Consider the following 144,179-nt stretch of genomic DNA (forward strand, 5'->3'; position numbering starts at 1 on the left):
AATAATGATAAAATCAAGTATTACAAAAAATATAGAACAGAAGAAACTTAAAAATACTTTCAACTGATGTAGAAATATGTTAAATAACTCTGAAATAAAAAAATGAAAAAGAAAGCCAGTCTTTAAAAGTGTTAGTTTCTGCAGAAATGTGCAAATATTCTCAGGAATGTGTTGAAGGAAAGGGATGAAAAGAATATGCATTGTACAGAGATATATTCCCAAATATGCATCAATGTAACATATAGAAACATGAATAAACCTATATTAAAATGCTAGTGCTAGCAATCATGTATTAATGTCTAGAATATGTATGTTGTGCAGTGTGTCACCCATGTGGTTACTTGAAGGACCCTGACATATGGATGTCATCTGTGAGCTGAAATACATACATAAATAATTGCTGCCGTACCTCATTAGTCGTTTAGCATCTCTGCTCAGTGGTCATCTAACCTGTGTCGCAGACTTTTGCTACACCCAGTTTCTATGGTTACACCTTGCTGCATGTTCACTGCTCTTGGCAGTCAGAAAGTCCTCTGGAGCTCTATGCATCACCTTTAAAGCTGACAGATAGGCTAGGCAAGGTGAGACTGGTGCACGCAGCATTAAAAGAGGAAGGAACAGCTGAATGAAAACGCTGTGCCTCCAGAACCGGTTGCCAGATGTCCTCTGCGTTCACCCTCTCCTCCTCATTAGTTAACCGGGCTTAAATTAGCATACCAGTGTGTTATTTGTGAATAGGAATAGGAACATTCAGAGGACAGTGCTCTGGAAATGAAAACCCCACACTAAAGTGCACGCACTCCAGATTCTTGTCTTTGAACTATACATCTGTTGAGCTCCTCTGCTGACCTCTGGGATGCACCAGCCACTTTCTCAGCATCTCTGGCCCTCTCCTCTATGGGTAGCCGTTCCCCACTGGGTCAACCTCAGAGCAGATGCTGCGCTTATACGTCCCAGAGGTTAAAAATGTCCTCTGTTTTCCACAAGGTCAGGTTCACTGCCACAGCTTCAAAAGGAAATTGTGGCTTGTGGTTCACTCCTGGGTGAAATGACAGTATGGTGTTTGTGGGAGAAAGTGTAGCATGTCTCGGCTTATAACTGTAAATGCATTGGAGAAAAAAAGACAATGCATGTTTGCAAATGCAGGTATGTGCGTGTTTGTATGCAGGCTGGGGGTTATTAATGCCTTATAGTGAGTCAGATTTCTATGAAAATGTGCGCCTGCCCCCTTAATGAATACAGATGAAGACACCTGGTTTCATTTGACTATAGGTGCGTGTGCTCCTCGCGCCTACATGAGCTATAGAGAGAGAAAAAGAGACAATCCCCGGAGCTGTGTGACATCAAAACGCGTTACAGCCGATGACCTAGAAATGGAGCGTGCGTATATGTGCGTAAGCAACAGTGAGCTTTTGTGGCACATGGCTCCGGCAGGCAGCTGTTTACGTTGCTGATTGCGTGTCATAAAGAAGACGTTGCAATTGGATCGATTCCCCTTAAAGACCCGCGTGTGAGATATATTTTTAGAACAAATTAAAGGGGAACACGCGACTATATATAAATATATATATATGCACGTTGTGTGTGTGATCTCGCGACCGCTCACCCACCGTCCTATTGTCTCATAATGCGCGCTCAAGCACGACGATAAATCCACGAATGTGAAATACAGCCCGTCACCATCACCGTGTGACATGACAGTCACATTTTACGACGAGTTAAAAGCAGCAGGAACTACACTTTAACCGACGAGACGCTATCAAAAGCGCGCGGGTCATCATTTTCCAAACGATTAAAAAGGCGCGTGCCAAATAGGGGGGCTCTCGTGTCCCTGCGCGCGCTGGCTTCGCAACATACACACACAAACAATAATTTGACTGGGGTCGCTGTGCGTGCGGTAGGCGGAACCCGAGCACTCTTCACATCCCACTTTTGAGAAGATTACGGGGACAACTGAGTGGGAAACACATGACATTAACGCAGTTTGGAGGGAAGGCGGACGGACGTAGTGGGACAGAGGCAGGACGACACGCCACACGGGTCGAGGCAGAGCCCAGCAGCGAGCGGAGGCACGGTCTGTGTGGAGATATTTGGAGTTGGAGGAGGACACTGGTACTTCTCTGGTAAGACACTGAAAGGATGCTGTACCTTTTAACGTTGACGTTTAGCCCCAATAACGTATTTAAACTAATCAATGAACCTGTTTTTCACAGATATGGGGACCTCAATGTTAGACTACATTTGATTAAAAACAGCCTTTGTTGGGTGCATGTGTGCAGCCTGCCTTCTAAATCCGCGTGTGACATTTACTAATCGGGAGTGAAATGCAAAGTAAAAGTCAAGTCGAGAAAACGTTGTTTTCATTGAAGCGACATGCACGGTCCTCTGTGGTCAGATAACCAGCCGTACAGAGAAGTGACAAGTCCTGCACTTGAGATTCAGTGCTCTCTTTTTGGACTACACAGACCCTTTGTGAGAGCTTTCTTCCTTGGGGCTTATCTTAGAATCTGCGGGATTTATTTGGTACATGACTGGATAAATGTTTGCTTAGAGTGAAACCTCTGATTAAAACAGTCCTCCCACTGATACTCAATTACTGCCATGATAAAGTAGAGTGGCTAAGCGAGATCAAACTTGAGCTTTGTAGGGACCTCCTGGAAGCTCCTCCATGCTTCCTAGCATGACCGCTATATGCTCCCCAAACTGGACACTTTTCCACTTTTCTTGCATGCATGGTCACACAAGATACAGCATGACATTGTTCAGTTATGCACATTTGAAGTATTCAGTGGCTGACTTGCAACAGAGCTAATGCACAGTTAAGAGCTTCATTTGGATTGCATGCCATATTTTTAAGTAGTGCCGGTCAAGCATCCACAGCTGTCTCACACCACGTCACAGCTCGGCTACAGGTGCCATCTGGTCCTCATGTTTGTGATCTTGCCTTGTTTGAGGCTTTTGGTGGGATGCCAAGTCTAACTAGGAAGGGGCCAAAGCAGTCCCAAAATAATATACATCATATACAGATAGAAGGCTGAATGACTTAGCCAAAATCTTACATCCTGATATAAGTCATTTCATATCTCGATAACAGTATATATCACAATATAGCATGTTTTCTGGTCATTCAATAAATCAATATTCTATATGAAATAGCTACCTTACAGCTTATTTCTGTATGCATCATGTTAGCAAAACAGCACCTATGTAGTTTCCTCATGTGCAAGTATCAGAATGTAAAGCGTTTTCTTATTCATGACAGACATTTTTATTGCGTTTTAATATTATATATGGTCATATCGCCCATCCCTATACAGCAGGGGAAAATGCACTTACACATTTCTTTGTTCTAACATGCACATAGTAAACTGGATTTCTCATGAAGACTGTATGCATGCACACATTAACGTTTAGGACATGTATATATTCATGCACATTATCCTGTAGGGTGGATAAAATTCTTTACAGCAGCTTTGTTTCTGCTGGAGTCACTTACAGCAGGCACAGTCCCCAGTCATTCACTCCTCCACGATGAGTCACCTCAAGGGCTTGTGGGCAGCAGGTGAGACGGACTGCTAGACTTGACAGTCCAGAGCTGACGTGAGCTCACATCTAGTCTCCTTGGCCTGTCAACTCTTTTAATTGACTGACTTCTCTCTCTGGCTTGTTGAGGGCCCATGTGCTGCCTCTCTCCAAACCCCATCCCAGAGTGAAATTGCAGTGTGAACATGCTGATCCAGCCTCAGCACTGAGGCGTGCTGAGCTTTTGATCTGGTGTGTATCTAACACCTGCATGTGTGTAACCCTGAATGAGAGTGAAAGCATGTGTGCATGTGTGTGGTCATGCACAAGCCTGCATGTATTGTACACTGCTGATTATTGGAATGGAGATTGGAAAGATATTGTGAAACAAATATAATTGCCTAGCTGGTTGATTTAAAAAAAAAAAAAGTATTGATCGACAAGGAAAGAAGGAACGAGAGCAGGAGCGTGATGCAACAAAGGTCACAGCCCTCACTCACAACTACTGGGTAAACATGATTGAAATCATGTCCAGCAGTAGTCAGTAGTCTTATTAGTATTTCTTCTTCTCGTTCAATCTCGATGAGAAATGTTCATGACTCCTTCCCCTGCCTCTTTGACTATTGGATGAGACATTCAACAAGATCCTATTTAATTTGATCAAAGCTGTGTGTCCATGTGAAATATTCTTATCCTGCAGCAGTATTGGTTTACCTCTGCAAGAATGAAAAGAAAACATGAAGGGATTTTTTTTCAGTCTTAGAGTGCAATGTAGTTCACTGTGAGAAGAAAGGAACACCCTGCTGCGACTGTGTAGACGGTATTAATCTATGAAAGGACATGAGCTTCTGTCTGGCCTTGAGGTTTTACAGGGATTTGATTTTGGTCTTTGAAAAGACAAACAGAAGTATTTTCTTAACTCTATCCTCTCCCTGGTTACAAAAAGCCAATGTTGTATTTCTGGATCCTTCAATTCTCCAAATCCACAATAAGATTGTGGAGGAAAATCATTGTGGTGTCTCATTCCCAGGTCCTCAAATACCGATGCCTTTGGTTGGAGCTTTCAGTGAGACTCAATAATCAACGAGAATTGCATACTGAACCTTTAACTTGACATAAATTACCAAATTAAGAGGACCAATATACACATTACTGACAATTAAGCAGTATGTGCACACTATTTCCCATAGATAGATAGATAGATGGATAGATGGATAGATAGATAGAAACAGGAGACCCCGGACATTTGTATTGTGGTTTTCTGAACCTTATATTTCACAGTCAGAGTTAAATTTTGATTTGCTTTGTGTTTTGGTAAATCTGAAAAGGATCTAATAGAGAATATAGGCCCTAGCTGAAGTATATCTATTTCTCTGCAGGCTTACTTGCTGAACCCTAGTCATATCACAGTATTTCTACATGTTCTATGTGCAGATTGGTTTCTGAAGCAGTTGTGGTACCAGAGAACATACTGATGAATATCATAGATGAATTGCAGTGTGCATAAGGTCACACCACTTAGAGCTCATGCAACCAATGGGCTGGCATTTATCCCAAGTAGGAGAAAATGATTATACCCTCAACACTGTGCTGTCCAGTAATCAGCAGTAGATTGAGCAGAGTCTCACTTCTATGTCTTATGGGAACAGCTGCCTAATGTAATTGAAAGTTCATTTTTGGCTGAAAAATGTACATGCACTGTTTTATTAAAGTGGAACAGCGTGCATAATACCATATTATCCCAATTTTATATGGTTCCTCAAAGGGTTCGAGGAGCAGTTCAGTTTAATTGTCTCCTTGAATGAGTCATTAGTCCCGGATAGATAACACTATACAGTCAAGAAAAGCAGTATACCAAAGCGTTTTATTTCAGACAACCAGGTTGCCATGAGTAGTTTGTGATGTGAGTCTTTCTTGTTTCTTGTTGAGCTTGATTAAATTGCAGAAGACACTTCAGGTGGAGGGAAGTCTTACCAATTGGCCACCCCAAAGTCTGAAAACAATCTTCTGAGTCTCATCTAGAGCTGTATTTTTGCTCATTATCCATTGCTGGCTTATTGTACTTAGCGCAGTTCTTAGTTCTATAAGGGATTTGATGCTTAAGCCTTACATTGATCTGCTTACAGTGGGTGCCCACTATTCTCAGGAATTCTCTGTCAGTGGATTGGGATTTGGACGTCCATGGTGCTGTGGCATGTGACAGAGTCAGCAGTGCAACATCCACCATGGTGGTCAAACACTGCGTGAGTTGTACTTCCAGCCGAATGAATGCATTTCGCCCCCACGATGCACTCTTTCTTTTGCTCTCCTCCCATGTGATGAGGAGGAAACAGGAGGGAGACGAGTGGCAGATGCCAGGAGAGGATGGCACTTTGTTTTAGGGCGCATGATTGAGAGAAAACAGAGCTGGCATTGAACAGTGTGGTGTTGAGGGAAGACTGCCTGGATGGAAGGCTGGTTAGCTGATTGCATCCTGTCCTATTGTTACATTCGCCAAAGGAGGTTATGTTTTCTGTCTGTTTGTCAGCAGGATTACAGAAAAACTACCTCCAGATTTTGATGAAATTTGGTGGAATGGTGTAGCATGGGGTGGATACATGAATTGTTTCTCTTGCAATTTTTCACTTTGTGAGAGAGGGCATCTGTGCAGTATTCAAGTGGTAATGAGAAAATGACAATGAGATCCCGATCATATTTCATGGTTCACATGATCCTTTACTCTTCATTTTCATGCAAATTTCTACAAACAGCTATCAACATGTTTAAACGCATTGAGCAACAAAACAAAAAAGACACACCTTCATTGTGGCATCCATGTTGTTTCTACATTACGATGTTAAGCTCATGAACACACCGAAGTCAGGAAAATGACTTCCGAAATGGGGCCATCTAAGGAGCATGTGAATGACCTTAGTAGAGGTGTGCAACAATAAGTCAATGTGTCGATCAAATTAAAATGAATCTGCAACTATTTTGATAATCGATTTATCTTTCAAGTCTTTCTTAAGGCAAAAATTGTCAGACGTTTGGCAATTTAAGGTGAGAAGTTTCCCCTAGATCAATAAATCAACCAGGCTGATCATAGCTCAACCAATAAATTAAATGCATTTACCATAAAGGTTAGAATATGAGGGCACTCTAAGTTTAGCAGCAGCTGTTTTGACCATGTGGATGCGAGAGACGGCTAGCTTGACTGCAGTCTTTTTCCCGCCGTCTCTGAAAGATAAACAAGTTTAATATATATGATGCACTGTGTCAGCAGCATCATGTAATAAGTTGTTTGTCAGACATTTTTCATATATATTTATGTAGCGATACTAAAAACATCTTGCATTGAAGCGTGTGTAAATGGAGCTTGCTCTCACCATGACAAGCTTCTTTATCAGGCAGTGAGTATACTGGCATTTGCTTTCAGTGCTGTACATGACAGCAGTCTGAGAACAGGCCAAATTTGATTTGGCATTACCATGCCAGCATTGTGTTACTGTCCAGGCCAGTTCTTATCATCCTTACTTTATTCATTCAGATCAAGCAAATGTAACACATGTGACATGTTTAAATACATCTTAAAACAAACGTATTATTTTGCGCAAAGCCTTAATGTGATCATACAATTCATCCCTGTCTCATCACTTCATAAAGTCATCCTATTTATCTACTGTATAAGTATCTAACTTTAAGTATACACCTTCCTAGTTGTTACTTTTCACCCCCATGATTGTGCCGCAAATGATGTATACACTCTGTCACATTGTGGGATAATTCTTTTGCAGTGTGTATATAACCCAATTTTTTAGGCATCGAACAATGTGCCACACTTTGTTGTCCAAGTAGTTTGTGTGTTGTTTGTAAAATATATTATTTAGGATGCTTGTCAACAGTTTATTTGCAGATTTGCTTCTTAAGCAGCTTTACACAGTGTTACTGTGTTCTGCACAGAGGTGTTGAGGCAGCTCATGAGCCAGGAAGCCACAAGGCTGAGATCACATTCAAATCAAGTGAATAATTTGTTCTACATACACAGTATGCTGTTGAAACAGATGTGAGACTGTACAGTATTTTTATTTCCTGTCAAATATTTTGAAGCAGCTTGTCACCTCAAAAGCAATGTGGCATTGAGGATCCTCACTGTAAACAGCCTTTGTATCCACAGCAGTGATACCTTGAATGTTTTTTACCTTTTTTTGCAGTTCTTAATTTTGATTGACTGTTTCAACTGTATCTGTTTGGACACACTTTTCTGATTTTCACTTTTCTCTTAGTTCCCACCCCAATACCCAAGTTAAGTCAACAAGTGACTTAAATTTACCAGGCTTTCAGTGACTAATTATAGACACATTCTGCCTCTGGAGTGTGTGTTTGTACAGCATGGAGCCACAATTTGAATATCGAAGGAAAATTCAGATGTGTTTGATGGAGGATTGTGCAAATAACAGGAGAAAGTCTGATTGATTACAGATTATGCTGGATTTGATAACCTGCACACAATTTGCAAGAACCAGTTTTAAATGGAAATGCTGCACTAGGAATTGTGCTGAATCAGATACCATAGAAAGACATGAATAAATAATTACATGCATACAATTTATATTAAGTAATAAGTAAATATTAAAAGAAGACCATATTTTGCTATTTTATAAAAATGTTTAAAGTTATAAGAGGAGGTCCACTGTGGTACTTACTAATCACCAGTTAGCCCTGGCCTAAAGCATACTCTGCTTTTCATCTATTTTACTCTAAATGGGAACATTTGCAGTGTGCATTGAGCTCTAGTTGCTTTGGATTCTAAGCCCCAGTCTCTTACCGAGTAATTAGCGACCAGCAACTTGGTCTCATTAAGTGAATCAGATGCTAATTAAATTCCAAGCACAAATTTAAGCAAAGCTCAGCTTCTTGCACTTTCATTTGCGTTAATCTGACCCTTAACATTGTATTGATTACTTTAGCACTCCATCTTATCGCTCCCCTTTTGTTTTGTCTCATAGGACTTTTCTCATATCCCCAAGGCCATACTATTGGCAGTTTGTACCTTTCACCCCTTTCCTGCCTGCACTTTTTTAGCTCATTAATATTACGCCCCCTTCTATAGAGACTTGAGGGTGGGGTACAGGTCAACAGTGGATGCTACATAGAATAGTATTCATCATCTGACAGTTGGGAAGATTAATTTCAGAGGAAGCTCAGCTCTGTGTCAGGGTGCCATAGTCATAAATCTGAAAAAACAAAAAAGTTGTTGCAGTTATTTTTGGGTTGGTACCATTTGTTGCACAGAAAGTTTTTGTTTTTTTACTTGATAATTGATTTTTTAAAGAATGGTCAAAAACCCCACCAAAGTATCACATTTAGGCAGTGAGGCCTTTAGGAACACCATAGAAAAATCCATGCTGTGATTTGGTATCAAAAACATTTATCAGTGCAGCACTTCTCCTGAAAACTACTGTGAAACACCCTTATTGTCAATATACATGGGAAAGCCATAAATCCTTTGGATGTCCTAGTTCCCTAGTTTGTGGTTGTAAAGTTTCATGAGGCTTTGATTACCCTAGAGGTCACAGCAGGTCAAGGTCAAGTTTCCAAAGATTAACTCACTACAATGAAATGCTGCTATGGGGACTAACATCATTAATACAATTGGGCTCATCAAATCCATACAAGCCTCACCTTCCAGTGCTACCCAATTTATGCAATTCACATTTAGGGACCCCAGTATGCAGAAATATTAAAATACAGTAGGCGAAAATAAAACTTGTAATGCACAAAACTGCATGGTTTTTGCCTCAAACTGCATGAGATTGGCACAAAGTGAGCATGTCTGTAAATGGGAGACTTGTGGGTACTCATAGAACATTTTCATTAAGATATCTTGAGGTCAGAGGTTAAGTGACCCCTTTAACCTCTAACTTTTTTTTTTACAACACTGTTAAAGAAGTTTCTGAACTTCTATGTGGTTACGTTACTGCTCCACTGACCCTTCCTGTCTGTGGGGTGTCCAGTGTCAGAGTCAGAGTGGCAGAAACTGTTGTGTGATTCTATAAATAAATCACACTTTCAGTGAGTCATTGGGCTGGTACTCCCACGTAGACAAGTCACAGGACACTAAAGACAATCCACAATGACTCATGTCCCACTTTTTCCTGGGCCGAGCCCCACGTTGTGGTGCAGGCACCCATCATCCTCGAGCTACAGCATGCCAGTTAGACCAGAAGACAAAGATTACCAAAAAAAGTCAACAAATGTAGTCGTTAAGAGGAGGTTTGTGGAAAACACAAAGTATCTTGGTAGTGGATGTTTCCAATAGAGTAGAGTTTTGCTACCAATCCCAAACTCACCAGGTAAAGAGATACTGCACACTAAAGTGTGACTTACTCACCTTTTCCAGATGACATTCATCAATCAGCATACTGTGTATTTATGCATGCACAGAAATTACTCGTCTACTGCAATGGTTAAGTATGAGATTAAAAAATACATGATCAATTATAGTCCTAGTACATACACAGTGACTTTGGGAAAAGGGAAAGACAGGGTAGAGCTAATAAATTAGCCTGTTGAGTAGATGAAATAAAGCTTTGGGTATAGAACTCAGCCCATACACCATGCAGAACTCTACTTTATGATGTAATTTATTAGAATTAAAGGATTAAGCTTGTTCTGTTCAACCAACTTTTAAAAAAATATTTATATGACATGTACACCGGCTGGAATTAAACCACTTGTCATGTACAAATATTTTTCATTTATGTGGGATGATGTGCGCGCTTCATGCAAGATAAACGTTTCACTGACAGTGTGCCATGCAATTCACCATTCTATTCATTGCTTGCTAACGTCAGCATCCATCCGTTATCGTCATCAAAGGAGATTTGAGGGCAAATTATTGCAATCTTTTTCTTCTGCTTTAAACATACAGAATAATCCTGATTACAGTCTCTGTCTGAAACACTTGACTTGCTGTGAGATAATACCTTCCACATGACAGGGGATATTTAAATGCTCTGCCAAGAAGAGAGAGACCACGTCCCACATCATTTCATAGTCTGTGACATGGGTATCTAGCTTATAGGGACCCTGTAGATGAGTAGCATCTCAGAAACTGACATACAAATCTCTTAGTCAGAAGTTAATCTCCTGTTCTCCCTGCTGGCTAATCACAGAGGTACTCAGTCCTGCAGCAGAGAGAGAGAGAGAGCTGCCAGGACAACGTTGTAAGGACAGAGAAACAGAGGATACAGAGGCCCATAAGGCAAACAGTGTCTAATGAGAGACTTGAAGACACAGTTACGATGTAATTCTCTTCAGTTTGTGGTGAATGTTCCAAAAAATAAGTTATTTTCCCCATTAAAACAAGTAAAACCCTCAAAGCTACTCAACAGAGACCCTTGATTATTTTCTTTAGTGTGGTATGTTATTATGCCTTCTCTAGAAAGCAACAGTTCAGGGATGACAGAAAATAATTGGAGAGAGATGGTGAATGCCATGTAACGAAGGTCCTCAGCCGGTTCATGGTCATTTGTTCTATGGTCGATGCCTGAAACCCCTACGCCACCAGGGAGCTCTCACCTTCATCATTCTTATTAGTACATGGAGACCAGTTGCCTCACCTAATTACAGCCTAACTCTGCCCACCTGAGTACAGCTCTAATTAGCCAGATTGATTGAAAACACCTGTGTGGGTCTGCAGAGCCTTAAATGATATATTCACTGGTGGCAAATGTAGAATTCAGATGAACAGTTGAAAGCAAGAATATTTAAAAACAACAACAACAACAACAACTACTGTACAGAAAAAAATTATATATTTCTAATGTGGGGTTACACTTTTACCTCACAACAAGAAGGTCGCATGTTCCGCCTCCGAATCCGACTTCTCTGTGGAGTTTGCATGTTTTCCCCCTGTCAGCATGGGTTCTGGCTTCCTCCCCCTGTCCAGACATGCAGCTTAGGCCTCGTTCAGACTGCCAGCCAAAATCCAATTTTTATCCCATCCAGATTGGAACTGGATGGCTCTTTTGAAGTCTGAACAGTCACAAATCACATGAAATCCGATTTTGCAGACCGGATCGAAACCACCTTCGGGAGGTAGTTTCATATCGCATTTGGACAGATGCGTCTCAGTCTGAACCGCTCCAAACACTCAGATCGGTTTTGACTGTCCGTGACGTCAGTCTACGCGGCACGCATAGTGTGGGCAGCCCGGAGACGAGGTGCCCACCGGCAGCCGTGCCCGACTCATGCGCGTCCATCCGCCCGGTTTCTCCCCTGGTGCGTCTGAGATGTTCTGCACCTCTACTGGACAGTGATAAGGCCAATATACTGAGGAGACCTGCCTCCATCATGTTTGTTGTTGTTCTTGTCTCTGTCGCAATTCTCTGACGCCGTTACTACAGCAACCTGTCAGATCAGTCAATAATGTGGTCCAGTCTGAACAGAGCCATATCCAATTTGGACACTTGCTAAAAACAGTGTGGACAGTCAGCCCTAAAAATCGGATTTGAGTAGGAATCTGATTTGAATCAGATTTCGCCTGCAGTCTGAATGGAGCCTTAGATTTAATCGATGACTTTAAACTGCCCGTAGGTGTGAATGAGTGTGAATGGTTTTCTGTCTCTATGTGTCAGCCCTGTGATAGTTTGGAGACCTGTCCAGGGTGTTCCCCTGCCTCTCGCCCAATGTCAGCTGGGATCCGAGTTCAGATAAGCGGTTAAAGATAATGGACGGATGGATATTTTTAATATATGTAAAAGCCTTTGTATGTTCATAGTCGGAGTCTTCATAAAAAGGAATCATTTTAAAATTTAGGAATAGGAAGGAAAGGTTTTCAGGTCAAAGGCGATTTTTTAACTAGCAGTCAGTAGAATAACTTCAAATTTTATTAAACTTAATACATTGTGCAATACAATGCTTTTACTTGGTGTATCAAATGTGAGACATTATGCAGTTGTAATGTTGTTTTTTCTTCTTCTTGCACTTGTTCGTGAACATCGCTGAATGCTTAAATCAACTCCTCCTGATCGGTTGATCATAAAATACAATACCTTTGTTTCAAATCACTATCACATGTATATATATATATAATATCACGCCGATGCTCTTGTGTCAGAGAAGCACAGAAGATCTCACATATTTCAAACATCTCGGTTTGTAAAATCGGTCTGCTAATACTCAAGTGTAATTCTCCGCTGGTCTCTCAGCTACACATTTAGTAATGATGATAGCTTTTATTTTCTGCCTGTAGTTGTTTGGGATGTTTCATTCATCCAACAACAGCATGACGTTTCCACGTAATTACACTGCATATATCTTTGTGTGTGTGTGTGTTTGGGTCATCATGTGTATTTATGTGCATGTTCATCCTTGTGTGAAGAACCAGAATTCAGGCAGATGGTTGTTGGATGCTTTCATTGTATGTTTACTGCTCTGCAGTGCTCAGTGGCACATGCAGCAGCACTTAAACACAGCTTCGAGTGTGACATGACGTGTGGGTTACAGTGAGGCTATTCACTACTCTGCGGCTATTTTTATACAGAAGCAAGAGTGTTTGGAGTGACCTGAGCGGTTTGATCCTGATTTCCTGCTTGAGCTGAGATGGACCCTAATCTGATCTGCTTTATCATCCTGACTGTCAGCAGCCCCAAGTCTCAACCCACTGTTTTACAATAAAATGTTCTCTGATAGATCTATTAGCTGCTCATCAGTGAAATTGTGGGCATGTGTAATCTCTTAATCTGCAGGAAATCGCTTCCTGTTTATGGACAGAAAGGGACAATGAGGAATTAGCTTTGGATTCTCTAGTGCCGTAAAACATCCTTTCATAAGTGAGTTTTCATTTCCATTTTGTTCAGAGTTGCTGCAGTGAGACAGGTGTACTGTCTTTCAAATGACCTGCATGGAGGTGATGATGCTGTGCAGGAAAAGGTTATTCAAGCTTCTCTGTGGCATTTTAAACACAAGCTCTGCTTTTACTGCATCCACAGACCTGGGTGTGAAAAAAAAAAAGAGTGAAAAACAGTCAATGATTGTCCACATGCACTTTAGCAGATTAAGAGTCTCTGAAAATTACAGTGGAGACTCAATTAAGGAAGCTTAAACGGCTGGAGGACTATGAGAATGTCATCAAGTAGTGACAGAGGAGGCAGTATTACACTTTGAGATTACTCATTGCATAAACTGCACACGCAAGATCGCACATTTAATTATTCACCGAATTAACTACAAACTCAAAAACACACATGCATAGCAATAAGTGAGGATGAATCAGCATGTACTGTGCTATGTGGTTCAGGTATCAGTTGGGGAATAACAATCAGTGGCTCCGTTTGCCTCCTTGTGGGATGACGTCTCTCAGCAGAGTTGCTTACGTCAGAGCCTGCAAACTGAGGCGCATGCACTCGCTGTGTGTTGGCAAACTGAGGTGATGTTTTGGACGAGGGCTTGAATAAACATAGCCTCTGCTGTTGCTGTGAAAAGACTCATTTACTCCCACCAAGAGCATCACAATGTGGCATTAACTCTTGAATAGGATGTGGAAGTTTGGATATCAGTGGGCAAATGTTGGATTTATAATGATAATCTAACCTGGTCCTTCCGTTGTCTATTCTTATTTATTTCCCCCTATGCAACTACTCTTTTATTTTCTGTTATGAAGCTTTGTAAAATCTTAAAGTGTTTTTTTGTGGATAGTGGATGTTCCATAATGTTTCAGGGTTCAGTTAGGAAAGTGATCACACAAAATAAACCCTTATTGAAAATATTCTTGTGCTTCCGTTTTCTGCTTTCCTAACAATGTTTTTCTTTAAGATGCAAGACATTTTGAAATCAGGGTAAACTGTCATTTCTCATGCAGACAGTTGTGCATGTGTTCCTGGATGACATAGAGTCTACAGACTACAGAGCATTTCAGTTTTGCTGAGCATTCCCTCATTGACACACAACTATTCCTCTGTTTCATACCACAATGGTGCTATGGTAACGGCTGTTCAAGCCTTTGGGGATGAACTCAGTTGTCTTTCTGCTTGTTCCCTTTTTCTTTCATTTTCTTGGTTATAATTATTGGTGGTTGCTTAACAGATTTGATTCTGATACACCAGATAGTCGCAGCAAGATTTTATATATGACTATTTATTTATGGCTCTATGAAATATTTATTCTCCATATGAATTAAGAATCTGGACCATATTTTGTTATCAGAAGCATTCTCGTTTCTGTCTCTTTGAAGTCCAAGCAGTATGGATCAATCAAATTTGAGCAGGCTGTAGTTGACTGCAGGTAAACAGTTTGTGTGGAGAGCAAAAGTATTGATCAAAATGCAACCTTGGAAGCCGACGACGATGTAGCTTTTTATTAGTTTAGCTAACTTAGCTAAACTAGCTACATGCGAAACAATCTTCTTGTTCTTGTTGTCCGCGTCTCAAATTCCTAATCAGACTGTAAACAATGACTGCCGCATGGAAGAGGAAGTCTTGGCCTGGATAACTGTTATCCTGATGTCCGCCGGCTACACCCAAACTCCAGACATACCAACTCTTGCACTCTTGCTAAATTGTTGCCAGAACAATAGCTGATGGGTTCCAAGTGTGGACTTATACATGTAGGTCAATGTTAAATATGTATATGCAGGATTTATCCTATAAGACCCTTATACCTTCTTCACATCCTCAACTGAATTTATATTATTTCAGCACAAACGTATTCATTGAGCAAGTAATACATTATATTAGAATTTCTATTTCTGCTGCCAAAACCTTGTCCTACTTTTAAAGGAGCCTTTTCCCCACAGTGCTTCAGCTACCTCCTCTTCACCTTCATTTGCGTCAAACTTGGAAGACTGGAGCTTTCCAAAAATAAGAGGCTCCGACTGAATTAGTGTTTTTTCAACTACTTCCAAGGATGTCCTGTATTGCCTTTGTTATTGAATATATTGATTGTAGAGACACAACTCGGTCCAACCAGGTCTGCTGTTTCAAGCTCCACTGCTTGAGACCATTGAAGAGGCACCCTTGTAGCTGGACAGACCATCGTGTATTGTCCTTGAGTGACTCCCCCCAAACTCCTCGTGATTTGTAGACTATCTGAGTGGCAGTGTGGTTCTGTGCAGTGATTTGTCCCACGAGAGGGGCCCTGCCTCTGCCATTGCTACCGTCAGCAACTCTGCTACAACTGTGCATGAATACAGGATACTGGCATTTGCTGAATCCAAGGTGGCGTCTTTTCAACTAGGGCCCAGTGAAATACCTTTTCAGCTCCTCGAGTGGTTTGGCGAACTACAGCCAAGGGGGCCCCAGCAGTATAATGATGCCTGGCACAATAGTACCACTGTTCTCCAACCCGTTCCCAGGAAACCGCACAACATGTGCCATTGTGCACTGTGCTTTGCTACCCAACCACGTTGCCCGGCTTTAGCGAGAGACACCGAGAGGCCTGGCTGTGCAGTGGAGCTCACAGCAACGTGGTTGGTAAGACAGGTCCAGAGGACTGCTAGACGCAGACCAGGGTTTATTCACCTCACACTGCGTTTGATGTGTTAAAATAATATTACAAAAAGCTACATTTAAAAGGCCTGGCTGCCAAGCGGAAGAGGCCCGAGGGAAAAAGGACAGCTGAGTGGTTGCCAGGAATGGTAGTACAGAAGACCCTGAGCATTGTTGTTGAGCTGAACGCGCCTCAATAAAAGAGGAAACCAAGAGAAAAGTGACAAGCAGAAAAATGGAGGCACAAAGACGGCAAGAACTGGTTTGTAGCTGGTCCTAGCTGGTTCTTCTCTTTTTATTCCAATGCTGGGGGTTCAACCATTTATGTGTGTCCCTCCTCTATGGCCCCCAACGTGCTCTCCATTATATTCCACACTGCTGTTTATGCAGCAGAGCAAAGGAGATCATTCAGGACCAGCCAGTTAGGGGGCTTTGGTCAACTGCATCCAGGAGATACAAGTCACGGGGGCCTTTCTGTGCCCCGCAAGCCAGGCCGTCAGCTAAGGCACCACCACAGGATACCCAGGAAATTAAGGCCTGACGCAAAGCCCAGTGTGTCACAGTTAACTGAATGCTCTGTTCCCTCTGAGCGTAGACCTGTCAGTTGATGTGTCAATTATTCATCGGAGCTGCCAAAACATCCATTTATTGTCAGCTCTATAATTTAACATAGTAGGAGTTTGTGTTCTTGCTTAAATTTAGTGTTGTTAGCCTTACTGCCATTTTTATCCATTCAAATGTACAGTTTTGGATTTCCACAAAGAATGACAGAGAATTTTAATCTAAATTCCCCAAATTCCGTGCCATCTTCTAAATGGGGACATTTTGAGCAACAGTCCCATTAAGCCACAGCTAATGTGCCATTTAGTTACTTCACTACTCTAATAGATCTGCAAGGAATTTTGTGTTATTGCTCCATCTTGACATTTCTTGTATCAGCATTCATAGAGTTATTTGGAGTTCAGTCACATCCCTGTTGGGCCTTAAGGAAGATACAGACTCTCTTGAATGCCCTCAGGGTGGCCTCCTTTATCTTCCCACGTGTCTCTTATTGTTGGAAACTAGGAATGAAAGCACTGCTCGTGCTGATGCACTCTATGTCAGTTTCTGATTGAGTTGGTCTTCCTAGTATACATAAGAACAGCTAATGTCCAGTCATAAGGAATGGTTATGTATATTTGCTGAAAACCTCTCTCCATAATGTCAATAGAAACAGTCCCAGTCCTTAGAGGATCTTTTTAATCCGTTTGCTTTTTAAAAAGAAATACATTGGATGGATTTTAATGGATATACCCAAATCATGTCCCCATTGTATTTTAGTTTGGAAGTTGTTGTCAGAGGTAGCAGAACATAAAAACATTGTAGAGACTGTGCCCATCCTGCTAGCAGCATATTCTAGGTCTCTCTTGTTTAATATGACTATGACCTTATAAAATAATGATTAATTTATTTATTGGCAGATAAGATTCAAGTTCTGAATCTTTACACTAAACTGTGTTTTGAGTTAACTGAAAGGGAACATCTTTCCATTTCTGATCACTTGCCCTACCTGTTTTATTGTTATACTTCTACCATAGACTATTTTTAAGGGTTATACAACCCGTTGTAAACAAATAATAAATCCGTAATGGACATAATGGTTAAGATATTCTGCTGGAAGCCAAATGTTTCTGTAGCATATTCACTATTTCACAAAAAATATTGCTATTGTGGTTTATTAGACCTCTTCTCAGGTCGAAATTTTGGGCAAGGCTATACCAGGTATTACATGAGTTTATTGGACTCCATGCACCAATAAGAATGATAAAGCCTTAATTTGTTCCACCCTAGCAGGTACAACAAAGCTACCAGGAGAGTTGGATGTCAATTTAGGTCTCTAAACCCTGCCCTGAGAAACGGTCTAATCAGTAACAATAAGTTAAATTACCGGTGTGGGTATTCAGGGCCTTTAATGTTAATATGTGGACTGTTTTTATTAAAATATGTGTTGAATACAGCTTTATCTGAACAGTGTTTTTTTCAAGTGTGTACCATTCTCCAGTAAAAACCATAAATCTCAAAATTTAGTGATTTTGAATGTTCAGGATATTATGCTAATTGCCTGTATTTTTTTCCTTCACAGATCGCAGAAAGAAAATAGAATCTTCACTCTCGGAGAGCACTTTTCAAACACTTGCACAGCCTCAGACATTTACACATTTCATCAGACTCATTATTACAAACACGCAGAGGCAGCAGAGCAGATATGAGTGAGGATAAACCAGCCGATGCTGTGGAAACTGCCCCTGCTGAGGTGAACGCTATTCCTAATGGGAAAGGCCATGAGCCCGGGGAGGAGATCACAGCCAAAACACCACCTGCAGATTCTGGTGAAAAGTGAGTATAATCCTACTTAACATTAGTCTGTGTTGATCTATGTGGAATACCTTTCAAAGTCATTACAGCTTGCAAATCATTGTTGGTTCTTGCAGGAAATAAATAACCAGAATCCTCTTTTAAAGGACTGTTGCCTCTTTTTAAGCATTGTGATTTGATTCTCTGGGTGCTTTTACTTGTCATCTCATCATGTCACATAGCAAAGTTCTCATATGTCCTCTCACATGCATCACATCACGTTACATGCTGTATGTTCACAGAACATCAAGTGAAATTGATGTCATGTGTGGCTCCCCTGTACCTGTTTCCTCATTAATCATCAGATTTACTCCTTCAGCACGAGAAGGACCCGACCCTATAGAGGCGAGATATGATGTGCTATATTTAGCTGGAATTCTGTATAAATCCCCTCGAGGGATTATAAAAAAAATATTACCTGAATAGAAGGCCTCAGTGCTCACAATACATTGTGAGAGATCCAAAATCCCTGTAGCAGAAAATACTGTATGTCCTTTAATTGCCTGGTGCTGTGCCTTTGAGCAAGACATTTACCTCCTACCTGCCCACTCATGTACTATCATCTGTGCGGGAATGAGCTAAATGCCAAATTATCATGTCACTGGCTGACTGGCAATATTTTCTGTTTCTTCTTGCTATATAATAGATGGTTTAATTAAGATGCCTCTCTCCGGGATATAATGATAATTTATAGGTGGTCCCTTCGCTACATTATTGTCCTGATTATATTATGACTGAGGGTGTTGTTTTTCTACTTTGTGCTCTCGTTGGGTGATGGATGGCCTCTCCCTACACTTCTTGTAGGGAAACTGTACCCAATAGTGCCCAGAATGCGAGGTATGTATTTAGGTTATGATAATGAACACTGCCTGTGTTTTCACTGTGTTTTCTGTCATGTCGTGTAAAAAAATTAGCACTGAAAGCAATTTATTCAAACCCTGAGTCTTCTCTACAAAAAAAGAAATGACATAGTTTGTGATGAATCTTGAGTGTTTTTTGTTAATCGTGGTGTTACTTTAAGTTATCTGACAGAACTTCTTTTCATTAGTCCCAACAGAACTGAGAATACAGAGGCCAACCTGCCTGAGAGCCAGGAGTTCTTATCAGGCATGGAGGACAAGCAGGCCACTCGCTTTACAGATGTAAGTTCAAACGCAGCTAATCGATTTTTAAATGGTGGATGAATGATTCAGGTGTAAAATTCTGGGGCAATACCGCTGCGTAACAGAACAATTTGGTCGTAACTGATGCAGGTCATTTTGTTGTTATTTGTCAACCTTTTTGTACCAATGAAACAAATAAATCTAATTTTAAAAAATGAAATAACTGAACTGTTTTTAAATAATTCGGACCTTCATTACACTGTCTTTGAATAACCTTTTTATGAAACAACCTTTAATATAACCTTTCAAATCAAACAGTTTCTGTCTTTCTTTAAAGCTGCTATACAATTACATGCACAGTGAGAATAAAATGCCAGTACCAACGTACCCCAACAAAAACATTTATTTTGTGAAACATAAATTAAATGTAAATGTAAAAGCATTTAGAATAGCAAAGATACATTATTTTTCTCATCAATTGTAAGGAACAGCCTAAAAATGCCAGAATTAAGCCGCAGTTTACATGCATGGAGAGCTGTGGAGAAGGATCTGTACAGATTAACATCGGCCACTGCCGTCAGTGAATGCCATCTTATTTGTGGATAGGCTTTTGCGGGTTATGAACATGGCAAATATCATCTGATACCATTGTTTAGCTGATGAATCAGTCCATCCCTGATGAATATTAATTTGCACATATTTGCATACTTATCAGGTGATCTAACATGTTTATTCCTCTCCTCTGTTTGGTTTATAGTTTGAGGGGAAAACCTCGTTTGGGATGTCCGTCTTCAACCTGGGCAATGCAATCATGGGAAGTGGAATCCTAGGACTAGCATATGCCATGGCCAACACCGGGGTCGTCCTGTTTTTGTAAGATATTGAAATGTATTTCACACATTAAACATGTGACTCGTTGATTACAGTTTGGAAGAATGACTTACGGCTCACAGATGTTGTCTGACTCATTTTCTTCCCGCTTTCGAGCGGAGGTCTGCGTCACACATAAATAGCCTCTAATTGTATTGTAATTGTCTTGTATTAACCAGGCAGCAGTCCTCTGTTATGACAAAGAAGCCGATGACACCGGGCATATTTGTTTGAAAAATAAAGGCTCAGATTAATAGCGTACTGGCAATCATTTACTGGAGCTATAAACGAGCCCAATCACAGGATGCAGAAAATAACCACATTGTATCTATGAAGGTTGATTTTCTGCTTGGAACCAGTGGGTGTATATACTGTATATAAGAGGAGCTTAACATATAAAAGCCTCTGCAGCTGAATTGTCTGTCAGAATAATGACGTCACAGTCGACTGCAGCATTCAGGTTGATCATTCATATTCCCACACAGATGCTCTCTCTAAGTGCTCACACTTGTTTTGGTCTTTTTATGTTTTTGTTGCCAATAAGAAAAATGCAGAAAATCTGCAGCCCTTAAAGCTTAAAGCTGGCTATCAGCTTGCTGGCATCACTTTTTCATTGCATGTAGTGGGGGTGGCTCCAATCGGTCTGAGACTCATTCTGTCTGAATCTCCTGCTATCAGCGAGAGCAGATCTACTCTGCTAGGTATTACTCAAGTATGCCCCCATAATTTCAGCGACGAAGAAGACATCAGGGGAAATTCTATTTTTTCCCTGTGTTGGTATACACATACATACAAAAACACACAGGCCTGAAATAAACACACATGCAAACAGAACCGATACACATGAATTTTAATGTTGATATTTTAGTGAGGATGCTGCCCAGAGGAGATAAGTTTAGTACCTTGCTTAAAGGCAAGCTACCAGTCCACACTACATATTGGTTCCTACAGGGACTTGAACCAACAACCCCTCTGGTTCCCAAGCCAAGTCCCTGCATCATGAGCTACTTCTGCCTTCAAGATAGTGGGCATAGTTTTGATTTATGGTGGCTGGATTCTGCATAAACATGCAAACATGACGCTCCGGGGGGGAATATATTTCAGGTTTAGTGGTGGTATAATATTGAAGTGATTCACATGCTCATTTAGGTCGCACATGTGTTTCTGCATCCCCTTATTTCATGAGGTTTTTAGCTGTAAGGTTGACCTCTTTTGTTGCATACTTCTCAGAAATCAGGCTGGTGTTTCCATAGGGTAATCTCACCAGATCACATTAACAAAATCAACACTCTCTTCTTCTCCTCGTCTTCCTTGTGCTGTTCGACACCTCTTCCAGGCGCTAGATTGTAAGGTGTCTGCTGCTGAAACTGGTTAGGTGAAGTGTTTTTCTGTGAAAGATTAAAAGGCACTGCTGTAAGCCCCCCAGTGTTATGTTTCTTAGAAAATTCAGGCACTGCTGTTTATTTAACTAAGCATCCCTGAATCCCAAATTACAATGCAGAACCCCAGTGAGAGGTGAAGCAATGTTTTGAACTCTTGGCTTGTTTTAAGTGGATTTGTAGCCATGGTGAAACACTAGATGCTCTCTCCCCTTTGTAGGCCATTTTTTTTTCATTTTGCAACAAAGTCTACATAGAAAGGTTAAAGCGTATTCATGTTCACATCCAAGATTCAAATCAATCTGAAGTGACGTTAAATGTTTGACAGCATCTGCCTCCTAAAATACATTCAAGGACGTTATTTGAGACCATTTCCTGGGCATTCATGTCTGGAGGATTTTCCCTCGTGTTAAAGAAAGCTTCTTATTTTGAGCTGAGTTGTGTGACTGTGGTTTTTCAAGCTGTCTGCTGTCTGAACTGGCTGAACCCGGTGTCACTGAACACCAATGTCTTTGACACCTGGCTAGACAAGAACCGAAATGAACTCTAGTCAATTTGTATACATTTAACTCTGATAAATACACGTATGGTGTGCCAAATGATAATATGTGACAGAAACAGTGAGGGTGTATTTATCCATCCTGTTGGAGAAGAAAAGCTGTGTCTTTGTGTGCATATCTGCACCATCTTGTATCAAACAATAGCAAAACTACAAAGAAATACAGACAGGAGGCAGAGACAGATTTGGCAAAGAAATACTGGCCATTTTTTCTCAACATTGAGCTGCAGGCTGCATTGAGCTGCCCCCCCAGGAGTGTCACTGTTAACCTTAGGTCCTGCTCCTAAAGGGGACAGAAGACCTAAAAATGTAGTGACCATTTTTGCTTGAACACAGGGAGCTAAACAAATGCAAAATTAATGCAACAAATAGCAAAAAAAAAATAGGCCTGTTGCTGAGTGTTTTTGTTATATAAGTTGTTCTCTTTTATCTCTGCTGTCTTGGTTTCCTGCAGCAGACATCTTCTGTACATTTAGCCTGGAAGGATTATGAATATATATATATGTCTTTGATTCGTATATATCAACCTGATCTAAAGGGAAAATGATCAGCTCAATCCACATACAGCATGTCAACATCTGCACATTATCGTTGATGTCTTTTGATTGATGAACTATAAAACTACAGTTTGAATCAAAAGAAAAGAGTGAGAGCTTATTGTAATGGATTAGCTGAACAATAGGCATGTTTCGGGTTTATGTGGCAAACAGGACATCCTGTAGCAAATCCTATTTGAAGTTACAATACTTGCAGTGTTCAGACTGTTGTGAGGACGTGATGTGAAGTAAGGACAGTTTTTGGGACAAAGAGAGGCCACAGTTTTATTCATGCAGGAATGCTGTCATTGCTGTCAGGTCCTTCAGTGTTCATCGCTCAGGATGCTTTTAACCGGACCCGAACTATCCGTAGAGGTCTCCTTCTCTTCAAAACAGGATCAGGCTGATTAAAACCGGTGAAAACACTGAAAAAAAGCAGTTTAATTTTAAGAATATGTCTTTCTCTGATGCTGTCTGCAGGTTGGCAGAGGGGTTGGAGCTCAACTGCCCCTAACATTTGCTCAGCTTGTTTCTCTGATAACTTAAGATCCAGACATTCAAGAGGTTTTTACTGAGAGGTGAATTATGATCAGAGTCCCCCTCCTCAAAACAAATGGACACTGTGATTAAAAGTTGCTACTGAATACTGAATAAAGCAGTTTCAAGTTAAAAATCAGTGTTTTTCCGATGCTGTTCGGCACACAGAGGCTGCTAGCTGAGCAGCTGCTAACATTTATTTAGCTTGTTTCTCTAATAACTTAAGTTTCAGATATCCAATGACTAAATTCCCAAGATCTAAAAGGTGTATTGTAATTGTATGTGGCTTAAAACTGGATAAAAGTTTAATAAGAATTTTCCATTTATGGCAATTTCTTGGAGACAAAGCTGAGGCATGCACAAAGGAGATAAGACGCTACTGAGGCTTCAGTCACCAAGAATGTTCTTAATTAAAATAACAGATTTATCAACAATCAATCCATTTACAACTCAACTAAATATCTAAAATAAGTCTGATGAGTGCAGAAATGTTACATATTATACTTTCAAACTAGATGTTCTGAATGTAATGCTTGCTTTCGTAATGTCCTCCTCTGTCTCTGGTGTCCTTATGGCCCGATGTTTCATATCACACAGATTTTTGTTGTCGGGTGCAGAGGCTTCAGCGGGTCAGTGGCCCCGGCACGGGTAGGAATGCAGCGGGGTAGAAAGCTGTGAGCAGAGCTACAGTGACCCAAGTGTGTCAGTCTGTCTGACTGTCAGCAGATCTGTCCTCCCACTGCCACTTGACTGACTAAATCCTCCAGCGCAAGTCAGCCCAGCATTCTTTCACATAGTCTGAAAAAACAACAAAAAACCTGTTAACTGGCCAAGAGTTGAGGTCTAGTTGAAAGACGTGTTGCCTGGCTTTTCAGACAAGAGAGAGGAATGGAGAGAGAGTGTGTGTGAGAGAAAGTTAATGTCGCCAACAGTAACAATAAAAGAGGAAAAGAATGGGAAATAGCTGGAATGAGGTGGACTGGGTCAGGGAAACTCAGTAGATCAGGGAGCCATTCACAAAACTTCCTTATACTATAAGTCTTAGAATTGTGATGTTCCTTAAACATCTCCCTTAAAATCAATTATTTAAACAAAACGTGCACCTTGTGAGCCAATAAAACACTAGTAATTGTTATAGCAGCCTTTCCCCAGTATGGTTTTCTTGATAATGATTTTGGTTATTATCAAGAAAACCATGGAAAATGTCTAGATATCAGCTCTTAAATTAAACTCTTATCAGCTATTTTTGTTGTTATCATTATATTTGTCCAAACAAATGTACCTTTAGTTGTACCAGGCATTAAAATGAACAAGAAATTGAAGAAAAAGGGTGGTCTAATAATTTTTTCCATGACTGTAGGTCAGTGTCTTGAAGAGGACTGCATGTCATTTTTTAAATATTAGTGGCAAATCTACGACTTACAAGAAACTTTTATTTTGTGATGATTTTGGCGGCACTTCCAACATGAACTCATGAATGGATGTAAAACCACATCTCACAATGTATTTCAAAATAGACATATTACATGCATGTCTAGGAGGAAGAGGGCTAATTCAGGATTGATTTTGAATCTTTTTGAAAACCAGCAGCTCTCTCCATCTGTTGAATGGCCGACCAAGTTAAACTCATGTCCTCTCCCATCACTGTCCCTTTCAGATTGGTTTGTCCTTCATTCAATTATTTTCTTTCTCTCTTTGCTGATCCAGTATCAGCCATAATCACAAAACATAGCCTAAAAAATAAAATTCTCTAAAGAAAAATCTCCTCTTGCTTCGTTTTAACTACACGGTTGCCCATAAAGTTGAAATAATTTTGTTTTCAGACACAATCGTCTGTTAATTGTGCTTTCATTTTCATTGTGATATGTTTGGAAGAGATTGATTAATAAAGTTTAGATGATATTCACTTTATCTGTCTAGAATAAATCACATTGTCATTGAGGTTAAAAAAAAAAAAAAAAATCAAACTTTATGAGCAACCGTGTAGCTAAACATATTACTCACCGCTTGGGAAAATGTAAACATAGGCCAACTGGTGTGCTTTAAATTGCTTCATCTGATATCCTAGGCAAATGGACTGGTGTCAGGCTTTAAGAATAACTATATAGAAATCTCACTGATGGTCTTGTGTGCTTATGTAGCTCATATAGAAGCATCTGTATTAAATAAACTGTTTCATAACCAGTTTTAAAACTCCATATAATACCTTTAAAGAAGAAATTGTAAAATAATGTTGTAAGAAAACATTAATATTGCTAAATAATACATCAGTAATTTTGTGATTTTGTTTTGCCGTTTCATGCTCACATTAAGGATGACTAAAGTAGATTTTTTAGTCATGAGCTCTCAGTGTATTTTCAGGATGTTTGTGAATATATGGCCCCAGGTTTGTTTGTTTTTTTAGCTCAGGCAACTCCGGATGGTTGGAAACAAGACTTACTCATATTCTCATCTAGGAGGATTTTAAGCAGATGAATGTGATGTTGGAGTGGATTACAGTTATCCCATAAAGAGAAATCCAATCATCAAAACAAGAAGATAGAAGCTAATCAGTGCAGCAGGATGCAAAAGGAGGAATAACATGTAAAAGCGGTGAATATGTCAGTGAAGAGAGCCCAGTCCCTGGTGAGGAGACTGCTCTCTATTACTGAAAATGGAAGGAATCGCTGTTGTTGTGACTGAAGTGGGCTATTCCACCGCTGAGGAACAAAGAAGAGAAGATTAATGTTTATAAAGGATTTTCCTCATTCTGTCAATCTCAGCATTGTGTTGGAAACGTCTTCTTTTGTAACTGTCCATCTGGTGTGTGTGTGCTTACTTAGTGTGTCAGAGGGCAGAGGGTCTGCCTCCTTAGCTCAGCTTGGTTAACAATCCAGGGTAAAGCAGAGCCGCAGGGACCCTGTTCTTCCAACACAATCTATGTGCCGGCATCCAGAAAATGTATGCCCAGCTGCAGCTGCATAAATAGCCTACAGGGTGATGTCAAGTGCAAAAGTGTAACAAGTTGTTTGAAAAATTAGAGCATAATGGTGATTTAGATGGTGTTTTGCTGGTAAAAGAAATGGCAGTAACACTTTACATGTCTGTTGTGTGTCTGTTTCAGGGTTCTTCTAACAGTGGTGGCAGTCCTCTCGTCATATTCCATCCATTTACTGCTAAAGTCTTCTGGTATTGTAGGTATGTATGTAGCCTGATAATGTGCATCTTCTGATTCAAGCAATTTATTGTCTAATGCATTAAAACACCACCAGTGCATTGATACGCAGTATACAGTGTCACACACACACACACACACACACACACACACACACGCGCGGTAACAGTATAAACAAGTACATAAAACATAAATAAGTTGATTAGAACAGAAAACAAAATGAATTAGTTGCTACCTGCCCCTGTACCCGACAAAAAAGGCCTATTGCCAGAGGATAAAAACTACTGTTTGTCTGTTATTTCTCACCTGATGGTAGCAGTGAAAATAAGTGATGGCCTGAATGAGAGTTGGCTCTGACAATGGCCTGTGCTCTTTTCCTGCACCTGACACCATATATCTCATCCAGGTGTAGCTGATTGCTCCCTATTATTTTGGATGCTTGCTGAGTTGCTTCAGATTAAATAACGGATTGGTCAGTGGTGTTCAGCCAGGGGTCCACCAGGGAGTTCCAGCAGGGTCCCCAGGAAAATGAGGAATAGATTATTTTCAATAGGGACTATTCTGACTATTGGTTTCACTTCCTCCACGGTTAAACATATCTACAACAAAAATACTTTAAGATTTAGGTCCAAGAAGCAAAATCTGGCCAAATAGGGCTCCATAACCTAATGTGTATCAAGTTAGAAGTCCTTGATAAGAAAAAGGTTGAGAACCAACCACAATAATGCAATGATGTCAGTTTTTCAAGAAAAGATTAAAAGCATTAGAATGTCTGGGAAGTGTATTATATATATATATAATATAAAAGTATTTGCTAAAACTCAGCAGCAGAAAAGTAGTTATATGCTCTGATCAAATACTTCCAGCTTAGGGATTTCTTCTGTCATTCTCCATCATTATGCCCATGCTCCAGAGCATGTTGTGACAATGTGATGTGTTCTTGACAGACAAAGTGAATATCTTCTCAAAACTTTATTAAACAATCGCTTCCAAACATATCACAATGAAAATAAAACCACAGTTAACAGAGGATTGTCTCTGAAAACAAAATTATTTTAACTTTATAGGCAACCGTGTATTATAACCACAGACAATATAATCAAATACTCCTATCAAACGCTACACATGAGTCAATGCAATACATTACAGACAAAAGCCAACCATACAGAAATGGCCATTTAGCAGCAGTACAGGGGTGTACATGATACCCACAGCCTATACCAAAACATGAAGCACATTGGTATACAGTCTTCAACTTCTTTATGCACTGGTCCAGTTCCTAAAATCAATGATCACTTTTGGTTTTACACATATTGAGAGAAAGGTTGTCCACAGGAAAATCTCCCTCCCCTCTCTCCTGTACGACTGATTATAGTCATCAAACATGGTGGTTTTATCTGCATATATGCCGAATGACCCTCTAATGTCAGATATGATAAGATCACATTGTGTGGACCCGAAATAGTCTATGAACTGCTACAAAAGTTGTCGTGTATGAACTTAATAGGATTTACAGTCTCTTTACAGTCCTCGACCTTGTTAGTATGGATCAAATACTTCTGTGTGGCATTTGTGGCTCAGGTATTCGTGCGTACGAGCAGCTCGGCTACAGGGCCTTCGGCACCCCGGGGAAGATGGCGGCAGGTATTGCCATCACGCTGCAGAACATCGGAGGTGAGGTCACACGCTGCCATCTGTCCTCACACTTACACATACACACATTGTTTTTCTATTTTCTCTGATATTTCCGGGAAATAACTCGTAGTGGGACCTGGGATTATAATTGTATCAGCATCTGTGTGGTTAACACAACAGTGTGTTTGTATCTCTTTCCACAGCCATGTCCAGTTACCTGTACATAGTCAAGTATGAGTTTCCTTTGGTCATCCAGGCCTTTCTGAAGGTGGACCACCCTGCAGGGTGAGTGATCAATGCATAACAAAAGCGTCTTCATTCATATTATGCAGCAGTGGTGGAATGTAACTAAGTACATTTACTCAAGTACTGTACTTAAGTACAATCACAAGGTACTTGTACTTTTCTTGAGTATTTCCATTTTATGTAACTATACTTCACTACGTTTTGAGGCAAATATTGTACAGCTTTAGTTTGTTTTTTAGGTCGAGGTTTAGCATGAAAAACATGATACATTTAAAGTGATTAGACATATTTTAAATTAGATCTCTGATAGGATGCATTTTGTGGTTTATTAGAGGAAGAGAACAAATGGAGAAGTGATTGTTTAATACGTATTAATTCCACCCGACATCGGACTCATCTCTGACATGTTAACAGAAAATGAATGAATTGTGACAAAGACAGGACACCTTATATAGTTGTCATGGCACGGTACCAGTTATTCCTGGACACTGCAGGTTACTGAACATTACATACATAGTCAACATGGCACACAGATGAAACATAAATGTCTGGTCAGGCTGGTCACAGCTTATAAGGTCAGGATGGATAGTCAGTGCATGGTCAGCATATCAATATCTTACTCAAATGTTCAGTGTAGACACAAGGTCTGTTCCTCAAATACACACATTCCATAAGTATCAAGTGTGCTGAGTTTACGAATACATGCTGTGGAGAATTACAAAGAAACACATACCAACAGACCTCATAAAAGTAGGTCTATATTAAGTAGTTAAAACTACCTTGACAAATTAAAATGCTGCTTACATAAATGCATCAATAATAATAATAATCCAATAGTATGTTTTGAATATATAGTATAAAACAATCTGAGTAGGTTCATTCTGCATAATAAGTACTTGCTGATATATGGGTAGCTGTACATATATATATATAGATATGTAGCTTAATGTAGATGTGAAATCCATTTATTCCCGTCCTTGTGAAAAAACAAGTGCTTTTGTCACTTAAACACAACAAATGCAATTTTTCATTTTTTTCAAAATTTGACCTCAATCAAAACAATAACAAAAGACAAAGTTTGGTGATGTTGTGAAGTACCATGGAATCATGGGAGTTGTTGTCAGCTTCTCCGAGTTAGTATTCCTGCAGCATTTGTAGACACTGCCATGCCTCCTAAAGGTTAGATATTTAATGTCACCTGCTCATGTAAAAACAACAAAAAAACTAAAAAGCAGCGTGATATGTCGCCACTTCTCCACGAGACCTCATGCATCCACCCTGTGGGCACAAAGATTTACTCCTCCACAGAGGAGTTGTGTCAGGCTGTGCCAGTTGGCTGGCCCGGTGCTGCTCTGGATGTGCTGAGCAGCTGGCGTGAGAACAGCTGTGATAGTGACCCTGGAGGAGGAGAGCAGCACGGCCACCGAGAAACGCTCGCATCAAAACACAGCGAGACTCCACGGCTAGAAACGTAAACCATGGGATATCACTGGCCAGTGCAGGTGGCCTCAGAAACAAACAACACTCACTTCCTTGGATGGGATTCAACCCCCCCACACCTTAACCCTTACCCCAGTTAGAGCCTCCCTGCACCTACTCTGCTTTCAACTACTATGAGGGAAAATGGAGACTACCTCTCCTACTACATTTGCTCATCAATGTTTGATGTGACCCACAACATATAATCCCTCTAGAAGTGATATATACTGTGACAATGTGTCCACATTGTTTTCTGGTGTCAGGTCTGCTTTCTGTGTGTAGCAGTGCTGTGAGCCCTGGTCAACAATCACTGTTTATTTGAAATGACAGGCTAGATTGTCCCAGTGGCATTTCATCTTGTCAGTGGGTGTGTGTTTATATGACTAAACTGTACAGAGGGTGGACAAAATAACAGGGACACCTCACAATCTGATGCAGGAGATACAATAGCCTTGCAACAAAATATTATTTTATTTATATAATTATATTTTTATACTGTAATGATAACGCTTATTCTGTTTTATTAATGTGAGGTACATGTGACAATAATCAGTTTTTTAATTATTTTTATTTTTAATAAGATATCAGTCTCCAGTAATTTTATTTATATTTTCCAAAGTGTTTATTTTTTTTATAATTTTCCGAAGCAATTTAAAAATCAGATTTAAAAAAGAAAGAAAGAATAATACCAAAATCCAAATAAAAATCAAATAATTAAAAAAAAAGCATTTGCAGAGCAGATACTGTAATGGTTTGTTCTATTAATTATTAATTCTTTGCTGGGGCATAATTTGTCAGAAGCTGATTTGCATTTTATTCACCATGTTTTCCTTCATTGTCTGTTTCCGAACAGCAAGAAACACAATCATTTTAAAATGTGTTGGTGACACTGGTCAGCTCACATGCACAATCAATGGACACCTGAGGCTGTGTGTGTGTGTGTGTGTGTGTGTGTGTGTATGTGTGTGTGCTTCATGAATACTTGTTTATCAAACTTTTGTCGCTGTTCTTTTGTATGTTTGTAAAATACTGTGTGTCTGTGTGTGTATTAGAGATGCTGTGACCCTGGTCCAGATGGCTGGACCAGGGTCACAACAGGATGACAACAGGATAGATGAGCCTCTTCTTCTTTGAAATGTTTGTGTGTGTGTGTGTGTGTGTGTGTGTGTGTGTGTAGCCCCAGTCCATCTAAAAATAGCTCAGTGCATGCAACAGTAACATGTGGCAGGTTGTGTCAGTGGAATCTGTTCATCATATGTTTTACCAAAAAATTCATACTAATTTCCTCCACTCAGTCAAAATGGTGTTTTTTTGTTTATCAGCAAAGTACAACTGCATTGTCTTTGCACAATGTTTAGTCATGCACAGTGTTTACACCTTGAAGTTAGTGGCTACCAAATCACTATAATACTAGTAATTCGTTAAATTATCTAAACTGATTACATGTAATATGTTATAAACTCAGAACATCACATTTTAACACAGTGCTGATTAAGCCCTTGTTGCAAAGGAAAAACTCTCTTATTTCGCAGTACACCGAGTCATGGTGTCTGGTGTCTGTGGTGACATTTCCATCCTGGTGCACCAGTAGTGATGAATTTTACATCAACCAGCCAGAAGTGAAGAGGACAGGAAGGGAGGAGAGAACTTAACAGAGCAGCAGCGATAGTAGGCTATGGTGGAAGATATGGTGGAAAATCCTGAGAAACTCCCAAGAAAAGTTTTGAGAGTGGATGCATGAGATGAAAAAGAAACTTGGCATTCAGAGAAAGGATTAAAGTATTAAAAAAGGAGAATGTGATCAACAAACTGAGCTTTCCTTTAGACTTACGTTATAAGGATGCACCAACAGTGTTTCTGTAATTACCCGCATTGTCAGAGGGGAGAAAAGTTACCCCTCTGACAATTTGGACTATCCATAAAAAAGTATTTAAAATAATTGTATTATTAATTTAACTCAAACGTTATTTTGTTTTATTTTCTCTAAATTCTGACTGTCTACATACTGTTTAAAAACGTTCTCCACACTGCCAGGATTATAATGAAGGTGGACAAATGCTAAGGCATTTTAATTTTTTTGTTTAATTTCATTTGAAAGTGTCAAATTTTAAGTACCATATTAACCATGTGTAATGTGTCGTATCGTCTTCCTAAAATTTCCATTTCCATTGTACCACAGAGAACATGACCTCTCTATCGCAGCTACAGCCACAGTTCTTAGTGTCCAGTTGTACTGGGAGCAAAGAGGCTTATTTTTTCCACTCCAGATATTTTCATTTCATAGCAACCAGTTTAATTTTTAAAACTACTTGGCATCGTGGTGATGAAAAAACAAATCCTTAATCAGTTTCTCAGCTTTTTCCAACACGTAAGCCTTATTTGTGTGATCCTCATTTTATAAAACACCACCAGTGCATTGATACGCAGTATACAGTGTCACACACACACACACACACACACACACGCACGCGTGTCTCTCAATCAATATCTGACACAATGAAATACTTAACAGGATTGAGATTGAGAATAGCATTTGAGCCAAGTAATTCTAAATCAATACATTTAATTGTCTGTGTCTTTCTGTTTCTCTGCAGTGAATGGTACCTGAACGGAAACTACCTCGTGATCATTGTATCTATTGCAGTAATATTACCACTGGCTCTCATGAAACAGCTAGGTGAGTGTGTAACACCACATCCTTCTCACAGCGAGATACCCATCTCATCAGTGTGTCAGACAGGGCTTCCTTTTAAATTCTGCTAAATGGGAGATGGAAACGCCTTTTCCGAATAAGTTCTGACATAGCGAACACTTAACTCACATGACTGCTCAGCTTTCATTGATAAATTGCCCAGTTGAATCCAATTCCTGAAGACTTCTCTCCATTTTCTCTCGTGTATGGCCAAAGTTGTCCGATTAACAACCTCTTTTTTGTCGTTGTTTTGTCTCTCTTGTACAATATCTTCTCCTTCTACTGTTTACTGACAGATTAGCCTACAGCAATACATTACACTACCATCATCTGACAAAAGAACGTTTATGCAGCTTTGTTAATTCACTCTTAACCAGTTTATAAATTTGTCCCTAATTTGCATTTTCTTTAATGTGACATTTTGCTTCAAAAGCATTAACCTGTAATGCCAAGCTTTGCCAACTTTGAACTGATGCCATAGTTAGATATAGATAGATAGATAGATAGATAGATAGATAGATAGATAGATAGATAGATAGATAGATAGATAGATGGATAGATAGATAGATAGATAGATAGATAGATAGATAGATAGATAGATAGATAGATAGAGAGATACAGGGCTTGAAGACCTCCGGCACGGTGCCGGAAATCCGGCTCGGGATTTTTTTTGGTGTTTTTTTTTTTTTTTTACTCATGTTTAAAAAAACAAAAAACAAACCCTTAGTTAGTTAGATCTGGGTATGCGGCATTACGGTGGATAGCGTACAGCCTGCCGGAGAAGAAGAACGCGGCTCATCGGCGAGCGTGCTTTAGACCCACGTCATGACTATTTCTCAAGAAAGTGACTGGAGACAAATCCAGCGACTCCTTCTTACTCTCTTTTTATCGACCCGCTAACGAGCCGGAGGCCGGTGTTACATCCCTACTGGTTTCCACACCAACTGGTTTCCGTACGCGTGCGTGCGTCAACATCAGCAGCTGTGGCCACCCTCTGTCAGCAGATTCGTCACATATTTATAAACATAATATCTGGCGTTTTACGAGTCGCATCTCCTATCTACTGGGGGGAACATCGTTTAATAAGTGAACACTACATCACAGCTGCCTATAAAAAAAAGAAATGTATGAAAATCAAATGTTTGAGAGATCGCTAAGAGCTGGATTCAAACTCACCTAAGCAAAATTAAATAGCACATTATCCATCAGCTATACAGGTTGAGCCATTCATCTTCTTTTGGTCTCCGTGACTTCAATTATGTATCCTTCAAGTTGCTTACGTCAGTGTCCAGGTAACATTTTGTTTCGGCCCGATCTAAACCAACTGGTTTCCTTGAGCTGAACATAAACAAATACCGAACGTATTTATTACGTTTCTCCCTCTCTCTCTCACTGCCCGTGTCTCGACCGAGGCCATGTCATATTAACCACTTTATGAACCCCATATGAAACATATTGTGACAAATAAATACTTTTAAAAAGTGACGATCTAATTCAGACAATACTTCTCTGGTCAAAATACTCGAACTTGTGTATGTCCATGCTTTTCAAATGCACAATGTCCACGCACACGTCTTGTAATTATGTTCCGACTGTACATCATAATCCGGATGGAGCAGTAAAGTAGCTAATCAACATTTAGCACGGAAAACGAGTTTAAAAGATAGATTCGAACTCGCCACAGAAAAAAATAAAAAGCTTGCGAGACTGACGCTACACGGTGTAAGCCACTTGGGCTCCTCAATATTTCTGAGCTTCAATTATATATTCATGAAATTGCCTACCTCAGTGTCCAGGTAACATTTTGTTTTGGCTCGACCTAAAACAACTGGTTACCTTGAGCTGAACAGAGAAAATGACCGAACATATTTATCAAGTTCCTCCCTCGCTCACTCACTGCCCCTGTCTTGACCGAGGCTACTGTCCAATTAACCACTTTATGAGCCAGTTTATGAGCGAGTTCGAATCTATCTTTTAAACTCGTTTTCCGTGCTAAATGTTGATTAGCTACTTTACTGCTCCATCCGGATTATGATGTACAGTCAGAACATAATTACATAATAACATAATTACAAGACGTGTGCGTGGACATTGTGCATTTGAAAAGCATGGACATACACAAGTTCGAGTATTTTGACCAGAGAAGTATTGTCTGAATTAGATCGTCACTTTTTAAAAGTATTTATTTGTCACAATATGTTTCATATGGGGTTCATAAAGTGGTTAATATGACATGGCCTCGGTCGAGACACGGGCAGTGAGAGAGAGAGGGAGAAACGTAATAAATACGTTCGGTATTTGTTTATGTTCAGCTCAAGGAAACCAGTTGGTTTAGATCGGGCCGAAACAAAATGTTACCTGGACACTGACGTAAGCAACTTGAAGGATACATAATTGAAGTCACGGAGACCAAAAGAAGACGAATGGCTCAACCTGTATAGCTGATGGATCATGTGCTATTTAATTTTGCTTAGGTGAGTTCGAATCCAGCTCTTAGCGATCTCTCAAAACATTTTATTTTCATACATTTCTTTTTTTTATAGGCAGCTGTGATGTAGTGTTCACTTATTAAACGATGTTCCCCCCAGTAGATAGGAGATGCGACTCGTAAAACGCCAGGTATTATGTTTATAAATATGTGACGAATCTGCCGACAGAGCGGGGCCACAGCTGCTGATGTTGACGCACGCACGCGTACGGAAACCAGTTGGTGTGGAAACCAGTAGGGATGTAACACCGGCTCCGGAGGCCGGCTCGTTAAGAAGAGCCGCCGTTAGCGGCAGTTAGCTCTGTAGCAGTACAGTGTGTATGTGCTGCTGCTGCAGGAGAAACAGCGATCTGTTTGTTTACAACAAGCACCGGGACACTCTGTGCACAGTTAGCGCGTACCGTTAATTCACGATCACTATGTTTGTGATCAGCGGAGACACTGTGCATAATAATTAGCCATGCTGCTTTGTTTATGATCATTTGCTGTGCACAGTTAACAACGGCGAAAACCATGTCACCTCCAGAGTCTCTAAATCGCTCTGGGGGCTAACTTGTTGTGGAGACACGCAGAGTGAGCGGACATTTGAGAGGGTGTGGCATGAGACTTTCCCGGTGGTAGTAGAAACACGGCTATACGGTCCGTGCGTGCGTTCTCCCACATTTCCACCGGGCGCGGAGCGGCTCCGCCGCGGGTTTGCTCCGTCCTCTGCCCGGCGTCAGTTCCCACCGGGCGCGTAACGGCAGCGTAGCGAGCCAGCCGTATACACGCGAGATAACGAGAACACGCGATAATCCTGACCATACGGAAGACCGCGAGATCCCGTGATAAACTGTGCAAAAAATTATTTGGTGCCCTCTAGATGTTTCCTCTCATTTAGCTCTCAAAGTGCACAAAATAGATTCATTTTACTTAAAAATGTACAAATTTTCTCCCGGTGGGGCATGCCCCCGGACCCCCCTAGATGGTTCGGTTCGATGCTTTTAATTGTCAGTACCATATCATTAATGACTTTGATCTGGATCTCCTTTTAACTGAATGCTAATATTTCATCATACATGATGCATCAGAGCTCCCCCCCCATGCATAAAAAAATTCAGGCACAGGAATTTTTTCTGCTTCAAGCCCTGTAGATAGATAGATAGATAGATAGATAGATAGATAGATTACTTTATTCATCCCCGAAGGGAAATTCGGTTGTCACAGCAGTCCGGTATTCAAGTACAATAAAATACAATAAAAGACAATAGAATAAGATACTGAGGTAGCGTAAATGAAAACAACAATAGCAAAAAAACACAGAATAGCACAAGTTAAAAAAAGCAGATCAGTTGGTAGGATGGTTGGCAAGATGATGGTAATTATACTGATGATATGATGGCAACAATGCTATGGTGACTAGACGGTATATAATTGTAATAATAGTACAGTATATAGTATATAATATGTAATAATAAATAAATAGTAACAATATAAAGTAAAATAAAATAATTATAAATAATTCAAATAATTAAAAATAATTATAAATAAAATAATATGATATATAATATATAAATAAATATATAAATATATAATAATAGTAATAATAATAATAAATAAGGCAGGTATAATAATAATAGTAGTATATTACAGTATATAGTAATAATAGTAATGTCAGATGTCATATAGATTGCAAAGATCTGAGAGCCACACATGTATGTTTTAGTTTTTATTTTAAGGCTTTTTTCCATGTTATAGCTGGACTCTGCCTTTGTTTTATTCATATTTTTTCCAGCAGAGTGATTTTTCTCCTCCCCTCCTCTCCTCTTTTTTTCCGTGACCATTTCCACTGTTCCTCTCCTCCTGAGGTGTCCCTTGGTACATGGCTTATGCCCCTGCTTCTTTAAGTCACACCTGAATTCATCGTCTAGCCATGCCTGATAATTGCCAACACTCCGCTAGACTGCCATGGGTTCACTCACTCCAAAAATAATAAGACACCCAAATCCAATGTGTTTTCACAAGGTTGGTTGAGTGTCATGCCGTCTGTCTTCGCTGCAGATGAGCAAGTAAATGAAACAAAACAGATGGAGAGGAGAATAAAAAAGCCGAGAGAGACAGTTTGGAAGTGAGAAAAGGGGGCGTATTGGCTGACCTCTTGTCAGAAGGCTGTCTCCTGCTGAGACATCAAGGACAACAGAGCCAGTCGGTGCAGTTAGAACTCTGACTCCCAGCACATTAAATCAGTCTAAATCACCACAAGGCTTGAAGATACAGTTCAAGAGGGATTTCCCTCACCAGTTATTAGCTTTTACATATGTGGAAAATGCTCGACATATTACCCTTAGTGTAATGATCATGATCATGCCATTCCAGATAAGAGACATGCTAACGAGGCGTTTGTGTTTTAGGATACCTGGGATACACCAGTGGTTTCTCCCTGAGCTGCATGGTTTTCTTCCTCATTTCGGTACGTCCTCTGAGTCTTGCTATACCTACTTGTAAACTTGACATGTCTCGCTTCATGTTTCTTGTCTGTTGGCAGAAACATCAAGGCAGCATATTTAAATGCACTGGGATCTGTCTGTAACAAGATTTTTTTTCCCCATCCCACCATCTCTTTAGTATTCCCTACTTCCTCTACTCATTGCCATGGACTAATGTTTGCACGCTGCGGTTCCAGGCTGTGTTGGTTCTGTCTTTCTCTGACCTAGTTTTGGCTGTGCGAGCTGTAATCCACGCATTGCTCTCTCTCTCTCTCTCTCTCTCTCTCTCTCTCTCTCTCTCTCTCTCTCTCTCTCTCTCTCTCTCTCTCAGTGCCATATTTTCCGCCTGTCTGTATGCTAAGCCTTTGTCTCTGCTTTAACCCCTCTCCTTTGCACTGCACAGGTCATCTACAAGAAGTTCAATACCCCGTGTCCATTTACGGACTTTGTGTTCAATGCCACTGCCAGTGTGCTGAATGTCAGTGCCATGGATCCCGGCGGGGAGCCTGATCCTGCATGCATTCCCAAAATGGCCAACCTCAACTCACAAGTAGGTTTCACGCACGTCACTCAGTCTGAAACTGCAAATCCACCTGCCATGGCCACTGACAGCCACCCACTTATGTCATAGTCATCTTCAGCATGTTGCCAGTGACGGTTCACAATCCAAGCATGGGAGTTGCACTTGGTTTGAAGCACTCAGATGCACTCAAGAAGAGATCAGGGCTTTCATCAAGCTGTTAATGATTGACAATAAGTCTGCGATTAATGCGAGGCTCAAACATGGACAGTGACCCCTGAGCTGTCTTAAGCAGACGAATAAAAATTGCTTTGGCATTCTGTTGGTGACAGTGAGATCATCAAGTTTGCCCTTTGTGGGTGGGTAATGAATGAAATGGGAAAGACCTGACATTTCTCTAAGTACCCTTATTTTTTACACACAGTACATACCTTCACAACAGGAGAGGGCTCTTAATCACAGCAAGATTCTTAAATTGGTTCGATTGTAACATTACATAACTTTATTTTATTGAAACAGTTTTACTTTCCAGAGCATTAGCTAATACTAGTAGCCCCTATCAAGTCTTTTTAAGCATCCCTCAGAGATGCATAAGACTTTCCTAAACGGGGTTAGTAAGACCAATCCCTGCTGCCTAGCAGCTTACAAGTAAGGCATTCTTAAACAGGCTGAAGCTGGTCTGCAGCCAGGCCAAGTTAATCACAGGGAAACAATTAGCTCTCTGTGATGTGTCTGAGGGAGTAATGGGCAGTAAAGCGCAAGGTTGGTGGTAAGACGTCTGGGATGGCGCTGCTGTATCTATGGTGACCTGTTGGGGTTCATTTTCAGACGGCCTACACCATCCCCATCCTGGCGTTCGCCTTTGTGTGCCACCCCGAGGTCCTGCCCATCTACACAGAGCTGCGCAAGTATGTTCTTATGATGGAAACCTCCTGCTAACTTTTGGACAAGAAATGAGTCGCATAACAAAGAGCAGAGCCACTATGTCCGATATGTGCTTGGCTGATCATAACGTAGTCACATGCACTGCTTTCACTTTATTTTGAAATGCTTTGGCACTGCTTGTACGATGTAGCATGTTGTTAGTTCAAATTTATCATCCTGCTTTGAACGACTGTTGCTTGTTTTTCTAAGATCAATTGGGATGTGTTATTGAATCTTTGAGGCATTTTCCTGAAACTGAAGTAGCCTCGCAGCTGAATATGGTTTCTATACGGGCATACTAGTAACTAGTAACGTAGGATGCCCTGATGTTATGTGTGTGTATGTTTATGTTTGTGTGTGTGTGACATCACATGGCAAATATCTTCTGATTTCAGTCCCACCAAGAAAAAGATGCAGCATGTGGCCAACATCTCCATTGCAGTCATGTACATCATGTACTTCCTGGCTGCCCTTTTTGGATACCTAACTTTCTATGGTGAGGCCTGGTCCTCCGCCCATTGCACAATACTCTGTCTCTAGCTTGATATGCCTGTCTCTTTGTATCTATGAATGTACACCTGTGTGTGTGTGTGTGTGTGTGTGTGCGTGTGACTGTCAGTTTATTTATCTGTATATCTGTCTCTATGTATATGTCTGTCTGTCTGTCTGTCTGTCTGTCACACTGCCTCGTTATGCTTCTCAGTTTTCTTTTTTTAAATTCACGTTCTTTGTTTTCATTTAAGGTTACAGAGTTATTAGCACATCATTAAGTCTGAATCACTGTGTCAGAGCAGAACAATAATCCTGTAGACTGAAAAGCATCATGATGCATCTGCTCCCTCTATTGGTCATATCGTAGATTTTACAATAACCATTGATACTGCTAAAATGATTTACTGCACTGAAAAGAGATCATGATTTATGAAGATTTTATTAGATATAATAGCATTTACAAAGCCAGTTAAACCCATGTTCAGTGTGTTAATAAAGTATAATTTCTACATTATTCTCATTGCTGTTCATTATTATAATTATTATTATTCATTATTATATTGTGTATAGTAGTGAATATTCATATTTTACTTATAATATAATTACATCTTTACTAATTAATTTGACTATTATCTCTTTCAGGTGAAGTGGAAGCAGAGCTGCTTCACACCTACAGCCGCATCGACCCGTATGACACTTTGATTTTGTGCGTGCGTGTGGCTGTGCTCACTGCTGTCACACTCACTGTACCCATTGTGCTCTTTCCTGTAAGTAAACTTTAAGTATCTTAAGTCTTCACATTGGCATAGTTATTTTCTTCATATGATAAAAAAAATAAAAAAATACTTTTGTGTGTATTATAATCAGGTACGGAGAGCGATCCAGCAGATGATGTTTCCCAACAAGACCTTCAACTGGCCTCGTCACATCGCCATCGCCTTCGTTCTGCTCACTTTCATCAACCTGCTGGTTATCTTTGCCCCCAACATCCTGGGCATCTTTGGAGTTATTGGTAGGTAGAGTCAGTTACTAGTAGATGCACCCTGGCAAATCCTGAGTAGCTTCCATGATGTCTTTAACGCCTAGATATTGGTGGATTATGCATGTATTATGAATGTATTTTGACTACATCCTCTCATATTTTGTTATATTTAAAAACAACCATTCTTATAGTATACCTCTTTCTGAATGGTGCAGACTGTTTCAGACAGTTTTTACTGTATTGAGTTACACTTTCCACCTCAAAGTGCAGAGTACTTCAAAGTTTGTCGCATGCAAATAAACTCATTTATTTTCCTCCATTTTCTACTAATTTCCATATCATCAGTACATCGCTGTCAGACTTGCTGCAGCATTTAATGAGAACTGAAGGGAGTGAGAATTAGTTTCATGAATAATTTTGTGCATTTGTCTGATTTCCAGGTGCCACATCTGCCCCTTGTCTCATCTTCATATTCCCTGCTGTCTTCTACATCCGTATTGTACCCAAAGAAGAGGAACCAATGCGCTCGTTCCCTAAAATCCTGGTGAGCATCTCATGAGAATAACAGAAGGTTCAGTTTTGTAACATTTATTGTAATTAAGTGAGGTTATGTAGAGCTGATCCGTCTAAAATATAACATCTGTAAACAGCTGGGGATCTGTGGGTTGAGAATGGCTAAAAAAAATGTAAAAAAAAGACTGAAAAGCAGGATTTTGCTGCCCCCTGTGGTTGAAAGTTGAATGTATAAAGTATGTTTCACCTCTGACACTTCCAACAAGAATAGAAGGTCAACTGGAGGTCAGCAAAACATTTTTTTAAAAAGAATGCCCTGTAAAAGACATCAGATATGTAGTTTTTATTTTATTTTTGAAATTCTCAAATATCAATATCTGTATTGACCTACAAAAACAACAACAAAAAAACTGTATTTAGGGGATTTTTTAGGTAAATTAACACTGAGAAATTAGTCTGGTTTCAGTCATTCACATATTAATTAGTTACCTTATGAAATATTATAAAAAAGGATGCATCCACTTAATTTTCCTACAATAATTTCTTAATCCACTTCTCCTCTCTTTTAGGCCGCCTGTTTTGCTGGGATAGGCTTCCTGTTTATGATAATGAGCCTGAGCTTTATCATCATTGATTGGACATCGGGCACCAGCAAAGCCGCCAGTGGTCACTAGGCACCACCTTCTATGTTTTCTCCAGTTTTTATATTGTTGATTTAGATCTGTGTTGTAATGTTAAAGTTTTTACGTTGAATGATGTTTAAAGTTGAAGATGCCCTATGTTTTTCATTAGAGAATACTGGCCACAGAGAAGGAGTCTAGAGTTTAGGATGGCTCTCAATTCCTCCGCAAAACCTCTCACTCTAATGACGTTGCTCTGTACTGTGCATCCTGCCAAACAGTGACTGACTGCAGTTTCATGCTAGGAGACTTTCCTGGAGAGAATTTAAAAAATAGGCCAGGTGCATAAAGATTCATGTTGACATTTGGAGGCTGTGCCTTGTGAGATGGATGTAAAATACCTGAAAAATAAGTCTGCCCCTAACGCAATCTATGATCTGCAACTCAGATTATATTCTGCAATCTGAGGCACAGAAATCTCCTGAATGATTTTTAATGTTGATTATTATTATTATTATAATTATTATTATAAGTTATTTGAATAACCACATATTTGAACCTGTAGAGGAAAGTGATAGTAAAAGCTATTGCACAGAATGAAAAGTTAAAGGAATAGTTTTCAAGGACTACACTTACACACTTTCTTGCAGAGAAGACCGATACCACTCAACTAGCAGCTGGTTCGCATAGCTTAGCATAAAGACCAGGAAAATGTCAAACTGTTTTCTTTAAAGTGTGCAGCCTTTATCTCCTACTCCACTAACTGCTGGTTATTTTAAGGTTTGAAGGTGTTAACATTCTCACCGCTGACGGAGCAGGGTGCAAAACCACATGCGGTATGTGGTATAATAGTGTTGTAAGCACATTTATCATAACATTCCTACACAAGATGATCTAGATGTATATTTTTTATTATAAATCACTCAGAAGATGCAGTATGGACATGATCCTCAGCGAGGCGATAGTATCAGAAGGGCAGGTTTCAGGTCAGGATCATTTTAAATGGTTCCTGGCTGTCCAGCTCACTACATAAAACAATGCCTATATTTTTTTCAGTATTACCCTGTAAATTTAAAGAGTTATAAGTGGTACTGAAGACCTCATTCTATTGACTGTGAAGATCCAAAAGATAAATGAAAATAAGGAAGTTACCGCTCAGTGTTCTTAATGATCGAACAGGGTCGATTTCTGCCTGGATGATGCGTTGTTTCTGAACATTTACTGGAAATAATCAGAGATAACCAAAAACAATAAAACAACAGGGTTACTTTGCAAAGTGGTTAGTAACATTTTGATGTCTGTATATATTTCTGTGTCCAGCACAAGCTTGATCCCTAACAGAAATGACAGACACGGGATTAGTTGAATAGTTGGTGGTTAGCAATAGCACTTTCCTTTGATAAGCACAATGTCTTGTAGCCATTAATAAGTTGAAACACAAGCAAATGATTTGTGAAAAAACTCACATATTCGATAGATGTGATTTAAGGGTGCGTCCCCTTTGTATAACTAAATCTTTGGTGAAGTAATCAATCTAATGTAGATTACGAGCAAATTAGCAATGTATCGATGGTATAATATGGATGTCTCCTCAAACATTACTTGAAATAACGTTAAGGTTAGTGTTCCTGTGAGCCCCTGCGGTCATTAGTCTCCGTTCTGTAGATAAAACAACTAACCAGTTGGCTGTACTGTTGGAGGTTTTTAAGTGTCCGTGTTGTTTAAAAAAGAAAACATGGCTCCACTGTATTTGAACTATATATGCATTAGTGTTGTTAAACCTGGACCTATACTCCGATCAGAAGTATGATTCAAGTGTTCGTCTCCTGCCATTTATAGATTAACTGTTGTTTTAAACTTCATGTTTAATGTTTATTCAGTTGAATCTGATCCAGTGATGAAATGCAAAACCTGTTAATGATTGATTTTATGTTTTTTTTTTCTTTCTCGTCTTATATTTGTCTTTTATAGTCAGTGGCATGTCATCAGTGGTATACGTTTCTGACTTCCTTGCTGCTTCTTGGCAGACAGTAACCGACTTACTTGGAGTTGTTAGTGAGCTGGTGTACTTGCCTACATTTAAATATATTTTTAATGATAAACTCTGTTACACCAGATGACAGTGAGTGCTGTATGGGTCAGTCAGTATTGTCCAGTCGATTTGTTACAAAACAAACCTCCTTTTAATCCCATTTTTGGTTCAATGTATCTAGATATTAGGTTGTCTTTATGTATCTGTACACAGTGGGAATCATGTGAATCAGCCACTGGGGCATAACGTAGTGTTTGGTGTTGTTTAACCAATGCAGGGTTTATATTTATCCCCAACTTCCTGTTCCCAGTTTGACCTTTGTTGGCTGTGTATGAAGAAGCCATTCGGAAAATCAGATCACAAACATTTTTCAATGGTGCGCCCACGCAAAACACTTCAAAACCTCACAACACGCAAAAAATAAACACGAGGCAACAAAGTGGGGGGATACACTGTGTAAGTGGCTGATACAAGATGATCTCCAAGGACCTCTATTTAGATCTCAGTGTTGTTAGTCTCCCTCTTTGTGTGATTTATGGAAATGTGTATGATTGAACAGTAACATATTAAATATTGACATTGGCCAGCATTTATAAATAATGTATATAAATGTATACCCTTTATATTCTATATGCATATCTAGTTTGTACAATGTAAATAGCAATTAAAGTTTTAGTCCAATTAAAAAATATAAATGTAATCATTTTCAAAGTGCTTTTAAACCTTTTTGTCCTTCAATTCATGTTGATTTTCTTGTATCTCTATATATATTTTAATATGTTGCTGGCAGTTATTGTACTGTAAACAATGTTGCAATAAAGATAATGAGGTAACAAGAATTTGATCTCTGTTTCACTGACTTTTAAAATTCTCCTTTTTATTTTATACAAAGGAGTAATTTCAAAGTTGTTCAGTCCTTCCAATGTGAAACACTTAATGATTTTTTATTTATTTAATTTGATTAAAATGCTTAAATTTGGTGACCATGAATCTATATTGAGTCCTCCAGTCTATAGCAATCAATTGGCTTAATTAAATAAGAGAGTAAGCAGAACAATTACAGATTTAAATGAACCACTGTGGCTGTGTAAGCTGTGAGCAGTTAATAGCCTGAAATTTTAAGCAAATCATTTTCAGCTATAAAAAGACACTTTTCTCATATGTATGTTTAGTTGTTTTAAAAATACATATACTCATATAATATTTCATAAATGCATATGATTATATTCTACCTACATTAAATAACTAGCACTGTCTCTGTTGCAATGCATTTAAAAAGATGTATTATTAAGACTTTGTTATGCAAAAATTGTGCAAGAAAAGTGAGTTGTTCATCTCCCGAGGGTCCGGAGTGACACCACCAGGTGTCACTATAGAGCTGTGGTCGGCATTAGCTGCAGCTTTATGGCCACCAGACAATGTAACAATATTGGGTTTTTATAGAGCATCTGCCTAAGCTGTTAATTATCCAATTTGTGTTGGGCCTATTTTGAGTCTGCATTTTGCCTTTATACTGACAGAGACAAATATGGTACAATTTTTTTTAACCCACCACATTGATCCGACAGCTATAGTTACAGATGACATTGCAGATTAAGATTATTACATGTAAACATCAAGACAAGTGTTTAATTTTATGAAATATGAAGCATTGTTATAAATCCAACAACGTAACAGAATGTAAAGTAGTTAAAGGGACAGTTTACCAAAAATCAAAGATCCATATTTTTCTTCTTACCTGTTGTGTATTTATTAATTAATATTAGATTGTTTTAGTGAAAGTTGCTAACTGTTGGAAATATCGACCGTAGAGCTGTCTGCCTCCTCTAAAATAATATGGAAGTAGATGGCATTTGGCTTACGGAGCTTAAAGCACCAAAAAAAAAAAAAAAAAGAAAACATTCATAAAAAATTCAACAGCAATACCTTTTCTAAACAAGCAATGATGTCAGGACATTATGCTTCTCATAATCCTACTACATGTAACAGTGAGCGATAATTGGCAACTGTGTTGTTTATACTATTGCACTTGTGTGTATGCTGTACTTGTATTTTTTTGTCTTTTGTCTTATACTACTGTCTGTCAATCAAATTGGCCCTTGGGGAAATTAAAGTTTTACCTTACTTTACCTTACAGTTTTCCAGAAATAATAACATGGTTACTCAAAACAATCTAAAGACCTTGTTGTGAGCAGTTAATTATTTTTAGTATACATTTTTTGGGGCGTTTTAAGTGCCATTTATCAGGAAATAAATGTGTATTTTTGATTTTAGTTTTAACTGCAAAAATGGCTCAACCAGTTACCAGTTGGGGGGGGGGGGGGGGGGGGGGGGGGTCTGTATAGCCTAGTTAAGAACAGTTTAGTGTTTTAAAATGAACAGTAAGATTTAAATGGGTAAGGCATGCAGTGCTTCATGGCGCTGGCTAAAATCCTAAAATGAGGGCCATTAAAAAAAATAACAAACAAAATCACCTCTTATCTCTCTTATCATCATCTGGGGAATCACGTAAGAGCCCTAATTTTGTCACTTTGGACAGTAATTCATGTAAACTACAAGGCTCTTTCCCACCGCGCTGCAGACTACATTTCCCATGAAGCACTGCGAGTGGGCGTTCTTTTCCTCTCTGCTGAAGGTTGGCCCTCCTGCTGTTGAGTTGGGAGGTGACGGCTCTGTCTCACTGTTTGTCGGGCGGAGGGGAACTTCACGGCGGCTACGGGCGTGGCTTCAAACGTGATAAATCTCAACGCTGAGAAAGAATGCGTAACGGCAATAGGGATTAAAACATAAAAAGATAGAAAGCAGCAAATATAAATACCCTCTGAAAAGTGGTGAGCGTGGGTCCGGTAGCCTCATTGGCAGCAGAAATCCGTGTGCTCCGTTTTCAACAGCTGGAATACTTTTTTTTTTTTTTTTTTTTTTTTTTTTTTTTAACTTCGTGGCCGTTTTCGTGTGTTTTAACCTGCTCTCATGGTCCGCTGTTGGGACTACCGAATTAGCTAAAAGTCAACCGTCCAAGAAAAGTTGCTCAACTTCTCCACTCTCACAAGAAGCCACAAATGTTGGCCAACTGACTGAACAACCAACGAGTGTTTGGGAATTTCAAACGTTAGATATCCAAGTTCACTTCGCACGAGGAAATCTATGATTGTCGCCCCCCTTCTCGGATGAACGGAATCCGTCACGTTTGTCGCCACTCATCAAAAAAGGAAGTCGCCTCACTCAACTTCAACCCTTGTTTTTTAAAATAAGGGGTTCTCGGGCTCAGCCGCTAATTATTTTTTTCCCAGGTGATATTTTCCCACTAAGCAGCAGTCCTGAAGCGCGCACTAGGAACCATGGGTTGTACAGTCAGTCAGGAGGATAAAGCGGCGGCCGAGAGGTCTAAAATGATTGATAAAAACCTGAGGGAAGATGGAGAGAAGGCGGCGAGAGAAGTGAAACTGCTGCTGCTGGGTGAGTAGTCTGTCACAACACCGATACTGGCTTGCAAAAGTGCCCAAATAATGGTTACAGACGAATTGTGCAACAGCGTGAAACACTTGACCATTTATACAATTATGACACAGGAGCGTGACAGACAGAAAGTCAATGAGTAAGTTACATTTAAGCTAATGCTATTAATAGTCACATCTGAGTCCCTTAAAAATCACATCATTCACAGTAGTTGAAGTGTGTTTGGTTCTGTGTGTTCCTGTTGGAGAGACAAACGTGGCAGCAGTGATGCCACTAGAAATGCAGTTTGCTTGAATATATAGGCTAGTCGTGTGAATTTAGCCTGCAAGTGCCCAAATTGTACATATAAATACATAAAAACACAATAATGAAAATGACAATGGAGCGATATATGTAAAGTGTGTAATCCAAACACCGGTGACTAATTGAATAGCAATAAAAGTAAGCAAAATTAGTAAAATAATTAAAGTACAATGGGAAAGTAATGTTGCACAGTAGGAAATTTTGGCCTTTGCCTTCATTCTAGCCTCTGCTTTGACTTTAACATATGGGATTTATTGGGGAGTGCTCTGGATCATATGTCCTTGGTGTTATATGCTAAAACTCTTAATGCTGAGTGAGACATCAGATCAGATTGTCTGATTTCTTTTGACAGGGCAGTCAAAATAGGATTCTTATGTATTTGCAGTGGTTTCCTCCCACCACGACTGAACTGAGGGGTCAGACATGGCGGGGTCTGGTTGATAATGAGTGGGCTGCTGTTTGGACAGAGGGGGAACAGCCCTGACGGTTCCCAGCACTAGATTTAACTCTCACACACAACTACACACTAAACAACTGACTGAAGTGCTGCTTAATAGCAAAGAGGGAATGGCACTTTCCCAGGCTTTTACATGTCTCCCTGGTTTCTTTTACTTTCTGCTTTCTGAATGCTACATACAGCTGCTGGACACTATTATCCTTAAAGAAAGTCCTTTAATACTGAAGCAAACCGACGTCCTGCGCTTATCCATTTTAGATGGTCCTTTATAATTTTCTAATACCTGCTTTTTATATGGAGCAGGGATCCACAAAGCTTTAAAGCCTTACTTGATATGCAGCTCAGACATGCAATAAGAAAGGAAATAGCAAGTCTCATTGGCTGCTTAACCAATAATTTGTATGAATTAAGAGTTGGAAAAAGGCGAATTCCTTCATCAATGATGCGTTTCATCCCATTCCCATTGATCCACACTCCAGAAATGAATACAGTTATTGCCTCAAAGGAATCAATGCAGTTTTGAGTGAGTTATTTTGTTAAAAAAGACTGTTCTTTTGAAATCACCTCACTGAACATATGCTCAGGTTTAAAGTGATATCGATCCTGTGAGCAGAGAAATCAGATGCAACTTGAATTACACTTATTATTTTTATTCAGTCATACTCTCTTTCCTTTCTGCTTCTTGTTTACATCTGAAGTAGTTCAATTATTTAGGCAATCCATGTATTTTTAACAGGTTGGTGATCACAGGGTCATAAAATTGATTTGTCATCCTCTTTTCTGACAGAAAACAGAAAATGCTATTTAAATTGACGGTGAACACATACTGTGTTTTTCTCTCCTGGGCTTTTGAAGAGACGGCTGGTTGTTGAGTTGTGCCCCTGGCTAGAAGGCTAATTACATACTCTGCTCTGTACAGCAGGTTACATATCAGCAATTACCATCCAGCGTCGTGTGTGGGGGTTGAGAGGAATTATAGGAGAGGTCAGAATCTGAACCGAGGGTTTCATGAATTTGTGCGTAAAGAGTCACGTCATGCAAGCAGGGCTTTCCCTTCACATGTGCAATTTGAAATAAACGGGTAACAGCATGCAAAGACTGCATCCAGATATAAACCTGCAATTTGTGGTCTCTGAAAATATGAATTTGAAATTCCAGTTGAAGGCTGAATGCAATTGTGCAGTTAAAGTACCTTTTCAAGATTTATTCAAGTTAATTTTGTGCTCCATTACAGTACAAGCCTGCTAGCTGACTTAAAGCAACTACAAATAACGTCCATTGTGTCGATTTTGGTGGCCCCTGTGGACAAAAGTTGTAGTGTTCACACCTTGTCTCGTAAAAATCTTGATTGGTCTTGTGCAGGCATTTATTTTGGAAGAGATTGAAAGGAAGACACAACTTATTTTTAATACTATTTTTCTCTGTTAACACGGCTGTTTGCATGATTCATAGCAACGAGGTAATGATTTATAACTACGTAAGATTAATAACTGTAATAATGATGGTGAAACAAGTATAATTTGTTCCAACTCAAACAAGGTTGACTTGTGTTTTCGCCTGTGCTCTGTCACCTTTTCTTTTTCTCTTTGCTGCTTCTCCTCCTTCTTCCTTTTATCTGGCTATCACAGTACTCACTGCCAAATTTTGCTTTTAAAAATGTAAACACACACTCTTCTAGTCTGCATGCTGTAAATTGTTTTGTCTAATTTTGTTGGTCCCGGTGACAGGCATGAAGAATAACCATATATAAATAATCAATCTTCTTACCAATGGTCTCGTTTCCTTATATTAAAGCACTCTTTGTAGTATATTTAAGTTAAATACAGCGTTTCAGTGAAATTACATCATTCCTTCTTGGATGATAATCCACTGAATAAAGGATGATTCTTTGCAGGTTGTAGATGCAGCTGAAATCATAATCGTACTGAGTAACAGTATGTGTGACAGTGGTGTGACATCCTTCCAGAGGTGCTACATCACACCTCCAGGTATGCTTTACAGCGCTCCCATCTGCTGTCATGGTATCTGTTGGAACAGCTGAGAACAGTCTCCCTGCTGCCTACATGGCCACACCAGTAAGCAGTCCTGTCTTTCCAATTACGCCTAACTTTTGATCCCATGTCCCTCTGAAGAGACTCTTGAGATGAGGTGTGGGGGTTTAGGTTGAAGGATCCCTTGTTTCTACTGAAATAATGGATCTCTTTCTGAATCAACTCTGAATAACTGCCCTCTCTTCAACAAGAGTACTCGCACCACAAACACTTAAATGTCCACACATTTTACCTGGTGTAGACAAACAAATGCAATCAAGAATTTCCACCATTAACTACTTTTTCCTAATTATGCCTTACCGAAAAAAAAAAAAAGTCTGTGGTAGATTGTTTTGTCTTGCTGGTTGTCCCCAGAGAAAGCCATTAGTTAATGTAGTGGAGAGGACTTCAAACCATCGAGGCTTAAGCTTTCATTAACAGGAAGCACTCATTCACAGGCTTCCCTGTTGGTTCTGGTCTTGATTGACATTTAATCTCCTCCCCATCCAACACAAAACATTTCTCTGCTCACTTTGGTCGATTTTTGTCCTGTTCTTTGGCTTAGTAACATTTTTTTCAGCTCAGCATAAATGAAAAGTTCCTTTTAGCAGCATTTTCTGCTGAAACTCAGATAACAGCAGCCTGGTAGTAGGAATCTTTGAATGATTCAGTGCACACTTCTCTGTTAATTGTACACAAACATATTGGCTTAGAGGCTTGAGAGGCAATGCTGTTATGTAAATACGCTGGCATACTGAATGCACAAAAGCCACATAAATGCCTCTAACACAAATATGTACAGACATTATACTAAAAAGATCGTCATAATAGTGCACATTAAAGAGGTATGCGGCACCTGGTTGTAGTGGAATTCTCCCCCCTGCAGCTGTCAGTCTGACATGGTAAAGATGATAAATGAAGGAAAATAAAGACAGTTTTATCGGGCTGTGGTGAAAAAATGCTGATCTAGCTCTTGACGAGAAACAACATGGTCTATTTTAGGTCTTAAAAACAACTGATGTGGCAGCGCTGTTATTCATTTCCATCGAGGATAGTGGATGTGTTGTTCTTTTATGACATGATATAAGAGGCTTGCACCGCAGTACACACTGTAGACTCAGTTTATAACTTGGTCGTTGCCTCAGTGTTGAATGCATTCCATTACATAGCCCCTGGTGGTCACTGCAGTAAGGCTGCCACATGTAACAGTGTAAGGCTGACATACTGTTTTAGCCTGAAGCGGATTTTATTCGTGATCAAAGCATCAAATGGTTAACCTAGAATGAAGGCAGCAGGCACATTACAATGCTCATACCACGGGATGGGAAACATGCTGTTAATGTTTCCAGGCTAAGAATATATTATCTGTGTGTGTGAAAAGGGATTGGGATGTAAAGAGAAGCTTGTAAACTCTAACATGGTCGGTCACCTTGACTGTTTTTACATAAAGAAATTGCTCATTATTATTATGAATCAATATTGAATTGTTTTAACCACAGACAAAAGAAAGAACACATGATTTTAAACCAGTCGTTTTCTCTTCCTCTTTTTAAAGCTAGTGTCTGCACAGTGTTTGAGGATGCTCCCTCATTAATCTGCACACTTTGCCTAAGCCTTGGTCAGGAAGTCGGGAATTGGACTTCCAGTTAACACTGAAGCAGTTATTGGATGATGTGAGCTCCAACGAAAAATCAGTGTACATTACTTACATAGTGGATATTATGATAAACGACGTTTTCTTGGCTGGAAAAAACTGAAAACTACCAAGAACGTGCTGTAAAAATCATGAAGTAAGTGGCAAGCAGATCCCAAAAGATTTTGTGTTCTATAAGATGTATATCATCATGTCTCCCAGCTCTAATACACATTGCTCTTCCCCATTAATATGTTATCTGAGCCTTATCAAAAATGATGCTTTCTAAGCACACCTAACCCTTAATGCAACTTAAATGTAGGTATTGTTACATTGTGTTAAAGGGAAAGTTATAAAAGATCTTTAATCATGTTCTATAATGTGTGGCATATTACTGACAGCAGCAACATTGCAGTGCAACACTGACAATGTTTAATAGTAGGAGTTTCAAATATTTTTGTTTAATATTTTCTTGGATTTGAATAATGCATTCTGTCCCATGCTGATTATGACAACAGCTATAACATCGTTGTGAAATTTGAGCCTGGCCATTCGTGTCTCATTTGAATTTTCCTGGAAGCGTTTATCTCATCTTGCAGTTAGTGTCGCATCGCCTGGGCCGTTTTGACCACAGTGGCCATCAGATAAACCTCTGGTATGACAATAATTAGAGGTTACCTTTCTTAGTAATGACTTTTTTAAAGGCTCAGTTATATAATTCATAACACCTCCTTTTGACAGAGGAACATTAAAGAAGATGGAAATGTATTTACATTACTGTTAACTGCATCCTTAAAGCTAGAGTAGGGGCTTTTACATATTTCAATCCTGGTTTCACTGGAATTGCATTGCTAGGCAACAGCTTTGGTCCATGATCACTTCCTGTCAGCTGATGTTGCTTTGCAATGTCATTAAAAGGCAATTGAAGTCGTCCTGGTGACAACACATGTCAGTGGGGCCACAAATTGTGTTGCCAGTTTCTGTGAAAGTTGTATAATTTGCACAGAAACGGCTCTAGTTTTTTGTTTTCTATTGTCTATGTATCCGGCTGCTCTGCCTTGACTCTGTGATTGACGGACTTTCCTGATGGACAGAAAGCTTTACTTCTTGCTAAAGTATAGCTAACTGCTTAATTTAGCTGCTGTTAGCTAACGTAGCTCAGTAAGCCGGCTCACAGGACTGCTCAGAGCACTGGGTTGGTGTTCACGCTAGCAAAGGAGCTTTTGGGAGGAGGACATTTTCAAGCCCCGGGCGAGGGGGGTGGTGGTGCGGTGCGTCGGCAGTGTTGTGCCAGAACTGGAGCTGGGTATGTTCAGCAGCATCTGGACATCATGGCAGAGGCAAAGAGACCAAAGAAGATGTTGATGCAGGAAAAAAAAGAAAAGAAAAAGAAGAGAGTGACCAAGCAAGAGGCTGCTAGTCAAGATTACATCTCAGACTTAAAGTGAGCTTTGTGAAATAAAAGACAAAGACAAAGACAGACACAGAGCTGGTCTTACTGTTGCACTAGTGAGTAATATTAGCTGGCTTGCTATGTCTTGTTTTGCTGCACTTGCTTGCAACTCCACAAAAGACATCTCCCTATACGTCTTTCCCTCGACTGCTTGCTTGCTTGTTTGTTTTTTATGGCAGTGGGGCACATAAATATGGCTGCAGCTCTGATCATTCTGATAAGTTGACTTGAATGGAAATGTCCCTTCCATCCATAACTCTAATTCTTTGTGCACCAAAGACCCCAGGCAGCACAACTCTAGTGTACTGAGAAATGCAGAGAGCTTTCTCTGGCACAGATAGGCTTAATCAGCATTGTGTGAACTCGTTCGGCAAGGGCCAGAATGTATCACAGTCATTTTAATGTTAACACCCTGCACTTTAAAAAATATTAGACAGAATGAGCTTTGACATTTAAACATTCAAACACATTTAAAACTTTTCAGTAAAGTACAAATTTTCCCTTTTGAGAATTTATTTTTAAAGTTGCTCTATTGATTTATGTATGTATTATAGTGTTTTATGTCCTTATTGCAGTGAAAGGCCACAGCCAAACACTTCAGGGTGACATTTTAGCTCATCTAATTTTATTACGCCGTAACCACTGTCACACGTCTTCAAAGGCAGTTTCCTCCTGTGTGTTCCACTAGAACAAACAGTTACCCTCATTTCTCTTAAACCCTTTGATTCTGTAACTTTCTCAAAGCTTAGTGCTGCAGACACCGTATTGATCAGAAAGAGAGGGCCTCTATCGACTAGCCCAGCCACTGCTACCATTTGTGAGAGCCATGAATCTAAGCAGAATTGAGCTGAGAAACCTGAGCTATCGCTACTGTGGTAGTATGGTTAGAGAGGCGTAGAGCTCCGGCCTCTCTCTGATCTGATCCTGTTATTATCTCTCGGCCAGTTGGTGATTAGAGGTGTTTGACTGGTCTGTAAAACTCTGGAAAGCTGCGCCTGTCAGGCCCAATTACCTCTACTTCTCTATTTCCTTTCATACCACTTCAGATAAAAGGAGTTTGATCAGAAACAAGAAAATTATTAACAGGAGGGAGTTTTAAATGATGTATTTGTCCAAAAACATCAAGCAGCACTTTGCAGGCTAAAGTTAAGTCCCCACCACAGTCACCTATTTACTGTAGATAGTCATGTTTGATGACAACACAAGGTGACATGTTCTACAGCTGGTCAGCCCATGTGGTCTGTGCTGCATAGACACAGAGTTCCTCCCTCTTATTAAAGTCAGTGTCTGAGTTTTAGTGGGTGTCAGGTGTAATTACAGTTGGCTGATTATAGAGACTCTGGTTTCTCCAGAGAAACCGAGTCAGACCGACCTGTTGCACAGGTATAAACAGCTCCACTTCTAAGTGCCCGCTCTGGCAGCACAGTACACTTTCACAGCTCCGCAAGAAATCTCATCTGAACATCACCTACTTAGCAGCTACATTGTAACTGATATTTACTACGAACACTACTGGCCAAAATGTGCCAATTTTGTGAGATTTATCAAATGAGCTGCTGCCCTATGTTTTTTGGGTGACTTGACCGTGTTTACTCAACAGTCTGCACCACAGTGCTGCCCAATTAGCGGTATGACGCACTGGATAGCAGATCTGTGAGTGTGTATGTGAAGGGGCAGAATATCCTGCAATTACAGGGAGAGCTCCTAAGATAAAGCCTGCTCCTGCAGACTGTGTGTCTCAGTGCAAGTCCGCAGGGACAAGTCTGCACTATTCTCTCTGCTCTGGAAATACTGATAGCTTAGAAAGTCCTCCACCACCACCGCCTCAAACCTTACCTCTACACACAGCTCATATCTTTGCTCTGAACCTACATTATTGCTGCTGTCTGAATATTTCAGTGAGGAAGGGCGGGTTTTGTCCTTCTTTTGTGCGTATATCCCGAGGTGTGAGGTTTTGAGCCCAGCCCTCAGGATTCAGCTCGGTTCTGGTCACGACAGGGTGTGAAGATGTTTGACACAAGACCAGATCACAAGTCTTATTCCCTGTGCACTCCCTTTACCTCTGATAATGTGTGTAGGAGGGGGAAGTAGATACTGCAGCCTGCAGACAGCCCTGCACAGACACAGGAACTGTTGCAAAATGCAAAGCTCTTTGGAGAGACAGAAGGATCCAAGCTCCGATACAGAATGTACAAATTAGTTATCTTGATGTCTTTTTCTTAAGAGGTCACCCAGATGACAAAAGAGAACCGAGTTAATAATAAGGGTAGGCAGCCATGCAGATATAATTTAGCTTAAGCTGCTGAGTTTTTCAGATCTTTTCTGCTGAGACTCAGCCCAGTACACTGAATGGAAATGGCATTTCCTTTTTGCTTCTCAGACTAGTGAAACATTAGTCAATTTGTTTTTCCAGAATATCTGTAATTCTGGTTATTTTTGCTGGCACACCTCACTTTTCTGTAGTACATTCTTTCTAAAAGAAATGCTGGTAACCGTTGACTGTGTACAAGGGTGGAGATGAGCTCTGTAGATTATCCTGAGAATGTTGATGTCGTTTGTGGTTAAACATGCTGCTTTGAACATAATCATTCAATGGTGTGAGTAGTGCTGGGCGGTATGGCCAAAAATGTATACCACGGTGTTTTTCAAAATGAACAGTTTCACAGTTTATGACGGTATTTTTTTTCCTGATGATTCATAATCGGGTGTTAACAACATTTTCTACTGAGATGATGTGTAAAGATAATGTCAAGGAGTTCAATGTTTTATGTTTTAGCCCCCGTAATTTATGCTAGCAAGGTCTGATACAGTAAGCAAGTTTTGCTCCAGTTAATACTTGTGTTTATGTGTGTTTAGTAATTGTTATTGCAACTTTCAGTTTACAAACTGTAGCTTTATGCAACTTAATTCTCAGGTCATTGGCTTATTCATGTACAGCCGTTCTCAGTTCACTTAGCTAGCAGTACTTAATGCTCTGCCGTGTTTCAGTTCAGTGAACACTGATACAGTCATAGCTCCGGTTAAGCACTGAATGATTCAGTTTACAAATCTTTTGTACTTGTCTTTTTAAAGAATGGATTCTAGTGATTCAGTACACTGAAAAGAACTGCCGTTCCCACCACTAAATCGCGACATTGAAAAGGTTTTCGGTGTGAACCGGTATACCGCCCAGCACTAGGTGTGAGCACAACAAACAAAGTTGTATTCACCTTAGGGCTGTCCTTGACTAAAGACATTTTTAGCCATTTTACACACCACACCACAAAGAATCATGCAACAGTACCACTTAAAATCTTCCAGAGATGTGCTCATACGTTTCTTGGAAATAAGTCATTCAGCCTGAAAACGGTATTAAAATGACTCATCAACTATAAAAATATTAGTCAAGTCAATCTAAGACAGAAATGAGAGGGGCAGCCCTGATTCACCTGTATTGTATTAGGGCAGTTGCAGAACTGTCAGTGCTGGAGGTCTGAAAATGTAGGTGAATAAATCCAAATGTATCTGCATGACTAGATGCCATTAGGGGTAGAGAGAAAATGTACTTTTTTTGTATTTTGTATTAACTCACTGCTCATGCACATCACTGAATATTCTGACTTTGTTCCATATTTAGCCCAGGGGCCAGAAAAACCCTTTTTTCCAGTTTCAACCCAAAGCTGATTGACATTATTCTATAAAGTCCATACAACACTCCCTGTAGTGCTGCTTATTTTGCTAAAACACAATTCACTCCTCAGGGTCATGACCCCCCCATAGCATCACCAGAAATGTCAAAGTTCCCCTCTCAATTTGCTTATATTTCCAAGCGCCCTTAGGGAGTGGATAGTGGCTACAGGGGGTGGGGGCTTTCTTTGTCTGACCATGCCATTAAACACACATTCAGCAAACCCTTATTCCCTCCCACAATCCATTTCCTTCTTCTTGCCATTATAGGAAATGAGCTCACTTTACTTCCCCTCCATCTGCACCGGGTTATCCTGTCATTTTTCTGCACTGGAAGCCCCCCCAGCCTGCACTCTCTGCTTTGTGTCTCTATGTGTGTTTATAGCATCTAAGGTACACTTAAACAGCCAAATGTCAAAATGTTACCCACAGAAAGAAGATGGCTCTAGTTTTTCAATGGAGGCTGTAACCCTTTGGTATATTTTACCCCAACAATCTAGGAGGTGGTTGGAGGGTGAGGTGAGGATGAAAAGAGAAGAAAGACATGAAGGATGGCAAAAAAAAAAAAAAATCCAAGTTGAAATACTTATGAGATGTGTGGATGGAAGCAAAGGGTGGGCCACAGTTCATATTTAACCAAGTGGAAGATTGAACATGTTTGTATGATCAGCAGGGAGGCTTCACTCAACCTCAAATATCACTGCTGTCCTCGCTCACTGTGCAGCCAGGGTTTGAACCTCTCATTCTCTTCATCTCTTATTTAGTATAAATGCTGCACAGATATGTCCTAGGTGGTAGAATGAACTTTGAAGAACGAGCAAAAAGAGTGTAAAAAGGGTGTTTCTAGCTGAGAAGAGAGAGAGCTTCGTTAACAGGTGTATAACTGTGCTTTGTACCAAGTGGGAGTGTGCTGCTGCTGCTGCTGAAATGTCAAATATTGATGTATGAAGCTGTCAGACAGCAGAGAAAAGGGGAGGTGTCACTCTCCCAAAGGTACAGGAAGCAGTGTCATCTTATCCTTCAGTGTACCCTTCTTAAGTTAATAAAGTTTTCCAGTATCACATCCACGATCTCACTTGATCTGTCACACTCAGTTGGCTTTCAGCTTCTCCTGGCTTCTGTTGCTCTTCATCCAAGTGGAGAAAGTGCATCAAGTGAGGTGCCTAACATAACTTGAGCAGCAGGGGCCCATGTGAAGGTGATGGATGGCGGGAATAGTTTAGATGTCTCACTGGGTGAGGGTATGTTTTTCCTCCCAGGGGGTTCAGGGTGATAATGTTGAGACAGCTGCACCGTGAACACTGTAATTGAGAGGTCAATTTATCTCAGTAGTATTGCCTGTCCTCAGCTCTCCATTGCCTGACAACTGCACAGATATAATCCATAACCTTCACTGGAATCTCTGATCCAGACCTTTTCTTTTCAAAAAGATTTACTCTGAACTTTTGTCTGCAAGTAATCATATTCTCTCTATCAAACCCGAACTAAATATAAAGCCTCATTTTGAGTTTTGATTTAAAAAGAAATCACATAATATAATATTTCTATTTAAATCTCAATTAACCAAACTTTAATGAGGTTAACAGTGAAACCACACTGTTGCCACGTGTGCCTGTGTGGTTTTAGTTTCGGAAAAAGGACCACAAATTTATTCTAGCATTGTTTCAGCTTCATGGTCATATGTTCACTGGATCACTAGTCACATTATAGCCTTTTATAACGAAGGTATGGATCAGAAGCAGTGCACTGTTGCACATCTACAAGCAGGTATAACTTGCATTACATTCATGCCCCTTTCAGACCACCTGAACAGGCAGGTGTTAGCACTGTGAGGCCTGGCCTGCTCTGTGAATGTGTTTTTATTTTATTTCTCCAGTTACACTGAAATTGATTTATTCCAAAAAATGAGGTTTGAGGGACTTGTATTTCTTCATGAAAAAATTACTATCTACTTGCTGTGTTCAGCTTCCAAAACCAATCAGAGCTTCCCTCGGTTCCAGAAATTATGATCCTCCATGAGCACAAGCGATTTTACGACTTTCTAATTAGAGCGGCACACTTGGAGAAGATATTACGACCATAACCATCTCTTTTAGCTAGTTTTCATCATTGGGATATCCTCAAGTATTTTTTTAAAACTAGAAATAAGGAAACCCTACGACCAGCCGGCAGGTTTGAAAAACATTTTTCCTTAAACTTATTATAACCACAAACTATAAAAACACAAATTAAAAACACAGATTTTCATATTTCACATGGTGATTGAACAGATAACATGTGATGAAAGCTTCCATTAGAAAAGATCATATCCAAGCTTAAAATAGTGACAATTCATCAAAATGATGGTGTTCTACATGTGTCAATACAAATTTGCCAAAAAAACCCATCTTCACTATTCAGATCCTACAAAAAACATTAAGTTCTGCGCTCCTGTCAAACAGTATTGTTACAAAAAAAATTATAAAACTTTGATGAAAGTGCATGCTCTTTATCTTTAACTTTGCTCTGTATATACAACAGGCTGTAAAAATGCAAATAGTCCAATATGTATGGCACATGGACTTGATTTCTTCTTTTTTTAATGGTTTGTGTCATTTTATTTATATTTTTATTTTTCCATAGAAGTGCTGGATTTGTATGAGGACAGAGTGAGTAAAATGTGACAAGGAGCAAAACACTGAAGTGGTTAATAAGGTTTGTTGTACTTTACACACAGTTAAGTTAGCAGTTATGTCCAGTATCAAATAGCTTTGGGACATCACTCAAAACAGCCAAACCTACATCTTTCCTTTTGCTGTCACGTTAAGATCTCTCTCTCTCTCTCTCTCTCTCTCTCTGTCTCTCTCTCTCTCTCTCTCTCTCTCTCTCTCTCTCTCTCTCTCTCTCTCTCTCTCTCTCTCTCTCTCTCTCTCTCTCTCTCTCTCTCTTTTTTACCATTTTTGATCATGGTGGTTAACTGTGTTGCAGATGCAATTGATGTCATTTCCTGTTTCATTCCAGTCACCCCCCATCCCTCCCCCATTTGTCACTTCCTCTTTCAGCTGGCTGCATGTAAAGAGAAGTAGTTGTGAGTCTTTTGTTCGGCTGGTGGAGGAAACCAGCACACCCATCCTGTGTCAGTTGATGGTTCTGATCCTCAGACTGCAGGCACCACTGTCTTTCACAAACTGTTTAATGCACAACAATGGAGCCCTTAAACAAGTCTGATTTAGAGCTTTTTCTTTGTTTCTGAAAACCCTGTGCTTATATGAAAAAAGAAAAGCAGTCGCCCTTTGCTCTCTCTCTCCACTTTTTCTCTGACAATGACAGCAGTGTTAACAATGCTTATGTCAGTGTGTGGATTTCACAAGTTGCAGACTTCACAGGAAGGATAACATCTGAAAATGACATATGCCCTACACACCGCTTAATTGGCCAATAGCATGGTGTGTCTGCTGGTGTTAGCTGTGATACTTTACGACTGTTATAACTCATCTTTTAGACATAATGTTCACTCACACATTGTTATTTGTCTGAACACACCCCTCCAGCTAAAAAGATTTTTGGAAAGAATGTAGTAAAGCCATAAAATATGTTTTGGTGTGTTGTTTTGTTTTCCACCCCATAAAAGACAACCCTTAAAGCAGCAGGGCACAAAGGAGAAATGTGTGCGAGACCCCATACCAAGCTCTCTAAGTTTAAAAAATTACCTTGGCAACGCAGACTGGGTTGTGCCACTTGTAATTTGTCTGTGTGTGCGTGCCTGTGTGTGTGTGTGTGTGTGTGTGTGTGTGTGTGTGTGTGTGTGTTGTGGAGGGCTTTCGTGTGGTGTATAATTTGGCTTGTTGGAAGGCAGGCTGACAATCCCTCAAATACGATCCATGCACGAGTATTCAACATGAAACCAGTTTAAAACAACGTTCCCATAAGGGAAATATAATTAGAAGGCAGCTTGTTTAAAAGTCCATATTAAAATAGGACAACAACAATAGAGCCATTTACTACTTAATAGCATAACCTCATAGATTATGCTCTCCATAGCCGTGACACTTTAAGTGCCTCTGTGATGAAAAGGTGATTTATTACTTTTGCATGTCAAAGCATGCCGCTGCCTCTCTTCCCCACAGGGACTCCGCCTGTGGGGACAGTATATACTGATTAAACAGTTGCTGGTGTATGATTTTAAAGCAGTTGGTCTTAATGTTTTTTCGAAGAAAGCAAAAGTGGAATAAGCTTCGGACATTCTGAAGTGTTGTGCAGTAATATAATAACTAGTGATGTTAGTAATTAGCCATTAAAATGTTAATGAACAACACAAATTTTGACTTATGAATGTTATCATTTGACCAATCAAAAAAAAAAAATGTTATTTATAAAATTGTAAAAACATGCCATTGTGGTGACACATGCTATCGCTGGAGCCTGATTGATATGGGATTTTTGAGACTGATGACGATACAGATTTTAAAGAAGGAAAATTAATCGATAACCGATATGGTGGCAGATATAGTTTTTTTAGCGATATAATGAAAATGAAAATGAAAATTTTTTTTTTTTGGGCCACCACCACCGCCCCACTTTTGGAGGACAACTTTATTTTTATTTACAGGAACAAGAAAAAGGTCAAACTATTTAAACAGAAAATAAGGTAAATAATGAAATAATGCAGGCATGCAGACAGGCGTGGATATTTAGGAGGATTGTTTTCTTGGCGAGAGATCGGGCTGTAAACAGTGTAGTTATGTGATTATGTAATTGTATTGATGACATGTCTCCTAAGATGCAGAGCTGAGGGGATAGTGGGATGCGGCAGTGAAAATATACTTATTTTATGTGGATTGTGCACCGATTTTCACTGCAAATGTACCCAGAGAGCTACTTTCTAAAACATAAAACTTTATTAAATAATTTACATTTTTAAATATACATTATTATACATTATACAAACAATGCATTACATTGTCAGATAATTCCATAAATTGCAACTAAAAGAAAATTAAGACAGAATAATGACGAATAAATGAGGAATAAAATAAATAGCTAAACAAACATCATAACTGTTTAGTGTCAGTCAATTACTGACTATTTAAAAAATATATAATGATAAAAAAATAATAGCTAACACCATTTATTAATCACGGCAAGCGACATTTTCTGTATTATATATTGTGTAAAAAATGGCATTGCTAATAATAACCTAATGTACAGTGAATAAAATCAGTGAAAAACTAATGTCAGCACATGTCTGTGAACTGAATATGAGTTTCATGTGAATATGATGTTGGTGTCACAGAAATATTGTCAACAGCAAATTCGCTCTTCGCAACACAAACTCACACAAACGCACACTCAAGCAACCTCTAGCTATTAATGGCTACATTTGGCTGAAGTGAGATCGGGGAGGGTTTAAGAAGGCATTTAGCTTTTATCACCTGAGTTTTCATCTTCAGGGGAATGGGGGGAAAAACGCTGACTCGGCTCCTGCCTTTCAGTGGCCCCCCCATTGACGGGGATTATGTCCTCCAGGACGGGTTTAATCAGACCTGCTGGCAACCTGGGAGCTGCTTTCACTTTGCTGCTGCTAGTGTGTGTGTGTGTGTGTGTGCGTGTGTGTGTATGTGCGTGCGTGCGTGTACGTGTGCACGCCCATCAGGAGGCCAGAACCACATCTCATCTTACAGCTTTTTTTATGGTCACAGAAGTGTATGTACAGGTCTGTGATGAAGACACATACTGCATTTGTGCGTGTGTACCATCCTGGCTGTTTTTTTCTACTGTTCAATGATAAGCAATGACTCGGAGGTAAAGATAAATCTGGGGGAAATTCCCGGGGAAATTGCTTTATTGGTTTCTTTCAAACAAGGCTGGTTTCCATGAAATGATCTCACCAATAATGTTAAACACTGCGTTAACATGCTAGTTGAAACAACAATTTCTCTTCGCACTTCTGAAGTCACTTGGGCTATTTTTATAGGAGATTAAACATTTGAATATAAAAATTTGATTATATGCTCTGGGCTGTAAATCCCTTTAAAAATGACAAAATTGTTCCTCAATCCTCACTTTTACATCATTCCTTCTTAATTCTATTTCGATGTCGACTCTGGATATTACACAACTTTAGCGCTTCACACTTAAATAACTCAAATCGCAACAACTGTGCCAATGGCTCGAGGAGCTGTGTGCCTTTCATTCCTAGCGCAGTTGTCGAATGTTAGAGAGCCGGAGGTTAGGAAAACTAATAAGTAGAGCATATGATGGTCTCATCCACATTATTAAGAATTCCTTCCCACACACGGGGGAGTTCATTTTGGTTCAAATGGTGCTTGTGTCGTTGTAATCATAATAATTACACTTTGACAAAGGGCAAATAACAAAAGCAGCCAGGGAGATATCAGTGAGTGTTCAGGTGAGTGCCTGATATTGCAGAGAAAGGAGCAAGGAAGAGAAAATGAGCAATAGAAGAAGTGTGTTTAATGGTGCAACACTTCTTCCGGCTGCAAACATAAACAATCACAAAGGCTGACTAATCAGGAATATTTGAGATAACGCTGAAACTGGCATGTAGCATATGTTCATAAAAATCACGATAACACGGGCCCAATCCTTTTTTATGACATTTTTTCCCTCCATTTTTGACCTTTGAATCAGTGAAGTAAGACCTGTAACTGCAGTAGTTAGAGAATGGCTGGATAATAATATGAGATAGTGACAGGATACAGGAGAAAGAGAAAGTGGAAAGATTTTTACTGAAGTAATAGTCCCAAGATTCCCTGTCAGCATGGTACATAAAAACTAATTTGGAGTACTTTCACTTTGCCTTTACTTCACTACATTTCCAAGGGAACTACTTTTTAACCCCACCTTCTAGTACCTTATAGTGTGCTGTACCATGCAGTGAAATTGCGGCATAAGTTACAGATTTCCTTTCTTTATTTCACTGCAGCTCTGGGGACCAAACTGAGGCCAAAGTTCACATTCAGTCATGCAACACTTCCAGAAACTAATATAACATTGCACTAAGTCACAGTCTGTTAATTATATTAAATTGTGTAGTTCTCCTGCATGTCTCTGCAGCTTCCCTTATTGATGTTTCTGTCTGCAGTCTTAAGTTAAAGACAGTTTTACTTTATAATTTGGCCCTTGCCTTTTGTCTCACATTAAAAAACATGATGGCGGCTTTAAGCAAGTGCCTCTCTCCTTCAAGGTGACCCTAATGTCAGACCACCACTGATGCTCTGTTGGAATAATTGAAACATAATTACCCTTTAACTCACTAGAGAGATTTGCCCCTCACACTTGAACACGGCTTAATGATTGGCTTAGTTTTGTTTGCTGAGAGCCGGAGCTTTAGCTCTGTATTAGACTGTATTAAGTTTTATTGCTCTGGCATAAATCCTTGGCTAATAAATGCACATTTCTGTTTAATGCTCGCTCAGAAATTAAACCTATGCCCTGTTAGTGTTGCTAGTGCTGTGCATTGATGCCATAGCTTTTTTACCTTGTGACTATGGTGAAGGTAAAGCTATTCAGAACTGATTATTGCAGATTTTCTCTCCAGCAGTGTACAAAAATTCAACTTCATACATAATTAAACTGCTTAAGAGTGCAGTTCTCTGCAAATTATGTAAACAATACTGGTTTGCACTGCTGTCCTGAGTATTTTTTAGGCACTGAATTTCATCTGATTTAAACAAAGAAGAAAACAGAAGAGATGGGCAAAGAGGATGGGAGGGAGGAAGATTAACAGCAGGGACAAGAGAAAGAGAGAGGAGTGAGTTAGGAAAGGAGGGCATGGGTTAGCAAACTGAAAGAAAGTAGTGAAGGAAGGGGGGCCGGGTAGCTGTAAGCAAAAGCCTCAAGTTGGAGCAGAGCAGGGTGCAGCTGAGCCTCTGGCAGGGACACATCACTGAGGGCTTTATTGTGATTTGTAATTATGTGGTTTTCTGTGGGGCCTCAGTTTGGTGCGCTCCCACACTGAGGCTCTTTTTAGCCAGGGAATACTGAGTAGAAGAACAGAGAGAGGGTGGGGCCGGGGTCACTGTTAACTATTTCTGTTGAACCAAGAATGAGCAGACATGGCTGGAGCTCCACTGGAGTGAAGCCATGCAAAAAGCCGTGACTCAGAAACAGTCAGGTTTATATTTAAATGCAGACTTCAGTTGTTGGAAAAAGGGACAACTTCCCTTTTTTCTTGTTATTTCCTTCTTGGTTCAATATGTGGGTGGTTAGTAAGATGTTTGAGCTGGATAACTGTGTATTTGTGCAATGTTTGAAAAAGAAGCAACAGAAAAATGTGCATGGTACAAGCTGAATATAAATGGGAAGTATATATATATATTTATTTTGATATAGCATGTTCTTGGTAATTTAATGAACACTTCATACTCCATGTTAACAAAACGGTGGCTTTAAATTTCCCTCCGCTTTACTACCATGTGTATTATCAGAACATTAGCGATCCAAATTATGTTAATATGGCTACAATACAGTTCAGCCACTGGTTTTATTCCAACATTGCGATAGAAACAACATATAGAAAAGTGTAGATGATCAGTGATGATTAATATTTCATGATATTGCCTAATGACTAATGTATGCCTTGTTCAGTAACTAAAAAATCATTGTCAATGTGTTTATGAGAGGAAAAAGAACAGCTATGTGTCTGTTAAAATGGGCACAGCAATAAAGTCAGCCACAATCAGTCCACCAGTTTCTGCAGCTGTACGTCCATCAGAAACAGCTGGCTGAGAGCATGTCACTTATTTTAACAACCCAATGACACGGTCACATAAGAGCAAATTATAGACTGTAAATCAAGTTTAAGTTATAGGCAAGGAGCTTATATTGTTTCATAGAGGGTTAAATCATTGTGATACCTCTGAGTTGGTCATGGATTCCTACAATGACATTTGGCTCGGCATTGTTCTAAACTTTTCCAAACTTTTTTCTCCTTTTCATTGGGATGTTTTACCCTACATCTGTCTGCACAATTGCGGTGCGGTACATACGCAAGCCTGCAATTTATGTCGGGCAGACCTTTATGCAAATATCTCCATTGATGTGTTGTTGTTTATTTTATTGTGAGATCACAACAAGCTGGTGGAGTTTGAAGAGCTGTCAGCCAGTTGTGTGTTTGTGCATGAAAGATGGCGGTCGGCTCTCAGCTTTCCCAAGTCGTGTGCTGATTGAGACCTGAATCTTTATTCTCTGCAGCCCCTGGAGACTGACAGAGGATCCCTTTATATAAATGAGGAAGAAAGGACAAATGGGCTGCAGTGTGTGTGGAACAAACTATAAAAAAAAAATAACAAAGATGAAAAGGAGAAGGGAAGTCACAAATTTAGGTGTCTTCCAACTGAACTTGAATAGAAACGGGGAATGATAGACAGAACTGTGGAGGAGGGAGCTTGAGGGTAGAGCAGAGGTGATAACAATGTGTTGGAGTGTTGAATGAGTTTGCTGCATGTTTTGCTGTCAGTCAGTGGCTGGGCTGTGCCAGTTAAGTTGAAGAAAGCGGACAGCTGTACTGAGTTGAATTTGGAAACAGGGCAGGAGGAGCATGGCTGATTATGCCTGAATGCCACTTATAGTGGCTACAAAGTCAGACAATAAATACTAGGGCTGTCACGATATCAGACTTTCACTACACGATTTCTGTGAAGAGATTTTTTGCAATATCTAAAGAAAAAAAAAATCAGTCAGATTCTTTCAATTTGATTATTGTGTGTTTTGTCTCTTTTTTTGGGAAAATGAATTCCACTTAAAATACGAGTGAAGGGAGATAGAGAGAGAGTCTGTAACCATAACTGTACAAATGTGTACAAAAATAACAGTTGCACTTAATGGATAAAACAACCAGATGAAGTGATAAACAAAAGGAAGAGAGAGGATGGAAAGAAATAGAAATGGATGAAGAGGCGATGGACTATATAACATTTTTTTTTTTTAATTTATTGTTGTTTGCACTTAAAAAACATACAATTGTTAGGAAATAACAGTACAAGAAACAGTAAAAGAAAATGCAGGAAAGATCAAAAAGCCCAAGGGCTTATACGCGACCCTCCCTCTTAAACCTATAAATAACTATACTTTACTTAAATTACATAGCTAGATGAAAATAAAAAAATACAAACAAAATACAAACAAAACAAATACAAAGGTGTAAAACATCTATAGGGATTTTTTGAGCTTGGTCTTAAAAGTATTTAAAGAGGAACATGATTCTGTTAGATGTTTTATGTCATTCCACAGCACTGCACCTTGATAAACAAATGAGAATTTGGCAACAGAGGTCCTACAGAAAGGAATATGTAAATCATTATTTCTTCTTGTAAGATGTGCATGATAATGAGAATTAAACTCAAAGTAACTATGAAAAAAGTTAGGTAAAGATGCAGGAAGGCAAATTACTTTATACATAAGAACCCCTGTTTGATACTTATTGACCTCATAAATTGTAAGTAGTTGCAATTGTTTAAATAATGGTTTAGTTGGGGCTAAATAAGAAGAGTTAGTGGCAATTCTTACAAAGGATTTCTGAAATCTATGAATTGCCTGTAAATAAGAATGGTAACTGCTCCCCCAAATTATATTACATTAAGATATGTAAGGATAAATTAAACTGTAATACAATGTTAGAAGTGTGCTCTTTTTCAAATGGTGTTTAACCCTTTTTATAATGCCCAACGATTTTGAGACCTTTTTACAGAAGTTCACAATGATTCTTAAAACAGAGTTTTTCATCAATGTAGACACCTACCCATGATACTATCATTTGTACTTTTACCACAATATAAATACTTAATTTTTAAAAATAACACATATTGTCAATACTGGTATATGGCAACACCCCTATTTAATTCTACATACTGCATATCTGGAATAGTTTATTTGTTGCAAATTTGTTTTGTATTGAAATTGATTTTGGTTGAAAGCTGGATACTTGATGTAATCAACAGTAAATGCTTCAAAGTACTATTCATAGCTTTTAAATTTGACGTCTAAAATGCTCTGTAGACGGTGATTCAGAGTTTCTTTGAATCTGCGTATCGATCAGTCTTCTCTCAGTCTGTCCTTAAAAGCAGCTGAGCCAGAGACAGCAGGCCATGCATTGACTCAAACCTGCCCACAAAAACTGCCAGTTGCTGCAGGTCGATTTCCTGTTTTTCTGCTTTCTTTGTTTTTGCCTCTGAAGCACACATTTAGGCCTGTGACGGTCCTGCAACGACATGCAATGGAATATCAGATCGGATTCTAAAGATAAGGATTTGGTTCTGTTTGGTTCAATACTTAACACTGTCACATAATCTATTAAAGTGGATCCCCGTTCACAGGCTATGGCCTGTGGTGAAAAATGTCCTGCCCTTTCTACTCACGCTTGATTAAAGACTGTGGGGAAATGAGGCAGTGAGACAATAGACAATTCTGGACTGCAGCAGCATGGAGGGGGGCCTCCCTGTTTTCTCCAGGGGACCCTAAATACAGCTTTTCTTGTCTTTAGAGAAGAATAATTTTGTTAACATTGTCACATCTCAATTACAGCCGAGCTCAGCCCAGGCAAATGTGTAATCCTGATGTTTTCCAAGCCCTGCATCTCAGCGTTTTCATTGGTTGAGTCTCATGTTGTGGTTCAGGAGCAGAGACAAGGTAGTTTGGATTTGCGGTCTGTAAAGCACAAGGCAGACCAGTGCTCAGTATGAGCTGTAAAGTATCCTGTTTCAATATTTTCTTTTTAAATGTAGAGTTCATTTTGCTCTACTAGGTGCTTGACAGAAGAACATTTAAAAAATAGAGTCGCCTAGATGATGCTGCGATTAACATTTATTTATTTATTTAACATTTTGAGCATCATGCTCTTCTTCATGCTCTTGGTTCATTTTGTTACATTAAACAGGGGAAGAAAAGGACAACATGTGTGAGTGTATGAATACAGGCAGAGGGAACAGGAAGGGCAGGGCTGGAGCTGTGCAGCGTGTTTCCTGTGAGGCAGGAAGTGAGCAGGGTCAGACCACAGAAGCACTATGAGTTATTGCTCCGAGCTGCTGCTGCTGCTGCTGCTGCTGCTGCTGCCAAAATCCAAAATAAACAATCCATTGGTGCCTCAGTCTTCCCTCTGATTTCGCACTTTATTCTGACTAGCCTACTTTTTAATTTGTCTTACTGTCAGCAATGCTACTATAGGGAGAAACAGATGGAGTGCTTCTTTGTGTACACACACTATATACAGTGTATACACTATATACACTACAGATGCTTTTGCAACAGAAGGTTACCGAAGGTTACTGTGAGATAGCAAAGAGCTAATCACCTCAGTAATGCAGTACGGGAGGGAGGACAGGAGCTCGACAGTCATCTGAGGATCAAACCATGACCTTTTACTTGAAAAGAGAGAGGAATTAAAGGAGTAGAGAGATGGATGAGTCAGCTGTTTGGGTCTGGTCTGTTTATGCTGACATTAATACTGGATTTTATCTGTGCTTTGCTACACCCTTTTTTGTTTTGTATTCACACATACACATACGTACATACATAAAGTCATTAATGCAGATGGGAGTGTACTGGACGGACAAACTTCATGCAGAAAGTTTTTACTTTTCATAGAAGTTGTTAACAGACTATTGTGGTGTTCTTTTAACCATGCTTTGTCTCATTTCCCTTTTTGAAAATGTGATGCACTGCTAAGCAAATAAACATAGATTTTCCTCATGTGATGTATGCTTGTTTGTCATTTTGTCTTCCGAAAGCACATGACAAACAACAGTTTTCTCACAAAAGGTTAAATTGAAGACTAAAAATGTTGCACCACAGTTATGACTTACTGAATCTTGAGGTATCTTTTTTTTTTCAGCATGGACATTAAATGTCAAACTGATACAGTCACTGGTCATAAATGACTGACTTGTGGATCATTACATAAACCCTTTTACACCGAAGTTGGTTTTATTACACTGCACAGGTAATCTGTCCCCATGTCAGGAGTTCTCTTTCTGTGCAGCTTTATTCTTGTTCCCCTTCTAAATCATTCTCTGGGGTTTTTTATTTTTTTTATTACTGTGATGTATAGCAGCTATAACCTGACTCATGAATCTCCTAAAATGGTCTTGCAAGATCATGAGTCTTACAAGTATTGACTATTCAGAGACGTATAGGGCCTTAGTTTACAGGGCTTTACAGGCATTAACTTGTAGGTAGTTAGACCTGCGTCGGTAAGATGTAGCATGCAATGCCTTTAAAATGGAGCCAATAGGAGCAGTATATGGACAGATTTAACTCTGGACCAGGTGCGTAGGATGCTGGGCTTATATTGGCCAAATGTTGGAATGACAACTTCACTCCATCATGTCATGCCATTGGGCGCTAAAAAAGTAAAAAAGTCAAAAGTTGCGAATTGATTAGTTGCACTATCAGGATATTCTGTCCAATAACATTTGAAAGTCTACAACAGCCATATGATTAAATCATTTCATTCTATGGCTAGGCAGTTCATTGCAAAGTAATCAAAACTGACATTCAGAACCTCTACCCAATGCAATCTTGCCCATGACGATTATTTGGATTATTTTTAGTCACGTGACTCTGCCCCTAAAGTAATCAAAATAATCGTTCAGTCAGCGACATGGAAGCAACATGGAGGAGAACTGAAACACAGAGCCAACTGAGCAACTTGAGCGGCTTGTAACCAGGAAAAATGCAATGTCCATCGTATGGACATATTTTGGCTTTAGGGATGATGACACTGAACAAAAAGAAGTCAAATATAAACACTGCAGAAACGTTATTCATTTTATACTGCTTTAGAGAAGTTGACTTCTACTTTAAAACTAAAGTGTGATGTTTCATTTCAAGCAATGCTCTGATTTTAGTTTGAAATATTGAGTAGATAGCACCACAAAATAGTTAATCTGTCCTTATTTCTTTAAAATCACTGCACTTTTGCATTAAAAATAATCCCATCTTTAATAGTTGAGCATATTCACAGTAGAGACCATGTCAAAACCAAAATCAAATAATCGTTCATTATTCATAATCAAGGTAAAATGTTGTCAATTAATCGTGATATTGATTTGCGGTCATAATGCCAAGCTCTGTTTTTTCCTAATCAAATTAGCATAATGCCAAACCATAAATAGCCAGCTCGGCTGCCGAAAGTCTCTAGTGTGCTTGCTCCCATAGATGCAGAAAAGCCATGTAAGATCCAGGTAATTTCATAAATGGAAAACAACAAACAGCCTGAAATGATTGGAAATTTGGCAGCAGAAAGCAGAGCAAAGTGTTAACCTCAGACAAACTACTGCATGAACAAAACAAAGTGGCCCCGTATGGTTATAGAAAAGAGGGTGTGGAAGATGGAAAGAGAGGAGGAAATATCACCTTCCTCTTCTGTAAGGTCTGTTGGTTTCCAGAGAGAAAGATACAAATCATTGTGGCACAAATTGTTTATTTGCAATGATGCAGTGAATATATATTCTCACTTCTCAAAACAATTCCTATGAAGAGTTAGAACAATAGAGAGAATATACCCTCTGAAAAATAGGTAATGCATTATTTTTTCTCTACTCTAGAATAAGCAGGATCTCATTATTTGGCAACTCAAGTGTTCACATCAGGACATGGAACTGAATGACAGCTGGGTTCACTGTGCCCCAGTTTCTGCCTTCAAGCGCTCCTCATAAACTCTGACTACTATTTCAGCAAAAGGACCCCATATCGAAACTCTCAAAGCTTTTTTTCTTTTGCTGGCTCATTTTAACTTCTTGCTTCATGGTCAGAATGAAAAGAAGATCCATGTAAGGCATGCAACTGTCCATGGTTAAAAAGGCCTTGAATATTACATTTTTTTTGTGGTTTTATTTCAGTTTGGTATAATCTGACAGAAACATGTAGGATATTTGAGTTTTCACATCAGTCTGTTTTTCTTTTGTCAATACCTCCAGAGATATAGCAAAAGATGCAGCAACTTTACATGGGCATGCACACCTGCAATATTATCTTTCTAGTAGAAAGGCCACGAGAAAAACAATAAAGCAGCATTTGAAAATTCTATAGAAGAGTACAAAATATAACCAATATTTGCTTTCCCACTTGCTGCTCAGAAAGGGGAGACAGTTCCCTTCAAAAGACTCAGACTTCCAACAATAACATGGTCTAAGTCCATAGCAGTGTAGTGACATAACACATTAGCCAGTCTAATAACTGTTTTGTGTTATGTCAAAGATTTGATCCTTCTGCTGGTGGTGCCAAAATAATTTCATTTCCTAGTCCAGTATGATGACTTAATAGATATGTTTACGACGAGTTAAACCCACACAGTTAAGAACTCTGGCTAATACAGCTGAAGGTTTAAATTGGTTTCACAGAGCACAAGGGTTCCCAAATTCTTTTTTTAGTATCTTACTTTTGTGCATTATAAAACTTTGATCATGGATGATGAAAGGTTTTGTGAGAGATTTGATGGACACTCTAACCTCTGAAGCACCACGTTTTTGTGCTTCAGCTTGACCTCAAGGGCAACTGAGTTCGCTGTCACTTCCTGTGGACAGTGTTAGAAGGAGGAGGGAGCTCAGCATATTGGGCAATTGCGAAGAAGTCTTTTTCTGGTTCTTGTTTTTCCTTTGGCTCCAACTTCCCCTTGGGCAGTGAGCCGCCAGAGTTTTTGTCCTTCTGAAGAGCGAAGGACAGTGAACTTGTAAATGTTAATTATTGCTCTAATGGTGTAACAGATGAAGCATCACTGTCAGTCTTTGGAAGACAGCAGTGGCTTGAAGAGAGGCTGTAATAGATCGGGGCAGGGGAGTGAAAGAGCAGCACTTACATTGAACTTATTACCAATGTGGAGGTGCCCTTAAGCAAGACAATTAACCTCTAATCTATCCACTGGTTCTGCTCAGTGGCCTTTAGATCTGACAGTGGCTGTACTGGGCAGCTTCCAGAGTGTTCATGCTCAGTGAGTCTACCATGGATAAATACAGGGGTTTTTTTTAAAATGGCCTATATGCACTCAGCAAAGAGACCTTATCTCCACCTTTTCTCTGTGTTGCCAACTCTCTCAGCGCAACAGTGTTAATGAATTAAGCTGCTTTGTCTGGTCATCTCTGACCCAATGTTTGATGTCTTGTTCATGTCGGCTTCAGTGAACTGTAATTGTTAATGTGTGGAAAGGTCCAGATAGCTTGGGGTTACAGCTCTCCGGTTACTATGGCGATTATCACTGGAGCAGAGTGTGTTTTGAAAGCAAACAGGTCTGTTTTGGCACTATAACCGGCTGGGAGGATGTCACTGACAGCAACGAAGGTGACTGGGTGCCTACATGTCTGTTTTAACAAGAACATTTCTGACTTGGTTCCTGTTTTTCGTAGTTTTGGCCATCATTCCTATTTGATATGATATTGTGGAGTTTAGGCACAAGTTATGGTGTAATTTATTATGATTATTTTTTAGTTTTCTTAGTAGTTTTGACAAACTTTTGCACACTTTAAATAGTAATGTCACTGAACACTTTTAATGTTACTGTATCACCAGTTGGCTTGCTTTTGGCTAACATTCTATCAAAATTTCACATTAAATACTAATATAAATGATCATGTTATGTTTCCAATTAATTAAGCGGTGTGAAAATAGATTCTAACTTCTTATCTTTTAAACCGTAATTCGTTTGAACCATGCATGTAAGCTTTGGGTTTACCAGAGTCAGCAAAAGGACGCTAATGCCGGTGAATCAGCCTGATGCTATCTTTGTATTTGTCGGACATTCTGTCCTCTCGCTGTAAAACAATGGCCGCTGCTGATTTTTCGGGGGAAATTGGATGGAACACATCGGGACCGTACTTCTGTCCTTCACAATAAAATTCAGTACAGTGAAAATACAGACACACTTTTTATGGCTGAAAGATCGTTGTCTGAGCCCAAGTTACTGCTTTCTCTCATCAGAGTTACTTTCGTATTGTAATTAGACATGTTGTTCTCCATGTACATAAATACAATCTCACACAGATTATAAATCAATTCTACCGACACTGGTAGTGGCGATCTTTTTCGAAATGGCTGCAAAACACCAGAAAGTGTGTCACTGTGGATGTGTCTCGATGAGGTCAAAAGTACAGAATGCAGTCCGACTGGTGAAATAGTTATCACATCTGATTTGCTGAAGACCTGCATTTTGCGCTAGTCAATTGATCTGAAAAGATCAGTTTTTACTGGCTTTTTTAATTCCCAATGAACCTCCTTTTATAGATTGTAGCGTGTGTGCAAAAACCTGTGTCCATATCAGTCCCGGTTAAATTTATTTTGTCAGTGAAAAAGGACTGCGTCTGCATTTTGCAATTAACAAACTGTCAAAGAAAGCACTTACAAAATGAGAGATAGAAGTGCAGTTACAAGAGCTTTTGATACACCATCTCATCTGGTAATATGTCAATTACCCTGGCCCCGTTCTAAACTGGAATTACTTTATGGAGCACTTGTCTGTCTGTCTAGTGTCCATCTATCTTCCACTTTCTCTCACTGGGTGTCTTTCGCTCCCTCTTTCGGAGTCCAGGGCCATCTCTCTGGTCAGCTGCAGAGAGAGGAACCTGAAAGGAAGTGGAATAAACAAAAGGAAAGCAAGCCAAACAAAGCTGCAACAAGGCTTTGGTAGACATGCCGGTTCAGGGGCAATGTGCACACACAAGGAGCTCTCTGTGAGAGCAGTGGTGCTCCGTATTCCTGTGGAGTACTCACTCAGCTACACACATGCATTACAATCACATACACAGCAATGACACACGGAGATAAACTTTATTTAATCTTTTAGAACATAAAGGAGTCATCTCTTAACTTTTGCTGTAAAAATGATACAGATATTTGTAGTTATTACCAGGCCCAGTCCACACTCATCAGAAGTAAATGCTAACTGCTTAAAGGACTTTGATTTGAAAATAAAATTACTGCTTCTTCTTTTGACTCACTCTCTCTGGCTGTTGTTTAAATGTCAAAATTTCAAAAGAAATCTCCAGCCCTAATGGATAGCTTGGAAAGTCAATATTGGGGCTAATTTGCCATCATGTCACTGCTGTCTCTATCAACAGTTCTTTCAGCCTTGTGGAGTTCACTGTGGCTTTGTTGGTCCTTTTCAGCTAATTAATGTTTCTAATCTGATTCTCATCTGCAGCTTGTCAGTACTTGCACGGTGCATCATAAGTCTAACACAGATAACCTGTCTTGAATCTCAGAGGCAACTCAAGTGACCGACTCCTCCAGGAGTCTGTATTGTTGACACTTACTAAAGTTGTTCGTGCCGGATGGACGACATGTCACGTATATTTTTTAACACTGCTATATTGTGTTGCACCAGAGAAGTAAACTACTGCTTACTTTTTAATCTTTTCCCCTCTTAATCCATCTTCTGCATTTCTCTTCTTGTGTGTACATTGGCCTATAGCATAAAGGGAGAAAGGGATCAGTAGCAGCAGTGTTCAGTGGAGTGTGGCTTGGTGCATAGCTTTTTCTAACTACAGTCCTACATGGGGCCTCATGCAAGTGTTGGGGAAAGCAGAACTATCTGCATGTATTTTGAGAGAACTGACATTTTACATTCAAAACAGATGTTTTTCTAAATGCCCCAAAAGTACATTTTATGTTTAAAATAATGCTGCTCAAAATCATTGACACCATACATTTCTAGTACATGCTGCAAAATGAGTTTTTAATACATGAAAGGCTATGCATACCACATACTGTTTATGTAAAATATATGCAAGCATATCTCATATGTAGTTTGTCCTTTATTACTGCACAGTGATGCATGCCTTTTGTGAACCATGAGACAACAGAGGGGCAGTAACAGCCTGAAAAGGTCAGTTACAGCAGTCATAGAACAGAGAATTCATGAGGCTGTAAAGTGGCAATCTGTACAGGAGGTTGGGCAGACATTGTAAAGCGGCATCTGCAACACATGAATAGCTTCAAATGGCATAATCAGGAAGGTATATGCAGAGGTTTACTGTCATAGCAGAGAGGGTTATTGTGGTTCAGCCTTAAAAAGGTCAATGTAATTACATTTGTCTATCTACAGGGAGGTCAAAGTGCTGTGTTACGCACCTAGATTTTTTTGCATTGCCTAAAAACAGTACCCAAAAAGAGCAGCGGAAATCTACTGCACTACCAAAAAAACAAGCTGGATCCATTTACAATGCTAGCTCTGTGTTGATGCAAATTAAACACTTAATTATAGCTGATAGCAAGAAGCATGAACCTTTTAAAGAACGAGCAATGCACTTTTATTTAAAAGTTTACCCACACTTTTGTTTGTTTTTAAACCAACTTTTTGTCAACACAGGACTTGAAGTGTGACTGTGACATTTGAAACAAAGATAATCGCAACCATACTGTCAAATAAAATTGGTACAAGAAAAGTGCAACTGTCTATCAGCTACCAGCTTTGAATGATTGAAAGAGCAGGGCATCTTTAATCAATCTGCAAAGGAAAGGGACTGGTTAGAGGCCTGTGTAGACATTATTGCCAGCAATCCTCCCTGCTGTTTTGTCTTGTCTTGCATGGTGCCATGCAGTGTCTTGATAGTGGACAGCTGACAGGTAATGGTCCACTGACTAGTGAGGACAAGTCAAGGTTGTTCTTCTGGGTATAAATTGTTATTTGGTGCAGATAGGAAGTCCTCCATGGGTTTTGAACAGAAAGTTCCATATTGGCTACTGTAATGTCAATCTTATGCATGTTTGGTTCCATTGTACATAGCTCAGAACAAGCTGACTCTCAAACCATGGTGTCATCTGCAAACTTGAGCAGGCCGGAGATGCATGAATGCTTCTAGTAAAGTAAGATGACTAAAGTCGTAGGCTGCATTCACATTCAATCAGATGCTGCGGCAAAAATGGCTCATACTTTCAAAAAACTATGAAATAAAACGTCTACTTGCTGTACATTTGGGGTTAAAGTTCAAACCATAATGTCACATTGTCACATATCATTTAAGTGACACTCCCACACTGCATCACAATCAAGCAGTAATTGCTGCATCACCTTATTTGGTGTGAATGCAGCCTTATATTTCACTATCTTGAAATGAGAATACAGGACGAGGTCAAGGTTTCTCTCTGGTCTCGGTTAGCTGAAACAGGTACAGAGATATCTTTTTTAGCTGCACCATGGGCTGGATATCATATCTACCATCACTGGTTAACACCCACACTTCTTTCATTATTATAGTTTCATTAAGAAATCTTCATAACCTTCCGTGATGTTGTGATAGAGTATCTCAAGGTGCCTACAGACATTTCCTCTACTCGTGGGGACAGGAGGCAGCTGCACATTGGTGCACTCAGGGCTGCCTGCCAACAAGGGATTTTCAGCTTTTAAAGCTTAGCACTTCTTCTCGATCACATATCCATGACAGCTTCACCATAGAAACACATGGAGATTTTTTTTTTCAAAGATCTGGACAAAATGATCAGATCTTTGAGGGTCAATACATTGTTTTACCTGTTGGTGAGCATTGAGCAGTAAACACCTTCATTGTGACTGTAATGTGTGTCTGTAAAATGCCTAGAAGAAGTGATGCTGGTTTTAAGGCAAAAGGTGGTCACACCAAATCTTGATTTGATTTCGATTTTTCTTCTGTTCACTCACTTAAACTACACTATGAACATTTGTATTTTTGAAAGCTCTTATTTTGCAGCATTTTTTCCACATCTGCCTAAGACTTTTGCACAGTACTGTATATCATTGTCATATGTCATTTGCTGGGCTAGTAACTGAGCCTACTGGTGACTACCTAGAATTTATTCTCATCAGCACTCTACAACAGAGCTCCCATCATTATTTAAAATTGGAGCACTTGTACCAGAGCTATTCATAACTTTTCTTGTTACCAAGTAGGGTTAGGCCGGTCTAAACATTTTCAAACTTGTTTGATGTTAATGTGCTCTGAGCCCATCTTTCTCCTTCCCTTCTTGACTGATTTTAAATCATGTTAACAATCTCGACTGCAGTCATGTGAAATTGTGCACGGTCTGTCAGACGCTCATCGCTGTTTAAGTCTGTTTATCTAAAACATAATATTATGTTAATCATGTTGTCATATTGCACAGTGTCTGTGTCCTCTGATGTTAAATTATTACTGGAGAATGTCTCTCTGTGTTGACTGCAGAGCTTCTGCAGTAGAGTGAGGTTAGGCTGATAACTGATGGCAGATGACTGTGTTTTCCTGGACAGATAAAAAAAATTACAAAAATGCTATCGTGTCGCCAGATATAGTTTGACAGCTGTAAATATACCTCTGTGGCACGGCTGTAAAGTCTGTATGAAAAACACTGTAAATACAAGTTGGATGTTGCGCTGTGATGCCAGATTTACCAGAACATTTCATAATGCAAATGCTGGTTCTGTCAGTTTGCATAAAATCAAACTGGTTTAAAATAATCCACTGCACTGGACCGGCAAAACAGGAAATCGACCTTACTCTATCTTCGAAATCAGATCAGTGTGAGATTTGAGACTATTAACTTCTTTGACGCCTTCATGAAGTGACAGGTCAACCTGAATAATTTCATTCAGTGAAAGGTGTCAGCAAAGCTAGTTTCAGCTTGTGTGCTGTGAGGAAAATGTGTGAACTGTCTAGAAACCCCCTGTTTCACCCCTCCTCTTTTCATTTCCTGTGCCTTTTTTTTTTTTTAACGGTTGCTATAGCGACACAGAGATGGAATAAACTTCCTGTGTGTTTCCTGTGGGTAATTGCTGCCTGTTTTGGAACTTTTTTTCTTCCTCTGCATTCTCTTACTCACTTGAGATTTGTTTATTTCACACCATTCATCATTTCATGTAGATAAGTATAACATACACAGCATATTATCAGTTTACTTGATGAGCAAAACAAATTTTCAGAACCTTTTCTAGAATGTGGATCTGTGAGGAGTGTTTTGTTTTGCATCTCCAGTTTGAGAAAAAGCAGGGGAAAACATGGTGAAAGGCTGCTTTATATCTGAATTGGCATCATTCAGCTATTAGCTTAATGCAATAGAAGCTTACTAGTTTCTTTGTTAAACAAATCAACAAGTCTTCCCCTTCCTCAAATGCTCTCACAACCAAACAAACAGACTAACGTTGTTGTGCACAGTGTTTTTAATGTTTAAAAAAAACCCTTGTGATTTTTTCTCATTAGTGAAATTGTTGCTCAAATTAGTTTGAGGGAAAATGCATTTGTTCAAGCAAATTTGATCATTTAAAAAACTCACTGAACTAAGTAATGTAATATACACAAAAAGAAAACAAACTAAATTATGCTATTTCTTAGGTTGTAGATTGTAAATGGCATAAGCTTCAACTCAAGTGTTCGCTGCTGGCCTCTGCTTATAGCATAAACTATCATAAGAATGGTAATTATAAAACTTTTTAAGCAACTTTATGAATCTTAATTGTTGCATTGATTATTTAGCTTTAAAGTTTATCTTTAAAGAGAACAGGTTTAAAGTAATTTTATTTAAATTTAACATTTAAACTTGAGTTGAAATGCTGAGCAACGATGTTTGCTCTGGCCATGTCAGGTGCATTGGTCTGGCCGGGTCTTTCATGTCTGCAGGCTTCAAGGCCACAGTAGCCTCTGATTTTTAGAGCTGTGAGAAGGCCAGTCGTCTCAGGCAGCCTTGGTCGCCTCGTCTGCTCTTTGATCGATGGCCTTTCAGTCCTGAGTAATTATCCCAGACCAGACTGGGAGACTGGTGACTTTGTGGACTGCCGTGTCCTCGCAAAGGTGCATAAACCATAAAAGTTCTGGTTGCATGAGGTGTCAGAATACTTCAAAAGGTTTAATGTCCTCACTGAAATGCCACTTTCAAATAAGTACATTAGATTAAATTGTTTATTTATTGTTATTTGTTGTTATTTGTAAGTTTAAAATAAAATAAGTTAGAAAAATAAATTCATTGAACTATTGTTAATGCATTATGTGGACCCCAGGACGAATAACTGATGTTGCTGTTGCAGCAACTAACTTGGATCAATACACACAAACAAAAACGTGTAGCACAAAGACAGTCAAATACATCACTTTATTATGGTTATGAATTCATCTGAGAGGATACTGTTAACACGATAATAGTTTTATGACCGTTGTGTGGTTGACTGTAATTGCATTTAAAATATACATAAACAAAGCAGGAGGCAACAGGAAGTTATCTCTTCTATTACTGGCTCTCAGCACCTGGCTGAATGTCTGTCTCCCAGGAGGACAACATCATACTTTTGGAAAGTTTTTTTCAGTTGTCACTACCTTTCAAAATTGACACTCTTCAATTTCAAGATAATGAGAAGAGAGAGATCAAAATAAGAGACTTTTTGAGAAGTTTGAAAAGCAATGGACAACATGGCCAAAACAGAGAAAAAAATGCTGTGTTTTAGAAAGTAGTCAGCTTAGTGTGGACATGGCCTTATGAGAGGGTGTGTTTCTGTGTGCGTTCCCTGTTTTCCAAGCAGCATGTTTAAGATCTGCATTGTAAGTAGCAGAGTAAAACCTCTTGAAATCCACCTAGAAAGAAGCTAGAAACAGTGTATGTTGCTTAAAAATGACAATTAGGGGTGTGCCATATCGTATCGTTCATGATTATACCAGTATATATTTTTTTTATGACATTCCTACTTCTTGATGTAGAGGCGTAAGGCTTCCCATTAATTACCCAGACTGCGGCGGCCTGCCATAGTCTTATGTGCTGCGCTAACGTCACATTTCAAGCTACTGAAATTATATCTACACTATTCATAATATAAAGTTACTTTGCATTGTGTCTCTGCTCAGCAGAGTGTCTGTCAGCCGTCAGTCAGTCAAACCCCGACCCGCACCTCTCCCTCCTCCTCCAAGACATGTGCACACATTCACACTCTTACACACACGCACTGAATATACCGAGCTGCCATGCCTACCTGTCTGTATGAGTCCCGTCCCCACATCATCTCTCCGTGTGCGTCTGCGCACGCCAAACTAAATACTATCAACCTGTCCGGACCATCAGAGGTCATGCAATGATAAGATCAGTGTATATGATGGAATAGTGGCATTAGAATGTGTGAGAGGCACCAAATTTGAGCTTTTATGAAAAAAAATTCTCTAGTGGGACATGCCCCCAGACCCCCTAGCCAGCTATTTTCAACACTGTCTGGCTGCTCCATGTCCTAGTGGGAAGCCCTGTTGACTGTGAAAAATGTTATGTGAGGTGTTTGCTCACATTTAGCTCTCAAAGTGGAAGAGATCGATGCATTGTACTTAAAAATGTACAAAATTTTCTCTTAGTGGGGCATTCCCTCGGACCCCCTAGATGTTTGTTTTTTATAATTTTGTTTTATTTATTTATACAGTCTAAAAAAATCATATTTTCTATATATTTTTCAGTATTTTATAATATTGTCAGTAATATCGTTATCGCAAAAATACCCTGAAATATCGTGATAATCTTTTAGGGCCATATCGCCCACCCCTACTAAAAATGATTATTCAGTTATCACAATAGTTGCAGATTGATTTTCTGCTCATCAACTAATCAATCAACTGTCTAGTCATTGCAGCTCCACTCGGATTCTCCAGGTTTTCACCTTGAATATGGTAATGCATCTGGAGGATAATCAAGAAGCTTCGGATTTTCCTCACTGTATGGTTTTTGATACCGAGCACGTCTTATACCATGCCTCTTCCACATCCTATTGCTTATATTTTGATGCACCAATCCATAATTCATTGAACCCTTTTTCCTGGATCCTTCTGTGTGTGTGCCCGTACATGTGACTGTGACTGAGTACAAAGGTTAGTGCAGGAGAAAGGGCTGGTAATGGATGCATGTATAATGCATCAGCAGTACATTTCCAGTGGCCTGTGGCCCATGATGCAGCAGATTCCTCCAGTGAGCCCAGGACCACCACACTCTTCGTCCCTGTTTGCCTTCATCTTCCTTGTGTAAAGTGCCTCTGTGAAGGATCAGTAAAACAAATCCATGTTACGAAGTGTTTTCATCAACCGTATCATATGCTAGCATTTCTTCCCGTGATTCAGCCACATCACAGTGAGGCTGCAGCTGTTGTGACCGTGGGCTGCTAATGCCAGATAGAGACACTAAGCACCAGGCTTTGTTTCACTGCTTGAAGTGAGACTGAAGCTCAAATAATGATTGTGTGTGTGGAGGAGGAGTGGCTCCTCCTGGGAGTGTGGAGTGGCTTTCTGGGTGACTGTGGTCCAGTAATCTGCCCTTAATAATACGCTCCAAAGTTTTCTCTCTGAGGGCATCAAAATCCTAGACATAGAGACAGAGTGCATTTAAGTCCTGCCCAAACCAGAGGGGACAACAAGTCATCGCTCTCCATTGGCTTTGTGTTGCGTGAAGGTGCCTCTTTGTCAATTACGCCCACCTGAAAACAACAGAAAAATGCCCAGAACCTGCTGTGTATTGGGATGCACTCCCAACAGGGTAAATAACCTGTGACTCAATTTTTTTGATAAGCTGATTAAATGAAAAAGTCTTTAAGAAGACAAAAGTGGACACAGGTGTATACAGACGTGAGGCATCAGCAGGATGAATGAGAAAGCTGTGGGATCCTGACACAGACAGTATTTCTTTAAGTTAAACTAAAGCATTTTGACAGGATGCCACTTGTGGTATAAATGAATGTGGGTAAATCAGAAACCCATCTTGCCAAGCTTGCTTATAGCTAACTTCTCACGTCCTCTCTGGTAGACATAGGGTACTAAAATAATCCTTTGACTTTTCATAAATCTAATTATTTGCTAAATGCATGTTGTTAGGCTTTCAGCCCTGTTGGTGCCAACTGTTTTCCCCCCTGTGGCCGTGGTTTTCAGAGTATTACAAGTCGTGCTCGTTCTCCATAAAACTTAACTTGTGCGGGGCTGTCACAGGAGTGCCAGATACAGTACTAAAAGTAGATCTTTGTATACATTGTTGGTATACTGAAATCAGGTCAGTTTTTCTCAGGGTGGCAAAAAAGGAGTGGAAAACTGACTGGCTGTTGAGGGCCACTGGCCGGGCAAGGAGTCTGAAATATGCCAGCTATGAAAGATATTTGTCAGCTGTTTTCAGGAGGGGCTAAAATCATCTGTTGACACATGTGTAATTGGGTTGACTTGCACTTAAGGAGTCCTATAAGGTTTTTGATTTGTCTCATTTGTTCATGCCAAATACAAACAGTAAGCAAGTTTTAGTCATTGCAGTGTGACAAAGCAGTTCACACTGTTATCCCAGAGCAGCGTTTAAATTGATTGACTTACTGTGCATTTAATAAATGACATTGGAAAGGTACACTCAAATTTTGCACACTGGATACTAGAAATAAATAACATTTCAGTCGCTCACAAAAACTAATACAGATCCATAGCTAAGAGATTAACACCAACTTATGTCTAATACAATTATATATCGATATATAAGGTCCTAAAAACTAAACTAAATCACTAAATTAAACTAGAAACCACAGCCCAAGTGACATAAAAATCACAGGAAGTCATGTCACTGGCAGGCAAAGGCGTATTTGTGTGCAGTGACAAAGCTGCGTGACCCTTTATCCTGAAGATGTTTGAGTGTTGTGTATTTTCTCTTCATCAAAGCAGATTGAAAATCTCTGAGGTATTAAATCAGTGTCTGACCCTGGTTTCTGACCATGGTGCTGCTTTAGATCAAGGATAATATGCCCTGGAGTTTATGGGTCTATTTGTGTGTGCAAGTGCCAGATTCATGGGTCTTTGTCTCCAGCTAGGGTGACAGCACAGTGTCAGAGGTCATGTAACACAATCCTAACCCTGACCTCAGCAGATGCCTGCAAGATGTAAGCTCTGATTAAATTATATGGAAGCGGGTGTCAAAGTGGAGCGAGGATGCTCAGAAACACATGCAGCGTGGCTTCCAAGAGATATAAATACTAGTGTCTAATGTGGGCCGACATATTGTGCCGGCCTTTTATTTTTGTAATAATTGTTCGAAGAATTGTGAAAATTTACTTAAAACGGCATCAAAGAAAATGCCTCCGTTGTTAGTTGGAGGTTATTTTCCATGGATAAAAAATGCTTTAAAATTATGGACATTTGTTCACCATGATCAACACAACACAATCAGTCATTTTGGGACTTTTGAAAATCACTGCTACAATATGTTTATCGTCATAGAAGAACATGTTGGAAGTAGTGTGTGCAAAGGGCATTCTTTCTTGGGAAATCGGCTTATTTACTTGTTTTGCCACGGCCGAGGACGCCTGCGCCAGATGTTACGGCACATTACAGAAAACTCACTGGGCTGCAGACTTTCAGCACCTCTCTACTCGACACTCCTTCATCCCTGCAAACTGTTCGAAAATCGCCATCAATTATGAATTCATTCCATCTGGTGGGCTGTGATTACTGCTGCTGGCACTGCAGTGGGCCTGATAGCTGCTCCTGTTCACAGCTCTGTCAAATGGTTTCACTACGACCATTCAGAGCTGATGAAATGAGGCAGGAGAGACACTTGGGCCGAAGCCAAGAAAGGAATGAGAGCAGGAGAGACCTCACCTTTTTTTCCCCTCATCATCAGCAAATTTAAAGAGCATGATTGATTCATTTATAATAAATATCGGCTGACTCGGATTGGTTTCCGATTGATTGGAACTTTCCTGTTGTGTAGCATTTGTGAATTGGATTTTTATGTACCCGTGGATCTCAAGGTTGCTTCAATCATTGGCAGTTAGAGCCAGGGACCAGGCAGTTATTCTGGCACCCTCACTGTGGGATCTTGCTCTCCTGTCCCATCATGGTCTCTAAAGGCTATCTCTGTCTTTCTCTCCTCCACCTATCCTCTCTTCACCCTCAGTTGATCCTCTCTGCTGTCTGCTAAGATTAATGGCTCGCCCACTCATCTGAGTCCCACATCAACATTTGGCTTTTCTTGACACAGATTGACTTTGTCTTACCATTGTTTTCCCACCTCAGAAGGGCACTTCACCTTCACGTGGCACTCCTGACTTCTGCCACTGTCTCAGCAGGCCCTCGCCTCCCCTCCCTGTAGACGGGAAAGTAGGTGGTTTCGAGATATTACCTGCTCTACATCCCTTTTTCCATCCATCCAATTACTGAAACGTATCATTTCCTGATTATTTTAGCAGATCCGCTAGTGTGTGTGCATGCACACTTGCATGCCTCATGTGTAGTGAAGACCTTTAAAGTGATAGTTGGGATTTATTGAAGTGGAGCATGTGAGATACTTTTCCATAGCATCCATAGTCTATTACCTGACATTTGTTATGGTGTGACTTTGGTGAATTTAAACTAATCCTTTAAAGTCAGACAATAACACAAACAAACCAAACAACTGAAGCAGCGGTAGAATAGCAACTCCTGCTTTCTGCAAGGTAAAATTACTGTTTTTGTCAGTGGAGTCTGGCTTCTTTGACGAGAGCAAAGATAACCACTTCATGTCCCCCCCAAAGTAATCTTAAAAAGTGCAGTCTGTCTCCAAGGTAAAGCAGTAAAGATATTAAGTACCTCATAGATACATCCAAACCATCCCTTTAAGGGAGCAATTGTTGCCTGGGAAGTTGAGAAGATCGGTAAAAGGCTAACCCTTTTCTTTTGTTGTGTAAAGAAATGTCACATTTCTCCATTGCTTTTTTTACTCCCATCAAAACTGCTGACACCTGACGCTACGTTATTGAAGATCCTTACGTCAAAATCTTATCTCGCTGAAGAATGTAATGTGGGATTTTTGCCATTACAGCTGAGCAACAGTAATGAGAAAATTGGATTCTTTATCTTTGACTATGAAAACTAAGATGGACGGTTTGAAGCTTGTAATGTCATGTGGGTCCTGATCAGCTGTTTGATCAACTGTCAAGGTCTATAAAGGTGAAGCAGCACCTGCAGAGGGGTGTAAGTGGACGGGTAACTAGCAGGGAGCTGTCAGTCTACCATAGGAGACAGACTTTTCTGAGGTCCCAGTAGCCTGTCAGAACACGTTACCTCTCAAACACTTTCAAGGATGACAAAATCCTAAGTTCCCTCAAGCTCGCTTATCAGCTGAACTTCTCACACATTTCAACATAATACTTCAGTGTCATTAGCCCCTCTTTCATTTGTGCTTCCTCTTTCAACAACCCTCAATGTTTCTGTCTTCTATTGACGGAAGGAGGATGTCTGTGCAGCATCCTTGCCTTCAAAGAGGAAGCAGCGTCTTGCGAGTAGGCGGTTGTATCTAACCTCTGAATGTTCAATACGTCTGTGGTCTGCAATCTGATACAAGAAAAAACTGTTATACACTTCAGTGTTCAGCGTTCAGAGACTTAGTTTTTGAACTTTGCATTTATTTTTGACGAATTTGTGGCTAATTGAGGTCAGATCTTTTATCAGTATAGCTCCATCCGTGTTTGTGGTCCCACAATCAAAATGCCTTGCATATTTAAGTCTTTCTTTCTTTGAGAGACTTGCTGATGGCAAGGTGAGAGGGGTTTCCTATACAGTGAAACATGTTGCAACACATCCTGTTTAAGGTCTCCCAAACAGGTCTTTGCAGCTCTTTGTCTAACCACTTAATCATGGCTGCTTTTTCATTGAGGAAAATGAGCTTTTAGTGATTATCGATTTCAGTGGCTACCGATTTTAGTTGATTCGCGCAGAATTGTCATCAAATGAATCTTCTTCCACCATTTTTAGTCTTGCCTCAATTTCCTCTATATATGGAGGATGTAGATTTGGTCTTGTTGCCTCTCATCCTTCTCTACTCTGGCAGAAGTTGTCAGTCAGCTGTCCAGGCTTGCTCTTTGCCCGAGGCATGATAGCCATCTGTTGGAGGAGACCAAATCTCTCCGTCCCTGTCTTTTAAACAGACTGATATGCCCGTATGTGTGTGTGCATATTTTTTATCTCTTTTTTTTTTGCGTTCTTGAATGTACACGTGTTTATGCAAGCTGCTTCCATTTCCTCCTTGATTGCATCTGAGAATAGGAAGTGGCACATGTGTCTCTCTGAGGGCCTCTGGTCTCGAGTGTGGATTGGCACATTTGTCAACACGTAGTTGAGAAGAACAGGCGGCATCGGGCCGCCTCACGGCTGGTGTGTAGGCGGTCGAGGACAGTGGGTGGAAGAGTTTGAGAAATGATGGAAATTGAAATTAATCAGATTATAGAATAAAGAGCGCGAGGCCGTGGGGAGATGAAGATGGAGAAGTGATAAAGGCTATTTTGTTGCTGAGAGTCAGAAAGTTCAGTGTAGTGAGGCTGACGTGTCTCTCTGGATCCTGCTGGAAGATTATCTGCCAGCTCAGCACTTTTATTGTTGTTTTTTTTCACCATGTCCTCTTCTTTTCCCACCCCTATTTCCTCAAATTCCCATTACTTTCTTTATCACTGTAGTTACTCATCGTCGCATTTACACCAGCTGCCTCATCACTCTTCTCTTTTTATGCTTTGTGTCCTGTATATTAATGGGGAAATTGTGGGGATTCAAGCGTCTCTTTGTGTTATTCAAGTCTCAATATGTCGTTGGGTGCTGAGAGCGAGAAAAACAAAGTGAGATGTCCCGATCGGTGTGAAGCAATGATTAACAATGAGATGAGCCTTGCCTGCAATGCAACAAATATTTATCAGCAAACAGGAAAAATCCCATGGAAGTGAGCTAAACAATGTTCAGTCTTAATTTCTTTAAGTGGATATTGATTTGAAGCCTCATGACATTCAATGTTTGCCTATAATGTCTTCAGAGTTGAGCTTTTAGGCCAGTGCATATTTGGTATTCATGGGTCAGCCTGTCACCAAGGGGTCAGGTATTGATTTATTCAACAGATCTGCTCTGAAGTGGGGACAGGAAAGACCATCCAATTAGGGTGTCCATAATGTCTCTTTACAGCTTAAAAAATGTGTTACAAAAGCAAATAAACAGACAAATTATTACAAAATGAGGAGTAGATATTGAAGTTTTTTGCCTCCATTTAATACACCTCTACATGGACACCATTAGTTGCACGAAGTACATCAAGACGGTTCTCGATTTCTTGCCATGTTCACTGTAGGGTGTCAGTTTGTTATCCTCCTCCTCGTTTTCTACCGTCAACTCCAAACACTGTCTCTCAGGCTCCCCGTGAATCAAACTGAGGCATGGAGATGGAGAGAAACAGTCCCCCGCGATTTTGTTTCAATAAACCACAATACACATTGTGCCTTCTCTTGAGGAGTAGCCATTTCTATAGGGGTTCATTTACCACAAGTCAGGGTTCATCAACAGGAAATACACAAATGCAATGTGATTAAAAACCTTGATAATAACTGAGTTCATACAACCAATCTGATTAAGATATCTCATCAATTGCCTTTGCAATATTTTTTTGTTAAAATGTGAAGAGACTTTATGGACACCCTGTAGAATTAGTGGACGTACAAGCCTGACTTATTTGAAATAATCTTGTGCTCTTTCCAATGTTTTATTCAACTTTCTCTACATTCACAGTAGCAGCTTAAGAATCAGTCAAATTATTGTCTCATCTCATTAAAACGCGTGACATTCATTTTTCAAACACCAGAGCCAATGCTTTATAGATTTTTCAATAAATTGTGTGGCTGCCTGAAGGTTCAATACAAATGACTTCCACAATTACAGCAGTATTGAACAGAGGCAGTCTGTAAAGCCAAAAAGCATGCTTGAAACAGAACTATGTGAACAAATTGGAGGAGTAGTATTAAACAACTCACTCCTACAGAGTGTGGACACGATATCATGAACACCTACAGTGGGCGGTTTAGTGCAATGCCAGGCTGTTTCCATTCAAAGAAAACTGTTTTTATTAAACTCTGTGTTCTGTTGGATTCTATTATATTGTAGTGATACTTGAGTTATCATGCCCACACTCTGTTCAAAGCCAATGCAACTCTTATTAGAACAAACTATTACTCGGCTAAAGTCTTCTAATGTAATACAACATACTTGAGACGATCACATGAGAAATAACACTTTAGTTAATAGTCAAAGTCAGGAGTCTTGGAAAATGTGGAATAACGATAACATTGTGTTTATTAAACGTTTTCCATATCAAATATAATTATTATTTTTTACACTACACTTCTACACATTTTTACATATGTGTTATATTGTTATATTATATATTATATTTGATCTTCAACTTGTTATGAGTTTACAGATACCAAATACTTGATTGTGCTCCTTGTAGTGTCTGATATACAGCCACTTTCTTATCATACTATAATTGTTCTTTTGGCACATGAGACTACTGTTTTCTAAATTATAATGGAGTCTATTGCAAAAAAAAGTAGCTCCATGTATCCTTAGTTTAGATATACTGATATACAGATAATATGGTAAGAAAAACTCACTTTTCACCCAAATGGCTTGACCGATTCTTCACATTTGTGCTTAGGTAGGTCCAGAGCAAACCTCCAACCAAATGAAATAAAAAATGTCAGTTGTGGGCACAAACAGTGTTATCAGGAATGGAACTTAATAATACGATTTAGCAGTGACTACCAACTAAAAAACCCTCACTTTTCATGCATGTAGCAGAACTTACAGTCTCTTCAGGTAATATAAAAATGCCAAAGGCCTTCCTTCAAGCCTCTATTGTCCATTCTAGGCTTCTGTAGATACATGTTGGGCTCTGTGGAAGAGTACTCAGTCCCTATTTACAGTAGTGTTCAAAATAATAGCAGTCCAATGTGACTAAGCAGATTAATCCAGGTTTTTAGTATATTTTTTTATTGCTACATGGCAAACAAGGTGCCAGTAGGTGCAGTAGATTCTCAGAAAACCAACAAGACCCAGCATCCGTGATATGCAGCTCTTAAGGTTGTGCAATTGGGCAATTAGTTGAAAGGGGTGTGCTAAAAAAAATAGCAGTGTCTGCCGTTGACGTTACAAACTCAAAACTATTTTGTACAAACTTTTTTGTTTCTAGGATTTAGCAATCCTGTGAATCATTAAACTAATATTTAGTTGTATGGCCACAGTTTTGTATAACTGCTTCACATCTGTGTAGCATGGAGTCAACCAACTTGTGGCACCTTTCAGCTGTTATTCCACTCCAAGATTCTCTAACGACATTCGACAATTCATTTACATTTCTTGGTTTTGCTTCAGAAACTCAACAAACAAAACTCAGAAACTAAGGTCCACTCCATAACATCAATGTTGTTGGTTTGGAACCAAGATTTTGCTCGTTTACTAGTGTGTTTGGGGTCATTGTCTTGTTGAAACACCCATTTCAAGGGCTTGTCCTCTTCAGCATGAGGCAACATGACCTCTTCAAGTATTTGACATATGCAAACTGATCCATGATCCCTGGTATGTGGTAAATAGGCCCAACACCATAGTAGGAGAAACATGTCCATATCATGATGCTTCACTGTCCTCACTGTGTTCTGTGGCTTGAATTCAGAGTTTGGGGCTTGTCTCACAAACTGTCTGCGGCCCTTGGACCCAAAAAGAACAATTTTACTCTCATCAGTCCACAAAATGTTCCTCCGTTTCTCTTTAGGCCAGTTGATGTGGTCTATGGCAAATTGTAACCTCTTCTGCACATGCCTTTTTTTTAACAGAGGGACTTTGTGGGGGGTTCTTGTAAATAGATTAGCTTCACACAGACGTCTTCTAACTGTCACAGCACTTACAGGTAACTCCAGACTGTCTATGATCATCCTGGAGCTGATCATTGGCTGAGCCTTTGTCATTCTGCTTATTCTTCCATCCACTTTGATGGCTCTCCATTTTAAAGCATTGGAGATCATTTTAGCTGAACAGCCTATAATTGTTTGCACCTCTTTATAAGTTTTCCCCTCTCCAATAAACTTTTTAATCAAAGTACGCTGTTCTTCTGAACAATGGCTTGAACAACCCATTTTCCTCAGGCTTTCAAAGAGAAATGCATGTTCAACAAGTGCTGGCTTCATCCTTAAATAGGGGCCACCTGATTCACACCTGTTTTTTCACAAAATTGATGACCTCACTGATTGAATGCCACACTGCTATTTTTTTTAACACACCCCTTTCAACTAATTGCACAGCCTTAAGAGCATGCATATCACGAATGCTTGTTGGTTTTCTGAGAATCTACTGCACCTACTGGTAACTTGTTTGCCATAGCAATAAAAAATATACTAAAAACCTGGATTAATCTGGTTAGTCACATTGGACTGCTATTATTTTGAACACTACTGTAGATATGTAGGGCTCATTCTAAGCTAACAATTATTCTTAGTCTATACACTAATAAAAATATCTTTTGAACATTATACTGATTTTCTGTCAATAGATCCCTGCAAATCCTTCACACTGCTCCATTAAAGACACATGCCGTGATATTGCTTTATTTCCCCAAAGCGCCCCCAGCTGGGAGGAAATCTGGGAGCATTTTAGGCACTATAACAAAACCAATCTTTTACTAATCAAGTTAATGCTCTGAAACTGAGCTTGACTTAAGTCTTAATTGCTGTTTGTTTGAACTCATTTCACAGTTGAACATATGTTCCTCTCATCAGCAGTGAGATTTAACTTCTTCAGTCACGTCCCCTCAAGCCTCTTCTCTCGCTAGCGGACATAAAACGATTTGCTGTGGCTGGCGAAGGCAGTTGTCATGCTGACTGAGAGGAGGCGGAGCTGTGTGAGTAACTTGTGTGAGCTATAGCGTTGATTGGAATGGTCGAGGCCTAAACATCAACAGCGGGTCTGTGTTCTCAGCTAGCAGGGGTTCACACTGCTGCCTTTGTGTCCTGCTCCCAGTCCCACCAGGATGGATCACACTTGCTCCAAACACATGCACATTTATTCACACCCAGGGTATAAGCCTTAATAGCTCAGGAGGCAGACCTGTGAAACTGTTAATATTTTAAACTTGATGAGGCTGCGGCTGCCGGATGCTGATGCAACAGACACTGCATGATAGAGAATAGAAGATAAAGAAATAAGTTGATTATTTTAAGCTGTTGATCCTCAGTCTTGACACAGACCAGTGGGAAGTACCCTTCATTCTCCCCTCCTTTTATGTCCGGACTTGTCAGTTTCGTCATGCTCCACTGAATAACGAAACTCTAGAGACGGTATGAGCATGCCAGGATTCCTCACAGAATAGCTGGCTGGCACAGTTCTTCCTCTCATCGGGTTTCATCACTGGTCAAATGTGGGAGTCGATAAAGGCTTTGTCAGTTCTTCTCTCAGATCCTATTTTTTACAAAAGAAAACTGAAAATTCCTTATTAGGACGTAGGTTTTACTGTTAAACAGAAAAATGAGTGTGAATCTCAATTGTTCCCCAGCCATCAGCAAATGTTTCAGTGGTTTTTAGTTGTTGTTTTTTTGGACAACCACCCAGTTTGGACTATATGACACCATAAGACCAATCAATCATCAAGGCTTCCTCTCTGGCAAAACACAGATCACCTCAATGAAGTTGTTCGCCTTAAGTGATGACAGGTGGAGGTTAATAAAATCTGCAAATCATTCCCAGACTGGCAAAATTCACATGACCGCTCCCTCAAGTCAGAATGACTTGTGCGATATTGTGGGATATCGCATAGCTTGGCAGAGTTCTGCCCTCTCTGAATGCACTTTTAAGTTTTATTATGATTCCATGCGAGCAACAGCCGTGAGCGGCGGCATTATGTTTTCGGGTTATCCATCTCTCCATCTCATTCTCGTGAACGTGATATCACAGGAATGCCTTGAGGAAATGTCTTCATTGTTGTATAGATCTTTCTGATACTGGCTGCTACTTTTTAGAATTTATAGCTTCATTGGAGCAACATCCATTTCTGAAGCATCGTCTACCGCCACGGGTACATACGTATGAGTCTGGGCGGACATGGATGCAAACTGTGATCTGACTGGTTGCTGCTTAAATTAGCTGCTTACATTGTGTCAATGACTCAAGCAAGTCATGAGGTGAAAGGTGAAATTCAGCAAGCAGTGTGGCATTGAAGCACTACTGCTGGTCACACACATTTGGTCTAGTGCTGGACTTTTCGATTTCTTAACTCCTGACAGGTGTGCTGGATAATTAGAGCTTAACCTCAAAACCATCTGTTTGCACAGTGGGAGGAGGCAGATTTCCCCTGGTATAATAATGATATTTGGAATAAATTCTCAGGTGGCTTTTAGCAGCTACCTGCTCATCTCCCAACAATAGCAGATGCTCAATTACAGATGTACTTATTTAAGTCCTCATGAGGTTTTGGAGCACTAAATTAATGGGTCCCAAGTTGACTATACAGGAGTAATTTCCGATGTAATATGCGTCAGGAATGTGATTACTGAGACTGTCATCTGACCTTATTGTGTCTCTGTTAATGACACCCATCATCCATCAGGGGTCAGGCCCAGGCACTGTTCTATGGCAGCTGGACCACAGATAATCCCATGGGTTCCTTGGCACTGGTTCCACTGGCACCCATCTCCGTGTTGGTTCTGCCTGTCTGCCCGTCACATTGAAACCCATCTGTAATCAGGCAATTTCCTGAGTCCTGCTGGGAGATTTACAAATTCCCCACAGCTTTCTCCTTGTACTACATATTTTCATGCTAATACCACCTTCTTCTCCAACACACACGCAAACAGATGATATGAAAGCATATGCACACTCACATTTGTCTCCTTTTTATCCACTTTTACATCTTTTCTATTTTATTAGTGAGGGTGAAGGAATTGTGACAGACACACAGAAGCTAACTAATCTCATTCCAGTGAAATTGGACACTGAACTGGCAGTCCTCTTTTTTTTCCCCCCTCTGCCTATTTTTCCTCCTTATTTTCAACCATGAGTCAAAGACAACCACAACTGCCGTACATGTTGCCCAGTTGCTAGGCAGTGGACAGTATTTATTTTCCTGCAAAGTCAACTTTTCTTCATCCCCTGCTCTGCACAAGCAGCCTGGTTCCTCTGTGTCTTGGTCACACTGTTTAGATAAATGCACTCAGGATCTTTCATTTCATCGTCATGTCAGTTCAGTTTGTTTTTAGAAGCTAAGGGTCAGTTCAGTTATATTTTAGGTTTGATTAAGCTGAATCTTTTTTTGTAAGTGTTTATCTTTAAACCCATTTAAAAACATAAATACAGTCGCCAAGGCCACCAGATACAGCTTACTGCGGAGAGAAGCTCTGCTTGTTCAGAGCTGAGTCAAAGAATTTTTTCCAAACAATCTTTGGAAAATGCTTGTATCAATAGGGCATGCGGAAATGGTCATTCTGCGTGTGTGTGTGTGTGTGTGTGTGTGTGTGTGTGTGTGTGTGTGTGTGTGTGTGTGTGTGTGTGTGTGTGTGTGTGTGTGTGTGTGTGTGTGTGTGTGTGTGTGTGTGTGTGTGTGTGTGTGTGTGTGTGTGTGTGTGTGTGTGTGTGTGTGTGTGTGTGTGTGTGTGTGTGTGTGTGTGTGTGTGTGTTCATGTAGCTGCAGCCTCTATGCTCCGAAGGGAGCCGTGGTGATAATGCAGCATTATCCACAGATCAGGCAAAGTGTGTTGTGTAACAGCGACAGGATCAGTGGCATCAGTCCGACTGGCATCAGGCCCTGGCTTCTCTCCCCCACTGAACCCCCAGCAGCATTTGCTTATTGCCCCAAACCTGAGAGTGTCTCTTCAATGACTGTATCCTCTGTAATCCCTCACCAGTTTTCCTACTTAAATGTGTTAAAGTCAGTTCAGGTTTTTATTAGCAGACACAAAGTCTGTCTGTAAGAATTCTGCAAACTGTCTTATCAAAGTACAAGTGCTTGTACAGTTGTTGGCAACCACCAGCTGGCATATATGAAATATTAAAGCGAAACAGTGCAGTGAAGGACATCGCTCGCCTCTGCATATGTGTATATACACTGTGGTCGCTCAAGTACTCATGGGGATTACTGCAGCAGCGGTGCATTGTTCGTCTATTTCGGGTTGTACATAAAACCCTTCTTTCCACAGTGAGCGTGGTCCTCTCTTATTAATGTTCCTGTCATGTGTAACAACTAACAAGACTATTTAGAAGTTTCTCAGATGTTCAGGCTTGAAAACTGAGAATATTCCAAATCTGCCCTGGAGGTTAAGTGTGTTTGTATTGTACAGTAAAGAGAGCTGCGACCTATTTGTTAACCAAAGCAGCAGTGGCACCGAGGTGTGTGCAAAACTTCACCGCTCATTTCTAACTGTTAGCAGCTTCAGGTTCACTGGACAAACTCCAAAGGGCATGTTTACTACCTTCAGGAGAGCATGGGCTTGTTGTCTGTGTAGTGTTTGTGGGTCTGTGTTTGTATGTGTGTGTGTGGTGAGAGGACCTTAACCGTGCTCGGCCCTGGTCAGTCATATTCATGAACGTACAGGTCTAGATAGTAGGTTCTGGCAGTTTGGCTCTGGATTTGCATATCTGCGGCTGAGCCACAGAGTCTCCAGGAACAAACTCTGTCATGTCTGTCTTACTGTGTTGTGCGAAATGATTAATTATTAGTTTCCTTCATGAGTGCTTAAAATCTTAATAGGTTCTAATTGAGTTAGTGTTTGGGGGTTTAAAAGAAGCCAGTTTTGATTGGCTTTTTTACAAATATTGTGGCTTATATTAAACAAAACCTGTAATCCATTTGATACTTCATATGCATTCTGACAAAATCACTGAATTTACATGGAATGCACACTGTCTATTTCCATTGAATCAGTGTGCATTTTCGTTATTGCGTAATCAGTTTACAGTGTTTATTTGAAGGTATGGAGTGAGCCAGAGAGAGCATTTCTTTCTTGCTCTTCCTCCTGCTTAACAATATGGCCCACAGACTGTACAGCAGATGGATGAGCGATTCATCTCACGGTGTGATTTGCAAATTGCTTGGTGGCAAGAGTGAGGACTTCACTAGAACCATGAGGTGGATGTAAAACGGAGAATGTCACAATGTGTCTGTAGGATTCAGCAGAAAATCACCTTCACCCAGACCCCAGATGCTCACACCCTTTAGGTTTTGTCACGTTTTTGGTCACGTTTGGTCAGGTGTAATCCACAGAAAGGTACACAAACACACATCTTTACACTGTCAAAATATGTTGGATCTTTAGATCTTTAGTAATAGTTTACACATTCTGCTCTATTAGCCAGTCTGAGCTCATATACCACGGAGAAGTAGGAGCTGACAGCTGTCCGTGGAAACTATCTTGGCCCGTTCCTACCCAGAGGCTTTGCTGTGCATGTGCATGCCGCATGCTGCGTAGTAGTGTATTTTGAGGGTCATCCCAGAAAGACTTCTCCCCGGGCAAGTACGAATGGAGAGTGCACTGACAGGCACCCCTGGGTGTGTGTGTGTGTGTGTGTCTGTGTGTGTGTGTGTGTGTGTGTAGTGTTAGATTCCTTGTGGCAGATGAGCTCTCTCTGGTCGCCTCAGGCTATTAGAATAAACATAGCAGTGGATAAGAAAGGCCCATATCCTGTCAGTGAGAGACGTTTCCATTAAAATGTTAACCATGATAAAGTGACTTGTCTCGAAATAAGAAGAGGGGAATATGATGGCTGGTGGTTTTTGTTCCCTGTAGAGGTTAAGAGAGGTCTGGATGTTTCCACTGTGAAGTTAAGACACCTCTGTATTACCATTTGAATTCAGAACTAACTGAGTTATAAGTAAAGAGGCAGTATCCCTGTAGGTATACAGTGAGGGAGAACAGGGTGAAAATGAGCACTGAGATCTGTAGCAGAGCTGAAGGCAAGACTGGGAGGTAAAAGGAGGCGAGCAAGACAAGGGTCCAGATGTGAGACAGCCTCGCTGGCTGCCTGTTTACATTTCTCAGCTAACAGGAGTGTATTTTTAACCTCTGCCTGTTTTTGTTCTCTCTGCAGGTGCTGGAGAGTCGGGGAAGAGCACCATTGTGAAGCAGATGAAGTGAGTGACTGCTCATTGTTTTGCTTTTCCTCCCATCCTCTCACAAACAGCATATATATATATATATATATATATATATATATATATATTTTATTTTTCTCTAACATTTATTTGAGAATCAGTGTGCTGCGGACATGTAAATTGAAGAATTAAGATTCATTGTGTGCAGCACAAATGTCACAAAATATTCTAGGTCTAATCTCATCCCTCGTCATTTCTATATTGTTCTACCATCTTGTTTTAAATTTGCATATCAAAATTCATCGCAGAAATGTCAATACATTTTCCAGACAGTTTTTGTTCGTTAAATGTTTGACTGGCACTCCTTTACATGAGTCTTCTTGATGTGCCGTCTCTTTCTGCAATGATTTAATGGCATCCTGAGGCACCTAACTCCAATAATGGGTGAAGTTGCTTGTTATTTGTGAGTTCATTTTTGCATGTAGGTGTAAGCTGATGTGTATTTGTGCTTTAAAAAATTAAATATACATATTTTGCTCTTACCTTTACTTCTGTTTATCAGTCTAGATTGTTTTGGTGTGAGTGCTGTGGATATCAGCTGCACAGATGTCTGCCTTCTCTTGAATATAATGGCACTTTGTATCTGGTGGTCAAAGCACCAATTTTTCTTCTTTTTTCTTTTAACTCAACAGCAATGAAATCATGACCTGATTACTAAAGGTAATCCACATACCTTGTTGTGGGCAGTTTCAAGCAGGAACTACGTCTTTCTAATAATTCTACATGAAACTGCTCACAACAACGTCTGTGGATTATCTTCAGTAACCGAGTCATGGTGTGAACTGCCTCTCTAATTTGTCTGTTGTGGGATCCTAGTATTTGACTTGTTGTACAAGGTTCTAATGAAATGCATCAACAAACAGCATGTGCAAGATAAGATGCACGTTATTCCATTGATAGCACAGAGACAAACAACAGAGAAATCTCATGTAGAACCTCAATGACAAATCTGGGATTTTAAATCCAAGAGAAATTGGCAAGGACTGGTAAAAGTTTTTTAAATTATTGGCATGTTTCTTGTTGTAGTTGTTGTTTTACTGAAAATCCAGAGTGAGGCCAGACAGTAAATCTGAAGGAAGCAGAATGAATTAGTCCATGTGGGAGGATTCATCTCGGTGGTCTGCATCAGTTACATCACCTGAAAGCTCTTTTCACAAACATATATATATATATATATATATATATATATATATATATATATATATATATATATAATTAATTCAAATTAAAGTAAAGCATCTTCCTGTGTAGTTTCAATCAGGAAACTTCCTGCTCAGCCCAGTCAGGAACACAGACAGGCGAGCTCTATCTGCCTCTGCACTGCAGCTGATATCGTATACAGAGATGTCCCCCCTCTGATAAATACAATCTTCTAGCTAGCTGATTCAGTGAGTAATGCATAGAGTGCTGCCTAGTTAGCTTGGCACTCCTTGGCTGTGAGCCAGCAGGCTTCAAATAGGCCATTAACCATTAACAGCCATTGCACCATGGACATTTATCACGGCAGAAACAGTGGTTAAGACATTGATCAAATTGATTAGGCACTCCGGTCACTGTGCTGAATACAGATATGTTTTGATGTACTGAACCCTTGTTTGTTACACATGGACCACAGCATACCAGGGTCCATCTTTGTGCCGATTGGGTTCCATCTAATTCAGTGTAAATGCTACCAGTCCTTGTTCTGCATGTATGCGGTTCAGTACGAGCCTGGCAAAGAAAGCCCACCATTGTTGCTGCGCTGATTGTAATCTGACAAGGCTTTATGTAAGCACTTGCTAAGGACAGATTTCGTCATTTAATCAGTTTAACAAAAGATGACTGACAGTGCTCCTCTACACTGTCTCAGCGTGAACACCTGACTGGACTAATCCATCCCTCACTCCACTGTCAGTGTTTTTTTGCTCAAGATTAAAACAAATTCATCTGTAGGGTTTAACTGATGACCTTAAAAAACAAAAATCTGTTAGGGAAAGCTGTTTCAGCCTCACAATTTGAAGATAAAGTGAGTTACTTGAAGCTAACTTCAGGAGGATGTTCAGGAGGTGGTGAGGTATGTTATAATGTTAACCACAACTTGGTTGTTCCTGCTTCCAGCCGTAGGGTTTCACTGATTCTCTTACGATGTTTTTAAAACAAAAATCATGTAGGGAAAACTGTAACAGCCTTACAACTTTAAGAGAAAGTGAGCCATCTATAACTTACTGTGGGACAATGTTAGAAAATCAGTAAACCTAAAAGATTCTAGATTGTCAATTAAAGAAAAGGCTTATTATGCACCGGCTGACGTGACCAGTGACAACTGGCGAGGTTACATGTTCAGTCTCAAAAGATATGAGAAAATATGTGAGCAATTTATAAACACAAGTTTTAGCTGTCTTCTGTCGGGCCCAGGCTCTGATTACTGTGTAGTGAGGCATAAATAGAACGGCTGGTTTCCTGTCTGTGAAAGTTCACTCCTGTCAGTCTCTCTGAAACCCTCCCTTCTTGTCCTTAGAACAAGGGTTGACAACATGGTGCTAAATGTGCATCTCCACAGCTGATGTGTTCCTCCATGTGTTGCTGCACTGAATAAAGCAATTTGACAATTTTCTCTATTATCTTCTCACATCAGTAAATACCTTCATACTTGATGCTATCGCTTCTGATAGATCATTAATGAAGGTACATATTCAGTACCTGTACACATAGGTGCATACACACATACAAAACACAAAAATGAGCGTTATATCTCTGCATACATTGTTGGATTTGATTTAAATCCACTCACTGACATCACTTAAACCCACATATATGGACTTATTTCACATTTTATCTTACCATAGCAAGAAAAGCATGAGTGCCATTAATAACATTAATCATTCATACAGAATAGCTGGGCCCTGGAGCTCGTATGCTGCTATGCCGAATCAAAACGTCTATTGTGAATAAAGTCTATTGAGCCTTTTAACTGACACTGAAGTAAAAAGAGCTCCACACCGCTGTTTCTCTTCATTCATCGAGGCGTAGGAATGAATTCTTTTGGCTACCTAAAAATAGACAGCCAACACAACTCACTCAAATGCAACCCCTCAGTCCCACACTAGACTCAGACATGAGCAACATTTTTCTCCTGCTTTTCTTTTTTGTAAGATAGACAAATAAGATTTCAGAGATACCATGTGTGGGATCTTCCTATTCATAATTGTGACAAAAGGATAAATTATTCTTCTGTGAGAGTCACCGGAAACTGCAGTACTAATGATGGGGTGTCTTTTAAAATTGTTTGAAGTTCTTAAGAAGAATTCAGAAGAACTCGCTCTGGTTGACACTAGATTTGCATGTTGTGGCAAGAAAAAGATATTTTACGCTTACAAAAATGTGACAGTCATGATGGGATTTGAGTCTAATCCAGTTTTATTGTATTTTATAGAAGATTTTCCCTGGTTTACACTAGACTGGCAAGTTAATTTAACACTGCAGTAATTCAGTGTTTAAATGAGAAGGAAGCAGCTCACACAGTCCATACAGAAAATGCTTACAATAGCCCAATTTTCTGTTTAATTTGTCTGATTCGCTCCAGCGTTTATCTTAAAAGATTTCAGTAAAATCTGATTGAAAGTTGTTTGAGTTAATAATTCTTCTTTTCTTGATTCTTTGCTCCACTTTGTAGCCATGACCATGCATCAACTCAGAGTTTTGTATTCATGCAAATAACTATAATTTTTCCGTATTTAATTCAACCTTGTGTTATATAAAATATCCGGTGACACTGTTTGCCTGTAATTGGTTGCCAAATGATCATTCACTGGAATTGTACAATGAGTTATTGTAATTAATCAATTAATTCATAATTTAACACAGCTCTAATATTTCCAGTACTTAAAAAAAAAAACTAAAACTAATAATAATAAAACTAACACGACTACAGCCTCACAATAGAATGAAAGGTTGCCATACATTGCTAAAATTGTCTTTAGGTCCTAGAAGAGCGAACCATTTCCTATCTAGCTTCAATTTCCAAATATGTGTAACGTAGCCTGGCTGCATTTCAATGCAGATTCAGATGCAGATTAATATTTCTATTTCTATTTTCCATTATTAAAATAAACTTCAAAGGATGGTGCCTTGGGGAGGTTTGAGCTCTCCAAGATCTGAGAGCTTCCTTCTGTAGTTATAACTGAGTTAACAATTGATCTCACATTTAAGCGCGGAAAGCGACTCCACATACATTCACATTAGTTAAATCTGCATTTAAACAAGATGTTGAGGTCTAGAAAAGCACAATATCAGACTTTGTGTCCAGCTCCAACCTGTCCACGTGTCCATTTAACACCAGATTGTGATCAAATACTGAATGGTGCTTTAAAATACAAAGTTTGCTAAGTGCTTCACAATCAAGGCAATCAGAAATGAGTGTATGAAATTATTAGAAGTATTGTCTGGATGAGAGGAAAACACTGCAGGCTTTCAGCCCTCTTGGCTGTGCCTCACAGTGTTCACAGCGGGCTCACTTGCATTTTAATGAGGTCCCATTCAGCGCATCACATAACCAATGAGCATCCTTCCTGGCTGTGTGACTCTGGTCTGTGGGCCGTGTCAGGCCAGGGGAGATGGTTCTGTTTGGTTTGCAGCCCAGCAGCTTCTGTCTCAGCCCCGTGCTTTTTCAACCACATGCCTCTTTCTCTCCGTCTCTTTCCACAGCTCCAAAAGCAAGTAAATATTTGTTCTAGTGTCCTCTAGCTGAGAGATACAAAAACCGGCTGAATTTTCCCACTATGGCAACCCCGCAGTGTTGAAATTTGTGATCTTATAATTGTCGGACCAGATTCAATATCAGTCATATATATCATCTTAAATTAGGTTTATTGTAACAAATAATGGTCAACTTTTTCACAATGAGATGAAATATTTTGCAGGATCAGGTGCAAACGTTGGGGCAAAAAAGTCAGCAGACATAAGAACAAGATAAGAATTATGTCAATAATAAATTGTCTAGCTGAAACCTCATCATCTCAGTTGTGGAAATATTTCACATACTGAACATACATTTGTGAAAACCAGAAAACACTTAATTATCATGCAAATGTGGTTTGTACAAATATGAAATGCTGAGAATGATACGATTTGAACATGATATCCTAGTTTAAAAACAGTTGTTACGAGAAAAAAAATGATATGCTCACAAAATATGCATGTGCATATTTTTGTTAATCTATCTTTAGTTTAAGAGACAAGCAATGTTACAATTGTGGTTCTGTATGAAATGGGAGCATCTGTATGAAATGTGGGCATCTACATATATATTATATAGTTACCCCGGAGGATTACTGGCACCTGTGAAGGCGGATTGTAAATGGAGTCATCATATTTCTACAGTTGGCTGTGTTTTGTCAAAATTGCATTTTCTACCATCAACTAGAATTTCAGATGTATGGCATTTATTTCACTACAGCAAAATGCCCTACCTCGCGATGTTAACATAATGTGTATCCGTCCAGTGATTTTCATCCACTCCGAATTTAATGGGTTTTTCCTTGGCCCCTGCCTCACCCTTCAACCTTTATGAAAACTGGGCCAGTAGTTGATCCATAATCCTGCTGACAGACAAACAAACAAACAAACAAAAGCAAAAACATAACCTCAATGTCGGAGGTAATGAAGATTGTCACGCTGTAATTTAAGCTTAAATTACTAATCTTCTTTTCTCTCGCTCTCCCCGTCCTTCCCTCTTTTTTTCAGGATTATCCATGAGGATGGATACTCAGAAGATGAGTGTAAGCAGTACAGAGCTGTTGTATACAGCAACACAATCCAGTCCATTATGGCCATCATCAAAGCCATGGCCAACCTTAAGATCGACTATGAGGAGGCTACTAGAGCGGTAGGTATCTGACACTGAAGTTTTTACACATCGTCGCCCCCTGCAGCAGCAAGGTGGAGGTGAAATGTTTGAAATAAAGAGGATGGTGCAGATGCTATCATAAGCCATTGTAAAACTCAAAATGCACGCAAGCTAATTTGGAATTAATAGAAGTTTATTAGCCCAATAAACAAATATTACAAATACTTTAAAAACAGAACTTCAGGTGCCATATTGTACTTATGTGATAGGTAGAAAGAAAACCTTCTGGGAACCTATTATAGTGAAGTGTAATGTAGCTGCAGTCAGTTCAGTGATATCATCTCCACTAATCGACACCAAAGCCTCCACTCCGCCTCCATCCTCACCACCCATATGTAGTCTTGAGGATTTGAGGCAGCAGAAATTATGCAGCTCAAGAATTTCTCTCGAGTGCAGTGTGACATTCTCTACTTGGAAATCAACTCTGGGTAGCAGATGCTTAAGATGGACTCCAGCAGGGACATGTATTTTCAGTCCCTGCTTGTATGTGCGTGTGTGTATGTGTGTGTGCGGTTAAAGGAAACAGTAAATCATTTCCACCCCGGGAGATAAGATGACAGAAATAAAATTCAGGCATTACTCATGAGAGTGCAAAATGACATTTCTTTTTTCTACGAGCCCATCATCTCATAAATGTGATTCATGTATTCCACTCTAATAGATAATTTGAATGAGAATTTCTAATCAATTATCTTTAGTCATAGATGATGATGCAATCTGTCACCGAATTGAACTTAAAAAGATGTTTGTGCGCAATGCAGAGGAAAAGACGACAGCTGTCATTCCTTTTACAAAGTCAGACAGTTTAACTCAGTGGCCCATATTTCAACTCATACTACTATTGACTTAAATCTGGTTCTCAGAGTGTGTAAAGGTAAATCTGACCTACCTGATCTACAGACTCTTGTCTATGCTGAATTAGTAATGAAGCAATAAAATGACTATGCTTGGTAAGTAAAACATGCATTCTGCAGTGCAGGTAATTCTGTTCAGATTTCCTGTAACTCTAATAATCCTTACCCTGCAGTTTCTGTACATCTTTGATACTTCTGTTCTCTCCACATTCCCCTCTCTCCGTTAACCTTTATTCCAGAGGAGTTGGATAAACACAGTTTTTATGTGGAAAGAGGTTTTTGACTGCCTGGTATATGTCGGGAGCGGCTCTGCCAAAGTATCTAGCTCTGCATGACAACTTCGCTGGGCAGAGTGAATTCGTTTATTTGAGTTACACCTTCCCTCACTGCGGTGGCCTACAGAGAGCTTTGAGTTTCCTGGAACATTTCACAGGTTTCAATTAAAAAGACAATATTTGTCTCACAGCCAGGGGGGACGCAGTGAGTGTTCAGCAATATTCTGAAAACAGTGTGGGACTGAACTAGTTTCTGATACCTCAATTTTTACGAGGAGCACACTGCTTTCATTGCTTGCCAAACAATGAAAGCAATAACCAAACAGTAGTTGGTGCAGTACCCCATGTGTCATTTCTTCCATGACCTACTGTCAACTGATTTCACATCAGAAGTTGCAAACACTTACATGACTCTATCATAAGACTATTTCAGCTTAGCTGGAGACCTATTATTCGTGTTGGTGAAGGAGAGTGTATTATCTTCTGATGTCCATTTAAAACTGCTTGTGTTTATCACAGGATTTGGATTGCTTCCATTTGCTACACAAAAAGGGCTGCTAACTTACTGTGACCTGCAGCTGAGATAGAGTGGAGGGCTGGACAATGGTTAACTAATACATGGAAGTTTGCTCTCAGTAGCTAACATCAAAAGTTTATGTAAGCTCTCTGTGTCAAACACAAAGGGTCACAGTGGTGCAATGAAGGTAATGTAAGCACCTCACTGCTCACTTATTATGTGCGTCTCAGGGTAATAAAGGCAAGTAAATGCCATCAATGTAAATATTAATGTGCTGTCTACCATTTGACGCATGTGTTTTTCCAGGCCACTGCGCCCGAATAGATGGATTCATTACAGTGCAAAGTTTGATGCAGCTGACTGTGTGATGGCACAGTGCCAACTAAGCCATTGATGGGACATCATTTCTTCACTTACTTCTTCTGCAATCTGATTGGTCAAGAAGGATTATAGTTATTCATAGGATATGTCAAACCAGACTGCATGGAGTGTATATAGCTGCAGGGACACTAAATTACATAACACAGAAAGAAAAATGCTGTTTTTCTTTCCATTGTGGAACGTTTTCCAGCAGTCGTAGCGCTTATCTGCAATTTCTAAGTAAGGCAGATTGAGATAACTGTTTTGAAAAAGCACCAATTACCACAAGCACACACTGGATACCCGCATAACAGCAAGCTACAGCTTGTATGTTGGCAAGGCGGCTTGTTGACGACCACTCACCGTATCTGATTTGTGTTGGCCAGGCAAGTAAATGCGGAAAATGATGAATCTCTGCTCTATTTTTGTTTTGTTTTCCATGTTACTCCTGGTTACATTATTAAAAAGCCTCTGTTACAGCCAGCCATGAGAACAATACTATATACAGGAAAACGTCTATTCACAGCAATTCACAACTCTCAGTATCATACACCTAATTATTAATATAACTAATTGAGACCTGACATTACTCGGCCTTGCAAGAGATTATTAAAATAATAGTCATGTGAAATGAAAGTCCTAAATAAAACGCTGCATCGCCAGGCTCATCAGCTTTGTCCAGTAAAGAAAAATACTTAATACGCTTTGTTAGAGATCTACTCTATCTAATGGTGTGTGTGTGTGTGTGTGTGTGTGTGTGTGTGTGTGTCTCTTATCTTGTCAGGATGATGCCCGCCAACTGTTTGCCCTGTCAGCAGCAGCAGAGGAGCAGGGCATGCTGCCAGAAGACCTGTCCAACGTCATCCAGCGACTGTGGGCCGACGGCGGCGTCCAGAGCTGCTTCACACGGGCCCGAGAGTACCAGCTCAATGACTCAGCAGCCTAGTGAGTGCCTTAATAACATCAAGGCTATTTTATGGATCACTGTGTTTAGAAATACAGTTTGCATTATTATGCATAGAAAACTAGGGACCGGCCTTTCATTGATAATCACATTTTAGAAATAAATGATATATTAATGAAAGTAATGAATATCAGTAAAATGTGGTTTATTTTAATACAGAATATTTTATTTATTTGGTTGCTCATGTGATAAGTTTTATATTGTAGTTTGAAGGGCAGAGCAGGAAGCGTAAGAAGTACCCTGCATTTTGTGTTTTGGATTATCTTTAATTTACCTTCAACTTCCACTAAAGTTGGCCCTGCTGCCCAAAATCCTTTCAAATATAAGTTTACATGCACAAAAGAGTCAATTTTCCCTTATTACGAAAAGGACAATATTCATATTAAGCTGTTTACATGTCTAATAAACATGAATACTCCGCTAATATTCATGTTAACCAAAACAATGCATACTCCTGTTGAAGTAACATGTCGCTTATAATGTCAAACTATGCACCAGTGGAACGGCTGGAAACAATTGTGCCATTTTGTGACAAAATAGGAAGTTTTCCAGTAGCAGACTTGTTTGACCGTGAAAACACAGCCTCCCTCTTTCAATCCCTCAACCACCTTCTTGAAAAGGTTGGTGTTGAGATATTTGTGCATATCCAAAAACCTCTTGATATCCTGGTCTTATACAGTGAATAAAGTATAAAGGCTTTTGTTTTGGTCATGCATCTCTACTCCATTCTTGCAAACTGTTCATTTGTGTACAATAAGCATAGAAACATACAGAGCTGACCGTAAACTGACAGCAAACTGTCACAAACTGCTATAAAAACGCATTCTCAATGAGTTTCCATGTTTCCATGACTCGTATCTGATTTAAAATATTGTCTGAATAATAGTGGAATATTGGTGCGCATGTGAAGGTAGTTGCTGCTACTTTTGCTTTTACTTTTACTCTTCTCTGCTTTAGTAGTTTTAAAGTTTTTACTGCTTGATTCAGTTTTATTATTTCTTAAATAGTTAATATGCCATCCTTCATGTCTCAGCGCTGGCTGTGGAGAAGTGTCCCACCCAGAGCAGTTACACTTATTAATAGTGAGAGCAGTACTGTTGTTGGCTGTTTAACCAGTGGCTTTCACTTTTAAAATCAGTTCTGCAACAGAACAGCAACCTCAGCCTCTGTCTCCAGCTCTTAATTACCTTAATGACCCTCATTTATGAGCACTCAGTTTTTCTGCCGCGTTGTTACAATGCACCAGTATTATAACAGGGAGAGCATAAGGTAATTGTGAGAAGCTGCTGGTAAGAGGTGAGAGGTGGTTATCACTTTGACCCTCTGGGATGCACTGCTGCAGTGAAATGGAAATCGAGTGAAAACAGAAAGCTTAAGCCTTGTTCACCTGCCAGCTGCAGCAGGAATTAACTGCCCTGATTTCAGTTTAATACACAAGGCCTTTGGTAATACTATGACAACTCCAGAATGCACTGTGAACTGCCAGGGGCGTGATAAGTATCTCACAAATGATTGCTTTGCAGTGATGGGTGTATTTAAATTCCAGGGGGAGTGATATTGTTCTCTGTTTGTGTTGGCCGGTATAATCATAACTTCTCCATCTCTGCTTCACTGCTCTTGTTGAAGCAGAGGGGATCTCAAGGCATGCCGCTTTCAGGGCCTCACTTTTAGTAGCTGGGAGAGTAGACAATGTACGAATGTTTCATCATGGCTTTGTGAAGCGCTAGGAGAGTCGGTTTGCTATACGAGAGGACTAAATGAGTCTGGCACTAGACCAAAATCCATGTCTGAGCACCTGCTGAGAGCCAGAGAAAGGGAGGGGAAGATAAAGAGAGACAGAGAGAAAGATGGTACAGCTCACATTAACAGAGACCTCGCTCTTCTCTCTCACCGGTTTGATAGAAAGCGACACATACTGTACACCCTAAAAAAATAATGGCTCCAGCTGATATTATTTCAGGAAACGAGACCTTTTCACCCATCTGGGTGTATAAAAATGAAATGGCCTCTTCCAACACTGTAATTGTTCTGTGTGCAGCCATAAAGAGTCTATTATGGTTCCACATGAGGTCTCTCTCTGATAACTGTTTACTCCAGAGACAAAAATAAATATGGTGAAGTGTAAATCTCGTGTGAAACATTCATCATATGACACTCCAGTTGAGCACCTTCTCTTTTAAGAGTGTAAGCCGACCAAATTCAATTAATCTTCCAGGCTTATAAACCCACTGGCCAAATCGAGCAGTGTTACAATATCTGATGTGTGGACTACAAAAGCAGTCTAAACCTTTCTCTGTGGGGAGCGGGATTATGATTAAACTGTCAAACACGTGGCATGAAGTGGTGGTGCGGAGGCTCTAATATCTACACCCGGGCTGTGGATTGTATGGGATTACATCCAGCACCAGGACTTTGTTATTCAACAGTCTTTTAGTCTTTTATATACAATTGAATATTGTGCTGAAAGAATCAAATCAAATACTTTTCTGTGTCTTCCATGGTAACATTACATGCCAAAAGTTAACTGTGGTCTTCATGTATTGCTTTTATCTGGCTTTTCGCCTGCTGGACACACCCACACACTCACTGTTTCTTCTTTATATATTCAAAACAATTCAAAATATGGAGACCACAATATTGTCAAACAAAGCAGAATCTCAACACACTACACTGAAGGGCAAATACGTTCCAACAAAGAGAAAATGGAAAAATAATACAGCTTTTGTTAGTACTACTGTGCTGGTTCAGATGATTTTCTGTCTTTTATACCTGTCCATGTGGTTATGAAAAGAGAAGCATCTCTGTGTCCCTTGGCAGGATTTAGTGATTACATCACTGAATAAACAACATGATTTTATGATTGTATACAAAGGTCACTCAGAAAATTTAATCAGAAAACACAACAGCTACTAGATTCTTAATCCTTACCACGCCTTACCTATTTTGCTGACCTCACACAACTGGCAGTGGTGCTTTCCCATGGAAATAAACATCTTGGCTATCTCTGTATTCAATATCCTTAACGCTCCAATTACCACTGAATGGATTGTGATTGAAACTGTTGGATTTCTCTTAAGGCATCAGGTACTATTTAGTATGGCAGAAATAGATTTACTGTGTCCCAATACATTGTACAGGTGCATCTCAATAAATTAGAATATCATAGAAAAGTTTGTCAGTAATTCAATTCAACAAGTGGAAATAACACATTATATAGGTCCATTACACACAGAATGAAACATTTCATGTTTTAATTTCATCAATTTCCTCTAATTATAATGCCTATGGCTTACATTTAATGAAGACCTAACATTCAGTGTCTCAAAAAAATATGTAATATTACAAAATACCAATTGTAAAAAAGTATGTTTAATATGGAAATGTTGGCCTCTGAAAAGCATGTCCATCTATATGCACTCAATACATGGTTGGGGCTATTTGACTTGAACTACTGGAAATTGACTTTTCCATGATATTCTAATGTATTGAGATGCACCTGTATGTCAAATGCAGTATACCAAAAATAGAGGCTTTTTCTTTATTCTGCCCCACAATCATCTGCGCTGTGGATGATTCGTCAAATCGTCTGAGCCGTGGAGAGCACAGACCGAAGACAGATCACTCACAGAAGCTGCAATGGATATATGAGCAAGAGGGTCAAGGTCTATATTATGATGAAGTAGCATTTCCCAGTTGTATGGATACTTCATGCAACAGTACATACTCCGTCAGGGCACCTGCACTGCGTACTAAAAGTAAAAAGAAAAAGTATGCGGTTTGGAACGCAGCAAAAGTTTCCTTGTCTTCTACACAGTTGCATGAAATAAATCATAAGATGAAATGATTGTGACTGAAAAAATGTTTTGTTTTGTTGCAGCAGGGTGAACTGTTGCTAGCAGAGGTAAAGCAGCAGCCTGGTGTTATATGAAAGCACATCACCTCGTGTAATATGGCTGTTAATTTGCTGAGACACCACAGGGTTGTTAGACTGCCAGGATGAGACACGTTTGTCCTTAAAAACCTTGAAAAAGTTTACATTTGAAACCTTGTGCTTTTAATTTGACATTGTTTGTGTCTGTGTTCCCACCAGCTATCTTAATGACCTGGAGAGGATAGGCAAGCCAGATTACATCCCCACACAGCAAGATGTGCTGCGGACCCGAGTGAAGACCACCGGCATCGTGGAAACACATTTCACCTTCAAGGACCTGCACTTCAAGTAAGATCCCCCTTTTACCGTATTTATTTTGCTGATCATTTTATGAAACACCATTAAAAGTATCAAATCCAATCCAATCCAATCCCCCTTTATTTGTATAGCACATTTAAACAACACAAACGTCTCCAAAGTGCTGTACATAAAATCAACAATAAAACAAACAATTCCATATACCAATCAGCAATAAATAATAAGTGTATAAATCTAAAATGATGCCATAAATAAAGCAATACAATCAAACAGATAAACATAGTAAAATAAAATAAAAGACGTAGTTAAAAGTAGTAAAAGAAATAAAAGACAGAGAGGACCACAAAACTCACACAGTGTTAAAAAGCCAAGGAATAAAAATGGGTCTTGAGACGAGACTTAAAACATTCCAACATTCCAAAACATCAACTGTGGGGGCTGTTCGGACAAATCAGTTTATATTGTACAGCTCTACATTTTATTTCATCTGCAAAATGTGAAACCCTACTTATTCACTTAACAACTGTCTCCGCTAATATACTCTCATGAAATAAAGAGAGGTAGTGTTTTACAAAGCAGGGCTGTTTTCTTTCTTTTTTTTTTTTTTTAGATCATCATCTATTAATTAAATGGATCAGAGAGGGCGAGATGCCTTCAGGACTCAGGGCTCAGCAGGTGACGGCTATTATTTGATTCGGCTCATGCCCACCACCTGAAGTATATCAACACATTTTTTTTAAATAAATAAATAAATTTCCCATGGTTTTCTTGATAATAAACAAAATCATTATCAAGAAACCCATGGGAAATGTCTAGATATCAGCTCTTAAATTAAACTCTTATTAGCAATTTTCGTTGTTATCATTATATTTGTCCAAACAAATGTACCTTTAGTTGGACCAGGCCTTAAAATGAAGAAGAAATTGAAGAAAACAAGGGTGGTCTAATCATTTTTTCCATGACTGTACTTCCGACGGTTGCCTGAAATATTTTGCATGGTAGGATTTTCCCAATAAGCATTATTAATAATACTACAAATGTATTAGAAAAGCAGTGAAACCCTTTGTGATCTCCAAGACGTTCTCAATGCATCACTATGTTATTTGAAGGTAATATCAGACTATAACTCCCTCAGAATACAATCAAAAATGCATGTCTGTTGTTGTTTTTGACAATAACAACCTTCGGATTTTGCAGACTGAGGAAAAAGAATCAGTGTGCGCCTATGAGTCATGAGTTAATGTTTGTACTAAGAGTGTTTCTGCCAGTACACAGTGATTCTCCCTTTTGGAAAGTCAATAAAGTTTGCAGAAAGGAAAACATTTGTTTCCTGATTTCTCTATCTCATGTCAGCAGCTGAGCTTTAAAGATGATAAAGTTAAGGATCTTTAAGCCAAACAGCTCATCCCACTCAGTTCTGGGGACTGCGTACGCTTTGCTCAGAGAAATAGAGCAGCGGAAACCGTCAGTGAAGTGCAAATAAACAGATTTCTTTTTTTTTTCATCCCACACAAACAATATGCATTTGAGTGAGATCTTTGTCACTGAGTGCTTATCACAGCAGGATCACACATATTGGTAATGAACAAATGTATCATGGAATTCAAACTCATTACAACCCCTGTAGTTTGTTACTTTAAATGGCAGTTTTCAGCCATGCTTCTCAGAAGTTTTCTTGTTTTTCCCAGTGCAAATGTTTTTGCGATTGTCTTCTATGATAATGTAGATACAGGTGCATCTCAATACATTAGAATATCATGGAAAAGTCAATTTCCAGTAGTTCAAGTCAAATAGCCCCAACCAAGTATTGAGTGCATATAGATGGACATACTTCTCAGAGGCCAACTTTTCCATATTAAACATACTTTTTAAAATTGGTCTTTTGTAATATTACATTTTTTTGAGACACTGAATTTTAGGTCTTCATTAAATATAAGCTATAATCCTTATAACTGGAAATAAATAAATGAAGACATGAAATGTTTAATTCTGTGTGGAATTGATCTATATAATGTGTTTTTTCCACTTTTTGAATTGAATTACTGACATAAATAAACGTTTCTATGATATTTTAATTTATTGAGATGCACCTGTATTCCCCATTTAGATAAAGGAATCTGACATCCGCCCCTCAAGCCACACACAAAAACATGTACTTTATATCTGATGGAGATGCTAGTCACTACTAAGGCTTTGGAATCAACAGAGGAAATTGTTTGTGAAATATCGAAGATCAGTTTCAGTCAGACTTCACTTTATCAAAGAAGTGGAAATGAAGATGAGTGTGCGCTTCAGTGTCTGCTGTGTGTCTGTGTGTAATATTTAAGTCTCATATTTATGTCTAGATATATTTTATTTTTCTTTGGAAGACATAAACCAGATCCATCTCACATGTGCTTACCTCCAGCACCTCTCCAGTGCTGCACTGCCGTGATATATTTAGCCTGTGTAAGCAGAGCTGGAGACGAGCGCCCTGTGGAGGTAAAAAGTTTAAAGTGTGTCACTGTTATAATGAGCTCTGCTTACTCAGCATAAAGCTGGCCGTCCGTGGGAGTCAAAGTTCTGCCTTAATTAACCGAATCCTGCGATGTGAAAACTGCTTCGCAAGAAGAAATGTATGTGTCGACTGCGATGCTACAAATGCTTACACTCTACCTTTAGCGGCCGTCTGAAAAGCTTCCTCTCCACGTAAAATGGAGTAAATCTTCTGTGTGGCACCGCCCAGGCGAGCGCCCTCCTTCATCCATCTAGGTATCCTCCATCTTCATGAATTAGTCATATAGGATCTCAGTGAAAAACCAGCTAATTTGCCTTAAGGCCGTCTGTTACCACAGCAACTGTACTGAACCAAAATGCCAACAAATGCCAGGAAAAATGACAAGGCCTGTGCAGTGAAACACCCTGCCCTGCAGAGAGGGACAGGCAGGAATATATTCACTGTATAGAGAGGGAGAGGGTGCACATGTTTCCAGAGGAAAACCTTGAAGCCGTCTGCCAGAATGAAAAAGTGTTGTTTCTCCTGTCTCTCCACTCTTCCATTAAAATCTGCCTGTTTATACTGTGTGTGTGTCTGCGCAGGATGTTTGATGTTGGAGGCCAGCGGTCAGAAAGGAAGAAGTGGATCCACTGCTTCGAGGGAGTCACAGCCATCATCTTCTGTGTAGCCATGAGCGCTTACGACCTGGTCCTGGCTGAGGACGAGGAGATGGTGAGCTTAGCTTCTTTGATTTATCTAAAAAATAGAAATAACAAAGCTTTGCATGAGTTTAGCAGTAGAGCCCATTCCCATGATGATTTCAATGGGGAGGAGAGGCGGGGCATTCAGGGAACTCATTTCCTTTATGTGTCCTAGTTGTGCTCTCTATTAATCTCTTTATCTCCATATTTGTGCCCGCCCCACCCAGAACCGGATGCATGAGAGCATGAAGCTGTTCGACTCTATCTGCAACAACAAGTGGTTCACTGAGACGTCCATCATCCTGTTCCTCAACAAGAAGGACCTGTTCGAGGAGAAGATCGCCCACAGCCCTCTGACCATCTGCTTCCCTGAGTACAACGGTACAGTCCAAACGTCCCAATACAACCACAGGACAGGGCCAATTTTGTTTTTTAACCCTCCTGTTATGTTCGTTTCTCAGGAACACCAATAATGTTCATAGGTCAATTTGACTCGGGGCATGTCTAATTATCCAAAACTAAAAACATCCCAATAAACATTGTTTCTATTTCATTAATAACTCCATTACTAACCATTTCAATCAATATTTAGTGCAATGGTGTTCTTTACTTCTCCTAGATCATGGTTCAATGAGGATAATTCACTTGTTTTTCTTAAGAAATGCATGTTAAAACTTTTTTAAGACCTAAGACCTACATATAAGATACAATGGTTTTACACGACATTGTTTTTTATTTATTTTTTATTTTACATTTTTATTTTTTTATTTTTCTGAAAAAAATATTTTAACTATTTTGGGGGGGGATTTTTAAACTTTGAAATGGGTCCATTTGACACGCACCATAACAGGAGGGTTAAAACAAGTGAAATATAGTCAGTAGGGTGTGATACTTCTTCTTGTTTACAGTTAAGCTGTACTTCTTTGTTCCTTAACAGAATCATAAAACAAGGCTAAATCAAGCCCTGGTTTGTGCCTCTTATGCATTACCATCACATAACATAAATATCTGTTTCTCTGAAAAATTACTACAATTACCCAAAAATCTTTGGAAAAGCAAGAAGGTTGTTTAACAAAACGTACTGCTGTTCTGAAGAGTCTCTTCAAACTATCTGGATTAAAACATATTCTGCTTGTAGCACGATATAAAACCTTTTTTTATACGCGTTTCTTTATTGTGTCTTTAGATGTGTATATAATTAAAAAAATATGCATGATTGATAAAAAAATATAAATTGCAATGAGATGTAAAAATATGTAGCGGGAAGGAGATAATAAGTCAAATTTCATCTTACTCATTTTCAGAGATTTCATTTCAATGTTTCTGTATTTTTTTCATTTTGAGAGTGTGTTGCTTTTTTGCTGGTTTTGTGTCATGTCTGAAATAAATGATATAATAATATTAATGCATTTTCCAGCATATGCAAAACATGAAAAAGGAAAAAGAAGCACAAGTGGTTAAAGAGAACAACATGTCATCACACAAATGGGCCATTTAATGACATTCCCACCAGTATACCATTAATAAAGAGCTAAAATATATACCAGCAGCAGAGAGGATGCAAAAAAAAAAAATTAAATGTAGAAGATTTAATAGCTCATGTAGCTTAACACAAGATAACAAGGTTTTCAAATAAACAAATGCAGCATCAGGAACCTGTGCTGATTAGTTTCTTTTTTTGTGACTTTTTAATGGCAGTGGAACACGGCCTAAAACTTTTAGGATTTTCAAACATCACCAAGTAGTTGTTCTTCAGTGAAACAGATTATCTGTGACTCAAATGTAAAGGAAGTGCAAGAGACGCACTTCAAGGGACTGCTGGAAACTGTGTGATGGCCTCAGCAGACTGGAGTTCTCTAACACTCTCTGTGTCCCTCAGGCCCCAACAAGTATGAGGAGGCCCAGGCTTACATTCAGACCAAATTCGAGGACCTGAACAAGAAGAAGGATACCAAGGAAATCTACACCCACTTCACCTGCGCCACTGACACCAAGAACGTGCAGTTCGTGTTCGACGCCGTGACCGACGTCATCATCAAGAACAACCTGAAGGACTGTGGCCTCTTCTAGAAACCTGTCTGAGAGAGAGTCAAGGTGAGTTCAGGGACTCAGGAAGTGATTCAGCAGCTCCTTAACAAGCCACACAATGAAGCCTGGTTGTAATGACTGACTTGTGTGTTTCTGTGCTTTTATTAGATTACTTGAAGAGTTCTGATGACCATAAAGATAAGGGGAAATATACACACATCATGAATGACTGCACTGGCCAACCACGATTTCTGCTTTGATCTGCTTTTTATAAAGACACCTAAGAGACTGAAAACCCGACGAGCCTCGCAGAATTTCAACGAATGCTGATCCAGCCGCTCGTATCGCTAACTCTTTGGGCTATGACCACAAAAATCAACATTTATTATTGTATTTTTGTTCTTCTGTTTTTTTTTTTTCGTTTTTTTTCAATTACTAGAGGAGGCAAAGGAAAACTTTTTTATATAAATGCATTCATTTTACTTTTAGAAATTCAGATGTGCAAATTATTAAACTTTTAATCACATGAAGCTTATTTTTTAAGAGATGAAGCACAGGCATGGACATAAAATATGATTGATAAAGGAAAGTGCTTTTTTTTTGTTTAATAATGTTTACATAAGTTCATCATTCATAGCCAAACCGTATATTGTTCTGCATGACTCAACATGGCAAATATTAGCTCTGTAATCTGCACAAATATCTAACATTCCTACAAAACAAAAATAAAAAATGTTAAAAATGTTGAAAAGAAAAAAAAAAGCTTCACATGCAGGGGAAAATTATGACAAAATTCTAACTGATATTTAAAGTATGTGTGTACCTAACATTCTTTCACTTTTTATAGTACCATTTCCATGTCTGTTGCAGTATGTTTGTGCCTTGACTTCTGTTTACAACCAATTCCTAGATATGCTTTCAGTACTGTTTGACCTACTGTGCGCCTATATTTTTCTTGCATTTTTCTGCCTAGCACCTATGAATATATAGTGATTATTAATGAGAGACGAAAATCTAATTCAGAAAAAGGTTAGTGTTTTTTGGTAAATATTAAAATGCTTTGAAAGTCCTACAAGATTTAATTTAAATAAAAGTAGAGATCACCTGAAACATTGTTTTTCCTCTCTGTGTTGTCACTTTTAGGTTTTAATGCAACACTGTTCATTTATTTATGGTGGACTACACACACACACACATACACACACTCACACACACACACACACACACACACACACACTCACTCACTCACTCACTCACTCACTCACTCACTCACTCACTCACTCACACTGACTGTGCTGTTGTTACACAAGATGGTTAGATTGCAAACATAAATACAATGGAAGTACCTGGGGTTTAGAATAATCATTATTTTACACAAAAGCAGACTGTGATTTAGTTAAACAACATTCATTGTAGCCTCAAGTGACAAATAAGGGGTGGTGGTAAATGCTAAAATTTATTGGAAAAGTCAGTGAAATACCCCAAAAATGATACATAATTTATATGAGAGATTAGCTAACACTGGCCAGCTCTGAGACAGATAATGAAAACTGCAACAAAGCCCCCTGAGTGTATGAAATTGAGCGAGGGGGGTTTTTTCTTTTGTAATGTTATATTTGAAAATTACAAGAGGATAGATTGCCAATGTGTTTTTCTTCACTGTAGCTCTGTCCTTTCACAGACATGCATGAGAAAGGACAGTGTGTTGGGGGGTTTGAAAAACTTGTAAAAAGAAAAACAGGTCTTAAGCATCGATCGAAAAAAGAAAGGTAGGTATCAGAAATATAAAAACAGATTGACATCTATTATGGGATGGAAAAAAGGACTATTATGATCAGCTGTTGCAAAAATATAAAGATAGCATTAAGGCTACCTAGAGTGTGCTGATTTTCTAACAGTCATTGTTGAAATTAACAATTTAATTACTGATAATACAGAGGATATGGTTAATGAGTTAAATGATTTTCTTTTTTTGTTTTTAGTTAATATAGGCCCTAATTTGGCAAAAGAAATTAGCCTCCCAAAGAAATGAAATGCAAATTTTGAATTTCCTTTTAACAACTTTAATTCATTGTTTCTTCTGTCACCCATAAAATAAAAATGTATTTTAGAGAATTGGTATGATAAGTTATTGCTAATGGAAAATAAAACAAAATGTATGGTGTTTGATGATAGCAGGGCCAACGGTGACATTGAAATTAAATGGTTTTGAAATTAAAAGTGTTTAAAATAAGGTTTTAGGAGTAATTATAGATCAAAAAATTGTTGGAACCTGCATATAGAATATATTAAAAGGAAACTATCTAAATCTATTGACATTCTTATGGATTCCCCTGGTCTCCCTCACTGAGCCGAGAGAGGAGGAGACTGAAGACCCCAGATGAAGAAGACAGGTTTTTTTAGGCCTACTCCTGAACTGCTATAATATACATTATAACTGCTAATGCTAATACATTTTACATGTAGTCTTACATCACATAGAGGTGTGCTATAATAGGTGTTATTAGTGAATGCTTATTTTAGAGTTGTAATCAGTAGAGTAATGAAGATTTTATTTGTTTCTGCATTAGAACTGTTTATGGATTTCCAAACGCTTGTGCAACGAAGTAAAAAGCGTGCTGCAATTCAAACTTTATTTCAAACTTTATTTATATAGCGCTTTTCATACATAAAAATGCAACACAGAGTGCTTTAAAAAATTAAATTTAAAAAATAAATAAAAACAAACAATAAAAATGACAAAACCCACCCCTCCCTCCCCCACATACACATTTGTAAGTATACATACACAAACATGCACACACACGCATTTAGTCATGCAAGCACACAAACACACACTCAGACTCACACACAGCACATATTGATTGACAGTGTAGAGAAATGGCAAGGCACCGAGGATCCAGATGAGGAAAAAGCAATTGCAATGAAGTAACTGCTTACACATGTGCGTACATATAGCCTGTGTTGATTGTGATATAAAACATTACATCAAAAGGGGGAACAGCAATCTCCCATTTTGTTTGTGCTCTCTAGGTTGGTGCTTGCCTGCAGTTTGGACCTCCAGAGAGCTGGAACACAAATCAGAGGAAGTCCTACCTGTGTTTGATTGACATGTTAAGAAACATGTCAAAAGGGGGGTTGTTATATTATATTTGAAAATTATAAGAAGATAGATGTCCTTTCACAGACAGGCATGAGACAGGGCAGTGTCTCATTCTCTTCTCTGGTGTGTGTTTTCTTTGGGCTTCCAATTTACGAACCAGAGAGAGAGCTTTACAGTAAGAAGAATCAGTTACTACTTCTTTCAAAAGGTAAATTATCTCACTTGAAGCACTCATTTTTGATATCCTGGGCCTTTAAAAAACATGCACATATTTTGTGTAATAATTCAGTTTTATGCAGATAACACACACACAGGTTGACTGAACCACAACTTCCTACTAGAGACATGTTGTTAAACAGGCTGAGGGCACCATCTAGTGGAAAGTTAAAGTGTGTGCGCTAATAGTGTCCACTCAGTCAGCCTCTTTCAGCTCAGTTTTGCCTTCAGCTTTGCTTGTTTTTTTGTTGTTGTTTTTTAAACATAGTTTATAAAGTCATATTTCCATGTCACCTGGATAAAAAAGGAGTTCTAGGTGATGTATTAATACTGTGACTGTATTAAAACACTCAATCCACAGAGAATTGCTTACAGTCTGTATTTAGAAACTATGCCTAAGCAAGCAGTCAGGACTTCTGTAAGAGTGTGATGTTATAACTACACCATAAATAAATGTTGAAAGTGCCAATACAGTCATTCAGTGCTGACACGCAGAGAGCAGAAGCACTTGAAGAGACCGGCAGTAAGCCATAGGCTGAATACTCATGTATACTTAGTCAGACAAAATGAGCAAAAAACATCAGGAATCAGCAGCATATAAAGTGGTTGAGCGTCGGTTTCTGGTGTAATCTATATCACACAGATAAGTATAATGCTCATATTACCTTAATAACTCCCAGTGTACTGACTGTCCCCTTGACTCATCCTGCTAATCTTCTCTGGATGCCCTCTGGAATAGTAATGCTCATTCGGAGACAGATTATGAACAAGCAACAGCAACTGCAGAGACACACGACAGAGAAACTGGCAGCATTATACATTTTACATTAATACAGTGTGAAAGATTATAGAATGGGTGACACTGTTGCCTGAGAACAATATGATGTGAATGATCATTGGAGCTCTGAGGTTATCTAGAGCATGGACTTCTGCAAGCAAAAATACAATTATATTGAATACAAAATCATTATTAAAAAAAAGGGGCAGTACTGGTCAAAGGTCGATGAGGTGCCCCAGTGGTTATGCCACATACCACATGCTGTGATGGTCTGATTCCAGCCAGGGACCTTTGCTGTGTGCCACATCTCTGTCGCCTCTCTACTATCTAACTTTGAATAAAGGCAAGCATGCCCAAAAGGCATTAGAAAAAGGCTGACTGATGACTGTTGGTACATAATACTGGACTTCTTGTTGAACACATATAGGTGCTCAGACGGGTTTTTTTTTATCACCAGTGCTTTTTCATCCAATTCAATTTAACTTGCCACTGGTATGCTTTACTGGAATCTGTTACCAGTGAGTCAGTCTGTGAGTCACCCTGAACAGTGTTATGGTCATGCCCAGTGGTACCAAGTCAAAAAATCTGCTCATTTTTATTTCAACTTGCAGGCAGAAGTCAACACACTGGTAACAAGAAATACACTCATGACAAATAATTTTTGCCCCCCCCCCCTTGTTGTCATGAGCCTGTCAGTCATTTGGTGTCTTGTGCTTTTCCCTCAGGGTTAACCAGGCGACCTCTTCTCACACTCTCACTTCCACCTAGCAGCAGCTAGTTGGTGATCAGGCCTTTTGCTTGGTTTGTTTTTTCCTTTGTTGAGACTGGTGGCTCAGATATTTTATTTCTGTGTGTTTTTACTAGGTTAGGTTCAGGGGTAGAAGGGTTTCATTTGGATCCACCGGCTCGTTGTGGGTTTTGTCCAAGCGTCCCCCTTTCTTTTATTGATTTTTGCCAGCCTGTCAGACCTTTTTGTTTTTCAGTAATTTCTGATCTGTTCTTGGTTTGTAGGTCTGTTTCACCAGTTGTTAATAAATAATCACTTATTTCATTATTTTACACAACTCCTGACTTGTGGTAATTTTGTTAGAACTCTTTTATGGGGAGCCTTTGGTGGTGGTTGTAACAAGGATGTAAAGGCAATATGATATATAGACATATTTATATTCATTCATTCATTCCTTCATTACCATTAACCGCTTATCCGCATTTGGGTCGATACATATATATATATATATATATATATATATATATATATATAGTTATAGTTGATATATAGTTGATAGTTGTATTTCTCATATATATATATATATATATATATATATATATATATATATGAGAAATACAACTATCAACTGCACTTTATTTTATTTCAGTTTTCTAAATTGTTCAGCAGTACTTACTCTAGAGGGCGCTGCAGTTCTACTAGTCCCCCTCTGTCATCCAGCCTCTCAGAGACACAAAACACCTGGCTCAGTATAAAATGTCACAATGCAATAAAATGTTCTGTTGTGTTCATTTTGGTAAACCAATCAAGTAAAGGTACATTTCTTAAATGCATGTTTATATGTTGATGTATCAACCTAAACAATTTTATGTTTAAATGTGTTGCCTTAAATTAATTAATAATGCATTCAAGGTATGAGCCGTACACTGAAAATGATGTCAGTGAACGACACTGACACACAAACATAAAATCTGGTGCTTCAAGACTTCTTGAAGTGATAATGTTGGACCTGGCTGAGGTTTATTTGAGCATATATCACCACTATAATAGTTATGAATGTAATTTCAAAAGAAAACTGATAAAAAGACCTCAACATTATTATAAAATCAAGTGTTCTAAAGACAGTGAATAAAATATTTCTCTTAATGGGAATGGATTGTGTTCAAGTACCAGCTCGTACAATAACTGTATCCATTAGTCATTCCCAAAAGCAGAGATGTTCAGAATGAAGGTTGGCCTGTGTGGAAAATTGAAATAATCACAATTCCATTAGCAGCCTAGTGTAATTACCTAATGCATAGTGTAGAGTGTACAGGCTGCTGGCTTTTAGAGTGGAGGGCTTTTGGAGGCAACATCCTTAATGGAGACTTTAGAAACATAATGTTGGTATAAAGCCAGTAGTGACTATTTTCAGTGTTAGTTTTTTGATACTGTATATTGAAGTATTTTGTGAAAATACGTATATGCAAAGATTATACAGATAATTCATAATAGGAAAAAACTAAATTGCAGTGTTTCTGGATTAAAAGGCTTTAAATGTCCCTGAAAGAGTCAAATGAGGACAGAGTGCAGTACATACATTATGTGTTGAAGGTGAGTTTGGTGAAGCAGGTTGGGACATGCCGCAGCTACCTATATGCAAATGTGGGACTTGCTGTGGAGATGAATCTGCACTTGAACAGCGGGCCATCAGATCTGGATTTACCCCCAACAGTAATGAACAGATGCATTCCTCTCAGAGCATCAGATTTGCATAAGCATCCATTAACTGAATAGTGTGAATGGAAGGTCGAGTGGCAAACGACTGCAGGGTTACAGGCTTAATGCCCAATTAGAGGGCAGATTATCACATTTACTTATTTTGTTCACGCTCTGGATCAGGGGTTAACAATGAGCCACCAGTATGACAGGCTGCTCATAATCTACTACAACTACAAGCTGCTGAAAAAGGAGTGCAATGGTTTTGATTTTTTTTTTTTTTGCAATGTGACTTTAAAACAATCATGCAAAAGGAAAAAGATGCAAGATGAAAATCTAAGTTATTCTTCATCCCCATATGACCTTCTGTGAATCAGGTAACCACCCTGTATTACCTGAATTCTTCTTCTTTTCTTGCATGCTTACACAATAAACATAGAATGCAGAAATGATAAATTGATACATTAAAGTTAATGGGGGCCACGTTGAACAACAGCAAAATGTCTTTATAAATTCTCACACAACTGCAGTATAATCCAAGTCTCATTTATCCACACAATGCTCACTACTTCCCCACAGTATGCATTTTTATTCAAATCTTACTCTTTAAAAACCCTTCTGCATAAACAGATTCATGCACAGCAAAGTGCATTATGGGGTTCTGCTGTCATTGACTTCAATTCATCAAGAATATTCTCAATTTTTGGATTCTTTACTCACTGCAAAGGCACGTGAGAAAAGTTTTCTTCAAGAATTCAAGTTAACAAAGGCTGAGTAATTGATACATAAATGGTCCGTTTTGCGGTGAAGTATCTTTAAAAACACATCTTGTTTGCAAGGTTTAATAACTCACAGAAATGCATCATAATTGAGCTGATACAATTAATCAATCGATCAATCACTCAGTTAATTGACGAAAAAGTTCCTGTTGCTGAAATACAAATACCTAAAAACCACTGATTGCAGCTTTTCAAACATGAATATTTCATGCATTCTATGCTAGTAAATTTAGATTGTTGGGAAAAGGTACTTTTGTCTGCAAAATGTCTTGCACAATTCTCTGTGATTTTGCAGACTAAATGCTTGATTGAAGAGTAATCAGCACATTAAGCATGCAATGTGTTAAAATATGGACAGACAAACAAGTACAAGGATATAAGTATCAAGATGCAAAACAAAGTTAAAGGGACCACAGGAAATAAATCCCCCAATTCAACAAAATACATAAAGCCAAATTAATCTGAAGATTTTCTATGTGACATTTAAAAGACACACATATGTCTACAAGCCTGTTGGTCTCTTGCATTATACTGAGCTAATCCTCAATATCACTTTAATATGTCAAGTTAACTGTATGACTACTATTTTCATCCTCTGGAGGTCTAGGATCTCATGCATTGGGGCTTTCCTTTGCATCTCTTGCAGTTGTTGTTTTGTTTTTTTTTATTGACAAAGAATCATGTACAAAATGTCATGGCATATTAACAACAAGTAACATCTCTCAGCAGGGCACATAATAAATAATATATATAAAATAATATAGAGAAGAGAAAAATAAATCAAAAAATCAAAAGCTTAAATAAATAAAAACAAAGAATACAAATTAGGAGGTAAACAGGTCAATACATCATACAATGTATGATGTATCTCTTGCAGTTGTGCTTAGCTGCACGCGGAGGCGGGTTTGTAATGACTTGTGTGCGCGTCCTGCGCTCTGATTGGCTCATTCAGACACCAGTCTGTGTAAGTGGCTGCAGAGCGCGGAGCGGTAAAAAGGAGGCGAGCAGCAGCAGGGCTGAACACTTCACTCAGCAGCTGTGTCAGGAGTCAGGAGCGGATCCCCTCTAGTGACACTCAGCCCGCAACAGCCTGTGATCGAACCGGGACGTTTAAACTCTTTTTAACGGGACATACCCTAAGATTTCCTTTGGACGGAGGCTGAGACATAATTGTAAGTGTGTGTTTTTATTACACGCTGTTGTGATTTCTCACAGAGTGATAAATTGTGTGTTTTTACACTGGGTTATCATTTTTCTTGCAGGATCTGAGTTTTACAGATGAGAAGAGACGACATGGTGAGTTTGTTTTATCTTTTTCAGATCTATTCTATACTCACTTTTTATTCAAGACTGTGGTTATTAGTTGCCAATCTCGAGCCAACTTAATAATACTTTATATTAAGAATATTCCTAATCAGTCCGTTAGTCTTTTTAACATATGGAGAAAACATCTGGCAGTGCAGCAGACGGCTGAACCGTCAGTGATGCTTCTATAGTGTGAATTCATGAGCATTGTTGCAGTAATGACAGTTTACTTTGCAGCATATGGTCATATTCACTGCTTTTCATGCTTAGTTTATTATATTGCATGTTTCGTTGGTTGCATGACTATATATAAGGCATGGGTACTTTCCCAGGTTATTGCAACATCTCACAGAGTTATGATGAAAACCAAATGGGGGCAGAAGGGCTGGCAACAGGGTCAAATACTTACAATGGCTAGTGTAGACTCTGAGCAGAAAGGTCATTACAGGTTCAAAGGTTAGCGTACTCAGGTTTAGTTATGTTGGCCTGTGTTGGATGTGACCTCTGTGATCACATGAACCTGTATCTGATGTCTGTGAGTACATGTCTCACCTCTCTGTCAGCTCAGTCTCTTATTTTTTACAGCAGCGTCACACCAAGTTACAGCGCTGTTCTCACATTTAAATGAACCAAACAGCCTCCTGTACAGGGTTCTAATGGGTGCTGGGAATCCTTGAAAACACCACATTAAAATGCGAGTGTTTTCTTTCAAGGATTTCCAGCACCCCTAGGTTGGAAAAGTTGTTGGATTTTGAATAAAATGCTTAAAAATCCAGAAATGTAGGTTGTATAGGAAAGCTTAGCAAACTAAATGTTTTTATCTTAAATTTGTTATATTTTTGTAGATTTTTTTCAGAAACATAACTTTGGTTGTTGTTAATGTGATGAAGAAGTGAAATAATTGTAATACTGTATATAAATATGCACTTTGCCACAGCTGGATGGTGCTGGAAAAGTTTGAAAATGCTTGAAAAGTGCTTTAATTTGACTTTGGAAAAGTTGTAGGAACTCTGCCTACAGTGAAACAGTCTTTTGCTATATGAAGTACATTATGTTAGAATTCCATGCAGTGTTAAGAGATGAGTATAGCTCAGACTTTATTTACATGGGGGATATGTAATATGGGGCCTCATTTTTCTTCCTTTGCTTTACATCTACTCTTAAACTCTCACACACACTCTGTCACATGATCTCTTATGCCATGTTTGAGTTTGAGAGTGAGCCACCGCTTCTGACTGGCTGATTCCAACCAATCAGCGCAGTGAGTCAGAGAGGAAACAGGAGTATTATATTCCTCAGGGTGTCACTGGTGAATTTAATAGGCAGGCCCGCTGCACCCTTAAAGAGGCAGGACCCCTGTAGCTAAATGTAGATCCATAAGACCTCAGCTTCTCCTTGATATGGTGCAGATGTTTTTACTTTGCTCCTGGAGTTGTGTCAGTGTGTGCAGTGGAGAAATAGTTGAGGTAAGACATATTAGTACAGCTCCCCTGTGTAATAACATCTGTCTGGGGTTTCAGTTGAATCACGGCTGAGTCAATGAAAAGGGCGTTCACTTGGTGTTGGTGTGGTCGAGTAAATTAACCGACAGATTCATTTGTTTTGTTAAATCAGCCTATTGAGAAGCCTCGTTCTTTGAACCGCAGGTCGGCTGGCCTTTCAAACTACAATAAGAGGAAAGGTGTTCTTTCATAAGTAGAAGGTTACTGCAAGCAAGCCTGAGCGTGCCCACATGAACTCAGGTCTTATTATTAGAGCCACTCTGCAGCAGTAATATGTCAAGTTGTGTGATTTATTGACAGATTTGTTGACTCTGTCTCTTTTGTCTCCTCAGCTCTGCCTGCGTGACTCAGGCGACTGCTTACGGGAGCAGATGCAGTACATGATGAGGTCACTGCAAGACCTGAAACAACTACGAAAAACCTGCCCTGCAGCCAGACGCCCCCTCAGCACCCAACTCCCAGCACTAGTGCGGCACTCTGCAGTGGCACGCGCCTGTCAGCAGCGAGCACTGCAGCGAGAGCAGCGCACACGCCTGCGGATGTCTGATGCCAGCACGGCCAGTACGTACGACTCGGCCTGCTGCCTGGCGAGTCCTCTGGAGGAGGAGGACGAGGAGGACTCCAGCAGCCAGCTGGGCCTGAGCCTGAGACTGGGTTCTCCCAGCAGTCAAAAAAGTTTGGAGTTTGATTCAGGCTACTCTGAGGCATCGTGGCAGGACGAAAGAGTCGTCCTCAGGAGGACAAGGAATGTGCGGGTGTCCTCTTCAGCCTGCCTCCGCACAAACAGAGCACCGAGTGGACGCATTCGACCCAAATCAACGTCAGATGCCTGTCTGGAGAGGTGGACATCGTTTGAGGTCGACCCAGAGGACTGGACGAACTCTTTATTGACCAGAGGACGCAACCGCCAACCTCTGGTCCTGGGTGACAACAGCTTTGCAGACCTCATACAGAACTGGATGGACTTGCCAGATTGTCCGGCTGAGCCCACAGAGCTGAAGAAGACAAATTCAAGAAGCAGACTGGGCAGGGGATTCTTTGTCAACATGAGGAGGAAACTGTCCGGGTTTTCTAAGAGTGTCGAGGACAGAGTGAGGATGAGATCCACAGACTCTGCTCACGTTAACAGAACTGTAAACGCTCCAAAACGTCTGTCCTGTCCCGTCATCGCATCGCAGCCCAAAGTCCCCTTTTTCCACCAGTCTCACACAGGCATTAATGAGATGGACTCAGACTTTTACCACTTTGCAGCCCTCCTGAAGTCACGCAGCCGACAGCCCATAATATGCAAAGACATCATCGGCTACGTCTGACAGTCATGTAAAGCCATGCACAGACAATCATCAAGGTCACTTTATTTTTTATACGACTGTTTTTTTTATACTGTGACTAAGCTAAAACAAAAATAAAGATGTTCTCTAAATACTCTGATTAATATTTGTCGTGTCTTACATGTGATACAAGATGTGTTCTCGGTTAATATAATGAAGCTTATATGAAGCTTTCGCCACAGTCATCTGAGTTTGATTAAGGCTCATTACAGTCAGACAGTGACTCCTCGCTGCTGGATTAAAGGAGGCTTTTACTGTCTCTGCAGTGAAGTGAATTAATGTTGGTTCATTTGTTTTCATTAGAAATTTAATACCTAGCAGACAGGCTTCATCAAGTTTCTAGTTGCACGGTTTAGTACGGAAGCCAAGAAAGGCTTTAATTGCAAAAATTTATCTCGAAAATCGAGTTAATTATGTTGTAATCTTGAGAAAGGAGCTTTGTTATCTATAGATAATGATATGTTTAAGTCATTATTACGAGAAAACAAAAGGTTTTTTACTCTTATCTTTAATGTTTGGGTCTAATCAGCTGACAGTAATCACATGCAAATGGCCCAGACTGAACTAGTTAGTGTAAGGATACACGTGTGACTACCTCTGGTTTAAAAAAAAAAAAAGGCTTTAACAAGGTTATATACAAAATACATGGAAATAAGATGAAACGGATTATTATCACAAGAAGTATAAACAGTATAAATATGATAACAACAAAATAGTTTAGAGCTTAATCTAGCTTTAATCTATCTTTAAGAGCTGATATCTAGCCATTTCCCATGGAAAATGTTGAGATATCTGCTGTTAAATTAAACTCTTATGAGCTATTTTTGTTATTATTATTGTATTTGTCCAAACAAATGTACCTTTAGTTGTACCAGGCATTAAAATGAACAAGAAATTGGAGAAAACAAGGGTGGTCTAATATTTTTTACCATGACTGTAGGGCTGTTTATATCACTGATTTGACCCTACAATTTAGGCAATGATACCTTTAGAGAACAAAACTTATTTCTTAATATAGCTTGTGTTAAATATCTTCTCAATGGTTTTAAAAATAATATATAAATCAAATAATTGCAAGCACAGTCATTTTTGGCTTCCACCGTTTGGTGTAAAGATAAACATGATAATCTCTCAGATGTGCAGACTTGCAGTCACTCCAGGACTAATAAGGACATTTGAGTTTTTAAAGTCCATTTCGGAACACATTCTGCAGCACGCTCGTTAGATACCGAGGGACTCTGTGTTCCAAAAAAAAGTTCTCTTCTTACTCAACAAAAAGTTGAATCCTTTAGAGAGGCTTTAAACGGGGCAACAGAGCTATTTACAGGCCAGAAACAGAGGCTGTATCAACACAGAGCGCTGTGTGCCTGATGAGGTAATTCCCCATGTGTCCGTGCAGAAAGAGGTGAAGAGAGGCGAAGCAGCTGGCTGCAGATGGAGCCCAAGTTTACTCTCCCCTTTGCTTTATGAAGCATGACGTCTCACTAACAGCCCCCTGCTTCATTTAACTTGGTCTCTGCTCTTATTGTGCTGCAGCCTCACAGGTGGTACCAAGTCATCCACACACATTGGTTAATGGTACTATTAGTTCTGAGGAAAGTAAGAAAAACACTGATGCAAAGAGTGACGTATGAGCCAAGATAAGCTAATGATCACTTCACCTTTGCCTTTAAATTTCCACTTTGTCCATTCATTCAGAGGAGAAATTGCACCAGACATTATAAAGATAAAGAATTTTCCCCAGAAAGGGATTTCCCATGCTCCCTGCAGCCGGCCTCACCAATCATGTCTGATATCGAGGCCATGGGAGGTTACAGAAGAGAAATGGTTTTTAGTGGGCGCTGTTCGTTTATCTAGATCTCCTGGTGGTATGTCACTGCAGCACACTGTAATAATGTGCTCTTATCAGGTCACACATATAACATTCACACTGCGGTGGAACTTTGTAAAAGTGTGCGACAACCCATAATGGAAAAAAATGAAGATTTCCGCAAAGAGAACTTGGAACAAACAATCTGTGAGAGATTTGTCTGGCTCTACTGCTGATTTTTCCTTTTTAGCAAACGTTGCTGGTTCCCAGTGGTCTGCAGCTGTTTAAGTGCATCAATACATCACCTTCCCCAACTGACCGAGAATCATTCAGGGAGACGAGATGAGAGGAGAAGAGAAGAGAGAGGAAGCAATGGATCCAAACCATTACTCATCTCTACAGCACAGAGTCTCCAGATCCTCGTCCACTGAGTCCGTCTGTAAGCAGGAGAGCCTGTCAGCTACTTTAAGTATGCAGAGTGGTAGATATAAAGCATTTCAATGGTAGGAAAATGATCCCTAGCTGTAAACTGAGGTTATATTATAATGAAAAACACACATAGACTAAACATACATAAAACATATAAAGCAAGAAGCGAATTGCTGAATCCAGTTTACACATCTTTACATAAACAGTACAATGTCATTCATTGTGTTTATTGAGTTTATCACATTATCTTTAGAGAATTAGTCTGACAATAGGACCATACAGATACAATATATGCAGTGATCAGGTGGATGAAACTTGCATCCACACAAAGAAATGCATCTCAATAAGGATGGACAGAAACGTACCTCAATAATAATCAGCTCTCCCTCTGATTTTTAACATTGATTTAAGTGGTGTGGCCTGTGCTTATCATATATTTGAACAAATTCACATTAACATTACTAGCCATGGCTACATGGTGATGTAGTGGTTAGCACTCTTGCCTCACAGCAAGAGGGTTGCCGGTTCAACTCCGGCCTGCGACTCTCACAGTCCAAAAACATGCACTTAGGTTTAATTGGTGGCTCTAAATTGCCCGTAGGTGTGAATGAGAGTGTGGTTGTCTGTCTCTATGTGTCAGCCCTGTGATAGTCTGGAGACCCCCACCTCCCGCCCAATGTCAGCTGGGATCAGCTCTAGCCCCCCACGACCAGAGTGCAGATAAGCGGTTAAGGATAATTAATTACTAGTCATTAACGTTTTTAAAATGTTATAATTGCACAATTTGACAATCATATGACCTCGTCCTAGTACCTACAGATAATGACAATTGTACTGTTTCTTTCTTCTGCATCTCGGTTCAGACCTCTGCTGCTCGTTCTCAATTCCCTGAGCAGCATTTTAAACATCAGTCCTCATTTATCAGCTATGTGTACATGAACTGTGTCTGACAGCAGACTGTGGGCCACCTATATGCCAAATATTTGAAATTAAAATGTTTATGTTAAAAAAGAAACTGAGCTTTTATTGTTTAAATAATGACAATCAGTCTAAATGTATGACTTGCATGAGCTTGCCACCTTTTCTTTGTTAATAGATCTTAACAATGTATAGGTGAGGACACTCATCAGTGTGCCCACTACCACAGCTCTATAAAATAAGTTACCTTTCAAACTACACAGGATGACTGATGGTTGCCACCCACAGTTTGGTTATAGCAAGTGAGACTCTCTGGCAGATATTAATACCAGTTGCCATAAACAGCAGATGATCTACAGCAGATCTGCTGAAGCGTCGCAGACTCACAGGGTGGCCCAGTCTGATGTAGTGGACACACAACAAATCTTCAGTTAATTACTGTAAAAGCAGCATAGAAGATTTTCTTTCCCCTGGTCCTCACTGATAGTCCTCCTAGGCACCACTGTGAGCATGAACCCATCCTCACTAATCCCCCTCTCCCATCAGCCATGCTGTAATTATCCCTTCAGTAAACACAAGAAGAAGATGGGCCATGTGTTTAAGTTTGGCAAACTCCTCGTCTCTGTGATTCGTGTGTGTTGCTAAAAACAAGCTCTAATTAGAGCTGCTACCTGTGAGTGTCAGAGGATTTTTGCTTCATACTCATACTTAAAAAAATGACCTGAAATTTGTCTCACTTGACAGTTACAGCTGTCAACTAAGTTTACCTAAACCCCCGCTGCAGGTTGGTGGATGCAGATGTTGTTTCAGTGTTGAGCTGACTTCATCGACCATCACACTCCTCCACTGCACTAATGAATATGTGAAAGGTATAAGTACTGTGTGATCAAGGCTACAGTGTATGAAGGCCATTCTCTCTGCAGAAAAACAACAAGTAGATGAATAACAATTAATTGTTAAATTAGAATATTGATTCATTTATATGACCTATTAGAAAATGAGACCTTCAGCAAGAAGATTGGTTATTTTTATTGTTAGTCTCAATGCCTATCAATGAAACAATTTCCTTCCATGCAGACTGGAAGAACCTATGTTTACATTTTCGCAAGCAAAAAGATAGTTCCTTATATTCCTCTATTGACCATTGCAAACCTAGTTTTAGTGCTGGTGCTGGTTCGCATTTAGTTCAACTTGCAAACCTTCTCAGAACCTGCTTGCTTTTCCACAGGCTAGAGAGCCACAGTATTACATCACCGAATATGTCTCTGCTATCTGCAAGCATAATAACAACAATGGCAGACTACGTCTCTTTCAAATTTTGCTTCTGGCTACATGACATGTACAAAACATTTGTGCCATTCGTCTTGAATGCTATCGAGGGAGATTACATTCTTATTAACTTTGAGCAAAAAATGTTATTGTTACCCTCTGTTGTAAGCTAATGCTAGCCGCTAGCGCTAGCCCGTACTGATCACATTGCAGTTAAACAAATCAAATAAAGTAAATCATACACGTTTTAGTTGGATAATCTCACCCTTAAAGCAGTTTGTGGTTCAAGACAAAACAAGTGCAGTTTTCCTTTCTCTGTTCTTTGGCTGTTGAAACGCGAAGAACTGGTTCGAGATTAGGCACTGGATCTGAACTCGCCCTTAAACTGCCTTGGTGGAAAAGGGGTAATAGTAGCTTTAAGATGGAGCTGCTGACACGAAACACTTTTTAAAAAAATATATTTTTTGGCCATTTTTAAGGCTTTTTATTGACAGTGGATACAGGGCCTCTATGATACATGCTCTACCAGGTGTGCCACCGGGATGCTGCACATTACAAAACACTTACTGAGAAGTCAAAGGTAAATGACATCATATTAATTGGAAGAAACTTGGCATCATTTGATGTTTCCAAAGAGAGCAGGTTTCCATTCCAGAGAAAGGAAAGGCAAGGAGTTGGTTGGAAAACCATCAGCTCAACTGAGATATCGGCTGACACAGAACAAAATGAATATAAATCAAATACTTTTGGTTCTGGATGAATTCCTCTGAACTGATTCTCCAAGTTTGTTGCGTAACTCAGAATTTCAGTGTTTCATGTTGCAGTGAAAGCAAAATATCATATTCAGCTGTGTCCTTAAGGGAACAGAGGGTTGTGTAATAAAGTTAAAGAGAGGTGTTATCAATCACAATATCCATGAAAATGTGCAGAGTTTAAAATACTTGTGTTGGACGGATGCCCAGCAGTGTTTGGATTCCATATCAGTCACAAAACCAGACGATTAAAAGTCTGTCTGCTGCATCACAGACAGAGAGAATCAACTTATCACTTCATGTAACTGATGCAGGACTCCTCTCACCACTGCCGAGCCATGCACACACACAAGAAGCTGGCAGAGAGTGCAACAGGAAGTGAAATGTGGGGGTTGTTTAGCCTGCAGTCTGACAAAGACTGAATGTGATTAATGTTCTTTTTTGTTTTCTTTCTCTCTTTTTTGGCTATGAAATGGCAGGGTAGCACTCCTCCAATATAACCTGGCAAGAATTAAAAATCATTTCCAGAGTCATTAATTCACTGCTGTTGGTATTCTCATTCTTAATCCATTTAATCTAAATAAACTACAGACATCCACTAACTGACCAGTTGACCCTTGTAGTCAAACTTCTGGCATTAAGCTATTCGAGCAGTATTAAAATTGTCCAAAGTTATTAAGTTATTCGTAATGGCTGAATGTTGAGTGTATATTTCCTGTTACACTGTGTAATATATACATTTATATAAATCAGGAAATCACCACACAAGATTTATTTAGAAACCACACAGCTGCTTTTTCTTCTTCTGCTTGCTACAAAATGGACCGTAAGGTTCATGGGAATCATAACAGACGAGATGACACGGGGCGAAATATCCCAGAGGACTTTGCTTTGGTTCTCATGGCCAAACAGGGCCTCATAGGTCAGACCCTACTTCCTCTGTTCAGTACAACACAAGGCTTTACAAGCAAACCCACAATCCTATAGTGTAAATAAAACGGCCTCATTGGAGGCAAAAATAACAGCCTGTTCTGTGCTTGTTAGGGATGCAGGATTTGGAAAAGCATATGTAATTTAGATTATGTTGACTGATATTGCAATTTCGATTCAATTCACAATATCGGAAGGAATATTCATGTTTGCATCATTATTCTTGTTATTTTGATCGCAAAATAAATACAAAATATAATAATAATACATTTTGCGAGGATGTCTTCCAAACAAAGATTTTAAAAAAAATCTGTAGAATACATTCCATTCAAATTCTTTCATTCATTCATTCATTCCTGATTCCTGATGGAGCGCAAGGAAACAAAATGCAATGATTGGCAAATACTTTGTGACCTACAATAAACTGAATACAGTAGAATGACAAGATAGCTAATGCTCAAATTGAGAAACTTTTGTGTTTGTAAATATATGCATGCATACATACATGTATACATACATACATTAATTCTGAATTTGATGAATTTTGTTTTTAGTTATGTTTTACACAGCGTTCCAACTTTTCTAGAATCAGGATTTTAACATTTGTAGGCCGGGACGTCTTTGCAGCACCACAATACTTAGTTCAGAATTGTATTTTGACACGCATTTTCAAATTTACAACAAACTATTTCCCCTCCTGCAATTTGGATGATGCACTAGTTGTGCACATGTTGCTATTTCGTTAAACTGAGGATTAACTGTGCAGACCTTGTGCTTATTGTCATATATTAGGCATCATATGAATGGCATAAACACAAAAGCGATATCAGCATGCACTGTGATTACACTGTATATGCAAAATCAGCATAGTTCCTGCATCGAATACTGCAGATTCACTGCAAATCAAAATTACTTTATCTATCCCCGAGGGGAAATTCAGCATAATAATATTAGGTTTCCATGAGCTTTTTCCTGCATTTCTTAATTTCTATGCTATTACAAAGAGCCATTCTCCTGCAAGCTCGAATAAACATCCACCTCTGGAATGTAGTTCTACTGTTTGCCATCTATTATTACTGCTAATTCGTTGTATTCGCATGTGAGTCGGGACCTGCCTGAGCCTGTGTCATGTCGCGTCCCAGTTCACCTACATTTGGCTCAGTGGTGCTGCTGCAGAGCCAGCAGCCGTCACGTTCACAGAGCACAGCCAGCAGCCATCACGTTCACAGAGCAGAGCCTGCAGCCAACGTGACGTCTCCACACTTTGCCTTGGAAAAACAGAGAAGAATACCACAGTAAAGAGAACGGAAAAAACATTAGCTTCTCTGGAGACAATTAATGGTTTTTCTATTTCTTGCAGGCTCGTGTTTCAGCTGTCCCATAAAAAAGCAGTTTCCCTCTCTTTGTCTAAAAAAAGATAGAGCCCGCGAGGAGAAGGCAATTGTTTGTGACAATGGGACAGAGACTCATATTTCTTTCTGTTCACACAGATATAGGGAAATTCAACTTTATCACCATGCAGCTGCCTCTCTCTCTGCAGAGCTAAAACTGGAAACGTTTGAAATGGTTGCACCACAAATACTTTCCAAACAAAGCCTGTGGAAGATGCCAAAGCCACATATTGTGACAAACTCTCTACATTACTTATCGTGAAAGAGCTTTTTGGGGCCTTCAGAGTCCATTCACAACCACATGGCCCAGTGTGTGTTTAGAGCCACACAGGCTTCCAACAGCCTGGCTAAATCAAACACACACTTTCACTGCCAAACACAAATATTCACACTCTCACACACACAAACAGCGACACAGTGTTTACCTTGATACAATAGACACAGAAGGTTACAGTCAATAAACAAGAACCTTGACTGAACCCAAACCAGGAGGAGAAGATGCTCATCAGAACACTCTTGCCCTCAATTTCTGCCCTTTTCCCTGCAGCATGTGATCTAAAGAAACTGCTTTGGGGTGTAAAACGGCTGATATATACCTGCCCATTTTCTCCCTCATATTTTCTCCATCATTCTTGGTTGAAACTAGCTCATGTGACTGACATTTAAGAAGCAATGTAACGTCCGTCTTGCTCAAAAATCGCAGACACAGGAAGCATCACAGACAGAAGGGAGAAGGGAGAGCGGGCTCGCCTGGCTCACAGTTGGATGAACTCAGGAGAGATAAGGAGAGGTAGAGAGAGGACACATAAATCCTGCATGATGAGGAGGAGAGGGAAATGCTGACAAGGAATAAAACAGTCGAATACAGATGAATGAAAAAGCACAGATTAGGATGTGAGTGAAAATGTCGGGGTGGGAAAGCAGTAATCAGAATGGTGACAGGCCTGCGAGCCGCTCTGTTGCACAATTGGTGATTCTGATGAGCAGGAAACCGAGGTCAGAGGAGCGACCTTGATAAGTTGTCTTCCTGTGGTGCTCCACAGCATGGACATGCCACTAACTGTCCCTCCAGACAGAGAACCCTCCACACAAAAGAGTCCTTCTTCAGAGTGTGTCTCAGTCAAGACGGAGACACAGAAAGCAGACATTGTGTGGTCTCCCGCTTCCTCCAACTCCTTTTTCTTCTCTGACATTTTCACTTCCTGCTGACATCCTCTGCTCCATCTCATCTCCTAAGTCGCATGATGTCCTTTCAAATCACTGCAATAAATATGATTTACAGTTTACTCCGTCCCGTCTGAGCTGCAGACCCCTGCAGGTATTTGTTAGTGAAGATGAGCTATTTGTTTGTGTAGACGTTATTTCTCTGCGCTGTCGAAGCAGTTGGTCATGGCTGACTTGCTCACACGCTGCGTCTGGCTATGGATAATTTGTTATGACGGCTGAACTTGTTTAGTGACCTCTTGTCCTGATAGATGCCAGAGCAGACTGAATGTAAATAGAAATGTTAAGAAAAATGAGAGAAAACGTCCTCACAGGCCATGCAGTCACACAAATTATAATCATAATGATATCCCGTGGGTCGTTTATTTACGTCTACAGAGATGTATTTCTAATGAGCAGAATTAAAGAGAAACTGCGGTGAGAAATATTAACCCTACTATTGGTCATCTTGCACCAGTTTATCCAACGTGATTTTAATGTAGCGTTACTTTATCCCGAGTCAACCAGCTTTTGGCAAACACAATTTTTACATCAACTACTAATATAAATGTTCATGTTTTGTTGCAATTTATTGAGTGGTGTGAAACGAGAGTCTAACTTCTTATCTTTCAAACTGTATGTTGTTTTAACCATATACGTTAGCCTCAGGTTTACCACAGTCGACAAAAGGACGCTAACGCTGGTGAATTAGCCATGCGCTAATTATTGTCACAGATAAATCACTAGCATCTCCTCACTGTAAAACAATAGGGGCTGCTGTGGGGGGTTTGGAATGAAATTTGATTTTTCTAGGTAAGCCAAATAAATATCACTGTTCTTAACCATAGGAATCAATACACCTGGACCGTACTTCTGTCCTTCAAAATAAAATACAGTAAAGTGAAAATACAGACACACTTTTTTAAGATTGTTGCCATAGTGTCGCCCAATTTTTCTCATCAGTTACTTTCTTATCGTAATTAGACATGTAAATCTCCATGTACATACATAAAATTGCACACAATGATTGTTAAATAAGTATAAATCATTTCTACCAACACTGGTGGTGGCTATCTTATTTGAAATGCCTGCGGCTCCCTCTCACAGTCCAAAAACATGTACTTAAGTTTAAGTGGTGACTCTAAATTGCTGAAGGTGTGAACGAGAGTGTGATTGTCTGTCTCTCTGTGTCTGCCCTGTGACCTGTCCAGGGTGTACCCCGCCTCCCGCCCACTGTCAGCTGGGATCGGCTCCAGCCCACCGCGACCTGAGTGCAGATAAGCGGTAAAAGATAATGAATTAATATTTATTAAAAACAGATGTGCGTGCAGTCAGTGATTGTGCTTCGCTGATTTCTTTGCTTCACAGCTGTATGACAAAACTATAATGAGTGCTTTCATTAAAAAATGTTTCCAAAAAGCAGTGTTGTGTAGCCCAAGTTCAAATCATGTGTCATAGAGGATCAGCTGGGTTGATGGTGGATATGAGGGCATCATGTGGGTAAAGAGAGGGTCAGAAGGTGAGGTTATATGATCATGTGAAAAGCCAGATGCCTTAATAAAATCACTGAAAATATATTTATTTATTTGTATGTGGGACGTGTTAGAATGCAGGAAATGTGGAAACACAGAGTCTCCTTGCCTCTTTGTTTTTGGCCCAAATCAAAATAACAAATGAGTCAACCTCACTCCACATAAATTATTGAGCTCATTCCTCTCTGACCAGCTAGTGGTCTACCATCCTAGACCGAGGTAGAACTAAAAAAAGTACCAGGAACCAAGTACTATACACAACTTTTGCCAATGGAAAACGAAAACGCAGTCGAGTCAAGCTGTACCCTGCAGTACAAAAACACTTCATAGTAAATGTTTTAAACTTTGCTAGCATAGATTTGCAGCCATTGTAATGGCTATAAAATGGCTTATGCACCTCTATCGTGGAAAAAATACAGTAAATTATTGATTGTGCCTATAACAGCGTTATTCGAAACAGCTTACAAAGCTCCTTGTGCAGCAGTATTTAATCTCCTGGCTGTAAGAGTTGCTTTCTCTTCGCAGCCCTGTGTCAACACACGGCACAGTGAAGGTGTACCACTGCAGGCACCAGATGGCCGCCTGCCACATCTGGACTCTGGTTGATTTTAAACAAAGCTGTCAGTCTTAATGCAGACCACATGACTGAGTGACTGCCCTCAGCACGACTGATGGAGTCAAATATTAAACTCAGAGTTTAATAATTCAACCCCTTTCACCTCCCACTCCCTCTCAGCTGACACGCCGCACATAATGTCCGGCTCCAATAGTTTTTGGTCCATTAGATTACCTGAATTGCAAACAGATTGCTGTGAAGGAAACTGTTAGCTACTGTACATTAGTGCTCAAGCAATCAAAGTGCAACACAACACAGGGCTGGGTGATATGGTATATATGCGTATATAACGTATATGATATATACGTTTTCTGGTCATTCAAAATAAATAATCTGTGTGAAATAACTCTAGCCTGTTTTGGTATTGTATCTCTATGACTCGCTCCAGCTTCACTCCCACATGCAAGAATCAGTTTCATCCAAAGGACTGAAATATTGCTGTAATGCAGCTCGACTGCTGGTTTTTCAATATTGAGTTAGAAACCATATGGAAAAATATATATGAGTGACATTTTTATATGGTTTTGGTAATATATATCAAATATCTCCCAGCCCTGCTACAACATCTGTGATAAGTTTGCTTGCAAGAAAGACACATCATCAAACTGCTGCAAACAATGATTAAAATAAATTAATCATTGATCAATTCATCTATTGAGTATTTTTTTAATTAATCATTTAGTCGCTTAATTCACAAAATGTCCAAAACATAAAAACAACAAAGTACAGTAGGTTATCTGCAGTTTCTTTGCTTCGTCAAACCAACAGTTTATTAAATATGTACGTTATTAAATATTAACTTTACAATGACAATAAAAAGAGAATTATATCAAAGTTGCTGCATTTTAGAAGTTTGAACCAATACGCTTGGCAATTTTGCTTAAAATTACTTAAAATATCATCAACTATCTTAACAGTTGTCAATTAAATGTGTTAACTGGCTTATCCTTAATGTAAAAGTTACTTTTGTCATGATATATTATTTTATTTTCTCTGCATCTAATATTCTTGTAATACTGTTTTGTGTGAACCTTTCTAAGTTTCTATTTTAAATAAATGAAAAGTATAATTATAAGTCAAAGTGAAACATTAAACATTTGTTAAGAAAAACCAGTTTAACAGTTTTATAACAAGAATTTCAAGCCGGGCCTTGACTTTGATCGTAAACAGTTAGCTGAGTCAACGAGTGCACGAGAAAGTGAGACAGGTTGGACAGATTGCTCATTATGTACACAGCGATTTTGGTTTATAAGTGGACTCTTCCTGTGATCACTTTATTATGTTAAATCAGTTACTCTAATGAGAGTCACACTTTTGTGTTGGAGGGCAGGCAGACGGACGGCGGCAGGCGGTCATGTGGTCACTACTGTTGTTGAATCCTCTGATTGGTCTCATCTGACAACAGTATGGAAGAACTGATCAGCAGACTCATTGGAAAGGCAAACCCTGCCTGGCAAGACTGAAACTAACACATGACCAGACTTGTTCACATGCAAACAAACACAAACGCTTATGTATGTGGTACGAGTTTTAAACCAGTTTGACCTTTAATACACCCTTGATTTAAAAAAAAAAAAGAAAAAGCGGGACATTATCTGAAACGTAAATAAAGCAGAATGTAAAAATTTGTCTATCCTGTGTGACATATACTCAGTGGTGGAAGAAGTATTCAGATTACAGTAAAAGTACTAATACCACACTGTGAAATTACTCCACAACAAGCATCAAAATGTACTTGAAGTATCAAAAGTAAAAGTACTCATAATGCAGGATGTACCCAGTCAGATTGTTAAATATATTATAAATATATAATTAACTTATTTGTATTGATGCATTTATGTCAACATCCATCCATCCATTTTCCTCCGCTTATCCGGGTCGCGGGGGCAGCAGGCTAAGCAGGGCATTCCAGACGTCCCTCTCCCCAGCCACAACATCCAGCTCCTCCTGGGGGACCCCGAGGCGTTCCCAGGCCAGGAGAGAGATGTAACCCCTCCACCGTGTTCTGGGTCTTCCCCGGGGCCTCCTACCAGTTGGACGTGCCCGGAACACCTCTAACGGGAGGATCCTTACCAGATGCCCAAACCACCTCAACTGGCTCCTTTTGACGCGAAGAGGCAGCGGCTCTACTCCGAGCTCCCTCCGGATGTCTGAGCTCCTCACCCTATTAAAGTCAGCAGCGTTTTAATTTTCTCAAGATAAGTCTAATTTTAACTACTTAATATGCTGTTATGAGGTCAAATTTTAAATAAATGAAGAAAAAAAAAGTCTAATCACTTTAAATTTATCATGTTTTGTATGTCAAATTCTTGACCTGAAAAGTAACTAAAGTTGGCGGCTAAATGTAGTGGAGTAGGAGTATAAAGTTACATAAAATAATTAACAAGCATTTATTTTTTTTAACGTTTTATATAGCATCCCAACTTTTGTGACAAAGGACAGAGAGGACAGGCAACTGAACTGAAACCACCTGCAGAAACACGATAACATCATGAGGATTAAATGTGCGCTTTATACAGTTTATCTGGAAATGTCAGGTGATGCAGTTAAGTGTCACTGGACCAGTTTCATCGCTCAGGAGCAAACAGTTTCGTTTTAATATCCAATCACCATCCACATGGAATAAAACCCCCTGCAGGTGTTGGCTCTAAAATCTTTGTGAATCTTCATTGTCCTCGAGGCCTCTCAACCAAACTGTCACTGCAGATGAGACTTAAAATAACCTGCTGTCCTTCCTCTACCTGCCGCCACGCCCTCTTTCCCCTAATGAGAATGTGAATGACAGGATAACAGAAGATTTGATTTGGAGGATGAGTCAGGAAACGGGATGGATCACTACTACACCCAAGGCAGAGCGATGTGGGAACTCTGATCTGTCTCAGACCGGCTGAACCAGCTCCGTAAAGGGGGGAAACTGCCAGCAGGATGCAGTGTGGGAAAAATACTAGTGTAATACTAGTGTCACTGTCACTCGTGCATACCTGACAGATGAAAGCTAAATGTTCATGTTTCCTGCCAGCGGCATGGCTTTATGGGAATTGCAACAACCGTTGGATTGATTTTCATTAAACACGTACACATTCATGGTTCCAAGAAGATGAACACGAATGATTAATGTGATCCTCTGAAGTTTCCGCAGGTTGTTTATTGTCAAGGACAGCAACACATTTTAAAGCCAAAATGATTAATCAAGTTATTATAAAGATAAAGTTCTAATATGCAAAATATCTGGAATACAAAATACTCTCAGGGGGAAAAAACTAAACAACAATAAAACAACAAAATCCTATTTTATGTATATAAGGTGTGTATAATGTATGTTTATTATGTATGTATATGTGTTATTTTTATTCTTTATTCTGTCTTAATATCTTAGTAAACTCCCATCTGTATCTTGAGCTGCTGTGATGGCTAAATTTCCCCACTGTGGAATAAATAAAGTCTTATCTTATCTTATCTTATTTCAAACATCTGCTCAAAATGAAAGAACTCAAAATCAAACACAGAAAAGACTTTGAGAAAGAAACAAGAAGCATCACAACAACTGTAATTTGGACAACATTTGAATGACGTCACTCGATGTCATCATGTGGTCTGACTCAAAGATACAAACACACACGAGTGATGCTCTTCTGACGTTGACCACTTTATGACCGCTGCAGAGGCACCGTGGCGTCTGTGTAGCTGCAGGGTCAAACACCACGGCAGCTTTTACATCTGACACACAGACTGACCAGTGTGCTGCTAATTACTCAGTTGAGCTCTGTCACCTCTTTGTCCCATGTGACCTGTCACCAGCCACCCACCACACACCCGCCAACCCTCCCCCAAACACAGCGCCTGACAAAAGTGAAAGTCTGACTCAGACCTGATACAGGGTAAAATATGCAGGAAAAAGCTCTTGTTTTCATCCTCTAAGATGTTGCAAAAAAATCTCCTGCTGGCACAATATATATGATGATGGAGTGTCCCACTGGGATCTCTACAGCACTATCAAATAACAGCCCTCACTCACTTCTGCAGCATCTTATCAGCACTATTAATCATATAAACGGGCCTGTGATCTAATCAGGAGTCGATTTCTGTTCCATTCCTGTTATCTGCGCTGCCTTTCACCTTCTGTATTTGAATATAAACGCATACATCAGCCAAACTAGAACAAATAAACTCCAGATAATGGTTGTGTTTACACAGTGAAAACGGGCCGTGAGCTCTTGGCTGGTTTTCAGCGATGTGTCGCTCTGCAAGGCTGAGTAATGCATGTCCTTTAGCTCAGATCAAACACACCAGCTCAGCTGCAATTAACATCCACATTCCTACTGAGTGGTAAAACCACAAGCATGCTGTGTTTGGTGTTTTTACTGCAAGTTCAGCTGAATTAGGCCAGGAATGGGTTTTACTCTCGGGTCCAGGTGAGATTTCGCTTTTCAATCATTCAATCAAACCCTGTTTTTTCATGGTGGGATGTATATAAAGGACTACTCCTGCAAATTGGCAATGGATTTTCTTTACAGAAGTTCACTAATCACCTTCTTGCAGAGATGAGAAGGTCAACACCACTGTCAGGTCTATACAGTAAAAATGAGCCTACAGCTAGCAGTTGGTTAGCTTAGCATAAAGTGGAAACAAAGAAATCTGGCACATAACCACAGGTAAAACCACAACTAAGATTTTGTACCGATTAAGCACACAAGATCACAAAGCACATTATTAACAATGTGCCGGATTGTATTCCCCGTTTCCAATCTTTATGCTAAGCTAACCTGGCTGTAGCTTCATATTTAGAAAGCAATGGGCCTCATTCAGGAAGCAATACACGAATAATGTTACTGGCTTTATGCAAAATAAATTCAGCTCAAACCTGCAGGGCCTGTTGTGGAAGTGTGCAGTATGATGTGTTGTTTTCTTTCCCTATACGTTAACTGTCATGGCATGAGATTAGTTGTTTTGTCTGAAGCTCATGTGCTCAGTCAGTCACACTCTGCCTCCAACACAGCTGAGAAACCAAGAGGTGTTAATTGATACTATTATGAGGATTTCCATTTGGGAATTATCATCAATGTTAAGTCAGCAAAATCTCTCGCCAAGAGGGTTTCATTCCTGGAAAATATTTTTGTTTTCTTCATCTAAATGCCACAAACAAAGAGTCAAAGAGTCCGAGATGATGCTGCTTGTTTACCGCTTTGCCCCACTTCCTCTATTAGGCAAATGAGAAACCACACGACCATCACAAGTAAAAATGTACATCATCTACAGCGGGAGCAGTCTGAACTGCTGCCTTTGATTAGATGCTAATGTCATTATCACACTGGCATCTGGAACGCTCTTCTATCAGAGCAAAGGGGCGAACAGTGCGCTTCTTTGTGTACAGATGCTTTTCTCCACATGCACTCCCTTAATAGGGTTGATGTCGTCACATTATCGCCCCCATGCCCCCCCTTCGCTCTGCAGCTACACAGCAGGGTGGTGATCCTACAGCCCCGACTCCAGAATGACAAGAGAGCTTTCATGTCACATCATCAGACCACACCAGACTCTGCACACCAGCTTTCTCACAGTCTCTTTGCATCGCCCTTTCTTTTTCTCTCTATCTTTCTCTTTCTCTGTCTCTTTCCTCTGACCTCAGGGGACTCCGACTCTCCCCCACAACAAACATAAAGCTGCCCCACAGAAAGTCAAATAACCCCAAAAATAACTCCAAAATGAGCTGCGCGTAATGGATTCTGACAGCTAAATTATAGATGGAGCTGTTGGTGGTGGAGTGGGGACATTACCTTCCAAAAGTCCATGATCTTTTTAGGGCAGAACAAATATTATCCACTTAAATATTTTTTGGCAAAGGCTTTGGCTCTGTATTGGTCTTGGATACTGTTTTTATCCAGCCTTGTCTCCTAAAACTTACATTACAACAAAGACTGTTTTGTAACTTAAGTTACATTTTGCAGTTAAAGGTAAAAATAAGCTTCTGCTTTTAAATGAGACAAAAACAGCAATCTCCTGGGTGCAAATCCTATTATTTTGACCTATTCATCCACCCTGACCTCCTACCTCACAGATTAGAAATGTACACCAAAAACAAAGACAATTTCCCTCAAAATGTAATTGAGCATGCAGTTTTGTTGTTTGGGAATGTCATTTTTAGAAGACATGGATGTTTTTCCCCCTTGTCAGTGTATAGTATGACAGTCTTGTTGACTTATTCTACATATTGTCCTAGGCCCCGTTCACACAAAGGGAAAATGCAGATATTTCCATGTGGTTTGGCCTCTCATTTACAAGAAAACACAGTTTTTATCACGGAAAACGATTCTTTCTAAAAACTCCGGGGTTTTAGGTTGTCACGCTCAATCTATCGAGTTTTGAAAGGAACAGGAAGTTGCTTGTGTTATTCGTTGTTGATCCTGAGGATTCTGATTGGCTTGCATGGCTTTATCCTTCTCCCTACACTGACACCCATAGGTTTGGCATACTTATAATGGCGCTCGACGGCGTATTTATGCGGGTTGATGTAAATGACAACTTTTTTGAAAACGGGGGGGATGTTTGTTTCTCTTAATGCCCTGCTATGTATAAACGTGGCCCTAGCCTTGAGCCATCCAGATTTGGAACTGGATGGCTCTTTTGAAGTCTGAACAGTCACAAATCACATGAAATCCGAAATTTTTGCAGACCGGATCGAAACCACCTTCAGGAGGTAGTTTCATATCGCATTTGGACAGATGCAACTCAGTCTGAACCGCTCCAAACACTCAGATCGGTTTTGACTAGACGAGGTGTCCACCGGCAGCCGCGCCTGACTCATGCGGCCCAACGGGGGCGTCCATCCGCCCGGTTTCTCCCCTGGTGCGTCTGAGATGTTCTGCACCTCTACTGGACAGTGATAAGGCCAATATACTGAGGTGACCTGCCTCCATCATGTTTGTTGTTGTTGTTGTTGTTGTTCTTGCTGTTGCATGCTGTTGTGTCCATATTGAAGAGGGGATGAAATAAGCCCTTGCTATCTTTCATTTCAATTTCCTATTGTAGCCCAGTCACCAGAAAAAAATGTTGACAATGTCTGTTTCTGGAACCAAAGAAATGTTGAATCCCTAGATTTTCAAAAGTTTCTGAATCGCTGTAACCGGTTCTCATTGGGACATGTGATGACTGCTGCTTTACTTAAACACACTAAAGCACACAAAGACTGCAACATGTTATAAATGTGATGATC

The 144,179-nt window shown here is 39.6% G+C and overlaps 3 protein-coding genes across 4 annotated transcripts; all 3 read left to right on the forward strand.

The window, feature by feature from the left end:
* Nucleotides 1–1,384: 1,384 nt before the first annotated feature.
* LOC131968248 (sodium-coupled neutral amino acid transporter 3-like) lies at nucleotides 1,385–44,180 on the forward strand. Of its 2 annotated transcripts, XM_059329042.1 has the most exons (17): nucleotides 1,385–2,123; nucleotides 18,112–18,365; nucleotides 19,188–19,220; nucleotides 19,432–19,525; nucleotides 20,244–20,359; nucleotides 26,471–26,544; nucleotides 28,103–28,195; nucleotides 28,360–28,441; nucleotides 32,476–32,558; nucleotides 37,452–37,510; nucleotides 37,930–38,076; nucleotides 38,875–38,954; nucleotides 39,366–39,466; nucleotides 40,105–40,229; nucleotides 40,330–40,474; nucleotides 40,885–40,988; nucleotides 41,527–44,180. In XM_059329042.1, exons 2-17 carry the CDS (start codon nucleotides 18,235–18,237, stop codon nucleotides 41,629–41,631), a joined length of 1,572 nt encoding a protein of 523 aa, XP_059185025.1. In that variant the 5' UTR covers nucleotides 1,385–2,123; nucleotides 18,112–18,234; the 3' UTR covers nucleotides 41,632–44,180. The 2 variants fall into 2 exon arrangements, with proteins under 2 accessions (XP_059185025.1, XP_059185026.1); XM_059329043.1 differs by lacking the exon at nucleotides 19,188–19,220 and having other exon boundaries at nucleotides 1,387–2,123.
* Nucleotides 44,181–46,275: 2,095 nt separating this feature from the next.
* LOC131968160 (guanine nucleotide-binding protein G(i) subunit alpha-2-like) lies at nucleotides 46,276–115,790 on the forward strand. Its single transcript, XM_059328911.1, has 9 exons — nucleotides 46,276–47,065; nucleotides 96,369–96,411; nucleotides 102,154–102,295; nucleotides 105,107–105,267; nucleotides 109,377–109,505; nucleotides 112,554–112,683; nucleotides 112,880–113,033; nucleotides 114,532–114,746; nucleotides 114,849–115,790. Exons 1-8 carry the CDS (start codon nucleotides 46,948–46,950, stop codon nucleotides 114,720–114,722), a joined length of 1,068 nt encoding a protein of 355 aa, XP_059184894.1. The 5' UTR covers nucleotides 46,276–46,947; the 3' UTR covers nucleotides 114,723–114,746; nucleotides 114,849–115,790.
* Nucleotides 115,791–123,012: 7,222 nt separating this feature from the next.
* On the forward strand, nucleotides 123,013–126,274 carry LOC131968568 (PAK4-inhibitor inka1-like). Its single transcript, XM_059329502.1, has 3 exons — nucleotides 123,013–123,153; nucleotides 123,244–123,277; nucleotides 125,121–126,274. The coding sequence occupies exons 2-3, from the start codon at nucleotides 123,260–123,262 to the stop codon at nucleotides 126,099–126,101; spliced, it is 999 nt and encodes a 332-aa protein (XP_059185485.1). The 5' UTR covers nucleotides 123,013–123,153; nucleotides 123,244–123,259; the 3' UTR covers nucleotides 126,102–126,274.
* Nucleotides 126,275–144,179: the final 17,905 nt, after the last annotated feature.

The sequence above is a fragment of the Centropristis striata genome, chromosome 3 (assembly GCF_030273125.1).
Source record: "Centropristis striata isolate RG_2023a ecotype Rhode Island chromosome 3, C.striata_1.0, whole genome shotgun sequence".
Taxonomy (NCBI): domain Eukaryota; kingdom Metazoa; phylum Chordata; class Actinopteri; order Perciformes; family Serranidae; genus Centropristis; species Centropristis striata.

Excerpts from the sequence above, each read along its gene's own strand:
- LOC131968248 (XM_059329042.1), top strand. The coding sequence starts at position 18,235 with ATGAGTGAGGATAAACCAGCCGATGCTGTGGAAACTGCCCCTGCTGAG. Across the intron at positions 32,559-37,451 it reads GGCTCTCATGAAACAGCTAG|GATACCTGGGATACACCAGT; the intron begins GTGAGTGTGTAA and ends TTTGTGTTTTAG. Across the intron at positions 40,230-40,329 it reads TACCCATTGTGCTCTTTCCT|GTACGGAGAGCGATCCAGCA; the intron begins GTAAGTAAACTT and ends TATTATAATCAG.
- LOC131968160 (XM_059328911.1), top strand. The coding sequence starts at position 46,948 with ATGGGTTGTACAGTCAGTCAGGAGGATAAAGCGGCGGCCGAGAGGTCT. Across the intron at positions 47,066-96,368 it reads AGTGAAACTGCTGCTGCTGG|GTGCTGGAGAGTCGGGGAAG; the intron begins GTGAGTAGTCTG and ends TTCTCTCTGCAG. Across the intron at positions 112,684-112,879 it reads TGGCTGAGGACGAGGAGATG|AACCGGATGCATGAGAGCAT; the intron begins GTGAGCTTAGCT and ends CGCCCCACCCAG.